Source organism: Argiope bruennichi, chromosome 10, assembly GCF_947563725.1.
Source record: "Argiope bruennichi chromosome 10, qqArgBrue1.1, whole genome shotgun sequence".
NCBI classification, from domain to species: domain Eukaryota; kingdom Metazoa; phylum Arthropoda; class Arachnida; order Araneae; family Araneidae; genus Argiope; species Argiope bruennichi.
Genome location: NC_079160.1, coordinates 42,178,435 through 42,322,613, shown reverse-complemented (window position 1 = coordinate 42,322,613; position 144,179 = coordinate 42,178,435).

Below are 144,179 nucleotides of genomic sequence, written 5' to 3'. Positions count from 1 at the left end.
ATTTTCTGTTAGCACCCGTAGAATTTATGCTTTAAATTAAAGTGGAAAGAATTTATCTTCAATTAATATAATAATATTTTTAACTGAAACAAAGCATTTTTTTATAATCTGATTACTGAAAATAGAGTCATTCAGCGTTTAAACTTTATGGGCACTAAAGAATATCTTTTTAAATTTATGTAATATCTCAAGAGTTGGTCAACAAAATTTTCTTAGATTCATTATGAGCAGATCGATTCATTAACAATGTTTAAATTTAAATGCATCAAACGCTAAGAAAATAAAACGAATCGTTTAAAATAAACGGTTGAAAACAGGTTTTAAAAAAACTACTTAAAAAACGATGTACTTAAAACTATAAGCACATACAAAAAATATATAACTAACATAAATACAATTTACTTACAAAAGCATGCAACTAACCCAAAAATAATTTAAATCATCCATTGATAACGTTGTCATGGCAACAATCAGAACAGAATGCGCATGCGTGAATTTTCTTCGCCGGTTACGTAACGCAAATACGTGATTTTTTCTACGGCAGTTGGGGTAACGCTATGCGGATTAGAAATTTTTAATTTCCTTTATTCTGTTTTATTTTAATTCAAAAGTACTTCAGAATGAATCTGAAAGATTGATTCATTAATAATGTTTAATTTTAAATGCATCAAACATTAAGAAAATAAACAGAAACGATTGAAATAATCCGCCGAAAAATTTTAACCCTAGCCTCATTACTGTTGGGAGAAACAAAACTGAAGCCTTTCTCGTTTGGCGCTGGGGATAATGGAAGATTTTTTGGCGGAAAAGTTGGCGGTGGGGAAAATGGAAGATTTTTTTGGCGGGAAAGTTAGTTTTTAATTAATAATTAAAATTCTAATTAAAAATTCGAAAAAAGAAACCCCAGGTGCACATTCCCAACCTGAAAGGTATACATGAACCAAATTTGGTAGCTGTATGTCAAACGGTCTGGCCTGTAGAGCGCCAACACACACACACACACACATTGAGCTTTATTATAAGTATAGATTTATATTTAAGATTTTTACTTTTTAAGTTTATCTATATGGGTGCATTTCCTGAAAAAACACGATTTTACACACACACACACACAAAGCCAACTTCTTTTATAACTAACTGTTGGGGCTTTTTCTCTATCTGCTCTCATGCTGGCAATGTCAGATAGCAGCCATCTCGAACTCGATTTCACCATGATAAACCTGAGTGTAACTTCAAAAATATAAGTAATGATATACAAAATGAATTCTGTGATATAGCAGATTGTTTCGAATAACATGGGAAACTAAGCGCATTCGTGATTTTTTTTATTTAAATGACCGGTTCATATAAAGAAAAGATTTAAAATATACATTTGTAATCAGTATGTGATTCGTATCTAAATATTTTCTCCGAAAAACACGATTTTACAAAAAGAATAAATAAATAAAATAAAACATTAAAAAAAATAATAAATAAATAAATGTTGAGCGAAACTTAGTCTCTCAGATACTACAAATTCCAAACCACATTTGATGATTTCTATTAAATTTTGAACGAAAATTATTCTAAAATAGTTCATGCACCTGACTGTCCGTGTACAAATGAATACGATAGCTACAAAATATTCAGAACTAGATAAAAAAAATTTGATATACAAGTAGTTTTTTTATCAAATTTTTGAACCATATTTGACAAAGGGTTGCCCGTCTTTTTGTCTGTATTTTAGCACGCATGAAAACGCAGTAATTTAATGCAATTTGTATGTGATTTTGTGACAACAATTGCAGTATTATATTAAATAAACTTGGCGCATGCTCTTTATTAAATTTGTCATACCAGAGAACGTATTACATGACATCGACATTCCAATGTTACGAAATATTTTTTAGCATCTTTACCGAATCTGTCGTATGATCATTGGGGAGCGATTTGGAGATTAATCCGTAGCAAGCATTTATAGTATTCATAAACCCATTTTGTGTTTTAGACACGACTTCCATACGAAACGACACTGTGGGTATAAATGAAGACTTTATACAAAGTATACACCATAAGCCTGAGCACAACGATCCCATTGATTAACGAGCCGAAGGATTCCTTATTCCCAGAATTCCTATAGCCGTGACGAAACCCAGTCCTTCACAGCGTCCTTGAGTTCACCGTCCGAATTGAAGCGCTTCTTTTTTAGATGTTTTTCAGAGGACCAAACACATGAAAATTACAGGGCGACATATCCGGGCTGTAGGGCGGATGGTCCAGCTGCTCCCACTTGAACTTGGCCAGTTCCACGTTTGTGACCCTGGAGACGTGTGGGCGCGCATTATCATGGAGCAGAACTCGGGAATTTCACGAATCTCCTCGTTTTAGACCTCCCTAAATTCGGAAAATGTCCGTCTGACTGACTGAAGAAAATGTGTCTTAAGCTCAAATTCCATTTTCGGATATTATTAATCATATGCTAGGGATTAAACGCCAAAACCCTCGCCAAGGATCACACGATAAATTCAGCAAAAATGCTATATTCAAGCCAAAAATTAACATTTCATAATCTTTTGTTTGTCAATATAAGGCAAGATGTTCTTTGTCTTGCATGATGTTAATTTGTGTATTAGGGAGTATGTTTATTAGGGATAAGGTTTAAGTTTATTAGGGAGTATGCGAGAAATTTTTGAAGAGACGGCTTCCGCTGGTTATAACTGAATATATAAATAAAAATATTGCAGTTCAGAAAAACGATTTCGAGCGATTAAAGAATCTCTATGTTTAAAACCCCTCTGAATTTGAAACTCACTTTTGCAACTCACACGCACATTTTGGAAATTGTGTCAGTTTACCTGTGAACTCAATCATTCAGCATCTTCGGGTACTTAGGCAGGATGAGGTCAACTATTTTACTGTATTTCCTCCCCTGCCCCCAAAAAGAACTGTGATAAAATTCGCTTTTTGCAACTCACACGCATATTTTGGAAATTGTGTCAGTTTACCTGTGAACTCAATCATTCAGTATCTCCGGATACTTAGGCAGGATGAGGTCAACTATTTTACTGTATTTCCTCCCCTGCCCCCAAAAAGAACTGTGATAAAATTCGCTTTTTGCAACTCACACGCATATTTTGGAAATTGTGTCAGTTTACCTGTGAACTCAATCATTCAGTATCTCCGGATACTTAGGCAGGATGAGGTCAACTATTTTACTGTATTTCCTCCCCTGCCCCCAAAAAGAACTGTGATAAAATTCGCTTTTTGCAACTCACACGCATATTTTGGAAATTGTGTCAGTTTACCTGTGAACTCAATCATTCAGTATCTCCGGATACTTAGGCAGGATGAGGTCAACTATTTTACTGTATTTCCTCCCCTGCCCCCAAAAAGAACTGTGATAAAATTCGCTTTTTGCAACTCACACGCACATTTTGGAAATTGTGTCAGTTTACCTGTGAACTCAATCATTCAGTATCTTCGGATATTTAGGCAGGATGAGGTCAACAATTTTACTGTATTTCCTCCCCTCCCCTCCCCTCAATAAGAACTGTGATAAAATTCACTGTTTGCAACTCACACGCAGATGAGAAAAATATTTTATTTTAGCATCACTGGCTTAGTTGATCACGCGTGAATAACTTGTGATCTGCGGAATTACATAGAATTCATAAGTGACCATTTTACAATAGCACTGAGACAGGAATTGTGGTTCAGTTTTAATGTTCATCACCGGCCACAGCATAATCTTTCCCGTAGGAGATGCATTCCGTCAGAGAAGTGGAGGCAATACGAACGCTTGCTTTTAATTTATACATCCACCAGAAGGGAGCCCCAAGCACTGTGCTAAAAGTTCATTATCTCCATAACAAAAGTGCACACAGGTGGAATCGTCATCATTTATTAAGAAACGAATGGATGCATTAATATAATTTAAATATAATAAAATAATGGATGCATTTTTTTATTATATTCAAATATATCTAAAACTGAATTGTATTTACTACCCATTTCACATCACTTTATACCGTCGTCCTTATGACTGTTCGATACAATCTGGTTATAGCAATATACATAGTTCTAAGAAGAAAAAAAAGTAAAATTTCTTTATCGTTTAAAATTAATTCAAACATTAGAAAGTCATCTCTTTTAGAGTGTTAATTACCATATGTTTCAAGTATCGAATATCGTTGTTGATTTATTAATATTCATGCCAATTAAGCAAACGCTTATTTATTTATTTTTTTGCAGTACTTCCAAATAAATCTTAAAAATTAAGCATTAATTACACAGCTTTGAAAACTTTTATTTATTTTAATTTAATATTTATATGAAAGATTCATTTCCATTTTTATTATAAAATTTTCATCTCCTATGTATCATAAGTTTTCAGGAAATATTTGCTTTTTTTTTCAATTCCTGAAATGGATGCTCGAGTTTGCATTATATTTCATATTTGATTAAATCTTCTTCGAGTTATTGTTATTATTTTATTAATGAAACTGAACACATTTGTAGAAAATTAATAAAAAAATTTTATTAACCAGAGAAGATCAAACAGATAAATTTTATAACTCGATCCTAGGTATTTCCAAAAGTTAAATTTGTTTCTTTCCCTTTGATTTTCAATTTTGATTGAAATCATAAACAAAGTAATAGCCTAGGGCTGTGCAAAAGAATCTGAATATAAAGTTCCGATTGATAACTTTTGATAGAGTTGCACTTCCGATGAAAAAGTTTTTGAGTTCTAATGAATATTTCAAAGTACAAAAAAATATATATATATATATATATATATACTAATGACAGCAAAGAAAATCTTCAAATGTGGAACTTGCCTCCGGCGATGTTTCTAACATCAGCTAAAAAATGTGGATTTTTTTTTTTAATCTGAACATTGCAATGCGCTATTTCAGAAGATATTCTCTTCAAACCAATTCATATGAAAATTCCAAGTTTATAAAAAATATATTCATAATTGAATTAATGAAAGTTTATTTCTTTATTGCAAATGCCCAGAAGATTGGCTTTGACGCCATTAGATCTCTAGACTTCCAATATTTCTGAACTTTACAGTTTAAAAACACAAGTGCAGAGCACGGGTCAATACGAGTAGCATCAAAAATTGGATGTTTTCCGCATAGAGAGAGCTTCATTTCTTATAAATAAGTCGCAAAGAGTCACAAAGCTCAAGCCAATACAAGTAAACGAGCAAACAGTCATGGCCTGTACTCAAGCAGAAAGGTGTCACAGCTGCACTTTTAGGAGAATCTGGTATCAACTGTGTATCCTCAAGCAGTGAAGCCCTTTGCTTACCGGCAGAGTCACACAGTGCTTGGGCCTGTACTAAAGCAGAAAGGTGTCACAGCTGCACTTTTAGGAGAATCTGGTATCAACTGTGTATCCTCAAGCAGTGAAGCCCTTTGTTTACCGGCAGAGTCACACAGTGCTTGGGCCTGTACTAAAGCAGAAAGGTGTCACAGCTGCACTTTTAGGAGAATCTGGTATCAACTGTGTATCCTCAAGCAGTGAAGCTCTTTGCTTACCGGCAGAGTCACACAGTGCTTGGGCCTGTACTAAAGCAGAAAGGTGTCACAGCTGCACTTTTAGGAGAATCTGGTATCAACTGTGTATCCTCAAGCAGTGAAGCCCTTTGCTTACCGGCAGAGTCACACAGTGCTTGGGCCTGTACTAAGGCAGAAAATGTCACAGCTGCACATTTAGGAGAATCTGGTATCAACTGTGTATCCTCAAGCAGTGAAGCCCTTTGCTTACCGGCACAGTCACACAGTGTTTGGGCCTGTACTAAAGCAGAAAGGTGTCACAGCTGCAATTTTAGGAGAATCTGGTATCAACTGTGTATCCTTAAGCAGAGAAGCCCTTTGCTTACCGGCAGAGTCACACAATGCTTGGGCCTGTACTAAAGCAGAAAGGTGTCACAGCTGCACTTTTAGGAGAATCTGGTATCAACTGCGTCTCCTCAAGCAGTAAAGCCCTTTGCTTACCGACAGAGTCACACAGTGCTTGGGCCTGTACTAAAGCAGAAAGGTGTCACAGCTGCACTTTTAGGAGAATCTGGTATCAACTGTGTCTCCTCAAGCAGTAAAGCCCTTTGCTTACCGACAGAGTCACACAGTGCTTGCTCTCTGCATTATCCTGGAGGCATATCTTTATTTTTATCCGGAGTTTGACTGAATGAAATGTGAAGACTCTTGCATCCCTTTTGGCCAAAAAGTCTGCAACCTCGTTCTCAGGAGTCCCGTATTGTGCTGGGATCCACTAGAAAGAAACAGAGATTGACACTGAGAGCTCTCCGCCTCCAATATACGTGTAATATCTGTGAATATTGAGTATTTGCAAGAGATTGAAGAACAAACAGGGGGTTTGACAAAATACCTGCTGTGCAGAATGACGCGGGGCAGATAGCCAGTTGCTTTAATGCTATATAAATAGCCTCGATTTCGCCAACGTAATGGGTGGAATGAGCACCTATTGGTGCATAGCACGAAAAAAGAATACAACACACACCTGCCCCCGCTCCGTCTTCATCTTTGAACATGGATCCATCTGTGTAGACATGTGTCTTTGGGATATTTGTTTTCAACGGTAGATAGATCGTCTTCCCACTGGTGTAGTGTCGAAGTTTGGATGAAGGGATGCCAGCTCAGGTGTCATCCTCGTCATCTGACCGCGGTTCAAAATTACGAGGTACGTCCCACAATAGCCCTAGAGTTGCTTTAAAACGGGACTTTAATAATAACTAAACTAAGCTAATCTAATCTAAGTGTAATGGTTTGGCCTGTAGGGAACGAGCATACACATTCTCCTTTAGATTAGTAAATATAATGCCTCGAATTTTGCTGTACTAGTTTTCTTTCGAATTATTCACCAGGTTTAACTGACTATAATGTTCATCACAAAATAGTACCTACATAGGTTCAAAATAATACATTGAACCGTTTAATAAGAATTGTCTACGATTCTTGAATTTTTATTATCCACCAATATTTTTCAACTAATAGGGAATAAAATCAAAAATATTTCATGCATTCCGATCTTCAAATTTGTTTCTACCTTTTACTGGTTATTCTGAATTTTCAATTCGATAAAGAAAAAAGTACGTTTAAAAGTTACTTAAACAATGAATTCTAAACTATTAAATCATTTTTATTAGTTACTTCTCGTATACGAAACTTTGTATACATAAAAAAATTCGCGATCGAGATTTTAACAATATTCCACTCTTCAGACATTTCTGAATTCAAAACAATTTTGGAATTATTTTGTTATGTCTATGAACGCAAAAAGCATGAAATTTTTTGTACGGTTTTCACAATACATTTATAATTTCCTATCAATTTTTGAATGAAATCTATTCTGATCTAGTCTGTCTGTTCAGTTCCTATTCCATTACAGATTTACAAAGTGACTTGAATAGAATATCGGATAAAGAAACATTGGCCTATGCGAGTCTTCAAGCCGGTTTTGAAGTAACCCATATCCATAAGAGTATTCTTGCTGTAACATCATCGGTCTTCAGATCTTTGTTTACAAAAGACATAAAGACAAATATAGACAATACTGTCTTTATTGAAGATTCAAATGTGGATACCGTGGGTATGCTACTTCTCTATATGCATACTAACACCATACATGTTTCCCAGTAGGAAGATATCGGAAATCTATATTACACTGCAAACTGATATGAAGCACTAAGTTTAAATTAGAAAAATGTTCTTTCTTAAAAGACAGCGTTTCTATTTCCAATGTATGCGAACTTTTCATCCTTGCCTACTTATACCATGTCGCATACCTCGAAAGTTCTGTGCTTAATTTTATTTTCAGATGAATTATCCAAGTCTTGTCGGTTGTAACGGCTACCAAAAAGTGCCAAAAAATTTCCCCTATTTGGCAATTTTGTTCGTTAAACAAAATCGCCAAGACTCGTCGCATATGATTCGCAAGTTAAAATTTTTCATAATAAATAATAATGCTCTTGAGTATATTTTTATATGCCGGGTTTACATTCGACCAGCTATAAGACGGCAAATAGGCAGCGCATGCACAGAAAGTGACTGCTTTATATTGGCACAACTGCTAGATTCAAGCCTTCCATGTTTGGCTATCATTTGCCGTTTTGGCGTCCCTGGATTTTTGTTTTTCATTGCGCATCGTATTAAAATGATGGACATTTATACAAAGAAATATGTTAAAGAAAAAGTCAACATATCTAAATTTTGAAATCTATAGAAAAGAAGTGGCAAATATAATGAAAAAAAAAAAAAAAGAACACAGACTCGTATCAGAAAGAGCAAAAAATGTCGGAATAAATCTATGATAAGTGATCAATTTTTTCACGCCAAAAAAACCGCCAAATTCTACAAACGCATGCGCAGTAAGAAAAAATACATACAGCGGCTAGTAGTTGACTCGTTGGAACAATTACTAGCCATCGACTGAACAGCATTTTTCAGCCTTTCTACGCATGCGCTGCCTAATTGCCATCTTATAACTGGCCGAATGTAAACCCGGTAATAGTTTGGCTAAATTTTTTCTTGGCACTTTTTGGTAGTCGTTACAACCGATAAGTGCCATCTTTACTTCAGGTAAATGAAAAGACTTAATTCTTCTTTAGCATTTCGAACTTTGCTTGCACTTTGTTAAAAAAAAAACCGATTTGATTGAATTGCGCATTTTGGTTCATGGAATCTTTCATAATTTCTTTGCATAATGGCTCTTTCGAAAATTGCCATGGTATGTTATTTTTTAATATCTAATAACATAATTTTTTATTTTTGTAATATGATTGAAATATGTTTTCGATAAATGATTTGAAATTTATTTGTTGATTTTAGTCTGTTTTTGCCAGACGATTTGAAGAATACTGCAATTACTGCATTATAGAATTTAAAAAACTTATTTTGATGATGATTATTTGCTTATAAATGTTTAGATTATACGTCTTCTGAAACAGTCTTGCATTTAGTGTCTCAACAATGCATTGGAACATGCAGTTTGAAATTTCATTTTTGATTTTCAAAAATGATATTTTGGGATAATGTTATTTTTCCTCTTAACTTTTTTGATATTAGTAATTGGTACTGCATCTTAATTTACTGTCATTCTATGTGATAAAGTGACTTGCAGTTGTTTTTTTAACAATTGATAATATTTAATATTTATTTTCACATTCCGAAATTTAAATGTAATTTGCTTGTTAATCCCTTGAAAAACGAATTCATTTAATTTCCTAATTAGCTGACACATCCATTTTAGATATTTATTGTTATTTTGATACTTATAATAATAGAAGTAGCATTTGAGATATTAAAGCTTTTCTAATAGATTTTTTGCCTCTTTAAACACTTAATTCTATTGCTTGCTTAATCGCAGATATCAAACTAAAAATTCAGTAATTCGATGCGCGAGCAGATACGGCACTGTAAGCGAAGGGGTTAAGTTCTTTCTAATCGAATCTTTCAGATATACCCGGTATCTAAATAATTACCAAACGCTCAAGATAAATTTTTAAAATGTTTATATTTTATTTTCTTAAGTTATTTTCTCTTTCTATAATAATGTAATTATTTAAAAAATAATCCTGAAAAAATGTTGTCTTCATTTATTTTATTTCTTTTTCAATTTACATCATCTTGCCATTTCGTTCTTTCTTTTTTTTCCCTCTGTTTTTGTGAATTTTTCACAAAGCATTTGTTTACATATTCAATGTTTAAAAGTCGGGAAACAAATAAGAGAATACTTGGAACTAAAGAATGGATTTGAAGAACTTTATACCCATACATATGCAATGTTATTATGTTTTTGTGCACGTTATCATTATCATGGTAAATTCTTAAAATTAATCTGAAAACAAACAAACGAGAGCAAAAAAATTATCATGCGGTTGTGGAACTAGAAATTTAAATCTCCTTTAATTTCTTTTTTAAATATCGTAATGGTTTTTGCTTTTTTAAATTGCATTCTTTCTGTAACTTTTGTGATCTGTAAATCATCACGCACCATTTGCCACTACTAGTGCAGTAAACCAGAGCAAAGATGGGCTTTGGATATTATCATGCAGTGGCGTTTCGAACTAAAGATTCGAATTTAATTTTATTTGTCGGACTCCGCGAATTCAACACAGTTACAAAAAGAAATTTTTAAAAAACATTAAAATCCTTTTTCTGTATTTCATATCCAAAAAAAGAAAAAAATTAATGAAAACAGCATTCCAAAAATATATTAACCCATTTTTAGGTAGATGATATTTTAATGAGCTGTAAAAATTCATGGCTGGTTTATTGATATGTTCACTGCCATGAGCATTACCCGTGGGCCACACTTATTATTTTTTTTAAATTTAACTAACCATCTATCTTATTAGACGATTCCTTTTCTACTATAATTAAGAGATAGCTAAGAAGGGGTCATCCAATTAGACAGGTGGTCGGAATACCAGGTCTGAACCTTGAAAGTGAACTTATCGTGTTAAGCCTATCCGATGCAGATGATTTGGAGGTGTTGCGTTTCTAATCTGCTTCGGAACAAGAAAGTCTTATGCTCGACACCCGATTCCACCGTAGAACCGTCGTGTAAGTGGATCTGGTGCGTTAAATCCGTCGGGACCAAACGTCCTCCCATTGTGTGGTGTGGAAATTTTGAGAGGGGGTGCCAGATCAGGTGTCGTCCTCGTCATCTGATTGCAGTTCAAAATTAGGAGGTCCGTCCCAAAGTAGCTCTAGGGTTGCTTTAAAACAGGACAATATAAATAAATTAAACTAAACCAGATTAAAATTTATTTTGAGCATATAATTTTTTTATGTACATCGTCATCCAGAAATGAATAATCCACCCTGTACGAAAACTGTATTGTAAATCAATAGTAACTGATAAGGCTCGAAGGAAAAATACAGTCATTAACCGGTAACTGACTTTGGCAACATGTTAATTTTATATTTTTAACAAAATTACAATCATATTTCGAACTGTCAGCTTCGGTACAGTTTCTCTTGCGAACGAATATTTCTCCATACTGATAGCACATCATCATTATCAAAGTAAAAACATTTTATACTGTCCCTACAAATTGATTTCACTACAAGGCATACCCTTGTAATGAAAGTAATTCTTCCTCTTTACTTTGCAGTGACGAGTCGATTTGATCCTTATCCGATAAGAGTTGACAATAAAATAAAAACTCGAGTGGAATGGAGCTATCTTATCGCGGACCACTTGATCTCCCGCATTTGCTCTTGTCAAAATTTCTTAAACATCCTCGGCTTATCGGGCATTGTGTTGTCGCCGTCTGATTTATCGCATTCTGACGGGAGATATTTATTTATACGTCCGCTTAATCTCTGCGAAAGAGTCGAACAGGACGTCGAGTGTTTGCACGTTTTGTCTGGAATGAAATCTATTCGGTGCAGAAATTGTGCTGTAAACACGAGCGATCGAAATCGAAACATATGATGATAAAGTAAATGGAGTAAAAAATGACGGGTAGCAAATTTAGATTTATCTTTATTTTGGAAGGTGTGATAAAGAAAAAATAATCTCAAAATGAAAATTTTGGTGTGTTGGGATTCAGTACTAAGTGAAAGGAAATGTATAAAATCCAGTTAGATTGGTCTCCCCAAAACATTCTCGCATATTCCCTAATAAATTTGCCATGTCAGAGACCGTCTTACACGGCATTGGTTTACAATAATTACAAAATATTAACTTTTGGCATGAATTTAGAATTTTTACTGAATCTATCGTGTCATCCTTGGCGAGTTATTTGGCGATTAATACCTAGCATACGATAATAGCATTCAAAATCGAATCTGTGCTTTAGACGCATTTTTCTCAAACGATTGAAATAAAAATTTGGCATAAAACTGCACTTGTAGTCACAAATTCTCAAAACAAATTTGACATATTTAAATCATTGCGTTTTTGAATGATTGCGTTTACATATTTCTGAAAGTACAGACAGATAGACAATCAACCCTTAATTGCATTTAACTCAAACTTTGACAGATATCTACACTACAGGTTCGTGTACTGAATTTCATCTGTCTAGCTTTCTTCCTTATGTGTTAAATTATATTCTAACAACCGGACAGGCGAACTTCCTCAGATCAGATTTTATTCAAAAATTCATAGAAATCTACAAATTGGGTCCCATATTTAACTATAATAACTCAAAACGATTGTGAGTCCTCTTTGTGACAGATAGACGGATATTCTCCAAAAAGTGTGTTTTTCGAATTCAAGACGGTCTAAAACGTGGAGATACGAGAGAATATCGAGTTCGAATTTTTTGACGATCACCATATTTTCTCTATACTACGAAAAAATAAACACTGAAGGTAGCTTGAACTTTCACCTCGAATTTCTCATTTATTTATATAAGCGGTTCACAATCTTTATTTCTTTCTTTTAATTCGGCTTTGTAGTAATTTGACTATATCTTGCTCTGCAACTAATTCTTTCAGCAAAAATGTTTTATTGAAAATAGAGATAAAGAGTCAAAGTTAGTTTTAGAGTTTCAAATTGAAGAAATTTATAAATTTGACTTCAGATTTTTTTTATTTTAATATATTTTTTTATTAAGCTAATGGCCACCTTTGACTACCAGTCTATCTGCCCAGAATACTGATTATTAGGTAATTAATATAAAGTACATTATCAGTGTTTAATTTCATCTTTGAAAAATTTGGATTGCATCAATATACTATAGATTACTTCGCATGTAAATTCAAAAGTATATATTCTATAAAATAGAAAGCCGCTTTTTTTATATTAACACGGTAAAACACACAATTGAATAACTTATAAATCAATGAGATTAGTTGGAATTTCATCATAATAAAAGCAGGGTTACGTTTTTTTGTGTCAAATTAAATTTAAGAAGTTATTAAAATCGGGGAGAAAAATCACAGAAACTAGTATGATGGAAAAGATAATTTCTTTTAGAGAAGAAAACCACATTTTAATATGATTTCTAAAATATAGCTGAAAAGCTCTAGAAACATATTTGTTTTTTAAATTCATATTTTAATTAACTTTTTGATTTAAAAAAATTGCTTCAGTGACTTGTATACCACATATCATGTAACATTTATTTCGCTTATTGTATTTTTCTGTTAAAATATTTAAATACGCGCACACACACAGATCTATCACAAACTGGTCATTTTTCTAATAGTTTGACGATAATTTTCTTTTAATGAACTGTATAATGTAATCAATCATTGATAAATGGTAATCAGAAATCAGTGAAATGGAAGTCTGAAAATACTTTGCTAATTAGCACTTTACAGAAGAAACTCGGAAGGTTTCAACAACCTTCGAGAAGCGAGTATCGCAAGATATTTTGTGGTAAGATATTTTTTTATGCAGCGATTTGCATGAGTAATTTACAACAAAGTATTATGAAAGTGCAAATAAATAAATAAAAATAATTATATTAACGATAAAAATTTCAAAAATGCATAGTTCTTTTGGTGTGATACGGTATGATTGCCAACGTAATTGCATGAAATGTTCTAAAAATCATCGAAGATGCAATAACATCATCCATTTTTATGTGCTGATTCAAGTCAAGCATGATACACGGGAAAAATACTGAAAAGAAAAGTAGCATTTTGACATACGTTTATTAAAACGAGACGTATATTATAAAAGGTCAATGTTTTGCTTTCCGTGAATATCAACACGTGCTTATGAATAAGTCATTCTCGGACAGCTGCGTAATTTTCAAAACATTACTCTGGAACTCCGAAGAATAGCTGATAACAAACGAAACTATTCGTGCGGTGATCTATTTACAATGAAAAATTATATATATATATAATATACAGAGAGAGAGAACGAACTTATTTAGTAAATTAGGAATTATCTTTGCAATATTTAAATACAATTTTTTAGTGAAGTAATTAATTTTTAATTTTTTTTCATTGTTGATGATCAAGATACGAAGATTCGGTTTATTTTTTCTTTTTGAGTAGATTTCGATATAAGGTATGCTTTTAATAAATTTTTTTCTAAATTCTATGTTTAAGTTCAAAAATAAATAATGATTAAATTTCTTTTAAAGCACTTCTATTTTTAAATATTGCTTCTATTTTTAAATATATTCTTTACAGCAATAAATGGATGTGTAAAGACAGAAAATTACAGAAATAAACAACAAAATACATAAAATGTCATAAGGCTCCTAATAGAGTATAAGGAATTTTCCTCTGAAAATTTCAGTATTTATTGACGTCAAATTTAATATAATAATCAGTCAGTATTTATTGACGTCAGTTTTAATATAATAATCTTTATTCCCAGCGAACCAACTGTTGGCCAAAGGTAGTTATTGTTTCAATAAAATGCAATTTTACAAGAGCACAACAGCGCGAATAGTATTGCAAGACTTATGCAATAAGACAAAACAGCAAACAGAACACAATATTAACAACAATAACAAAAAAAGAAAATTTCAATGTACTTAAAGAAAGTCTTCAAAAGATCTCTTTTCCTAGTAATTCTATTGTAATTCTGTGTTTATAAAACATTTTTGTCGACTTATCTCTCTAGTGATAAATTTGTTTGCACAGAATAGTTTTTGTTACATAAAAATAGTTTTCGATATACAGAAAACTTTTTTTCAATTGAAAGCCCTAAATTTTTGAAAAAATTATTATATATAGAGATTTTTTATGTAAGGAACCGTTCAATATCTAAAGTAAGATTAAATTTTCTTCGCTTCATAATATGGAGCAATGTCACAGGAAGATTAAAATTAAACTGACAGTACTCGGATACTCGTAGTTCCGTTTCTACTTAATAAATATGAATAAAACTTTATATATTTGTTGCTTAGACCATTACACCGAGGTCAAATTTTTCCAGTAGATGGTACTCTGCTGCTTAAACCATATAATAATGAATAGCTCAATTAATTTGGCTAAAAGGTAATAAGTATGGTTCGTAGAAATCGTTCATCCACAATGGATATGTTGCTGACCATGAAAAAAACATGCATTCTTCGTTTAACTCTTTTATCAGAATGCGGACAATTTTAACACTCCGTGTTTAACCGGTGGATGAAAAACTTAACGAAAGGACTTGTGTCCGTAAATGCAGTTTAAGACATGCTGCGTTAGTTTGTGGAAGCCATCGTTCCACATTAAGCAAACGAAAGACATCATACTGTTTGGTTTCTAACTTTAAAATAGCGTATTATTTGCTTGGCATTGTAAAAAGGCCAAAAATTAGTACACAAACTAAAAGACGCATTATAAAATATGATATAATTGAAGTGGTAGACAAAAAGAAATGGACAAAAATTAAAAAGAAATGAATTAACTTTTATTGTATGATGTAATAACTTTGTCCGAGTTTTTGTGCCGCAGTGTGTAACATGATTCTGAAGGAATATTATCTGTTGAATCATTTCATTTTCTACTCAAGAAATTCCATCTTATTAAACCTGTTTTTGTTTGTTTCCAAAGTATTGTACTGATTAGATTTCTTTCATTCAAATGCAATTTTCGAAAGAAAAAAAAAAAGAAGAAGAAATAGAAGAGGCAAACCACGAAATTTTAATAATGAAAAACACCCTCAAGGGTGTTTTGAATCTGTTTTATATCGTAAACAGAAAAGAATGATTGAAATTGCTTTCAGCTACAAGTCTTTCTATTCTTTGAAAAAACTTTCGTATGAGTAAAAGTTTTTTATAAATATTTCTTGCCCTGTGGCAACACAACCGGCAGTATTTCAATTGCTTATCTATATAAGCATTCTTCTAGTGTAATTAAGTGGAACTTATTCATTTTGAAAAAGTTCAAGTGGAGCAAATTAATTGACGCATTCTTCGATAACTAGATGAAGGTTTTCCAAAACTTTATTTTTTGTGTGGCAGTTTTATATTTTGATTACATTTTATTAATTTGATTTTTTGTTTAAAAAATATATAAATTTCTTTTGGAAATTTTATTAAATATGATTCGACGTGGTATTTTTTTTTTCACTTTTACTTGCAGATGAAAATCTTACATATTTTTTTTGTTAAAAAAATAATTGTAAAAAAGAAAAGTCTTAATCTCAAGTCCCATAATAGTCTCATCATATTTTAGACTTGATTGGCCTAAATCATCATGATATTTTTTCAGACCGTACATAACTATTTTTGCAACGCAAAATTTATTTTAAAAATGGCAATATAAAGATGCTATTTATATATTTAAAATAAATGGCAAGACCGAAAAATCATGTCCTTTATTCCGAAATGCACGATCGATTTTGAACATTTTTATTTTTTATGAAAGCTTATAATCCTCATATACGTCATTTATAGCCTTTTTCCCTGCACCGTCCATCATTTTCGAAATATATTTGCTAAGTAAAACTAAACAAAATTCTATAATCTCAACAAATAATCCGATTTCATTACTTTCTTTTGCTAGTTTGTAAGGGACAGCATTATGATTGAGCATAAATATTTTATTAAAATCTTTCCAATCCAAAACTGCCGCTGAGCCAGTTGATCTCCAAAGGCTTCACAATCTCATTAAAAAACATCCGGTGCTTTGAAACATATTAAAAAATAATTGATAATATGATTATTAATGTATTGAACTAGCAGAAGTGGTCTTCCTAAAGCTTTCTCTCATGCTCTCTAATAAATTGATCATGCCAGGGAACGCCTTATGTACTGCTGGCGTACAATAATTACGAAAAATTAACTTTTGGCGCGAGTTTAGCATTTCTACTGATTCTGTCATGTTATCCTTTGGCGAGTTAGTTAGCGATTAATCACTGACATGCGTTAATAGTATCTAAAAATCGAATTTGGATTCAATTGTTCTCAACTGATTGAAATAGGGTTTGACGGTTTTCAAACCCGGTTTTAAAAAACCGGTTTTTTAAAGTAAATTTGTCACATTCGAAAACCGGTTTTTAAATTAAGAAAACCGGTTTTAAGAATTCATATTATGTAAAAATTAATTTTGAACTTATTTGATTTGCTATTCATTCTATGCAACGGCCAGCAAACACATTTTTTCAACGTTGCAAGTTGCGTTGGCCAGTGCTTGCGCCTCGAATTCGTTAATTTATGTTTTTCATGAACATCCCTTTTCACTTTTTTTTTCTAGTTGAAACAAAAGTTAGGTAAAGTTCATCTCTTGCTTCCCGTCGGATGTTTTCTCTATCGGTATGAAGTCGGTGCTAATAGAAACGTTAGCAATTTGACTGGCTCGTTTCGAAGAACGTGTGAAAGGAATAAATAATTCCCCGTTTTCTGCTTCTTGATCACAGTAATGACATCATATAAAATTTTCTTCGTACCACTCTTGAAATCCTTTTTACACCACTTGAACTAGCCATATCAATACGAAATATTCAGTTAAAATAAAATGCTGTCAGAAATGACATAACTAAAAAAGTATCTAATGCGAGGATTCCAAGGTCAAATGTGCTCATCGTTCCGTGTCTCACTCCTTAATGAAATGGAATTGTCGAAATGTGGTCTCAGAATCCGATTCGTCTCGAGTCACGACAGGTTTGCTTAATATTGTGAAGGTGAAAACTGGAAACAAAAATATAAAGTTGTTATATTTGGTAAAAATAACGTAATTATAACGTATGTTTAATTGAATGTTTATATTTTCTCTTTCGCATTTTAAAATTTAAATTTTATTACATAAATTTCTTCTATCAAAAATTAGTGTAAAATAAGAAGTTCTGGCTTCTGTTTAATGCAATTTTAAATAAAGCACAGGGTGTTAAAATATTCCATGTTTTCTTTCGCAACGTTTTAACATAAATTGTCTTTAGCAAGCGTAGGAATTAGATTAAGAAGTGTTTTGTTTTTCTCCTTTTCAAAATTCCTAGAAAATGTGTAGATATAGATTATTTTAAATTGAATTAATATTAATAGTTAAAATAATAAAATTGTGAAATAAACGTCAAAAATATTTATTCAATAACTTTAATTTTATTTTTAGATAAAAATGAGTAAGTCGGAAGTTTGGGATACTTTCAAAAAGTTTTGGATAGACAAGGCAATCTGAAGTCATTGTATAAAAATATGGGGCTGCAAAGGATCATCTACGAGCAATCTACATAATCATTTGAAAGCAGTTCAGAAAATAACTGTCGGAAATAATATAATTGTTTAGTTTCTTGAAGACCCTAAAGAAAAACTTACAAATCCAAAGACACTGAAAGCTGAATTTTCATTATTTAAACAAACGAATAAAAGAACAAAAAACTTAAGATTTGTAATTTGATGCCAAACTCAGTAACTAGAGAACGAGTATTTTCAATTTCAGGCAATATTGTGTCCAAAATAAGAACGAGACTTGGCCAACGTTCAGTGGATAAAATTATATTTATATTATTTGAAATATTATTTGAAATTTTTATTTGAGTTTTCGTTATTTTGTGTAAATAATATATATATGTAATCTTTAATTTGGTTTTTTATATTTTGACTTTGATATTGATTTCGTTTTTTATTATTTTATATAAATTAAATTAAAATAAAATAAAATAAATAGAATAGGGAAAAATATTTTTTTTTCCTATTCAAATTTTTTTTGACATAAATTCGAAAACCGGCTAAAACCGGTTTTTCAAAAAGTCGGTTTTTGTATAAACCCTAGATTGAAACAAAAAAATGATACAAAACTGCACTTGTAAATCAAGAACGCCCCTTACCAAATTTGATATATTAAAGTCACTGCATTTCTGAATTATTGCTTTTACTTATTTCTATAAGTACAAACTGACAAACCGTCAACCCGTAGTTGGGTTTAGCTCACTTTAACAGGCGCCTGTAAATCTATGTACCGAATTTTATTTATCTTGCTTTCTTCGTTTTGTAACTATCGAGTTAACTTCTTTTCGAACAGCCTGACTTTTTCTGGACAGAATTTATTCAAAAGTTGATAGAAATTTGCAAATTTGGTGTAAAGATGGTATACCAAATTTCAACTGTCTAACTCAAAGCGCTTTTCTGTTGTCATTGTCACCGTATAATTAATTTTAACAGCGTTTTAGAGTTATCTTTGTTACAGATAGACGAACAGACATTTTCCAAAAAAATGTTTTTCGAACTCATTGAGGTCTAAAACTTGGAGATTTGTCAAAATCTCGTGTTTGAATGTTTTGACGATTGCTCTACTTTTTCTATACTATGTACATTTGAAAGTAATATACAATAACTCGAGAAAACTTCAATAGTTGCTTTTATCTATTAAAAAAAATCATTTTTTATTATATTAATCATAATAAATTCTTGCTATCCTGTTGCATTCCGTTATAAAATGAATTTTGAAAAATTTATTGAATCTAAGTAAAAATTGTGCGAAATAAAATTGACATAATTCAAACAAATTTTTTTGAATTTTTAAGTGGTATGAAAGTAGTTTTAGCTCAAAAATCTGCTTTAAAATTGTTTAAAGAAATTAACAATTTGCTTTTTTAGATAATTTCATTGGTTGTTGTTAGAGTATAAGTGAACTTGAAATTTGAAGCAGATAAAGTGGAGCTTCTTTTTCAAATTTTGAACCAAATCTCTCAAAAGGTTGACCTCTGTCTCTCTGTACTTTGTGAATCATGTAAATGTTATGACTTAAATAAGTGAAATTCGTTATGTGGTCTAGTAACTACAACTGCAGTTTTCTGTCAAATTATGGTTTTAATTAGAAGGGGACAAAAGGCTTCCAAATACATATTCGCACGAAAGATTCAGTAATAGTCCTAGATTCTCGCCAAAGATTCAGTAATAGTCCTAGATTCTCGCCAAAGATTCAGTAAAAGTCCTAGATTCTCGCCAAAGATTCAGTAAAAGTTCTAGATTCTCGCCAAAGATTCAGTAAAAGTCCTAGATTCTCGCCAAAGATTCAGTAAAAGTCCTAGATTCTCGCCAAAGATTCAGTAAAAGTCCTAGATTCTCGCCAAAGATTCAGTACAAATCCTAGATTCTCGCCAAAGATTCATATTTGTATACGAATAGAAATATGGCGATATATATTATTGCTCGCCAATGCTATGCAAAATATTCATAGGTTTACCCAAAATGTATTGTGTTATATAGTGGGCGATAGCTGAGACATTTATTGGAGAATACGTGAAACGTTTCGTTGGAGACCACTCTTGTTGCTTTCAGAAAATATCTTATGTATTCTTTAATATCCTTCAAGTATCCTTGTCAGAAAGTGTATTGCAGAAATTTTTTGTTACTATTTTAAAATGAAGTCGCAATTTAAAAAATGTTGTTTCTGTTCTTAAAAATATGACTGTCCATTTTTCTTGCACGTGAAATGCTACATAAAACGCACGAGTGGGAAATAAAATCATACTAAAAAACATTTTTTCATAAAAACTCCTTTAAAGCGGATATATAAATATATATGATATATATACATACAATTTCAATTTATATCTTCTTTCTTTCACTCTTATTTTAAAAAATGCTCTTCATATTTAACTTAATGTGAATTTTGTAGAAAACCCTAACAAGAAACTCTCCCCCCCCCCTCCCCGTTAGTCTGCTTTGTATCATATATATTTTTTTCTTTTGTCTCCAAGGATTTTCAAAAAATAAATAAAAAAATATATTTTAAAATTAGTGTAGGTTTCCCTTCTTATAAAAAAAAAAGTGGAATTTCAAAGAAAAATTACCACTTGACCTCTAGAAAGATAAAGGTCAAGACTTCAAATAAATATTTTTAAATGTAGTATTTTTTGTAACTTTCTTTAATTTCATTAATAATGAAATGCAACATATTCTTCGAGATTCATAAAAAATTCAAGTGTAACGAATTAATTTAAGCGTTACTCCAGAAGCGCAAAATTCTTTTCAAAGCTTTCTTTTTATGGTTTTATTTTTTCAATGCAATATATTTAATCAGTTTTTTTTTAAAACTACACTCTGTACACTTCAAAGGCGCTTTATATGTCTAGTCTCAATGCTATTATTATTTTGATTTTGTTTCTTTAATTTTCTAGCTTTTTTTTCTGCTGCTTCGCGTTATGAAATCGTTTCTTTCATAAATATAATTTCTTTTCTAATTAAAAACTTCAACATTGATTGAATGAAATTCAACCAAAAGATTAAATCACATTACCTGGTTCATAATACAAAATGTTGCAAAAGAAAAGTAAAATTGATGAAATACAAAAAAAGTCATACTAAAAATTTAGATGCATTAGTGTAAACAATTGCTGTTGTTTTTTTACATTTTCTTTATAATTAATAAAATCAGCGAACCCAAAAAAAAATCAGTCCCTAGCAGCAATCACTAACCCTATTTCGCCCTTTTTACTTTCTCGTATGTGTAGTGTAGAGAAAATATAGCAATCTTCAAAAATTCGAACTCCAGATTTTGGCGAATCTCCACGCTTTAGACTTGCCTGAGTTCGAGAAATACAATTTTGGAAAATGTCCGGACGACTGCCTCCGGTAAAGGTAATTGAAAAACGCTTCGAGCTTGACGGTTCAAATTCGGTATATGATCGGTTTAAGAACGGGAAATTGCTGCTGGGGGATCTTATTTTTAAAAGTGAAAATCTTGCGTTCTAGAATTCTGTGGTACATGAACTAAAATGATCTTAGAAATAAGACAGTTAATAACATTACAAATTTTCAATATTGCATCTCTGTGTAGTTGATTTTCTGGTAAAGAACAGTTTTACAAATAGCTCTGACAGATGCTGAATGGACGCTAGATTAATGTCACCCGACTTTGGCGATAAACTTGGTGACCACTTTGGCGCAAATATTAGAAACCCGGAATATTCGAGAATCCTGGCAATAGCTTTATTAAGATTCGATCTTCATCTTTTATTTTACAGCATTTGATGTCTTATTATTATCAATAAGAAAGAGCACAAATTTCTCTTTCCATTATCAAATAATTGTTAACACATTTTATCTCTTGTGTGTGTTAAATTGTTTCGAATTTTAGGTCGAATTACTCAAAGGAAAGATATTTTCTCCACTTTATTTCAGAGAACAATTCTTTAAAATGTAATTTTGTAAACACATACATGAAAATAGAGGTAAAAACACTTTCCATGATATGACTAACACTTTTATGGATAATCCCAGCTGTAATTGATACCATGTTTCTATTTTATTTCCTGTTTTAGGAGAATTTTACTTTTATTTCTCTATCCATTTTAACTCTCCAAACCTGGCATTTAAATTAAAATCTCGTCTGTAGAAAATTGGATCGTTAATTAATACAAGGTTTTAGCTCTTATTTGAAACTGAATTCATAACGTAGAGAAAATTAATTTTAAACTACCATTCTTGGAAATATAGAGTAAATATTAGAAGCTAGGTTTCGAACAGTACTAAGTTTTATTAAAATAGCGATAAATTTTTGAGAGGCATATAGTGGGACTTTAATGGGAAATATCTGCCTTTAAGAAAATTCGAGTAATAAAAAAAGATCTTTTTGAGACCGAATTTGCTTTACAGATCATTTTTCCCGTCTCATTGTTATTAAAACTGGAATATGAAAGGCTTTAGGGCTATTTTAATTATAAAAAAATAAAGGTGGTGCAAAATACATATATTAAATGCACTAATGTTGTAACAATTATATTTGTGGTGACGCATTATAAGCCAGATAACAGCTAAGAGGCATGAGAAATTTATTTCGTCTTGTGGTCATGTTACGCGGCTACGAACCATAAGGTTGCGAGTTCGATCCTTGCCCATCGCTAATAGCAACATTGGTGACCCGGACGTGATGTCTCTTAGCTGTTATCTGGCTTATAAAGCGTCACCTATATATCTATATTTTTAACCAAATTCTTTTTGTGAACACGTGCGCAAATGTATATGTCATCTTTGTATTTTGTTAATATATCTTAAGAAAGGATCATTATCTTCCTGGTCCCCTTACAATTCGATTCTGTTTCTAATTTTAGAAATTATGACAATTTTTGAAATTTTAAGAATTATTCTACATTTTTCAGAGAAAACTTTGGAAATCTGGATCGGTTATCCCGGTTAAGAATTATTACCGCACTGAATTCTTTCACACATATTAATTTTTATTGTATGCTTTTATTGAAAACAAATTATTTTTCTTGCATACAATCTTCTAGCGTATAACCTTCGCACTTATATACAAAGTAAATTTTTCTCTTTTCGCAATTGTTGCATCGTTAGTGTTATATTAAAATAGATTGTGTCAAATTTCCAAAAGCGCTTTGTTAATGAAAACACATCACTCGCATCAAGCCAGATAGGAGCTTATTGTGGTACAAAATTATGATGTGAAATAGTGTTAAGATCTTGAATTTACGATGTGAATTCAAAGAACCAATGAATACTGAAATTCATTCTTCTTTTTAATGATTTGTAGTCGATGAAGAAGCAGACCTTTAAAAGTCTAAAATATTTATTTCAGACAATTCAGGAGTTTACATGAACCAAATATTACAATTACGCACTTGAGTACAGCGTAATCCAGTAGTAACTAATAGCAAAATAACAAACTTCAAAAAAGTCTCATACAATCAGATCACAAGCGAAAAATGCTGTTAGTGAACTCTCCTTTGTTGAGAGGGATTACGGCTCATTGGGGCCCCAGGCCCCACCATCCGTAAATCTAAAAATGGTTAACTTTGGAGTGATATGAAACTGACCTTAGTAATTACAGTGCATCATACATGGTTTATTTTAGTTTGGAAGTATTGTTTTCTTGTGTGTGGGGAAAAAAAAAGGGTTATGTATTATTTGTCCTGTTAGTGAACTTGTCCCAATGACACGGCCTATTTATACCCTGTCTTGGCGAGATATGACATAATTATTATTCCACTGATTTCCAGAAAAATCCCGCAACTCCCAAAATATTAGTACTAGAGCTTCAATTCTCAAACTTTCGAAATCTCATGAAATGGCGCCAAGATCGCCAAAAATCTCGCCAAGTAAGCGATAAAGTCACTACAATCGCCAAGCGACAATCCTACAAACGGAGAAACCGTTACTTCGATAGGGGCACTAACACATAAAATCTGATTCGTCTGAAACATTTACACAAAAATATAATAAAAATACAAAATATTTACAAATTTGTAGAAATGTTAAGATCAATTTGGACTCTCTAATTGCATCTAAATTTTGAGGATTATTTTATATCAATTTAATTTTTCCAAAGGTATCGCACAAGCATTAACGTTAATAATCTGAACGTATTGATGCTATATGGAATTTTGGATATAGTCTAGTCATACAAAATAAAATTGAAAATTTAATTCGTTAAAAATTAATGAACATTTTCAAGTCTTTCTATAATGATTTAGGAGCAAGTATAGCACAAAATCTTTACACCACTTCAAAATTGATAAAATTGACGCTTTAGTGACACCAATTTTAATTCCTCGTAATTTTTCTTTCTTGTTTATATTTTTAAAAAGTAGTACTAAATACAATATATGTGAAACATTTAATTGTTGTCGTCAATTTCATAAATAGTTAATTGTTTTACTTAATTAAACTTATTCAACAAATCATCGCATGTTTTTACAAAAGTCAAAATTATGCGTAAAAAAATTGCTTTTATTATCTTTGAATTGCCATTTTCTTTTTCACTTTTGTTAATATAATAATAATTTTGGACTCGCATTCTTTTTGTATATTGCGTTATATAAAAATCGTCCATTTGAATATTCAACATCTGATACAATCAAGCCTAATAACATTAAAACAAACGAATCGTATCTAAAGCATTATCATTGTTTGGACTTTTAATTTTTTTTCATAAAGATTCTTCAATCAGTAAAAAAAAAAAAAAAAAAAAAAAAAGAAAAGAAAAGACACCTTGCCCTCTAAAAAAAGAAAGGTCGCAATTTCAATTGAATATTCATAAGCGGAATGTTTTTCTGAAATAATTACAGAGAAACGAATTCATCGAAAAAAAAAGTTCTTCAAGAGTAGAAAATTAATTTACGAATTCTTTCAGATGTCGAGAAAAAAAATGGGTTTTCAAAGATTCCTTTTTATGTAATGTATTTTCCTTTCTCTTTATTTTTCTTTTTATAACAATCTACATATTTTAAAGCCATTTTCTTAGAACTAGTTTCACACTGTATTTCTTTTTATATTTATTGATATTTATAATTATTGTGTCTATTGTTTTGATCTTCTTTTTTTATATTTGAATATTTGGCAATTACTTTTTGCCATTTAACAAGTCAGAAAAACGAAATTAATCTTAATATTTCGAATGCAGTAAATAAAATTCAATCGTCAAATTAAAATGCATTATCAATTAGATAGAAATTGGGAAATACTACTTCAGATATTGATAGAAAAAAACGTTTTTGAATTTCAAAATAAATCCTATTTCATATTTGAGACATCGTTTGATCTTTAAATTTGTTTTTTTTACTTAGTTTTTGAGAAAAATAAATTTGTGCTTTATTAAAGGGCAGAATATTTTTTAAAAATTCTGATTGTTGATTTCTTTTCAATATTTAAAGATAATGATGTAATAGCCTAACAGATTATCCCCTATTTTATTGATATGAATTTTAATAACATTTCCGTTTATACACTTTTAACTTGACTGATTTGATACTTGCAAAGCTAGAACCACACAAATGAATTTTTATTCTTTTCTGATACGCTGGATATCTGAAATTTTGTGAACTTGTTCATTATAGATGGAAATTCAATTAATCATTTAAATTGATTTGTTTCATATGAATAATAAAATTTGCTAATGTATCTAAGAAAATTTTTATTTCAAGAATCCATAAAATTTTTCATATGTTTTCTAGTGTACTAGATACATAAAATGCTATACACTTGCATTTTCTAGATGATAATACACCATTTTAATATTTTCAGAACTCGTTTAAATTTATTTGATTTGGTTTTCATGTAAGTGATATCTTTCGCTAATGAATTTGAGAAAAAGATCAATTTCTAGATTTCATAATATTTTTCATATATTTTCTAATGTACTAGATTTATAAAATGCAGTACACTTCATGTTCTAGATGGTAATACTGTTTTAATATTTTCAGGATTTAATTATTAAATAATCGATTAGATTTCCTTTCATATAAATATTTGAAATAAATGTTAGCATCTCGATTCCATTATATTGTTGTATAAGGAAATTTTATCATTAACCCTATTAATTTATTTCGAAGAATTGTTAATTTGCGAATTTAAGGAACATTTGTGAGATCCTGTGTGAGAATGCGTAAGTCCTTTTCGTAACTGTAGTTGCGTTAGCTGCAACGGAAGTGATTTAAATTTTATAGACTAAACTGAGAATTGCCATTTTAATTCAAGATGTTATTTATAGCTTATTTATCCTCTAAATAATTCTAGATCTATCTTTAAAACTCTGGGTGAGCGTTCTAATATATTTCTTAAATGTATAAATATGAATTTACAAGCATTGTATACTCTACGATTCCCTTTTCCGTGCAATATGTTTTAGTTATAAATTAAAGATTAAAAAAATAATTAAAATAAAAATAATGACAATTTTTTATTAAACTAATAAAAATACATTTATTTCCTTTTTCATAATAATATTTATAATGATTGTAAATTAAAGACTAAAAACTTGGAACTGATTAAAATAAAAATAATATTCACTTATTATATTAATAAAATGAGCTTATTCTATTTTAAATCGCAATGTTTACAAGTGATTATAAATTAAGGATTTAAAAATTAGAAAATAGTAATTAGAATAAAAATAAATGCTTCGTATTACATTAATAAAAATATCTTTTAAAAACTATTTTTATTAAATTTATTTCTTAGATAACACGAGTTTAAAACGCACCTATAATATTGTCACAAGTTCGATTTTTAAAAGTTTTCCTATGAGAAAGAAAGGTCTGTCTAGATTTATATCTTATTTTAATAAAGATGCTACAAGAAAACCGTAACGTCAGTTAAAGTTAGAGTGATTAAGAAATACTTCATATTTGCTTCTTTAATTGTATGGATCTTTGATATTTTCTCATAAAAGGATGGTGATAATAAATTCAAATAATCTGGTTAAATTGAAAATATGTAAGCATAGTTACAGTTTCTGACCAAATATCGTTTTCATATCCAAATAAATGAAGCATTCTAAAGTTTATATTGGTTGACAGCAATAAATTTGATTCTGACCAAATATCGTTTTCATATCCAAATAAATGAAGCATTCTAAAGTTTATATTGGTTGACAGCAATAAATTTGATTCTGACCAAATATCGTTTTCATATCCAAATAAATGAAGCATTCTAAAGTTTATATTGGTTGACAGCAATAAATTTGATTTGGAAAGATGTAGCGTCTCTTTTTAACCTTTTTTTGTGTAGAAAAGAAAAATCATTTTATTATAACAGAAATGTATTCCCTATATGAGAATTTTAAAAGAAATGTAAACAATTTTTTGCCTGTACTCTGACTTATTTTCTTCAGGAGCTTCATGAAAAAAAAACTAGGCAATTATAATTATATACTCTTTCGGTTGAAGAATTTTTGTCTTGAGTTCAGAAAATATCTACAGTTTTGGGATTTAGATTATACACAAAATTTCACTCATATAGCTTGTTACACTTTTATGTTATGTTCACTTATAAGTTGATATAGAGATAAATAGTTTATTCTTTTAATGCAAATCTGTAATTTTCAATCACATATTAAATTTTCCTTCGACAATTAGTTACATTTTTGAGTTATCGTGTACCTAACAGTAAAAACTGACAGACAAATAAAAAACAGAAATATTAGAATTTCATCATAAAGCTGAGATTGAATATTTCGGAGGTAACAGTTTCATCCTTGTAATATATGTTTAGTGAACAAGAAAATAAAATGTCAACAACTGGTTTGCTATTTCCTTAATATCAATAAAAAAGGGAAAGTAATTCCACAAAACAGCGCTTTATGATAAAAATCTCATTACCTAATTTTTTCAATGAATATTTTAAAGTTAGAAATTTCTAATTTTTAAGAAACATTTTGCTGCACCTTCTCAGATATCTGCTACAATTTTATTAAAACACGTATTATTCCGAACATTGCATTTAATTTATATTTAAGCGATTCTTTAAGAAATGCGTCTTAGTTAATTTCCGTTCGGATTATGAATACATTAACTTCAACCGAGTACGAGCTCCGTTTGTTAATTAGAACTCCTAAGTTCCAAACTAAATGAGATATTAATTTCAGAGACAGGTGTGAACAGCTAAGACGGGAGGAGGGAAAAAAAACAAATATTCCTCCTGACATGATTCAGAAAAGTCCAAATTAAAACACGCTCATTGTCGCAGCTGGGAATATCCAGAGAAATAGAGACTAAAATAGTTAAATATATCTTTAAATGGCTGCTATTCTCTAATTCAAGAGCATAAAGAAAACTAAATTAATGAGAAGGGAGTGTTTGTTTCGCCTCTGAAACTAAATGTGTTTGCAGGTCGTTTCGAATTCGGCCATTTTTCTTGCGAATTTCAAATTATCGTCTGCTGAATGTTTTTATAGTGTATCGGTTAGGAAGTACGATTTGAAAGAGGAGGGGAAAATTCAATGGAAAAATTTCATCATCGGCCATATTTAATAGCTAAACTTAAATTGAAATTTCTTTTGGGTTGGATTTGTGTTATCTTTATGGTATATAAAAGAAAAAAGAATACAGTAACATATTTAGATGTAATTTATCAAATTTATGTATTTTCTTTAATTAAAATTGATACAATACTGCCAATCTCTATTATTGATTGATCTTTTTTTTTCTATACTAATTCTTTATAATTAGCACCGTATTGTATTAATTAGTGTGGTAGCACCAAATTTATGATACAAATATTAGGATTTGAATTATAATCTACATTGTTTTAGATTATAAATATTATTTCATTATTAATACATTATGTTTTGGATTATAAAAGATTATTATTACATTATGGATTTGGATTATATCATTATTATTACATTATGTTTTGTATTATAAAAGATCATAAACATTATTTTTTATTATTATATTATGTTTTGGATTATAAACATTATTTCATCCTTATTACATTGCTTTGGATTATAAACATTATTTCATCCTTATTACATTGCTTTGGATTATAAACATTATTTCATCCTTATTACATTGCTTTGGATTATAAACATCATTATTTCATCCTTATTACATTGCTTTGGATTATAAACATCATTATTTCATCCTTATTACATTGCTTTGGATTATAAACATCATTATTTCATCCTTATTACATTGCTTTGGATTATAAACATCATTATTTCATCCTTATTACATTGCTTTGGATTATAAACATCATTATTTCATCCTTATTACATTGCTTTGGATTATAAACATCATTATTTCCTCATTATTACATTGTTTTGGATTATAAACATAATTATTTCATCATTATTACATTATGTTTTGGATTATAAACATTTCATCATTATTACATTATGTTTTAGGTTATAAATAATATTTCTATTGTTCTAAATTTCATTATATGCCCTTTTTATTTATATTACTCTACGACAGGATATAAATTGTTACTAATCGTTTGTTAATATGAAGTTTTCCTCTACAATCATGAATGAATTACCAGTTTTTAACCATTAGATATAGGCATGTTTCGAAAAATACGGTGATCTTAAAAACATAATGGTTTGTATTTTATGATGTTTGAATCTATAAATGTACTTCTGAAAAATTTATGGAACAATTTGTGTGATTTAAACATCTTATTTAATAAAATATTCTCCACATATTAACATCATAAACAAGACGATACATCTATGGCTAAGCACACTGTTATGCAACTTTGAATTGTAAAACAACGCAGTGTTTTAAGGTTAAAATCAAAATTAACCTGGTAATTAATTTCCTCATTTAAATTTAATTCAACTTTGAGGATTTTCAGGATATTTCGTTGAATAATATTAGAATTCATTGAATCGAACTCCGTACTCTCGATGGATAACTATGAATAATATTGAGATAATTCCATAATCTAAAATATAACATTTTAATTCATTTTGTTTTTCGCATACTGTAAGAAAAATCGAAGATACACGCTCAAATACATTCTGATGTTTTAATCAAATTTAATTATTTCGAATAATTTTCGAAAACAATAATACCGAATTATGAAATGATTCTGTCAGATAAGTTCAATTACACTTTAACTAATCGTAATGTGAAAATAATATATACACACACACAAGAGCAAAAGAGACCGAAATTTTTCCCTCGGTGATTTCATGCTATGAGATTCTGATAGGGTTTCTTTTGACACGTGTAGATTTAGTTACGGTATTTTTAAGTTATCCCTAAAAGAATGTGTTAATAAACATTAAAGATTGGATCCCTTCACTCTGAGGGTGAGAACTTGAAAAAGTAAGCATTTTACAAGAGCGCGTGTAGCATTAATTAAATAAAAAGTGGGAATTGGATCAGGAAATAAGAGAACATTTTAGAATTAAGTTAATATGGGCCTGATTAAGAAAAAAATTATAAAATGAATTAGGATTTAAATTAGATTATGATATATATATATATATATATATATATATTACACACAGACACACACACACACACACACACACATACAAAGGATCATGCAAAGTTCTTTTAAACCCTTTAAATTCAAAACATACAGCCATAGAAGTAAAGAGTACATATAGTAAAATGACAACTTTGGATGCATTGAAATAGATTACAGCTCTCCTAGCGGCGAGATAAGGAAGATACAAAAATAAATCTAAAAATAAAGGCGATCAGCCAGACAGTCAAGTCAAAAAATGTACAATATTCCATAATAAAAACATCATAAATTTTATGGAGTTAACTGTAAATTTGCGAAGTATTTGCGATTAAAATTATGAACTTTCAGTGACTTAAAAAAGGGTTCCTCCAAAATTTGAAAAATGTATTCCCTGGTATTACCCTCAAGTGCGTTTTTAGAATTTATTATTTTTATTAATATCTTTTACTTTGTTTATTGCTTAAGTTTCACTTTGACTGCTTAGTTCAGAAAAACTGCATGGCAGAATACATTTTTCAATTTAGGGATGAAACCTTTTTCAAATCAAGAAAAAAATCATAATTTAAATCCCAAATATGTCCACTAATTTTACAGATAACTCAGTAAAACTTTTTTTTTAGTATTTTCAAAGTAAATTGATCATTTCACATTTGTATGGCTGAAGTGAGTCATTTATCACACATTGATCTACAAACTAGTCCATCCCCTCTAGTACATCATCGTCTTGTAATGATTAAAAAAGACAATAATAAAATGTCATTTATAACTCGAATAGCAAATTTCATTATACACAACAAATAGTTTCTCTTTTTTTAAAAAAAAAATCTCTTTGGAATAACAATGTTCCTATTTATATCTCCCACATTATAATCTTCTAAAATTAAATTCTAATTTTAATAAAACGGATTCCTTTGTCTACTCTACATACAGTATTTGCATGCTACCTTCAAGAAAGTTAGTTTAAAATTAAATTCCGTTATGCTTAAGAATAAATTAACTCTGGCGGAGTACTCGACCGTTTATTAATTAGAAGTCTGAGAGTGGAGTGGGAAGACCTAGTTTCGCAGACGAGATTTTAATTTGAATGCCAGGTGTGGAGCATGAAGACGGCAGAGATTAAAAAAAAAAAGAACGTTTCCCACCCAACATAATATAGGAAACTGCAAATTGTTACAGGCTCACTATCACAGCTGGGATTAGGCGAATATCTGATAATAAAAGTTGGGAATGGTTAAACATGCCCTTTAAACTGTTTAAGTGCTATGCGGTTCCATTTCTGAATATCACAGCATGAGCAGCCTGAAATGAAGGTGGTATTTTTCATGCTTTCTCTAAAATTAAATTATAATTTAAATCTAGATTTGTTTTTGTTTTTTGTAGTTTTAATGATTTACTTAATATTTCCGTTTTTCTTTCTCGTATGTCTCGTATATAGAGAAAGTATAGTATCCGTCAAAAAATTCGAATTCGAAATTCTTTCAATTCTCTACGTTTTAAATCCCCATCCCCAGAGTTCTATAAAAACATTTTTGAAGTATGTTCGTCTTTCTGATTATCTCTCATAAAAAAATAACACAAAAACGCTTTTAGCTAGACGGTTTAAATTTATATACGGATTTTATTCTAAATTTATAGATTACTAGCTTTTACCCTCGACTTCGTACGCATGGAAATTTTGATGTGTATGTATGTATGAGAACTGACGGTCTGGTCACAAAGTAAAATGTTATCAAACCATATCATTATGGTGCTGTTGAAAACAAAGTCTGATATGATATAGTCAAGAAACTTGTTACTCATTGAAAGATCTAAGGGAAAATTTCAAAATTTTTTATTCCAATACCGTTTTGTATACAACGTTAAATGATTTATTATTTTCCGTCAGCACATGCAAGTTTTGGGCACATGAAACACGTGAACAACCAACATCTAATTGGCCGTGTGAGAAGCATGGAGTGCTCAAATGAATGCCTGCCACTTTTAAAGTTTGGCCTTGGGATTTGTTGATCGTCATTGCAAAAGCCAATTTTAAGGGAAATTGCAACTTCTTGAAACAAAATGGCAAGTTATTTGTGATAATAGGTACGCGGGGAATTAAAAAGCTGTCTCCTTTAGCAGCTCCTGTAATAATGCTAGCTTTTATAATATTACTGCCAAATTCTGTGATACGAAGCCTAGTGCCGTTGCACAGTCTGGGTGCATCAAGATTTCGCATCAGTAGAACTGGAACGCCAACTTTAAATTCCAGCTTATGGGAAGATACACCTGTTAACTCTAGGGAGTTCAGGAATTCAATGGGGTAGGCAGTACTATCGTCATTAGCCATCACAGTGTCTCTGGATGTGTATAATTTTGAATTTCCGACGATCATGTCTAAAATATTTTCGTTTATTTTATTTACCGACTCGTTCTTTGGTGACAGCACTGCCCTCTCACACAACCACTCTTCATTATTTATATTAATCTCAAAATCAGAAAAAACTTTCATGATAAGGTCATCTTATGTAGCCACTGGATGGTTTGAATATAAGTTCATATGATAAGCACAAAACGAAGAGATCTAAATAGATAAAATTTGGTACTCTGATAGATTTAACATCTATAGTGCTGTCAAATTTTGAACCAAATCCAAAAATAGGTTGATTGTCTGTCGTTCCAAAATCATATGATAATCCAAAAATGCAAAGACTTAAACATATCAAATTTGGTATGGTATTTTGTCACTATAAGTGAAGTTCTGTGCAAATTTTTCTTTCAATAGATTGTGAAAAACGTGTTTGAGGCATAAATTCGTTTTTCGGATACTATTAACTGCATGTCAGTTATTTATCGCCAAATGACTCGCCAATGATGATACGGTAGATTAAGTAGAAATGCTAAATTCTCGCCAAACGTTAATATTTCGTAACTATTGTACATCATTGCCATGTAAGAATTCGTCTGGCAAGGCAAGTTTATTAGGGATTATGCGAGAAAGTTTTGGGAAAACCACACCGCTGATTAACTGCAATCAAAATATTTTAATATTTTTATTTTTTAATTATTAATTTTTATTTTTTATTTAATTATCAATTATTATTTTTTATTAATATGATTTTTTTTTGTAAAATTATTTTGTTGTAGAAAAAAAATGGGTTTCATTGAAGAATCATTACTTTACTTTATAAAAATCAAATAACAAAATCTTTTCAAAATTTACATTTTTTTTCTGCAAAAGTGGGAAATTAAAAGTATTTTTTTAATTAAAACATTTTATTCCAAATAATCACATTGAAAAAGAATAACAATAGCTCGATATTAATATATATATATATATATAATATACTATTTTTTTATTTGTTTCTAAATCTGGAACACTATATTCAACAGCAATCGCATAAAACTGTTCTTAGAATAGTAGTTTGGATAATTATATACCAAAGAAGTTCTAATAACAGTTTATTTTCATCAAAATGTAGCAGACGATATGTTTTAACTTCCTGGTTCAGATTCATTTATAGTGATCACAAAATTGTTAATTTCAACTCATTTTTCACAATTTTTAAACGGAAAAAAAGAATGATAAGACCTTTAGTTGTTATAACAAAAAAGAAAATATAAAAAATTAACAAGAACAATCAAATTAATAACAGACTCTAAAACTAGCGGTTATAAAATATTTTATAAATATAAAAATAAATGAAAAACAATAAAAAGTGTGAAACGAAAAATAAAAAAAAAGAAATGAAAAAGAATATAAAAAAACAAAGTCGAAAAAGATTTTTCCTTCTGATAAAGTATGCGCAATTTAATTCCCTGCATTTTTTTTTTTTTTTTTTTTTGTACTTTCTAAAGAACAAATTGCATTTAATTGCTTTCGAAGAATGTTTGAGTGAAAAATATTCAGTTACAACCCCGAGTAACAACAGGGCAAGAAATATTTTTTTTTTCCATGAGAATTCTAATTTATATTAAAAAAAGATTACTTGCAAGAAAGCGATAGGATAATTAAAACAAATTTGAATTTTTTTTCTTTGATTTCTGATGCCGACGCCTATTTATTTATTATTAATTTCGTGTTTTTAAAGCGCTGCTCTCGATTTCATTAAACAGACTTTTTTAATAAAAGAAAGTTCTCTAAATTATTTTTTGATGATATTTCTTACATAGAAAAAGCAAAACTTCAGGAAAAGTGCTATTTTTAGATCGCATAGAACACTGTTTATGATAAACACAGCATTTGTAATTACTTTAACAAAAAAAGCAATAATATACGCTTGGGGGATTTATTATTAAAGATAACGGCAACGAGGGAATGTTAAGAAACTTTGAGGCTTGAAAAAATATCACACACACCTCAACTTCATAACTCTGAATAGCAGAATTTAATATTTTGGTTGTTAATTCAATTTTTTTTATTTGATTTAATTTTTTAAAAAACACATCACACTATAATAGGGTTGTTTTGATTATATGATTACTATTAAACTATTTTTTAAAGCATTAATTTTTCTCGTGAATATTCAAATTAGAAATATCTCCATAATCTAAGAAATAGAAAGGATGCTTAATCTAATATTGACCCAACAACTAATTTAAAAAAAACTTTAGAAATAGGCATATACATCCAACTGTAAAAACTCTTTAAATGTTATAAATAATTATATTTTATGTTGTTTTAATCGATAAATTTATTTCAAAAAGCATTTTATATAATTCATCAATCCTATTATTCATATTTAACAAAATATTATTGCTACATAAACATTTTAAAAAATGTTTTACTTCTCTGAGATTAAAAGTGACTACCAAGTTATATAAACAATTCTTTTACCACTTCAGTAGCCATCTCGAATATCTACCAATCAACCAAGCGCTTCCTCGAAGCTGTTGTTCATTGGTTTAAAATAATAAATGAAATTCGTTATTATTTTATTAAATACCATAACCTCCAATTAGTATTAAATGCTGATTTTTAATAGTTTAGAAAGAAGCTAAGTTAATATTTGTTGTTCCAACGTCTATACCAAATGGTTGTGTCTATTTTATTTTGTCTCTGATCTAATGTATGCTTTACTTCTTTGTTTTGTCGCTGTTTTATTTTGGCCCATTGATTTTTAATCGATTTTTTGTTATCTATTTTAGTTCCAATTTTACTTTTAAGCTCTTTCTATAACCAAGATTTATCCTTTGATCTTGCGCATTTTTTTCTTCTTTTCAAAATCCAAGTGTAGCTATGTCTTTTTGTTATTAATTATTATCAATTGTAGATATAGTACTTGCTATGTTCTGAAAAAAGCATGACAGTTGTAGATCCATCATTTGATATTTTTTTGAAAAGACATTATTCCCTGTCTTTTCACACATTTGCCCATTCTCATTAATTGGGAATCTTCTGGAACAGAGGCATGCAGTGGTGTTAAAAGAGGAATAATGGTTAAGCTGGATTTGTTGCTTAGCTTCTTTGATGCCAGAATTTGAATCCTTTGGACACCTTCTTCTTTATAATTTTCACCTAATCCTGTTATAATAACCTTCTAAAAAAATCCTTCGGTTATGAGACACCTTTGAAGACAATAGAGGATCTCACAGCTCGGATCTTTGTTGCCTCAGCAAGCATCACCAGTAAATCTGGGGGGCCGCGGTGGCCTGGTGGTAAGGTCTCGGCTTCGGAACCGGAGGGTTTCAGGTTCGAGACCCGATTCCACCGAAGAACCGTCGTGTAAGGGGGTCTGTTGCACGTTAAATCTGTCCTGACCAAACGTCCTCCCGCTGGTGTGGTGTGGTGTGGAGAGGGGGATACCAGCTCAGGTGTCATCCTCGTCATCTGACCACGGTTCAAAATTACGAGGTCCGTCCCAAAATAGCCCAAGTGTTGCTTCAAACGGGACGTTAATATAACTAAACTAAACTAAACCAGTAAATCTGGTACCTTTAAATGCATTCTACAATCGTTTCTGCAATGGCTACTTTGTCATAGCAGGTATCACTATCTGATGTCTTTAAACGTGCTCTACTTTCTCATATATGAGAAAGTATAGTCATCGTCAGAAACTTCTAACTCGAGATTTTGACGAATCTCCACTTTTTAGACCAGCATGAGTTCGGAAACTACATTTTTGGAAAGTGTCCGTCCATCTGGCTGGCTGGCTGTGACAAAGATAACTCAAAAACGCTTTGCGTTAGACAGTTTAAATTTGGTATCCGGTCTTTACACGAAATTTGCATATTTTTTTCGAATTTTGTGCGAAATATATTCAGATGTTCATCTGTTCGAATGTAAGTTAACACGATAACTACAAATCGAAGAGAGACCGGCAGACAGTCAAACCAACTTCGGTTTGACTGTCTGTCGGTCTGCATTATCAGAAAAATGTTAATACTATAGTTAAAAAACCCAGTGACAAATAAAATTAATTACGGTATTTTGTGACTACAAAGGCAGTTTTGTGCCAAACATTTTTGCAGTCGAATGAGAAAAATGTGTCTGAAACACACATTTGATTTTCGGATACTATTGACTGCATGCCAGGTATTAATCGCCAAAAAACTCGCCAAGGCTGACACGATAAATTCAATAAATAATGCTAAATCCATGCCAATATTTGGCAACTATTGTACGCCATTGTCATGCAAGGCGTTCTCTGGAATAAAAAATTTATTAGAGTATGCGAGAAAGTTTTTAGGAGACCATTCCCGCTGGTTTCCATTTGCTACAATCATCAGCACGATGACATCTTTGTCTTCATTTGACTATCCTTTCTCCAGTTTCTACTTTATTACTACAGGAATCATCAGTATATGTACGATATCTAAGAGCAAGCTTAAGAATCCTTTCCCAATCTTCCTCATTATCGCTTCATGCAACAAAAGCTCCTTTGATATCTTTGAAAGTGTTTGGCAATCATTATACCATCATCGTTACTTGCGCAATAATATTAATGGATATCTGCAGAATAATATCAAGCATGACTCTCCGTTCACTCTTTACCGAGACTAAGATATAATCATGCGCCAAATAATATTTTTTATTTTAATTGATTGATTTTAAAATGTTTTCCATTATGTATATTTCTGTATTTTATATATTATATCATAGACTTTGTTTAGTGCACTTTTTTAATTTTTGGAGTTCCCGTCGTCTCATCTTAGATAAATACACCCAGCAGAAAACCAGACACCATTTTAAACTGGTCACAATCGATTCATCCATAGACATTTGTTAATGGAGGAACCAATACCATTTTTCGTATTTTGTAACAGTCCCAAGTCTGTCTAACATATTCTTGTAGAATGTCCACGATTTTCTTTACAGCGTCCTAAATTTATTCAGAAATTTCATACCGATTTGGGCGAGTTACATTCCAAATCTCCGTATATTAATCTTTTTATTTTTTCTTTAAATATTGGTGGAAAATTTCTTGGACATTCAGTGGTTTCGTTTTTATTATAAATTGATACAGATATTTTAATACCATGAGTGTGTCGTAGCTTAGCCAAAAGTGGGTTTTGTGCCATAAAACACAAACTAGCTCTAAACTTACATAAATATTTCGTGATTTTCAATGATTAAATATGGTTTTCAATATCATATACCATCTATATCTTCATTAATTTTGATTCTATAATCACCCATTTGTGTGGTAATTATTTCAAAGCGGAATTTTTTCATAATAAAATATAGCTTGCCTACATGTTATCTTTATAGCAGACGATTTTCCCAGAACTTATTTTCATTTTATAATCATGAGAGTTTACTACCATAGCATAATAAAATATTATCCAAAAAAACACGCATTTTTTAAGTCAATTTATTAAATTATGCTTATCTTTTTAAACTTTTACTCTCTAATATTGTGAAAATTCTAAAAAATTTGGTTATTCTAGAAACAAAGCGCACCATTTTATATTTTTGCTGGGACTGAGCTATAACTCACATGTGTAAAAACGCGATAACTAAAAAAAATATGCTGATTTCCCTTGACATGAATGGCAGCATTATTATCTCATTTTTTGCGATTTTTTTAAAACAAAATGCTTGTTTCTTTTTTGCTTTCTCAGTCGATATTCAGAAATATCCCACTCTGTGAAACATCTTCTTCGTGGAAGTGCTAGGTTAAATATTAATAATAAAAGATTCGAGGAAAAAAATGAGTCTAAAGAAAGAACGCTTGTATTCAAGTAAATGGTTTGAAAGTGACTTTTCTTTTTAAATTGTACTATTTACTACATTTTTTTCCTCGAAAAGCAAAAAAAAATTGCACAAATATTTGTCAATTTTTTTAAAAAAAAATAAGCATAGAAAACAATACACAATATTATAAATCGTCTTACAAACTAATAAAAGAAGGGGAAGCAATTATTTTTTTAAAGAAAATGAAAAGCTTTTCAAGCCAATTACTTTTTTAAAAAGTGTATTGATGCGTCAAAATATTTTTGGTTTTTAACAAGAAAATTTAATACAACTCAACTGAAAGCACAAAAGCCTCTAAGAGATAGAAAAAAAAAATCAGGAAAGGTTTATCGTTCTAAACGCTTTTTAATTTTTTCATATTTGTGACAAGAAAAGAATTATTGTTGATTGATGCATAATTTGATAGATAATATTAATTTCCCTCGGGATTATATCTTCTGAAGTTGAATAGTATTCCTTTTTACTCCAGAAGTATTCTAATATTTATTATATCTGTAGAAGAATAAATATTATTATGTACAGTTTGTCACACTTTATGGCTAAACCGAAATTTCTACCTACAGTGACGATATCATTATAATCGCGCAAGTGTGATAAATTTTAAGTTCTTGTTGTGTACTGTTATGCATTTGTTAAACCATCTCAAAAAATTAAAGAAGTAAAGTTTCTTTATATCGAATTATTATGATGGAACAAAAAGCTGTAATTAATGCAAAATTCAATAAAAGTTACTCGAACAATTAACGAAATAAATTTACAGCGAAACTTCTGCAGCCCCAACTTTTTTGGTCGTAAAACATGCACTATAAATATGGTCTAACTAGGTGATGTGACATATATAGGACATATGTGACATATATAGGACAATCTATATAGGACATATGTTACATATATAGGACAATCTATATAGGACATATGTGACATATATAGGACAATCTATATATGACATATGTGACGTATATAGGACATATGTGACGTATATAGGACATATGTGACGTATATAGGACATATGTGACGTATATAGGACATATGTGACGTATATAGGACATATGTGACGTATATAGGACATATGTGACGTATATAGGACATATGTGACGTATATAGGACATATGTGACGTATATAGGACATATGTGACGTATATAGGACATATGTGACGTATATAGGACATATGTGACATATATAGGACAATCTATATGACATATGTGACATATATAGGACATATGTGACAATCGAACAAATGCGGTGTTTCCTCACAAATAATCGTTTTTCATTACTCAAAATGGTGGTGAAGTTTCTAAGCACCAACAAACAAAAGATTTAAACCATTCTGCATAGAGATATGTAAAATAAAATCAAAAGTCTGTAATAAATTTGTTTCTAAAATCTTGATCAATGGAGAACTTTAAACAATGACTCAAATTCGCCGATAGATAATATACACCCATCATGCAGCGCATAGTAAATTTCTTATATCTTAAGCGGGTCGAGGTAGCCTGGTGGTAAGGTCTCGACTTCGGAACCGAAAGGCTTTAGGTTCAAGACTCGATTCCATCAAAGAACCGTCGTAAAAGCGGGCCTGGTGCACGTTAAATCCATTGGGGTTTTCTGCTGGTGTGGTGTGGAAGTTTGGCGAGGAATCGCCAGCTTGGATGTCGTCCTCGTCACTCGTCACCTACGAGGCCCATCCCAAAATAGTTCTAGTATTGCTTTAAAAAATCGGGACGTTAATTTAACTAAACTAAAAAAAAAACTCATCTTATGCACCATTCATGATAGTCAGAAAATGCAGTTCATCAGTTATTTATGCTAAAACAAACCGGTTTTACTTTGTATGTAAAACAACCAAGCAATAACTTCGTGCTTCGAAATGAATAGAAATCGATATATTGAGTGGATGATAGTTTATTTCAACTAACGTAAATAGACAGGTAGACTGCATTTACAACTCTGAAATTTTAAGCCGATCAACAAAAAGAAAAATTGCACAAATTTTATTTGAAAAGCATACAGCTTTTATTAGAATGCGAAGATTTCGTTTTAATATAATGAACTGAAAGATCCATAAATCTATTTCCATAAATATAGAAAAAAAGATTTAAAAAAAAAGACTTCAACTAAATGAGATCTTGTTTTCAAAATCGAAATTTGATTCTAAAATTCTCTTTTTGGAACTTTGCAAATCTTTTCCTTCAGAGATTTCACAATCAAGGGATTTAAAAAACCTCATGTTCTCTGCAATTCTGGTGCCAAAATAGTCGTTTAATAGCTTTTTGTAAAGTGAAGTAGTCCATGTTGAATCAGAAATTTCAATAGAAAAGGGTCTCATTAAAGTGTATTTTATATTTAGATGTCAGAACAAATTGAAGTTTTAATCGAAAGGTTTAAAGACATATGTAATTGGCTTCGTATACTGTATTAAGAATCTAATCGTTCTTCAGATCTTACCAGTAGGGAATAAAAGGGCATTAAGAGCTGGAATGAGTAATGTGAAATCGTATACGTGAAAAACTTAAAAGCTGCATGTAAACTTTTTTTATAATACTAATTAAAACTTCAAAACACTACTTTGTTTATACTCTAATGACTTGCTCATCAGAATTTACTATGATAGTACAAGCGAGTTTAAAAGTTGGAAATCGAAGACGTATTACACAATTTTCCTGGACGTATTAAAAGTCTTGAAAGAAACTTGGACATTTTAAAGCGTTCCATCCAATTTTGCGCCAACTTTTCATTGTTAAAAGATTAATCCAATATCTTTTAAGCGCTCATTCATTTTAAATTTATTAGTTCGCTTCAAAAGGCAAATTTATTCATCATGACAGTCATGTCAAATTGCAAGTTTCCGGTCCTAGAAATCAATTTGATTCAATCGTAGTATTTTTTCTAAGCGGTGAGTCATACTCGACGTCATGGATAGAGAAGTTCAATTGCGGATTGTCTCGCAGTTGTCGATTAATGTATTAATGCGGACTTGATTTCTAAAATTGAAATGTTTGATTTAATGTGTTTGGTTCTTTGTCAAACTTTCAAGTGATTTTTTTAACTTCCTTTTAATAGAATGCAAAGTTAAAGTATTGAAATTGTGAAAAAAAATTCAAATTGCCGATTTTGATGATTTTCCACGTTTTAGTAGGCTTCAGATTTCCCTCAGATAAAAAAATCATTTAGGAAATAATATTTGTCTGTCTGTCTCTGAGTCTATGGACCCGATCACTCAATACTGCTTTGATTCAGAGAAAAGAAATTCGGTAACTGATATTTAAACGAAATTTGTCGATTTTTATCTAATTCAGAACGAAATAATTTCAAAGAAAATCTGCCTATGTGACGTTCCGAATCAAACTAACGCGATAGGTATAAAATTTAGTGCTAATCCGTATTAAATTCCGAACTAAAGGGGTTATATCTTTTCAAGCATTTTAGCTCGATAAATCAAAAATATGATTTGTATAAAGAACGATACGCGATTGTATTATTAAAATTATAGTTTTGGATCAAATTTTCCTCAATCAGCCAAAAAAGGGGGGTTTTTAAAAATGTATTAGGTTTTTGTTACAATATTGAAGAGCATAAAACTATCGTGTGCGAGACTCTGAAAACTAAAAATCTGATCATTTTTTATGTTCATAGCATTTCTTAAAAGCAGCAATTTTGCATGAGAGGGAGAACCTATAATAATTTTAATAAAGAGCGTTCGAAAAAGTTTTTGGAGAACTACTTGTACTAGTTCGAAAAAGTAGTCGGAATCAATTAATATAGTTACAATATATTTGATTCAGGTATCGAAGACTTCTGGAAGGCCATATGAATGATAATAAGGTACCTATCCTTCTTTGGAAACAAAGTTTTCACGCAGTTTATGAGGCTGCTGAACACACTGGCTATGTCAATACTTCAGTTCTTTTGTTACTGTTTTGCATCTGGTATTATTTAGGATACTTAGTAGGATCATACTTTATACCTAAAAGCCTACGCAGACGGAATGTTCAAATATTTCTCGAAGAATTCTTGCCAGGTCTTTTGAATGAATTACATGTCTGTTAGATATCTTATGCTTCATTTTGGGATTCTATAAAATAAAAATATTTTTAAACATCATGCCGTGTCACAAATTAAAGCAGTGTTATTTTATCTTGTACTTGTCCTGTTTATAGTGCATATGGTGTATCCTAATGGAGTCGGTTTCAAAGCCATCACAAAGTCTTTTGATACTTAAGTGTCTAGATAATCATATGTTGTCTTTCGCTGCTAATTCAATACCTTTTGTGATTCGCTATGAAAATTCCATGGATAATAATGTATCCTCCCTTTCCCTTTCTTAGCTTTCAACGATGTAAAAAATACCATAAAATTAAATATATAAAAAAATAATGAAAACGGTTTCAATTTCATCGCACCTGATGGAAATTATTCTTAAAAATTAGACTTCTAAATTTTTGCAAATTTTAAAAATAATTTGCAAAAATATAGAAAAAAAATTTGTTTGATAATTAAATTAGTATCATTCAAAAATATTTTTTTAATCTTAAAACGGTATGCATTTTGAAAAGTGTAAGGTTCACTTTGTGTATCGATGAAAGAATTGTAATCGTTTAGCCTATGTTAACTTGTGAAAACGAATGTTGGCAGCAGATGTTTGGTTGTCGCTGTCCGCCACGGTTGTAACCTACGCAGATGCTTTACCACAACAATAGATTTTTATTTTTCTAATTAAGAACTCTTTCTTAACATTTAAATTTCAAGAGGCTGATTATAAATCAGCTTTATAAAAGTAATATTATAGAGAGTTTTGGAAAATCTTGCTTAAAATTAGTTAAATTCTTATTCAGATTTCAAAAAACTGCTACAAGATGCTTATTTTCTCCCTCTAAATTTTATTTGCGTCAAATTTGGTTGCTCCAAATCAATTTTATCTATCTTGTTGAGTATCAATACACATAGACATTCGTTTTTATTATTATTATTAAAGATTACTCCTGATTTTACATAGAATCAACATTTTTTTTAAACAATACAATTATTGATCCTTTCATTTTTTTTTTCATACAATGTTATCAATTATTTTACTATAAGAATCTCACAAAATGTCTTTAAAAACAGTTTATTTTCTAGTAGAAACAATCTTTAAAAATCAGATAATTAATGTGAAACACGTTTTCTAAGTAACATGTTTTGATGTTAACCTATCACTTTTGCAATTTACCAGTTATTTATGAAACTAAGGCACGTCTTCATACATCAAATGTTTCCCAGACCCGAAAGAAATTGAATTTCAGTTCTTTCAGGGCGATTGCAGCATTACAGACAGCAGGGAGACACAAGGTTGTTATTTTTTAGTTCTTTTTGCAAACGTGATCAGAAATAATACTTCAGTTTTTGATATCAACTGATGGGATCAATTATATCAATTTTATTTAAAGAAATGAATCATAGATTGGTTTTAGAAAGTTAAATATAATTTGTTAAATGCGGAAGAAGCTTTGAATAAATATTGGTGAATTGATTCGAAGTGTCTTGAATAGAGTCATTTGTTGAAGGAAAAAAATTAATCTTTGTTTTAAAACATCTCAGTTGCCATCTTCATGTGTGTGTGTGTCATCCATAAATATAAAGACACGAGCATCGGCAAAAAGACGAATGATCTTTTTTATCGCTTTAAATTGATACCATGGAAAAAAATGACTATCAGACTCCCATCCGAACTTCCTATTTGAAATAGATCTTTCCTACCGAAACTTGTTTCTGTAACGACCGCCATAAATAAAGACTCTTGGCCAGAAGTGTTCTCCTGGCGGACACACAGTAAAACAGCTAAGCATGTCGGACGCTGATAAATGGTTTACTCGGCATAAGTAGTTCAAACAGGTTTCGTGTGGAAGAATGTAATGTAATCGAATGATGGCGCAAAGACGATAAATGGATATGTTTGCAAAAAGAATTATTTTTGAAATGCTAGAATCTGGGCGATCACAAACTGACGTGTCTCGAATTCTGAACGCGTTTCAGAAAATGATCTTAAGACTGGTAAAGGTTTCAAAATTCGGGAAATGTTAGCTGACGCACATTATCAGGTTGCCCAAGAGTCGTAACAGTTCGCCAAAAAGAATGCTTGACAATAACTACGTGACATCAGAAGCCCAGTTGCGCCAAAGATCTAGGTTCAGAGCTCACAGCCGCCACAAAATTACGAATTCTTGACAGTAGACTCAATAAATTTAAGTTATATTCCAAATGACCAATAATTTGCATAACTTTCAAATGTACGCATAAACGTGCTCTTTTGAGCTGCAATTTGAAACATTAGTTCCGGAGTTTCGGACAGCGGGCCAATGTGTTCATTGATGAAATTTTCATCGGCTGATAATGTGGAGAGGACATGGAACCCGTTTTCATCACTGATACATCATGGGAAAGGTTGGTTACCATCAAGAGGAATCATTGTGTGGGTAGGCTCGTACCAGATGGCCAAACAAATCTCCAGATCTTTGAAATGGGGGTTTGTGTTTGTTATAAGTTGGAGCAATGAAATTCTTGAACCTTAAGTTCGTCTGTGTCGAAGTGCTGCCTGTCCTTAATTCATATTCATGGATAATGACCATCTTATCACTATGCCAGTCTAATCGACGGCTTTCTTAATATTCCAGGCAGACCTTGTCCTCCTCCCTCGTCTGATTTGACTCCTATCAAGAATATGTGGGATATGCTAGGGAGATAAACTGGGGTTCTTCCACATCCACCGAGCTCCGTTCCAAAACTGTAGAAAATTCTTCTGACGTTTGGAATTCTTTTAGCCACCCACTCATACAATATTTCATAAAATATATAGAAATTTTGTCAAAGGATGCCTTGTTGTCAGAGATAATCACACACCTCATAAAAGTACATTTAATATTTTATTCAATTTTCCTTAAAGTATGAACTTAATTTATCCCAATTTTCTTATTTTCTTCAAACTGCTTCTTTGGATAATACAAATGATTATTACATTTTCTCGGATTGCTTTCTTATTTTATAATCTCTTATTTTTTATCGCATTTATCGCTATTCTGGCTAAGATTTCCGCCAGAATTCAAAAAGGTACCAGTTGTGATTAACTTTTGGACACTAGTTTACTGGTTTTATATTATACTCTTCTAAATGTCAATACCTATTTCTTTGAATTATCCTACAAAATAATTTCTGTAATGCATCGAAAAATTGTTGAATTATGTAAGGAAAATTATATTTCATCATGAAATAAAAAGCGACGTTTCATAATTTTATTCTTACTTAAACAAGAATATTTTTTTTCTCATAAATTGAACTGGTAAACGAAACAATTTCAAAAACTAATGTTCAAAATAATGCTACTTTCTAACAGCACTGACTAAAACCTGAAATTAGATTTTTTAAAAAGGTAGACGAAAAGCCCTGTGATAGTATTTCTATAGAAATTATTTTTATCTATTTTTTTCGCTGTAAATGCTACGTAAAATTATTTAAAAATTCCTTAATACTAAAATACTGAAGAAACCTAGCATTTGATTATTTAAAACTCTATGTTGATTTATAATAACGGAAAAGGCATTTACATCAAAATATTGCCAATAATCCATATACACAATTTAAATATAGTTGAGAAGTTTGTATAATTGTGCGTTAAATTTACAGTGGTATAAGCCATATTTTATCTTGTTTCAGAAATTAATATATTGTTACGGATCACCAGGTTCACCTGTAGTGGGTGCATGGTTTGAAAGCAATCAGCAGGCCTCAGTAAAAAACAACAATGACGTTTATTTAACACGAAGACGCTAACAAAAAGACGACAAATATTTACAGCCGAGACGAACACAGGACAGCACACAGCAGCACGCTACAGCAAACAGTAGCCCAAAAGGAGTAATCGACCACAGCACACAAAGCGGCCAGACAGAATGCAGCAAGAGAGTTGATACTGGGAGCTTCGCTCTACGATATCTCCAAACGGCTGAGATTCCCCTCTGTCTTCTCACTTTGGCTGTATCCAACTGCCGACTCGCTACCATACGACTCCACACACAATTTGATACTGCTTTCCACAATAAACGCCACAGGACTCGGCACACAGCTCAGTTCAGAAATAGCTTGGGCTTCACACGATGCTGGCACTCCGCCGTTGTTTCACTATCCTCTCGAAGACTCGTTACTTATCTACGACACAGACTACGATTTAATTCAAACACCTTGCAGCTTGAGACTGCCGGCCTTTTATAGTTCCCGGGAGACGAAGCGAGAAGGTTCTAGACGTATCTCAGTTCCTATTAGGTAGATCGTTAAAATTCTCGAAGTTTCCAACATTTTCTATTTTGTCGCCAAAGTCGCCAAGTTTGTGACAAGCTCTGGGATCACTGGTTCGGTAACCAAGCAGCATCCAATGCAGATGATTGTAAATCAGTCTTTCCGGTGATAGAACTAACCATGCTGGGAAGCAACTTTACAGGTTTGTAATAATACTTTAGAGCATGCTATGTTGTAAACAAATTACTTAATGTTGTTACTGAGAGTCGATATAATCCAAATTCTACATAGAAGTTGAAGAATTTAAGCAATTATTGCAATTTTAAACCAAACTTCACATTCATTTTATCTTTATTTATTTTCTTTTATTAGTTTCTCGTATACTACTTATATAGACGTAGAATTGTAATCATCAAAAAAAAAAAAATTAGTACTCAAAATTTTGACAAAATTCCCATATTTCAAACTTCTCTGAATATGAAAAATACATTTTAGCATTATTTCTAGTGGTGGATAAAATCTGATATATGGTCTTTGCACTGTGCTTTTTCCCCCTTCAAATTTTGAAAGAAATCTTTTCAGAGAAATCATGTCTGAATACAAGTTAACTTTATAACTACAAAGTGAAAAATGGTTAAGTACAATAACTGAAGAACGCTTTGAGCTAGACAGTTGAACACCAAATTTTAAACGAAATCTATTCAAAGAAAATGTGTCTCCATGCCCGAATGTATAAGACTATAAAACGTAAAGAGCTAAATTGATAAATTTTTGTATACAGTTTTAGATCTAAAGTGTAGATACATATCGAATTTGTCAATAAGTTGTCTATCTGTCAATCTGTACATTCACCTACATGTAACGTGTAAACTCAAAAATGTAATGATTAGATAAATACTCTTCAATGTATGATTCTGTTTCTACAAATTTTTTTCCGTGCCGAATTTGGATTTCAAATGTTTGAGAAAAGGTTCTAAAATACAGGCTTGGTTTTATTCACCATGTTACAATGCGCAAAACGGAACTCCGAAAATAAAAATCTGAGCTCTTACCAGAAATTAAAAACTTAACAGAAACTTTATATTAATGATTGAGGAAATAACATATTCATTAGAATATTTCGAGAATACGTCTTTAGCTGGTTTAATTCTGAAATGTTCAAATTCTCCCTCTGAAGTAGAAATTCTTTTAAAACTTTCATTATGACTTGCTGAAAGAAAATACGGTATTTTCATTTTATTTCTGCATAGCTTTTAAAGCAATGTTGGGTTCCAGATTATTTTATGTTCCATTATTACAATCTCATCATAAACTCCAAACCTTAAAATCCTATAAAAACTGGATTTTTAAAAAATTTCAGAAATTACGAACTTGCATTTTATGTGAACATTTGGATTAAACTTTCGACAAGACTTCTTTACCATAAGAAAATTTCTTTTCCTTAATCATCGTGATAGCAAATGTCTGTTGAAGAGCTTTAATCTTTCTTCTCATTTTCCCACGCCCACTACGGCGCAAACTTCTCTTTTAAAATGTCATTTATCGTACGATGATTTTGAATAGCAGTATGCCCTTTAGAGAAATGAAGAAGAAAATGAATATAATGTGGTTCAACATTACAGTCTATATTTGGCAAAAATTTCCATTAAAATAATTTTTTTTTCGTATTTTTTTCGTGGATACTGAGATTGCAAACGAATCATCCATTTTCACCATGTCAAAAAGGATTAACTGATTTCAGATTTTTTTTTTATTCAAGAAGTTTTTAGAAAATTGAAGTTGTAAATTTTTGGTATTTTAACTATAGAAGTAGTTGATAAAACTTCCAGGATCGTTGAAAATTATCCAATAATTTTTTGCATTACATGTCAGAAATTATATTTTATGTTATTGAACTATGGCTCTCTAATCTAGTGGTAAGGTCTTGACTCTGGGCTCTAGGTTCGAAACATAGTTTCACTAAATATCCATCGTTTTTGTATGCCTTGGGCAGGTTAATTCTGACGTCATAGGTCAGATGCCCTCTCGCAAGTATGGCATGGAATCTAGAAGATAGGAGTGCCAGCTTAGGCGTTGTCATTATACCGAAGCTCAAAATAATAAGGTCCATCCAAAATTAATCCTAATATTGTTGTTATATTAACATGCAAATAAACTAAAATGGAACAAGTAAATGTATTGTCTAAAAACCTAAAGATATTTAAATTTTATACAGTTCCCAATTGTTAGTAAAGTATTTTTAAAGCGTTAAGATTTAAATACAGAAATTTCCACTGTTTTGAGACCAAAAATGGCAGATTTATGAAATTTTGTATTACATTTTTTATAGCAGAGTTTCAATGGCCTCCTCGACAAAAATAGATTCAACAACGTAGCAGGATTTCCTAGATTAGCCATTGCTTATTTAAACCCTTTTGTCGTCCTCTCGGTCCGAGAAAATGCCTGTTTTTCCTCTGTTTTTCGCCGCATTAAAACAAACAAAAATAAAAACTCAGACAATTAATATTTACAAAGCGTTTTAAATTTTTGAAAGTTTTACAATGTAGAACCGCCCTGCAGAAGTTTCACTTGAACGCACTAAAAGCGTTACGGACGACGAAGAGGTTAATAAAATTCATACCTTAATAACTCATTCATTGAACATGTATAAAATACATGTATGTGAAGAATATTTTATTAAATATGACAGGAATCAACGACAATACAAAAATTAGAGTTCTTAATTTTTTCACCTGGATTTTTCCTAGCCCAAATAATTTTAAAATAGTCATTTGTATCATTAAGTTCAGTTTTTCGAATGGAAAATATATGCTATCTCTAATCGTTCAGAAATTTAATACTGTGACATAATTACTTTCAATGCCCTATATTATGTACGCACGCTTGTAGGTATGTATAACAAGAAATTCTTTTTCACCGCGGCTTTCAAGGAAAAAATCAATTTACAATCTTTTGATGACCAGTTGGTTCCCCACCCCATTTAATATTATTAATTTGGTTATGCTGGTCAGCTCCAATGAGCTACATCTTATCACAACAAATGAAAGCTTAAAATAAAAGTACAATTGCGTGATAATTTTTAAACGATTTTAATTTATTAACTGTTTTTGCATACTGATGAAATTAATTGAAAAAAAAATGTCCGTAATCTTTGAATTGTAGAACTCTTCTAAAGTTTTATTTTGCGATATCTCTCAAAATGAAAGACGAGTGGGATTGGGTGCAGAAAAATGTTAATGACATATCAAAATCGATACAATGCTTTTGATTGGGGAGATATTGCCATTGTTTTTCTTCTTAGAGAAGAGAAAATAAAGTAATACTTTTTGAGATTTCTCTTGGAAGTGGGAAGATCAGTTGAGAAAGGCAATTATTAATGACATATCTAGCTCTCATGAATTTGCAGCTTAATATAAATAGAAATAATTATAGCTATGTATGACTATTGTATGAATGTATATTACATGTATGCCTATTGTATGAATGTATATTACATGTATGCCTATTGTATGAATGTATATTACATGTATGCCTATTGTATGAATGTATATTACATGTATGACTATTGTATGAATGTATATTACATGTATGACTATTGTATGAATGTATATTACATGTATGACTATTGTATGAATGTATATTACATGTATGACTATTGTATGAATGTATATTACATGTATGACTATTGTATGTATGTATATTCCACACGTTCTACTAAACAACTCGACTAAAATTCGAATACCAGTACTCGCGGAATTCGACTAATACCTATTATTTAAGACAAGAAAAAAAAATTTCGAAGTACTAAAATTTACTCAATTAATTAGAAATTTACAAGACTTTTGTCTTCTTTTTTTTTACACTTTGAAATATTCTATCACTATTTTTTTTTATTTCTTTTTCATTTTATTACGTCTTATGACAATGCTTTTATTGGTCTTAAAGTAATAAGTCATATCACTGACTCTCCACCCCCGCTCCCCGAAAGACATGGATAAAGAGTACTGAATGACCGGACCACCACAACAGCAACATTGGCAGGAACTGTGGTTGAGTCCTAAGGGCTGTTACCGGCTACGGTACAACCCTTCCAGAAGGAAGTACGTCCCGTTATCGATGGGAGGAGCCAGATCCCTTATCTGTTTAGATACCCACCAGGATGACAAGATCCAACTACCATACCGGAAGCATCTCGTCCTCATTTCGAGTTGTCCTCCCGGGGATAAAGTAGTAACTTTTTTTAAAAAAAAAAAATTACGTTCAAATCAATTGCTCAAACAAAGACAGCCATTCTTATACTTTAGCATTTATGAACAAAACTCGCTGTGATGCTATAAAAAAATATTACTAAACTATGCAGAAAATCAGCTTTCTTTTAGTTTTTGAAAAGTATTTGGTTCAATACATATTCTCATTTTAATTAAAAAGCAGACATAGATGAGAATAAATATTTTAGATGATAAAAGTGCATTGCATATTATAATATTTTATGCAAATTAGTTTTTACATTAAAAATATTATATATGACGGGATTTCAATCCCGAGCAACAACGCTTTTAACTACTAGAATGAAACGAAACTTGACGAAATCAATAGCTATCTGCCTCTCGCTCAATTTTTTTTTCTTATACAGAAATGGATAGAGAAATAATGTTTTCGAGATTCCCCTCGAAAATGGCAGAAATGTGTGTGGGGGGGATGGGAGGTAATTGAGGAAAGGCTATTAATCATTACATTTCTAGAAGCCTTGAAAGGTCTTGGTGCCAATGGGAATAAAAATTGTGGATTGAAAAATCACTTCTTGGGACTAAGGGGTTGGTTCTTTGGTTCGTTTTTATAAGTAGTTTTCAACATAAATTTAAATGTTCCAAAATGATCCCCCTCCGCATTTCTTAATTTGAATATATAATTACAATTAATGAAATTTTAATATATTCTTTTAGGAACAAAACAAGATGAAATTGAAATAAAATAAAAAAATGCATACAAATATGGGTTGAGACAACGTGCTTTTCTCTCTAGATTCTATATACTCTATACGCAAATCAATGCACCATTTTTAAGTGGCAATTTGATAAGTTCCATCAAATAAATATTGGTTTGTATGCATATACCCTGCGGGTGTGGTCTCGCCAATACTCTCTCGCATACTTTCTAATACAGATGTTATCTCAGAGAACGCCTTGCATGGTGTTGGCGTACAATAGTTGCGAAATATTAACATTTGGCGTTAATATCGCATTTTTACTGAATCTATCGTGTCATCCTTGGCGAGTTATTTGGCGATTAATCTTTTGAATGCGGTTTTAATGGTAATCGAAAAACGAATTTGTGCTTCAGACACGCTTTTCCCAACCGATTAAAACAAATAAATTCGACAGGAAACTGTATTTTTAGTCGCAAAATCCCATATCAAATTTGATATATTTGACTGTGGTTTTTGAATTGTCGCGTTCACATGATCTTGAAAGTAAAAACTCACAGAATGTCAACTTCTCGTTTCATTTAATTCAAAATTTTATAAGTGCCTATACTGTAGACGATTATCTATCTTTCTTTGTTTAGTAGTTACCATGACAGCGTACATTAAGAAAACCATACGTCCACTGAATGGATTCTACTCAAAATTTAACAGAAATATGAAAATTTGGTGTAAAGGCCGTATACCAAATTTCAACCATCTAGCTCTTAGCATTTTTGAGTTATTTTTGTCACAAACAGATGGATATCTTTCAAAAATGTCTTTTTGTTCTCAGGGTGGTCTGAAACGTGAGATTGGTCAAAATCTGGAATTCGAATTTTTTTTAATGATTACAATACTTCCTTTTACTTCATATACTATTAAGAAAAAACTTGAGTATGATGGACTTTTACAGAGATTATTAATGGAATTCCATTTATCTGTCTGATGCTCCAGTTTTCCATTTATTTGTCTCAGTCCATTATCTAGACTGAGATTTCTCGATTTCATCTATGGGAATGCTTTTATTATTATGCAATCAAATAATCTGTAGCTGACGTAAGCTAACCCTAATGGAATAAGTAAAACTATCGTTCTTTCTGTGAGTTATCGTTGACGCACTTGTTGCTGTGATCTGGATTGATGCATCATCTTTCAGAGATTGTAACAAGCGAAAATACGTTGAAACAAATTGCTACATTTATAAATAAAGGCTTTGTTTACTTCGCTTTAGTAGTATCGTTTTATATATGTTTTGCTGTATTCATGTACACAACCCTCATGGTCCATTACATTAGTTTTTTTTTTTAGACCAAAGACATCAAAACAACTAAGAATATTGCAAGAAACCTCTTTCTTTATCATTCTAATAATAAACGTAATTTCTCCTTGGCATTAAAATAGTTTATGGTAAATATCTACGGTCTTCGTTCAAAAGAATGAATTTTTTTGGACGAATTAAATTCTTTTCTTTCCTCCTTTTATTCTTTATTTTTTTAATGCAAATAGAATACTTGTTTTACTGTCATTTAAACTCAGATGAATAATTAGCCACCATTTATGTCATCTGTTTACACACTTTTTTTATGTATAATCTGAATATGACCGACCCTCCCGCCTTTCCCGAGACGAGGGTCAGTGAAAATGTTAATTGCACTGCTTAAGAAAACAAAATAAGAACGGCATTTTACAATAACTTTATTTGTATCTGAAAGTTCTATGCAAAATTTACTTTTCGATGTAATTACTTTCGGTATTTAAACAATTATCGAGTTGTGACCAAAGTTTTTCAATGCCTCTTCAAAAAACAAATTTCGTTCAACGTCATTCGTGCTGGTAACGATCCGAAATTTGTTGCATTTGTTGCAGTCTAAACAAATTTTAGTAATTTAGTAAATTTTAGTGCAAATTTAGAAGTATCAAATTAAGCATGTAAGAACGAAGTAAGAATGCAATGGACAACCAAGAATGTAAGTGTATGCTAAATTTTGAACCCAAAAATTTTGAACGAGAGTGATAGAAAATTTCAAACTAGAACGTGCCACGTTATGGATATATAGAACACAAAATACAACATAGTGTGATAGTATTTAAGATGGGAATACAGTCACCGGTTTGTCAACAGAACTTAGCCAATATCTCAAAGTATATTTTGATGTGTTACCTTCTATTTGAAAACAGCATTCTGTCTAGGCTAGATAGAATAAGAGCTATTAAAATGCTTACATACAGTTAGAACTATTAGAGAATGCCTAGATACAATTAGAGTTGTTAGAATGCCTAAACATAAGTAGAATTATTTAAGTGTCTAAATGCAATTAAATGCAGTATTAGAAGGCTTAAATGCAATTTGAGCTATTAGAATGTATAGGCTAGCTACAATATATTAGCTTTTATAGAATGCCAAGAACTGCTAGACAATGAATAAAGCGATTAAGCATTTCAAACATTTTCTAAATTATTTATAGAATGTCAATGCCCATATTATGAAATATATGACAGATTTAAGAAAAACAACTTTTCAAAAAATACGGACAAGATTATATGCGTTGGTGGATAGAACACAAAATACAACATAGTGTGATAGTATTTAAGATGGGAATACAGTCACCGGTTTGTCAACAGAACTTAGCCAATATCTCAAAGTATATTTTGATGTGTTACCTTCTATTTGAAAACAGCATTCTGTCTAGGCTAGACACAATAAGAGCTATTAGAATGCTTTGATATAGTTAGAACTGTTAGAATGCCTTGATATAGTTAGAACTGTTAGAATGCCTTGATATAGTTAGAACTGTTAGAATGCCCAGGTACAGTTGGGACTGTTAGAATGCCCAGTTACATTTGGGACTGTTAGAATGCCCAGGTACAGTTGGGACTGTTAGAATGCCCAGGTACAGTTGGGACTGTTAGAATGCCCAGGTACAGTTGGGACTGTTAGAATGCCCAGGTACACTTGGGACTGTTAGAATGCCCAGGTACAGTTGGGACTGTTAGAATGCCCAGGTACAGTTGGGACTGTTAGAATGCCCAGGTACAGTTGGGACTGTTAGAATGCCCAGGTACAGTTGGGACTGTTAGAATGCCCAGGTACAGTTGGGACTGTTAGAATGCCCAGGTACAGTTGGGACTGTTAGAATGCCCAGGTACAGTTGGGACTGTTAGAATGCCCAGGTACACTTGGGACTGTTAGAATGCCCAGGTACAGTTGGGACTGTTAGAATGCCCAGGTACAGTTGGGACTGTTAGAATGCCCAGGTACACTTGGGACTGTTAGAATGCCCAGGTACACTTGGGACTGTTAGAATGCCCAGGTACACTTGGGACTGTTAGAATGCCCAGGTACACTTGGGACTGTTAGAATGCCCAGGTACAGTTCGGACTGTTAGAATGCCCAGGTACACTTGGGACTGTTAGAATGCCCAGGTACAGTTGGGACTGTTAGAATGCCCAGGTACACTTGGGACTGTTAGAATGCCCAGGTACACTTGGGACTGTTAGAATGCCCAGGTACACTTGGGACTGTTAGAATGCCCAGGTACACTTGGGACTGTTAGAATGCCCAGGTACACTTGGGACTGTTAGAATGCCCAGGTACAGTTCGGACTGTTAGAATGCCCAGGTACACTTGGGACTGTTAGAATGCCCAGGTACACTTGGGACTGTTAGAATGCCCAGGTACAGTTCGGACTGTTAGAATGCCCAGGTACAGTTCGGACTGTTAGAATGCCCAGGTACAGTTCGGACTGTTAGAATGCCCAGGTACAGTTCGGACTGTTAGAAGCTCTGGATACAATAAGAACTAATAAAATGCCTAAATACAGTTATTGCATTAGAATATCTAGGTTAGATACAGTAAACTAGGTTTTATAGAATGCCAAGAACTGTTCGACAATGAATGAAGCGTTTAAGCATTTCACTCAGTTTCTAAATTATTTATAGAATGTCAACAGTCAAACTGACAAATTATGGAATATATGACTGGTTTAAGAAAAGCAACTTTTTAGAAAAACTCGATTGAGATTATATTTGGTACTGGATTAAACCTGCATAATAGTGAAATACTTACTTCAGAGACTTTTATTTTTATTTCTTGTTGCATGTGTTTAAATGAAACCAGCGATGCGCAGGCATGCAGAAAGTATCGTCAAAGTTTTATACCCTCGATAGCCATGTTAATAAAGATGAGGAACATTATATTTTGTGAACAATTTTCAAAACTAATAAACTTTTTAAATAATAATATTAGCATGACTTTTTTTTCGTGCTTTGTCTAAATAATGTCTTTATATAAAACATCTAGATATTGTATAGAACGCAGGCTTATCATACAGTGTAGGTACCAGATAAATATTGAAACTCAGTTTTTATTTCACTAAGGCTAACAAAAGAACTTTTTGTGTTTAAAGAGTTTTAATATAATAAGATAAATTTCTTTTCTTACATAAAAGATAAATTTCTTTAAAACCTTATACGTAATAAATAATATTACATTTTGTATAGTTAGTTTTTTAAATAAAAGAAAGTAGATAAAAACATTTTTTTTTATCACGGTTGACCGCAAATTTCAACAATAGGAAGAAGACAAGAACGCTTCAAAGATTCTTTTTCTTAAGAAAGACAAACAAACAATCTTTTTTGAAACATTTTTAGCTAAAAAAGGAAGACGCTGTTATTAAGGTTTATCCTAATTTGCTTTGTATGTGCTGAAAAAAAATGATGCATTCAAGAATATGTTCACTCATCATTTTCCTTTTCAATAGCAAAGTGAATTGCTAAAAGAACATATTGAAGTATTTTTTTTAAGTTTATTAGCTTTTTGTCATATATGTCATATTCACTTTAGTGTTACGATGCTATTTTTTTCATTTTATTAAGAGTTCTTACCTTTTTATGAATAAGTTCTGAAGATACTTTCCACAATCCGAAGAAGGCGCTTTTTTATGTTGCCAGCTTTTATTTGTTTAGCAAAAAGTGGTTATTTAATTCCCACTAAGTGCTAACTAAGCAATAATCAGCAGCAAGTACGAAATAGTTTCATCAATGCTGTTATTATAATTGTACTTAACTTTTTGTTTACTTTTCTTCTTTTTTTTTTTTTTTTTTTTTTTGCTCGTTATTTAATTCGATTCTTATGAATTTTTAAAGTGAAAAAATATTAGAAATTCATTGAATGAAAATGGAATCCATGGATCTCGGTGAAGTACCATTGAAAGCTTGTAAGATTCTCAAGATAAAAATTAGTATGATATTCTTAAGATATGCAGAAGTAAAAAACAATTGCATACAAAAAGTAAAGAAAAAAAATGCTTTGAAAAGTTATGATTCCGAAAGTGAAACAATTTGATTTTATATCCCATGATATCGCACCAATATACATTTTCTCTAGAGGGTTCTTTATTGTTTGCATGGGTCTAATGTCATCAAGTGTAGTTTGTTCCTTCGTGCTAGGTGGGATTGCTCTTCGGCGGCTCCATCAAATTCCCACATGGCCTCTGGCGAGGTAGGGGTGTCGCACAGTATCCCACAATGTCATCTGGGTTTTACAAGTATTGGTAAGTAAAGCAAATTTATTCCAATTATTTATCATAGGAGATTTCATAAATATTTGCAATCGACATTTTTAATTTAGATTCACAAAATAACCATAAAATAAGTATCCGTTTATGGGCATTGGTTTCGACTCGACTTTCTTCCACTCATCTGATGTCCAATGCCGCCGTTCTTTATCCCACAAACGATGTTTGTTGTTTTTCTTTTTTAAGTTTTGTTACGAATTCAATGAAATTATTGTTGAATTGGCTATTAAAATCAATTCTTTGTAGGCACTTTTTAGAGCATATAAATTTGGTCTGCGATGGTCCAGGGTAGTCGCGAGCTTCCTCCCTTCCTATTGTTGCGAAAATTCCGGGGTTCGTTTGGATAGTGGGAGTTATATGGTGTGGAGAACATTCAATCAGCAGGCGGCAGTAGAAAATGAAACAACGACGTTTATTTACACGAAGGCACACAGGACAACACAAAGACGACAACTATATACAGCACACAATTATCTTCAGCCCAGACGTGCAGACAACAACACACAACTCTAATGCAGACCGTAGCGCACAACTTAATTCAGCACTCACTTGACTCCGTCGCTGTTCCGCTAATCTCGGGAAGGACAGTTCTTTCTGTCGAATCCGACTACTCTGCCCTAGCAGCTGCGGCCGCTTCCTTTTATAGGTCTCAGGAGGCGGGGCTAGACGCCTCTCAACCAATCAGGAACGTTCGAGACGTATCTCCGTTCCTACTGGACGGATCGGGAAAATTCTCGATGTTTCGGGTATAAACTATTTTGGCGCCAAAGTCGCCAAGTTTGTCGCCAAGCTCCGGGACCCTTCGACGCGACACCGGACTCCGTCTAATACCGATGACTGTAAAACATTCTTTCCGATGGTGGAACCAACTATGCTGGGAAGCAGCATTACAGATTCGTAACACTATCTTTCTTTCTTACGCCATAGAACATCCCCAAACTCTCCGACAGGGATTCCCTGTCGATTGAAAGGATATACGTGGATCAATAACTTGTTGATCTGCTAAGGGTTTAAAAATTTCAAAAATCATGAATTTTTCAATGTTAATGCATTATTTTATTCTTCACATAACTTAATTATCAATAAATGGATTAATTTAATTAAATTTTGCATGGATAAAATTTATTTTATATGGTTGTGAATTTGAGCCAAGTAGATTCAAGAATACAATATTTATATTATTGACTGCTAAAATCAAAACTAAAAGGTTGCAAATACTTTTAAAAAATTTAATATACTTTTTAAATAGTACACTAATAAAAATGTGTTTTGAAATTTTTCTCATTCAATTTATTTCAATATTTTTAATTTGTTTTCTTGTGATTGCTTCGTTGATTTTAATTAATTGAAAAAAATGATGATATATTAATAGGGAAAAATATTATTACTAGATTGCTAATATTATAGTTAAGCCTTTTATTTTTCATTCATTTATTTATATTATTAGTTTCCATTATAAACAATAAGAAGGTAAATACTTGAAATAATCAAAAATGCATTTTCTGTATATCTGTACAGTAACCCGCATGACACAATAATCTGTCAAATGCAGCATACCTTGTTTAGTTTATTTTCAAAAATGAACAAAATGGAATGGTTCAAAAGTATATCTAGTCGAATTATTATTTTATTTAGTTGCAGCTTTTGGTTAACAAATGTTTCGCCGGGTTTATTGGTTATATTCAAAATTTGATATATACCCATACTTGTAATGTAAAGCCCAGATGAGACTTCATCCGTTATTTAATCCAGTACTTGTAAAATTGTTGTTGCACAGTATTCTAATGCATGCATTTCTAAGCAGCATAATGCATTATATTATTTTGTATCTACTTTAAAGTCCCAGCTCTTTTTAATGTTTTTCTTTCAAAAATATTTTATTTAATTTATTTTTTCTGTTTAAGGATTTTTTTTTATTTAAAGCATGTTTTTCGATATTTCTTAAATCTTTTAACAAAAAAGCAGTTACTACTATATAATTTTAATGAATACAAGAATTTCTAGAGATGAAATCCAGTTTAATTATTTTCATATCCTGGTATTCCTTCATTCATATATTAAAATATTTTTAGTTTAAAAAAAGATTTTAAAAGTTCGCTTTTTTTAAATTTTAAACCGAAAAAAGTTTTATTTTAATTATTTTTCTTTCTTTATTTTTTAACCTAGAGTTTATTATTTCTCAAACTGATGACCAAGTGACGCTGTAATTCTAATTCTAATTTAATTTAAATTATTATTAAATTCTTAAAATATTGAAACAGTTAAAGTGTACATACACACTAGAAGATTTGTTTTTAAATTTTAACTTCAAAAATCCAGTTTTTTCACAGTAGCTCATTAATATATGTTTAAACTCATTTCAGTGAGAAAAACCATATTGCACTGATTATTAACTAATTAAATAATTTTTAATGAGATAATTAGCCTATTTTTTGAAACATGATATCTTAAATTCTAATTTGTACAGACACACAATTCTAGTTGGAATTTATGCCTAATATGAGTCTTCTTGTTGTCTGCCTCAAACAAGTTATAAATAGTTATAAATAGTTTTTTTAAACAATTTTTTCATCAACTATGATTAGAAAAAGTGAGATTTTTTGTCATTTTAACTTTTAAATAGTTATTAAAAACTTATTTCTAAAAATATAACTTTGATTGAGGCACAAAATATCCGCTGTTTCATACAGATTATTTTGATATATAAATAACTGTATTTGGTTCTTTTCTTGTTGCGTTATGATTGTTTGAATGAAACAACATAGTAGAAAAATATCATTCTTCATAAAATGAGTTTTAAAAAAACCGTAACTTGACTTTTTAATGAAAGCACCTCAAGAAAAATATGTATAACTCGAGAAATATTTGGAATATTGGCAACATCTTGGTATCGTTTGAAAGCTAAAGGATCAGAGAACATTATTAAGCAATAAAAAAAAAACATTCGATATTTTGAACGATTTTCGTAGTTTCAAGTGTGTACGTACACCTTAAATACTATCGTTTCTTCAAATTTGTAGAAAGTTTCAATCATGCAGTTCATCATTGATACAAAAATTATTTACAAATTTGAAACAAATCAAATTAAATAAAAATAATTTTAAATCGTTCATTTAAGATACTAAAATTATACCAAAGATAATTGCCAAGGTATTTTAAAGTTCTTATTGTCATATGTATTTACGCAGTCTGGAACAGAATATTTTGTTGATTTTTATGGTGAGAACAAAATACCTTATTGTAAAGATTGATAAGCCATGTAAAACTCAGCCAACTACTTAACATTGCATAAAAATATTTATAATGCAATAATTACTTTCAGAATACTGTAACGGTTACATAACTCTACTACCTTCTCTTTTGATACAACAGATGGCGTCACCTTATTAATATCGAAGTATATTTCCAATAATCCTTTTTGGAGATCATTATTAGATTGTATTCTAAGAAAGTATTATGTATTTTCGAGTGCGTGTTTGTTTTGTCTTGTGAAATGTGGAACTTAAAAAATAATTAAATAATTGTTCCTGAAACTCATCTATATTTTCATCTACCTCAAAATGAAATTATAAAGAATCCCGTTCTTCTACAATACGGTATTGGAATATTTCCTGCAAAACCTCACAAAAACAGCTATATCTCAAAAGTGCTATAGAAGTTGGTTCTCTGTTGCATAACTGTGTCCAATTATTGACCCTGTAGACCTTAAGCTGAAGATTACTTCCAACAGCTTTATATGAATAAGTAACATCCTGACGAACATAAGATTAGTTTTTTTAAAAGACAAACATGAACTAATTAGCTTTTCAAAACAAACTACTTTATTTTTAACTCTGTGTTTTCAACAATTCTGAATGATTTGTCTACTCTTTAAAAGTTCACTTTGTACTCGTTTAAGCAACAATATGCAAAACATGTCAAAGCCATTTTCAGCTCAACTTGCTTTTTGGAATTTCCCCTGGGATGCACCAGTAAAACGGATTAAATTTAAAAGATCTTAGTCAATGGGAAATTTTAAATACCACGGGGGATAGTTTGGACCTGGATTGCCGCTAAACGCTGACTTTTCGACAATCACTAGAAAAATAAAAGTCAATGCTTCGAATCGGATGGGAAGTTTCATTTCTACTTGAAATCTCGTGAAAGAAAATAAATTAGATTTTGCATTTGTTTCTTAAAATTATACAATCGGAAAGAATTGGAAATTTACGACTTCAAGTAGCGTTATCGCATTGTCCCATTAGTAGTTTAATTAATAGAAAGATTAGGATGCATTCTGTTTGATATCAGAGGAAATGTTCTCCCTAACGCTTTGTTGCATACCTTCTAATAAAGATGTTACATCACAGAACTCTTTCCATAGCTTTGACTTTCAATAGTTACGAAATATTAACCTTTGGCTTGAATTTAACATTTTTTATGAATCTATTGTGTTATTCTTTATGAATCTATTGTGTTATTCTTTATGAATCTATTGAATTTTGGCGAATCATCTCTGGTATGCGGTCAATAGGATTCAAAAATTGAATTTGTGTTTTGTATTTTTTCCCATCCGATTGAAACAAAAATCTGATACAGAACTGCAATTGCAGTCTCAAAGTTAAATTACTGATTTTCCCAAGTCCGAAAAACCCAATTTTAGAATTGCACTAATCTATCTGTTACTTTATCTATGTATTCGCGATAACTCAGCCAGCAGGGGTAGTCTCCCGGAAACTTTCTTGCATACTCTCTAATAAAGTGTCATGCCAGAGGGCGCCTAATTAATGTACAACAGTTACGAAATATTAATCTTTGGCGTGAATGTAACCTTTTTATTGAATCTATCATGTTATGATTGGCAAGTCTTCTTGGCGATTAATCCCTGGAATGTTATCAATATATACAAAAATCAAATTTATGTTTTACATGCGTTATTCCCCTCCGATTGATACCAAAATTCGACACAAAACTAGTACACTAGTAGTCTCAAAATCAAATACCAAATTTAATACATTTCAGTCACTGCGTCTTTGAGGTATCGCATTTATATGCTTTTGAAAGTACAGACCGACAGGATGGATTTGTTGGATTTAACTCACAATTCTATTGGAGCCTACAGCATAGACAAATCTGTGTACCAAATTTAATTCATTTAGCTCTCTTATTTTTGTAATTATCGCCTTAACTTATATTGAAACAGCCGGACAGACTGACTTACTCTGAGTGGATTTTGTTCAAAATTTATTAGAAATCTACTAATTTAGTATAAATACAGTAGATCAAATTTTTCTAGCTCAAATAGTTTAGTTATCTTTGTCACAAGACAACAGACAGACTTTTTTCATGAATGTTTCTTTCGAACTCAGCGAGGTCTGAAACCTGCAAATTCGTCAAAATCTCAAATTCGAATGTTTGGACGATTGCTGTACTTTCTCTATACTAGTATACTAGAAAGTAAAAATGTATTGAATTCGTCAAAATAAAATTGTAAATGAAATGAATGATTGCCAGGAGTTACTTTAAAAGGAATACGGCATAAATTAATAATATTGTTTTATGGAATATGTTTGGTTATTTAAAGAGTAATGTTTTATTTGCGTATCTATAAATATCTTGTATTGTTTTCATCAGTAGGATAAATTTATAACAAATAAAAGGAAATCTACTATCGCAAATTTCAAGTTATCCTGGGAGAACATTATTATTTTTAAGTCATAATTTGTCTTAATTAATTGAAGTCTTTAACCTGTTTAAACCGGTTTGAAACAATCACGATACTTCTCTATTGGTCTCTATCCCTCCCTCTCTCTTTGTATATATATATATATATATATATATATATATATATATATACTTATAATAAAGCTCAATGTGTGTGTGTGTGTGTGTGTGTTGGCGCTGTACAGGCCAGACCATTCAACTTACAGCTACCAAATTTGGCACGTGTATACATTGGAGGCCGGGAATGTGCACCTGGGGGTTATTTTTTCGAATTTTTAATTAGAATTTTATTTATTTAAAAATTAAGCGAAATTTTGGCGTGTTTCTGCTATAACTTCCGAAAATATTATCGCACAAAAAAGATTTTTACATGAAGTTAAAGATCAAAAATTTATCTTTTAAATGATACCAATGTTTTAACCTTAAAATTAAATTTCTATTTTTAATGAATTTTTAAATAAATATTTTAACTATATTTTTCAACAATTGTTTTCGTACAAAATTAAAATAAAATTTAAGCTGCACGAGCACGTTTCGCATTCATGGGGAAAAATTAGCTTTTTTCAAAGTGTTGCCATCACATTGATTAAAGCACCAATTAAAAATAAATTAAATCTTTTTGGAAATGAAATCTGCAAAAATATAATTTTCAGCACGTGTCTGTAGGAAATAAAACAAATATGAAACATTATTTTTCCTAAAAAATAAATTCAAGAAAAATTATTTTATGATTTTTTACACTCTCTATATTATTAATCCAATAAATCAGTTTTATTTTAAGGCAAGTTTTGTTTAATATGAACAGGATATCCATTCAAATCAGGGCCACACAGCTAATTTGTAAACCTTGAGTAAGACACAGATCTGCTAAAATGGTAACTTGATTCAATAAATGCTCTAATAAATAATGAATTTTTGATTTTACATAAAGCTTCTGCTGTGGAAATCACGATTAACAAAATATTCTTGAAACACTATTTTTTTAAATAAAAAGAGTTAATTTCCAATCAACTAAATCAATCACTTAAACTGACTGATTAATGAAAATTTGAATATCACTATTCAATAAAAAAAAGGATAATTTTAGATTTTCCATCTGTCGTTTCAAAGAAAATACGCCAATCAGCGCGCAGGTTTCTCAAGATTAATTGGCCTAAGATTATGAAAATGTTGAGTTTTTCTAAATTTTTAACATTCAAAACTTCATAAATAAGTCTTAGTTGGAAAATAGAAACATTCATTCATTTATTTAAAATTTGGTGCGTCCAGAATATTTCTCAGAATATGATACCTTACTGCATTATATTTAGACTTCATAATTTTTGAAATATATTTATAGGCCGGAACAAAATATTATTATTGATTTCATTTCAATCCTTTTGAAAGCAAAACTAAAAACTGAATTTTATGCTGAATCTGAGAAGTTTTTGTTGAATTATTCTTTGAGATATTACATAAATTATGAAAAATATTTTGTAGTTCACATAAGACTTAAATACCGAGCGATTCTGTTTGCAATACTCATATTCAATAATAATAATAATAATAAATAAATATCAATAAAGATAATAAATAAAATAAAACGCTTGGTTTTATTAAAAAATATCTTTATATTAATTGCAATTTCATCATTTCCACTTTAAATTAAAGTTGAAGTTTTACCGGAAATGACAACAAATTAACAATATATATATAGTAAATTGAACGAAACGATCTAAACAACAGTATAAGTTTGGTATGACTATCAAAATTTGAAGATTAAAAATGTTTTGTTTGAGAATCTATTAAGAGACCAGTTACTTAAAATATTTAATTGAAAATTGTAGCGAGCGGTAATACTGGTGAACCGGCTGGTCGCCAAAGGCGGCTAGTATATATATATATATATGTAATGGATTTCGAATCTTGTCGACTAAATAATATGTAACATTATTTTGGTTGAAGCAGAGTGCAGGTTTGAGGACATAGACGAGTCGCTGTATTTTTAATTTCGTTTTATTCTCTCTTTAATATCCATCTCGGGAAAGCAGTTTATTTACAAGCAGAAACAGTGCGGCACAAAAGCAGAAGTAAGAAAGGAGGCAGAAAGGGAAGGAGGGACGAACCAAACGATCACGAGTCTTATATAACATAGGATTTCCGGCCACGCGCCAATGGAATACATATGCTGACCTCTGACAAGGGCAATTAAAGTATCACTTTCATTTGATACGTAGCATCAATGGCGCATTATTTTTACAAAGGGATTAATTAAACCGAAAGTGGAATTGGGTCATGAAATAAGAGAATATTTTAGAATAAAGTTACGATGGGCTAAATTAAGATAAAATCTTGGAAATTAATTGAATTTAAATTAGAATTAAAATATCATTATATATAATATAAAATAATTTTTTAAACTTTCATTTTCAATTTTTCTAGCTGGCAAACAAAGTTTTGGAGTTCGACCGATTTTGAGATGAAAACACCCATCGTTTTTCTAAATATCAACACATGCGTAATCTGATAGTGTAGCGATTTTTTTCAAACCGGTTTAAACTGGTTAATGACTTCAATTAAGACAATTCGTAAGAATTCAGATAATGAATCATTTGGAAATCAAGTTGTAATTTCAGTTGGCAATAAATCGCTAAATGTGACAATATTCTGTTTTATTTTCTAATAACCCTAAAAGCTAAAAATTGATGCCTCAAAAACCGTAAATCGCCAATTTGTTGCCTACTCATTTTTGAGACTTCAACGGTTTGTTGTCTACGCATTTTGAGGCTTCAAAAAGCTCAAACCAAAACAACATCATGTTCTCACATGATAAAAAAAATATTTTTTTAATCTTCAAAAAAATTATGGAATTCTTTAGAATCTTCTCATTTGAGATCTCTGAGACTGAAAATACAAATACAAGGTTTTATTTTCATGAGAAATATTTTATTTCTCTTATTGTAACTTGCATCCACTGTTACTTCCCCGTATAAGAAAAATTTATATAAAGAAAAATTTTAAACATCAATCTTCATGGTTGAGATTTCTTTGAGACCGAAAAACACATTTTCGGAACTATGCCTGATTATCTGTCTGTGAGTTTCAACTTTCTAACTCAAAAACGCATTGAGTTAGAAAATTGAAACTTGGTATGCCTCCTAAAATCATATTCATAGTTTTCCAACAAATTTTGCTCGAAATGCATTGAATTCTGTCTAAGTACAAACACACGATAAATCAATGATGCAAAAATCTAGATGGATTAATTTTGGTACAAATTTTTATTATCAGAAAGATAAATGTGTCTTGAATATTGAATTGTATTATATACTCCAGATAGAAGAACGCAAATGAATTTTGTGACTATCAATGCTTTATATAAATAAAATTTAGTATGCCCTTTTGTGTCTTAAATTGCAGATCATAATTAAAATTTGGACCAAATCTGTTGAAATAGTCCAAATTCGTATTTTTGTGAAACACGTTTCTTTATGTGTCTCCGTCTGTCACTTTGTCGATCTGCTTAACCGTCTGTCTGAGAACAACACCATAACTAAAAACCGTATTGACCAAAAAAAGATAAAATTTTATATGCAAAATGAACAGAAATTTGAGAATTTCTCTAATACTTTAGACAAAATATATTGAGAAAAGTCCGTCAGTCTATGTAAACAAGATTACTCAATAATACAAAGATATAAATGGCTGAAGGCGTTTAATTTTATCTTCAGAAATATATATACGTTCAATGAATTTTGCATGAAATCTATTTATGAGGAGATTTATCTAATGCATATAAATAAACAAGCGAATGCTTATTTATTAAATACATGAATGCCATAACACTAAAATGCAGCAGTTCAGATTAATGTAATTTGGTATGCTATTTCGTGATCAAAATTGTCGTTGTGTATTAAAATTTGAACCCAGTTGCTAAAAGGCTGCCCGAACCTAGTTGCCCAAAATTTGCATCCAATATTCTTCATTTTATTAAGAAATACAGAATGTTAAATATTAAATTGTAAATCATAGATGTCTAATCGGGGTAGGGGGAACTCCTACGGACTTGACTTCCCATGATCTTGGAGTTTTGCTGCCTTTTCCTTTTTCCATAAGCCCATGATATATTTAGGGAAAGTAATCTTTTATAAGGAGAATCGAAATAAAGCTTCTATATAGTCTAATTATGCGATAAAATCAAGGGAAAAGCATCCTTGCAGGTTTTTGTCATCTTGGTATAATATATTTTTATATCTTGGCGAAACAACTACTGGGACTAAAGGCATCTCGTTTATTGAAGCTTGCAGTACAGTCATCAATTATTTCAAAAAAGGAATGCCTTTCAGATTTTTATTAACATTTTGAGACTTTTTTTAATTGCTGAAAGTTTGATAATATTGTAGCGAATTAGTATGAGCGAGGATAGAACCTGGGGCCTTGTGATTCGCTGGCGAAGTAACAAGACCACAATACAAAAGCAATTGCCCAAGTTTCGTAGATGTCATCTGGCTTATAAGCTTTTCACTATGGACTCTCCCTCCAGTGAGTCGGAGGTGAAACGAACGATATGGCTGTTGAGTGGTGATGTATTTATTAGGTCTTGAGTCTAATGCGCCTGTACCCATTTGAGTAGCGCCAAGCGTTTTGGCGAGGGTGAGTGGTTGCTGTTGCGTCAAGTGAGTCTGACGACTTTGTGTTGCTGTGGGTAGATGGCGCCACAATAGCTGTACGAAGGTTGAAGGTTAATTGTCCGAGGTCACCAATTTGGCGGGTTGTTATGAGTCAGGATAGAACCAGGGACCTTGTGGTTCGCAGCCGAATAACAAGACCACAATATAAAAGCAATTGCCCATCCGTTTTTTAATATCATCCTATAATTGTTATTCAAACGCGGAAAACTTATAGTAAAATCTCAGGTCTTATCTAAACCAGCGGGAATGTTCCCCCCTAAACTTCATCGTATATTTACCAATAAATGGCTTATTCCTTTTCCTCCGTATAAAATGATGGACCTTATTGTTAGATAAGGCCAAGAATAACTTGCTTGGCAACGGTGAAAAAGAGTTAGGAAATATAGATCTTTGGCACGAATCCATCATTTTTATTGAATCCGTCACTAGAATGTATATTTTGCGTGCCTTCTTGGCAATCTATAGATACAAAATTACAATAACGCATCAAATTTCATCGATTTATCCTCTGACATTTTTCCGTTCATCAAGCGCGCGTGCATTCAAAATATATCAATGTAATTAATAAATACGAAAGTAAATAAAAAAAAAAGTACTGTAAACGTTAAAAAAAATTCGAACTCAAGATTTGTATGGATCACCTATCCGACCTGCCCTAGTCCAAAAGACACATTTTTGGAATTATGTCTGTCTGTCAACACGAATACTCAAAAATGTTTTGAAGTAGGAATGTTTTGAATCGATGTGACCTTTGCATTAAATTTATAGATTTCTATCAAATTCCGAACGACTTTTGAATCACATTTTATAGATTTCTATCAAATTCCGAACGACTTTTGAATCACATTTTATAGATTTCTATCAAATTCCGAACGACTTTTGAATCACATTTTATAGATTTCTATTAAATTCCGAACGACTTTTGAATCACATTTTATAGATTTCTATCAAATTCCGATCGACATTTGAATCACAGACACAGGAAGTCTGTCTATACGGATCTTCGAGTACTCTTCGAATATAAAATAACATGATAATCACTAAGCAAAAAGAGCTAAAGATATGAAGTTTTGCACACATATTTCATCTCTAAAATGAAGATCTGTACGAAATTTAGAAATAAATTCGTCAAGAGATTAACCATTTGTTGGCCTATTCTTTCATAAGCATATAAAAACGATAGCTGTGACTAAATTGTATAAAATCTGGTATGAAATTTTGTGCCTACAACTATAGTTCTATACCAAGTTTTGATTTAAGTCGATTGGGAAAACAAGTCCAAAATACATATTCAGTGTTCTAGTGCTTGAGCATTAACTTCAACCCAGTGGTAAATTTCCGAAGATCGTACTTTAACAGGCCATTTCGTAATTTTTTCTCACCGATGGTATTTTCCTAATAAGAAAGAAATACATTTATTAGAGAGAATATGAGAAAATTTCAGGGCGTTGCTTATTGTGTTTTTCTTATATCACGCGCAGATTCTTTGTGATATATTTGTCGAATTTCACACAGAATGTCACATTCACAAAATTAGTAACGAATACGTACTCACAAAAACTCGAGCTGCGCAATACAATGTCTCTTAGCACACTGATTTACGCTCGACACTGCTCATTGAATGGCTTTAGACTATGTGAACTTACCATTTCACATTGACAACGGCTTTGTTTTGCATGGTTTCTAGAAAACTATCCGTTTTCTTAAGCTTCAAACTATAGCGTGCAGAGCATCTTAAATTTTTAAAACTAAAATAATACTCCAAGCATTTTGAATTCCATCGGCTTGTTTTTTTTTCTTTCAACTTAACAGCATATTTTCCAAACCATTGCCAGATTCCAAAAGGTTTACAATGGATCATCAACTATTATACAAAAAATAAACGAAATAATATTAATAAAATATGTTTATCAAAGAAAATTCGTTTGCTTTTACCTTTTTAATAATATTTTAACTAAATAAAAATAATTGCAGTTATAAAATGTCTGAAAAGAAATCGTCTGCTAAATGTCTATTAACAGATTTAGATTATGAAATTTACCGAACAGTTTTGTGTCACTATCAGTTATAGTGTACCAGAATTACTTTCGATACCTTTTTTAACACCTACTCACAAATGTTCAATTAGTTTGGAACAATCAAAATTCTCAAACAATTGTTTCAGATGATCGAAGAAAAATTTCAAACTCTAAATGAAAAAAAAAAATTAGTTAAGACATTGGTTACGAAAAATAGAATAAATCAGTTAGATAAAAACTATTTAAATCAAATTATTTTAACATCCTGTTAATCTTTTGTTTCATTAAATGTCATTTCTATTAAACAAGCTATCATTACTTAATTAAATAAAAAAGTAATTGTTTTTAAGGTCTGTAAGGTAATAGGCCTGTATTTCTAGACGTTGTATGGAAACCAAGATGTAGGTCATTTCCTGCAACTTTACATGGATAATGAGATTCTCAAAATCAAATATTAGCTACGTCTGTCTTTCAAAATACTTCTATTTGAATTTTAACCTCGTTTCGGAAATCCTAGACAATTGTTTAATGCCATTCTTGTCACTATTGAGACAGTCAATTGTTTAAAAATTTATTCCAAGCTCATTCAGAGCAAAATATGCAAAATAAGTCAAAGCTATTTTAAACCCAACTTATTGTTCTGAATTCTCCTTGGGAGAAAGAAGCAAAACAAATTAAGCACAAAAGAATATAAGCTCAAATGTCTAAAGATCATTGCTTTGTTCTACGAAAATACTGGCAAGCGAAATTCTACTGGGACTTTTAGGAAATGGATGATTGTTAGACATGTTCGATTTAGTTCATTCACAAGTATGTTGAGTGGAATAGCGAATGAATTGAATTGAATGATATTTTTCTTGTACTACAAAAAAGTCTCAAAAAACAGAAGGATAGATAGCTGAGTTTTTGTTAAAAATTCATCCGAAAACAATCGGATAAATCCGACATCCAAGAAGACTGAGGTAATTGTTTTCGTATGAATGACCGTAAATTTCATTAGAAGATTCGAAGTATTCGAAAAAAATATCCAAAATACATTTCACATCGAATGAGTTCGAAACTAAAAGTATTAAGAAGTTAATAAAGAATGAATTTAAAATAGTAACCTAAAAAATAATTGAAGAATTTCTTACGAATGAAGAATTCCGAAGAATAGATGAAGAATTTTCTACGAATGAAGAATTTCAAAGAATTGATGAAGAATTTCCTACGAATAAAGAATTTCAAAGAGTAGTTGAAGAATATCCTACGAATAAAGAATTTCAAAGAGTAGATGAAGAATTTTCTACGAATGGAGAATTTCAAAGAGTAGATGAAGAGTTTTCTACGAATGGAGAATTTCAAAGAGTAGATGAAGAGTTTTCTACGAATGGAGAATTTCAAAGAGTGGATGAAGAATTTTCTACGAATGGAGAATTTCAAAGAGTGGATGAAGAATTTTCTACGAATGGAGAATTTCAAAGAGTGGATGAAGAATTTTTTACGAATGGAGAATTTCAAAGAGTGGATGAAGAATTTTCTACGAATGGAGAATTTCAAAGAGTGGATGAAGAATTTTCTACGAATGGAGAATTTCAAAGAGTGGATGAAGAATTTTCTACGAATGGAGAATTTCAAAGAGTGGATGAAGAATTTTCTACGAATGGAGAATTTCAAAGAGTGGATGAAGAATGCTCTACGAATGGAGAATTTCAAAGAGTGGATGAAGAATGCTCTACGAATGGAGAATAGAGAGAACTAGAAATATTACTGTTTGGTAAGGAAAATTAATTTATAATCGGACTAAATGGTGCCAGGGATATGATAATGGTGCCAGGGATATGATTTTTTTGGTGCTCTAATGTGGTTCTCTAATATGTGATCACTTCATCTGCATCTTATCATTCTGTTTTAAAATGCCATAAGCATACCAAAGTTTAGTTCAAATGGAGAGTTCTAAGACTGACAGAAGGTCATTTATTCCTAAATTGGCTCTATCATTATGTTACTATGAAGATTCTCTCACCAATAGGACTTAGAATATCAAAATACTCTCTGGGATCATTTTATGCAAAGAAAAACATCGTCAAACAGAGTAGGACAATGAAAATTTACATCGAGGTCATTCTTGCAAGTAGTCGAAATTCAAGATAATCGACGAAAGCTGAGACAAATTTTTTTTAAAAAAAGGGGGGGGGGAGAAAATCTACAGAGACCAAAAACGATGATTACTGGAGACAATGAAAATCAAGGTATCATGGTACAATATTTCATTTCTAGTTTATTTTTGTTAGTTTAGCTGCATTAATGGTCCATTGGAAATTTTTATATTTGTAATGGATTTTGCAATTCTTCCAATGAAAATTAATAATCGACGCCACACTGAATACGACAATGAAAATTAACAGCGAGGTCACTCTCGCACTTACACTGAAACATAAGGCAACCGACGAAAGCTAAGTAGAAATTTTTGCACCGAAGCCACTTGCAGAAGAATTGGATCTCACAGACCATAGCGTTGAAGATTTAGAAACAGAAAAACTTCAGGCTACATGAATCGCATGCACCAAAGAACTGTGCACTTATTAACATCTCTTGGCTTATTAACATCTCATCTCTAAACATAATCACCCATTGATTAGAGAGGAAAAAAACTGAAGGGATATTCTCTTTTCTAGTTTCTAAAATACTTAGACATTATAGCGCCTTCTTTTCACCTCTCCTTCTGAAATTTTTCACCCATTAAAAGTATCATGGGGTTAGCATTTGAGAGGGAAGCAGCAAACCCTTCAAGGCCAAGGCAAGTCCACAAGGGCAAATCTCCTCTTTTAAACTCAATTCCACGAGTTTAGACTCAATATTTAGCGATTTGGATCCATTATATGATGAAGAAAATTGAGTGCGTATTCTGGAAAATTTCCTTTCAACAAATGCTTTCAAATTTTAATAAATAGTTGCAATTTTGGGCAATAAGCGACATTCAAGACTTCAATCATTTACTCCATTGCATTTTTGAAGTATGGTGTGCTCATACATATGAATAAAAAAAGTAGATAGTTAGTTGTCACCTCATGGACGAATTTCATCTTAAATTTAATGCATATCTAAAGTTATAATGATAAAATATGTGCCAAATTTCAATTATCTGTATCTTTACGTTTTTGATTTTATCGTATTCACATACAAATGGATAAGCACACTTTCGTCAATGGATTTTGGCTAGCGTTTCTCTAAAATGTTCAAATATTTGTTGTTGTTGTTTCTTACGGCACTTGCCATGGACAAGCGTGCTGTTACGAAGGCAGCAATTTAAGCCGGTAGGGGAGCGTCTCTTGTTTTTATAGTAGCGCCAACTAGGGCCAAGAGTACGACTTTGCTACTCACGCATCACTCATTCGCTTGCACAACCCCTTTTTACAGGAGGACACATTCACTCATCTCACAGATAGAACGACGGAAGAACAACCATGCCCAAACTGGGACTAGAACCCAGGACGCTCAGATCACGGGGAAGACGCGCTACCCCTATGCCATGATGCCGGCATCTAAATTACTATCTGGCAAGATAAATTGTTGATGTCAGAAACAACCGAAGTTAGGACTTGAAAATCACCTTTCAGTCCCAAACTTCAAAGATATTCCGTTTGTCGAAACATTTTAAATACAATAGTTGTTTGTCTTAATGAGGCGCTATTTTGACTAACTGGATTTATTTTTCTATCTGCAATATTAGAAAAGTTATAGTGAAATAAAAATTGAATCTTAATTAAAATTAAAAATTAATCATATTAAATTTCATATCTTATGGCCACTGCGTTTTAGAATTATCATATTCTAAAACAACAGTGAGACGTTTAGAATTCTAAACGACGTTTTAGAATTATCATATTAGATAGACAATGCGACTGAGAAACTGACAGACAGAGAGAAGTTCCAAAAATGTGTGTTTCAGTCTCAGTGACATCTTAAACGTACGAATTCATCATAATATTAAATTCGAATTTTTTAAAGATTCTACTAGTTTATTTTTGTATATGAGAGGAAAATATAGATTTAATCTTAGCAAAAAAAAAAGTTGTTTACAACTCCTCTCTTTTTCTAAAGTAAACAATACAGAATTGATAGCGTTCTTTAATAAAATATTTATTATGCACAGGCAAATCGATTTACACACTGAAAAGCATTTCTTTTTCACTTTATTACATGAAATCGCTCAGACGATAAAATCAGACATGAGACGCATGTCCTGATATAAAGACATTGACTAAAGACGCCATAAATATTTTAACAATGCTTCTTGTAGACAACGATTTATTCCGCAAGTTTCTGCATCATTTTCGAATTTAATGACACTCTTCCATAAAACATCCTACTGAACACTCTAAACGATGATTTATTTCCACATAACAGATTTACTTCGGAAACAATCGCTTACCTATAAGATTTCCTGCAATATTTATCGGTAAGTTCATTGTCAAAGCAAGTTAGTGCAATGCGTGCATCCATGCAGAGAGTACTGTTATTTGCTATCTTTTTAAATATTTAGTTGTTCACATTACCATGGGAGAAAATCCTCTACGTCGAGCTCAAAATCTGCCATAAATACGAATTCCACGTAAATATACAGGTATGGTAAGGGGATAGCGAATAATTACTTGGGTCGCAAGAATGAGATGGGGAAAATCTTTTTTTGCTTTTTCTTGCAAATACAGGTAAGAGGTTTATCGATGATATAGGTGCCGCTTATGGAGGCGCAAAAGACAGTATTCAATTTCAGGATCAAGAAAAAATAGTGGAAAAGAAGAGAATACTTTTTCGTGTAATATACCAGGGAATTAGGTTCTGTAATGTTGGCAGCTTAGTAGAAAAAAAAATTGGGGAGTCGATTCCTTTCTCTATTTTCGTGCGCTTTTTTCCTTTTTAGAACACAAGAAATAGTCTGTAAAAGAAAAAGAAAAAAAAGTTCAATTTTGGAAGCGATATTTTTGTAAGAAAGTGGTGTTTTTGAATTTCTATTTTAAACTTATTATTTAAGCATATTACTTTTTCCTCTTTGGCATTTTATTTTGTGAAAAGTATCTAAAATATTCAAGTTTGAATTTGAGTCGTTGATAGGTTTTTGTTTCATTTTAAAAAGATATCTCTTTTCTTTCATTTGATTCCTTAGATACAATGCACCCTACAGCAAATATCATTATTTATATACTGGAGTTTTATATCTTTGAAATTTCAAAAGTTACATATAAGAATTTTGCTATTTAGATAACAACTATATCTTCATTGGATTGGGATTTATCTTTTTAAAACAATGTTTATCATTTTATCATAAAAATAGTTATTTAAAAAAATCCGTTATATATATATATATATATATATATATATATATATATATATATATATAAGAATTTTCTTATTTTAGTTCATAAATATGCCTGTTTGATAGGGCTATTTTGCAATTTTATGTATCGGTTGTATTAGAACTCAAAGTTAATATCAACAATATAAAAAGATTATGTATTAATCATTTCCAACACTTAGCATAATTAGAGACAAAATATCTATAAGCAAAAGCTCAAACAAATTACACCTAAAAAAAGTACTTCAAATAGAGATTCTTTTTCTGCAAAAAGCATTTATTTTTAAGAAAATGTAAGATGTTTACTTTTACAGATTTAGAACATAGGTAAAGTCATTATTTTCTTATATATATGTTGATATGTTACTTATAGGTGCGTACGTTATTCTCAGTATATATTAGTTATACAAGATGTCTCAACGCCAAAGTTTCAAACTTCTTGAAAGCGCACTTTACTTTTAGATGATTCGCATTCACACGGAAACACCTGGTCGGAAATGCTTAACAGACATGGTAGATGGCGCTGCAAGTGTGCAGGATTCTCGAATGCTACCAAAGAGAATCTTCGTTTCAGCAATCCGAAGAAAGATTCAATGTTCTTGAACAATGATGTCACATCTGTTCAAATTGAACAGAGCATCCTGAACATTAACAATGATGCAGTAATAATGTCAGAGCTGAAGACAGCAGACCTAATATTAGATCCAAAATGCATACTCCATGTTAAAGTTATAAAAGGATTCTTTATAGTCGATTCAAAATACACTGCACATTTTAAATGGGATGATAATAACAATCTTCCATAGAGAAATTCACTCCACACATATCTTTCTCCTAATATAAAATGAATGAGAACGGCTAGAAACAGTATGCATCTTTTTCAGGTTTTCATTTGGAGTCTTCTTTTCATGTAGAAATAATGATTGATGGATTGCTCTTTCCAGTGAATAATGTTGCCAAGTGTGCATTTAACTACATTTTTGAATTATTTAAATAGGAATATTTCTATTTGGAAAATGCAAAAACATATTCTTGTCTGCAGACGATATTTAGCATAAACAACAACATGTGATGAAACATTTTAAAAGAAGAAAACAGCAGACGATATTTCTGTTTTCTGAATTTTTTACTCCAAAACGTCTGCTTTTTCAAAATTCTTTATAGAAAACTTTTTAAAACTATGTAAATAACCTCTGAATTTTCATAATTTTTTTCATTTTAAAAAATATCAATATTTCGCTTACTTTTAATTTAATAATATTTACAGAAACGTATCGCTTCCAAATGCGCATTCCCATTTTTTGAAATATATCTGTAAAATATTTGGAAGAACTAGTTTTTTTATTATCTGGCCTGTATGGCGTCAAAGTATATACAAAAAAACTCAAATTTTCTTTTATAATAAAGACTGAAAAAAGTCAGATTAATAAAATTATATTCTGTTAATACACCATAAAGTTTATAAAATACTTTGGAATACATACCTTAAAGCCGTTCTTTATAGAATTATCTGATAAAAATATATTGAAATAATTTAACGACAAATACTAGAATTTGAATTTGTTTAGAATATAATGAAACTTCCATTTTGCCTTCTAATGTATTTTCTTACAATAAAAAAAAAATCAGAAATTACGTGTTGTTTTTTTTTTCGGAATTTTTGAAGCAGGAAAGGGAATTTGAATCTAATTCAAGGCAATGCTTTTTTAAAGGCAATGCGATTTGTTCAAGAGTATGCTGATTCAACGTCTAACAACCATCTACTTCTTAGCAGTCCCTGTAGAACTCAACATCCCACAGTTTCTAAGGAAAGGATAAAGATCTTTTCAACTTAAACTACTCGCAATTTAAATTTAATCCCTTTTATGGACTCCCATGGAGACGCAATCTGAAAAGCAAGCTGATTTGAAAACAGCTTTCGCATGTTTTGCATATTAGCTATTAAATGAGTCAGAAGTAGAATGTTAAACGGTTGGCTCGCTCTGAACAATATGCTTGGCGTCAATATACTTGGAGAAAAACAATATACTTGGCGTCAAATAATTAGTATTGCTAAAAAAATGAAGTTAGAAATGAAATAGAATGTTTTTGAAAGGGAGAAATGATTTAAGACAGACTCTTCAATTTCCCGCTCTGCAATTTATTTTCTGGGAGTATTTAAAAACAATTAAGGTCTTTTCTCTACATTATTATTGAACAGAGGAAACATTCTGGTAACTTGTTTTGAAAAATTATGTCGTATGTTTTATAATTATAATTTAAACATTTTCGAATTGTACAGGCAAAAAATAAAGGAATACGAAATTTAAATTATTCTATTTATTCAAACAAAAGAAATCTGCTATTTTTTAATTAAATAAATTAGAATTTGTAAAAGATGTCCCAACATTTGAATTTGCCACCATTCGTATAGTAAAATATTGGCAACAATATTTTTAAAAAAAACTGAGTGGTGATAGTTTAGAGTTAATGAAAACGGAGCGTTACACAATAGAACAAAATGTTAACGCAAGAAATGAATTAAATAAAAAGCATTGTTATTTTTCTTTTAAATTTTATATTTTTATTGAATCGTAAAGTGCACAAGATAGTTATATATGGAATAACACAGAAGTCAAATGACCGCCAAGGCTTTGCTGGCACATATGCACTCTTTTGTAGAAATTTTCTAGGACCGTTTTGCCTAAAAGTGGCTGAATTTCGTTGATGCAGCGTTGAATTTCCTCCTTCAATGCATTCGTGATTTGGACTTTTTGGCATAAACTTTTGACTTCATATAATTCCATAAAAAGAAATTCCGTGGTGTTAAATCATACGATCCAGAGAGCCAATTCTCAAATTTTCAAAATATGTGGCCACCAGACTTTCATTATTTTTTAATTATTGTTCAACAATACAAACACAATGTTCTATCGGGTAAAACTCCATTTTTACTAATTCTAAATTTTCAGCTGTCAAATGTTTTTTTTTAATATAATTGCCAATACTTTACTGCATGAATGGTGGCAAATTCGAATCTTAGATTAATTTTAGGACACTCTTTATTTATCCTTAAGAAAAAAAAATGTTCAAACTAGTAAAAGAAATCAAATTACTTTTTGATTGTCTTATTTCATCTGCAGACATATTAGTAATCTAATTTAATTAAATGCAGTATTTTCTGGAAATTACCAGATACTAAACATAACCTTCCTTTTATTTTTTTTCATTAATAATTTATTAAGACATTTTTAAATTTTGAAACGGTGGAAAATTTATCTTTGTAGAATATTATTTTCATTTGTTATAGTAGAAAAATTCCAAGAGTCAGCATAATTTTTTTATAAGTTAAAAACCTAATTGTAATGAAATTCTTATCTTAATTATAAAAAAAACTCTTATGATGTGCCTAAGGTATAATGTTCCAAATTTCAAGTAGATGTAGGTGTCAAACTGTCTGGCTTGTAGGTCGCTACACATGCACATTCATCTTTATTATTAGTAAAGATGAAAATACCCTGAAAAAATGTAATAAAATCACTCATAAAAACAATGTAACTTCATTTTTCGAAAAGCGTCAAGTGTTGAAATATTTGAATTATTAAATTAGCTGCCGGCGTCCTGGTATAGGGGTAGCGCGTCTTCCTCGTGATCTGGGCGTCCTGGGTTCGAATTCCGGTTCGGGCATGGTTGTTCTTCATCTGTGTTCTATCTGTGAGGTGTGTGAATGTGCCCCGGTGTAAAAAGGGGTTGTGCAATCGAATGTGTGTGAGTTTCATGAGCTAGAAGTCAGACTTCTGCCCTCGGGTTCTCAGGGGTCTTTACCCTCAGGGGCTACTGCACCCCCTTTCCGTGGTAACGCGGACACGACATCATCATCATCATTAAATTAGCTGCTTGTTTAGAATAATTTGTTAAATTCATAAATTTTTTACAACTTAGTTTTTTTATAATTATTTTACTAACCTTTATTCGGTAAGATTATTTATTAATTTTTTTCAACTTGATTCCTCTGTCATTATTTTACTAACCTTTATTCTATAAGATTCCGTCAAAATGATATTTTGTATTGTCTAAGTTACTAATACTATTTCATGACACTTCCCGAATAATTATATAGTGTATTACAAGGCAAATCCAAAATCCTATTTTTTTTTTTAAGATTTTTTTCAGCACAAGAGAAGAGTTTAATCTAATCGAAGACATGAATTCATCTAATAGTTTCATTCAAAAGTGTGAGATAACATGAAATGAAATCTTCTACTCCCTCATATTCCGAACAGAACACAGCCTTTTTCACATTTTGAACTGAATAAAACCATGATCTTACGAGTTTTAAAGAAATCGCATTCTTTAAAATCTAATTTATTTTATTTATTCCTCCCAAGAGAGATTTCCGGCCGCAAACTGAGTCGTAAATAGCTTTAACATGTTTTGCATAATGGTTCCTTAAAAAAGGGCGAATCAATTTCTAAACAGTTGATATTCACAAAGAACAATAATCGTAGCATTGACATAGCTTTTAAGAAATGGTGGAAAACAACATTAAAAATAAAAGAATATTTTTGAACTGAGAATTGATTTAAGATGCTGTTTAAATAATAGATTATAAAACAATCAAGCAATGGCTTATTCCTGCAATTTCATTCTATGGAATTTAAAGGTATTTTTAATTATGATGCGCTAAAATTAGAATATTAGTAAATTATTAAATGTTTTTATCTCATATGAATTGTTCCCTGTTTTGTTCGTTTTAAAACTTTTCATTGATACCTATTTATTGATAACAATGCTGATATTAAAATTTAAAAATTTCTAATTCAAAAATTTTGAATTATACGAATTTGATAATAAACAAGACTTGTATTATACAAATCTATTAATAAACCAGGGTCAAGGTGGCCTGGTGGTGAGGTCTCGGTTTCGGAATCGGAGAATTTCAGGTTCGTGACCCGATTCCACCGAAGAACCATCGTGTAAGCGGGTCTGGCGCACATTAAATCCGTCAGGGCCAAACGTCTTCCCGCTGGTGTGGTGTGATGTGATGTGATGTGGAGAGGGGGGGGGATGCCAGCTCAGGTGTCGTCCTCGTCATCTGACCATGGTTAAAAATTTCGAGATCCATCTCAAAATAGCTATAGTGCTGCGTTAAAACGGGAACTTAATATAACTGAACTGAACTAAACTAAACCAAACTGATAATAAACCAAAAATTTTTGTGACATTAAAGTGAGCTAAAAGACCATAAGAAAAGAAGTAAATTCCACTATAGTATATTATAAAGGTACAACTTAAAAAAAGAATTACATTTAAAAAAAATAATGTAATATAGAACATTTCGACCTAGTCTGACAATATACTCGAATAATACTTTGCATCGAATAATACTTTTTTATTTTTATTATTTTGTGGCAATAGTGGGTTTCAGACTAAGTAACAGCCTAGGATCGCAATTAGATCTCTTGATGAGCATCAGTGTTCTAGTAACAAATAAATAACTCTGTAAAATATTCTATGAAAAAAATATTAGAATGATATGAACTCTTTAAAAGTATAAATAATAAAAAATGAATAGTAAGAAAATATGAATTTAATAAAACAAGTAATATAAAAAAAATTAAGTCAATTTCTACTTTCGCAAGAATTCAACTCGCATTCTTTACCTTCACGTGAAGAATTCAGAAATCCTTGCATTTTGCCGATTGAGCTACTGCCTGTTGATTTCAATTTTCATAACAAACTGCTAAAACTCTATTTAAAGTATTAAAAATTAATTAAATTTAATAATAAATGGATTAATATTTGAAAAACTGTATTAACATCAAGTGTCATCCAATATAAGTTTTAAAATATATTTGAACTTGAGGGGATGAATAAAAAGTATTTTATTAACGATTGAAAATTTGAAAAAGATATATAAGTATATATAGGGAGAGTGTGAACTAATAATAGGAATTGAAAAAAACGTTGTAATACAAATTTCCGTGCATGCAGTTAAAATCAGTATATTCTACTAAATAAAAACGGACGAAAATACTAATCAATTTAATAATATTTAAGGTGTACGTACACACTTGAAGATTTTTTTTTAAATTTTAACTTTAAAAATCCAATTTTTTCACAGTAGATTATTAATATATGTTTAAACTCATTTCAGTGAGAAAAACCATATTACACTAATTATTAATTCATTAAATAATATTTAATGAGCTAATTAGCCTATTTTTGAAGCATGATATCTTAAATTCTAATTTGTACAGACACACAATTCTAGTTGGAAATGATGCCTAATATTAGTCTTCATGTTGTCTGCCTCAATCAAGTTATAAAAATATATAGTTATTTTTTTACACTTTTTTCATCAACGATGAATAGAAAAAGCGAGATTTTTTCTGTCATTTTAACTTTTAAACAGCTATTAAAAAATTTATTTTTATAAATATAGCTTTGATTGAGGTACAAAACATCCGCTATTTCATACAGATTATTTTGATATATAAATAACTGCATTTAGTTAATTTCTTGTTGAGTTATGATTGTTTGAATGAAGCAACATAGTGGAAAAATATCATTCTTCATAAAATGAGTTTTGAAACCACCGTAACTAGAGTTTTCAATGAAAGCACCTCAAGAAAAATATGTATAACTCGAGAAATATTTGGAATATTGGCACACATCTTGGTATCGTTTGAAAGCTAAAGGATCAGAGAACATTATTAAGCAATAAAAAAAACATTCGATATTTTGAACGATTTTCGAAGTTTCAAGTGTGTACATACTCCTTAAAATAATTTTTAAATAATAATCAATTTTTACTTCAATATGTACGACAAAAATATTGTAATCGTCAAAAAATTTGAATTCGAAAAACATGTTTTTGGAATTTGACATGGCTGTCTGACACACAATAACTCAAAACTGCTTTGAGTTAGACAATGAAATTTGATACATTGTCAGCGTACCAAATGTGTGGATTCTTATCGCATTTTGAACAAGATCCATTCTGAGGAAGTCTGTCTAGTCAGCTGTCTGAATACAACTGAAAATCATAACTACAAAATGTAAAGATCTAGATAAATGTAATTTGGTATACATGTTTATCCTCTAAAATATAGATTCTAATCAAATTTTGAGCCCAAAAAATGAAGATGAGAGAAGAAAAAGTGAAATAAAAGGAATTAAAAAAATATGCAAAAGTTATTAAAAAAATTCTTTTTTTAAGTTTTAAAATGGTGTAAAAATTATTTTGAGAAATATTTTTGGAAGATGTATTTGGAGAACACCCAAAACCTAATTGATTTTTTAAAGAACCTATTTAAATTAAATTTAAATTTTGAAAAGCAAAAAAAGGGTTTTCTTGTCTTGAAGAATGCATGCAACAATTTTCATGAAGATTGGATAAAATTTGTATATAAAGCCTACAGGCAAACTTTTATTTTCTTATATGTAAATAGAAATCGAAGTAATCAATTTTTTGTTTTGTAACACATTACCATAATATTTGTAACCTGCTATTTTGAAATCAAAATTGGTTACTAAAAGCTGCCATTCAAACAATATATATATAACCGGAAAGTTTCAGGTTCGAGACCCGATTCCACCGAAGAACCGTCGTGTAAGCGGGTCTAGTGCACGTTAAACCGTTCGGGCCAAACGTCCTTCCGCTGATGTGGTGTGGAGAGGGGATGCCAGTTCAGGTGTCGTCCTCGTCATCTGACCGAGGTTCAAAATTACGAGGCCCATCCCAAAATAGCCCTAGTGGTGCTTTAAAACGGGAGGTGAATATAACTAAACTAAATTAAACTAAACTCAAACGATATATATTTATTATTCATTTATATGAAATAATAACTTATTCTGTCAACGAAAAAACAGATATAAAAAGAATAAACGCTAGCAAAATAAATGCATCTAACAGCCTCTCAAAATCAAATATACCTTTTCCTAAGCTCCCAGCATTATACGTAATTCCATGGTTCATTCCAAGGAAACTGCATTCGATTTCTTTTCCGCCATTTTTTTTCTTCCTGCTCCTGAAATTGAATAATATCTCATATGCCTCTATAAGCGTCACCTTTCTCATAGATAAACCTCTTACCTATATTTGCTGGAAATTGCAAAAAAGGGTTTTACCATCTCATACGAACCGGTCCAGGTAATTACATACTATCCTCTTTCAATACAGTATATTTACGTGGCATTCGTATTTTAGGCGGACTTTGAGCTCGACGTAGAGGATTTGCTCCCATGGTAATGTAAACTATTAAATATTTAAAAAAGATAGCGAATAACCGTATTCGCTGTTTTTGTTATATGCATTGCACGACCTTTTTTCAACTTCTGGTAAATATTGCAGGAGAAATCTTATAGACAATCGATTATTTCCGAAATATACCTGTAACCTGAGAATAAATCGTCGTTTGAATTGAACAGCAGGATGTTTTACGGATGAGTATCATTAAACTTGAAAATAATGCGGAAACCGTCAGGATAAATCATTGTCATCAGATGCATTGTTAAAATATTTATGGCCTCTTTAGTCACTGTCTTTGTATCAGGATATCCGTCCGATATTATCGCCTTAGCGATTTCTGGTAAGAAAGTGACAAAAGTGTTTATAGTGGGTAACGCGATTTTGTTTGCTTAATAAATTTTATTACTTTGCACGATTCAAGAATAATAGTAAATAAATAATAACCATAAAGTAAAAAACCTTGTTTTTCCTGATTTCAGTTTACTTTTTTTTAATTATCGATTTATGAAGTCGTTAGAGTTGAAGTGATAGTATATTTTAGCTCATTGTTTGTGTACATAAGGTATTTAAGATTAGCGACCAAAATTAACAGTAGAATTTACTTTTTCCATAATTTCGTATAAGTTAAAAAAGCACCATTATATTTTAAGTATCGTATTTTTTCCATTCGCAGTTTTTGAAACCCATGAAATTTGAAAATACAATAGAGAGGCGATGGTAATTATTTAACTCTTTGCTTGTGAATATATTTTAGATTAGTACCCAAAATTAACACCAAAATTGTTCTTTTCCATATTTTTGTAAAAGTTAAAATACACCGGTATATTTTAACTACCCCATTTTTTTCCGTTCTTAACTTATGAATCCCATGAAATTTGAAAATACAATGAAGTGGCAGTAGTAGTTATTTATCTCTTTGCTCGTGAACATAAGATATTTTAGATTAGTTCCCAATATTAACCTTAGAATTCGTATTTCCCATTATTTTTATATATTCTAATCAAAATTCAATAGTATTGTTTATCTTTTTTTTTGTATTCGCAACTTTTGAAACCCATGAAATTTGAAAATACAATAGAGAGGCGATAGCAATTATTTAACTATTTACTTGTGAATATAAGATATTTTAGATTAGTGCCCAAAATTAACACCGGAATTTTTCTTTTCCATAATTTTGTACAAATTGAAAAGTATCATTATATTTTAACCATCTCACTTTTTCTATTCGTAAGTTCTGAAACTCATGAAATTTGAAATTGCAACAGTGGCGATAGTATTTTTAACTCAATACTTGGAGATATTATATATTTTACAATTTTCAAGGTTAGATAAAGATATTTTAGATTAATTTCCAATATTAACTCTACCTTTTTCATTAAATCTGATACATTGAAAAATGCCATTTTAACTATCTAATAAATGTTTAGATATTTTTCTTTATCGTATATCTAGTTTTTAATCTTATTTCTATATACTTTTATGAATGGGGAAATAAAGTAAAATATTCATTGAGGTTCAATAAAACTTCAATTATCCATTATTTTTTATACCAGGCGTGACTAATAACTGACATGTTTTGTTACATTTCGTTTGTAATGTGATGTTACTGCTGGCTAAGGACAAAAATGGAAATTAAAACGTTAAAAAGTGAATAATAGGCACAGGGATTCATAGTTTCACATCTCGTCAGATGCTTTGCATATTTTTTTTTTTGTCATGTTGCTCATTTTTTTAACATTGTGCTTAATTTTTAATATTCTTATTACTGTTGGTGTTGTAAATCAGAATAAAAACACGGAAGCATTCATTTTTCTTCAAAATTTTGATTTTATTTTTTAAATCTTGCACAACGTGTTTCCGCCCTTTTACAGATTTACACTTATATTTGTGTGTGCGTGCGGTTGTGTGTGTATATATATATATATATATATATATATATGTATGTGTGAGTGCTGTGTGTGGGAGAGAGACAAAGAGAGAGAGAGAGTGTGTGTGTGTGATAGCACTTTATACAATAAACCACTTCTTCCAAGATTACTATATTTGGTTGATTTATACTTTGTAGGATCGGGATATGCCTCGCTACTCATAATTTTTTCATTTTTTTAAAAATGAAGTGAAGAGGAAATATGTTCATGTAATAGTTTCTACACACAAAAAAAAATTACACACATTAAAAAGAGCAAAGAAAAATTCTATACAAGCTGTATATATATATATAATATTAAAGGTATGAATAAATCAATCATTTTTTAATTAAATACAAAATTAGCTCGCTGTTTGTGTTTAATGCAAATACTTGTCGCATATTAGTAATTCTTGTTGCAAAATACTTGTAAAACAAAAGCAAAATAACCTTTTCATGCAATATTTATTTCAATGGAATTATTGAGAGTTTGATTTTTAAATCATCCTGTATATACACATAAAATCTTTCTTATAAACAAATTCCAGTGAAATAAGATTTCTCACAGCTAGAAATTTTTCAGAAACATTAAAAAACACAAAGCTCAGAGATACATAAATTTCATCACAGCGCATTTCTCAACTGGTTCCAAACATTCGAGCTCTAATCGATTTCACGCATGCATCATCCAGAAACAATCCCAGCATCATCCGTTATGCTTCTCCTCGGCGTCTCCTCATCCGGAACACTTGTGGAGCAGGCTTCTTTTTCTTTGGCATAAACGTACCAGAAAACTCCGTTCGAGGACGTCTAGAGGACAAAAACAAAACAAGAACAAGTTATCGGTTTCGGCGGATGAAAGTTCAAGGTGTTTATTAGATTGTTACGCCCAATAAATGTGTTAATGTCAAGATAATGAAATATCATCTGTTAGGAAAATAATCGTCTGGTGGTTCTATGGAATCATAGAAGTTTTTTTTATTGGCATCAGTAGGATCTAGTTTAATTGGGTCCCTAAAACATGTTAAAATTTTGATAAGCTTATCGTATGTTTATTTTTTTAAAAAAATGTGGGAACATGCTATTGATAAGAGAATGATACGAACGGTGCGAAGGAATTCAAACATCATTCTTGGGAATCATCAATATATATTGTACATTTTTCTCTTTGTCATTGATTGAATTTATTTAATTTATATTTTTAAATTACATTCACAATATAATAATAACATAAAAAAACAGCAACACTTTCACCTCCAAACTTTCCCGCATGTTCAAAAATCATTCTTAGGTAATATTCTCCCAATTATTGATTAAATTCATTTAACCCTTTAAAGGGCCATTTCTTTCTAGTCATATTATGTTAAAATATTTTAAGGCTTGAAATTAGAATAAGAAAAGGGATTCATTTAGCTTATTAGATAAATTTAATTTTATTCATTAATTAATTTGGTTAATTAATAATTAAGTATCAAATCAAGACACATCATTTTGTGTAAAATAAAGAATTAAAGCATCTAAGTTTCTGTCTTTCTAAATACATTTGTCAGAAATGCACACCTACATAATTTCATACAAAGATTGGTAAATTTGGTGGAAAGCATACTTCCCACGGCCCTAGAAAAAGTTAATTTATCTTTCCGATTTATATTCACAATATAATGAAAACATACACAACCAGCGGGGGTTGTCACCCCAAAAAGTTCTCGCTTACTCTCTAATAAACTTGTCACGCCTGACAGCGTCTTGCAAGACATAGATGTACAATAGTTACGAAATATTTTTTGGCGTGAATTTAGCATTTTTAACTGAATCTATCGAGTGATCCTTGGCTAGTTTTTTGGCGATTAATATCTGTAATGTAGTTAATAGCATCCGAAAATTGAAATTGGGCTTTAGATACGTTTTTCTCAATCTATTGAAACAAAGATTTCGTGCTAAGCTGTACCTGTAGTCATAAAATCCCTTCCATACGATTGGCGCAGTTTTGCGCCAGGGTTGACTCTTGCACCAATAAAACTCACAAACAACAACAACATAAAATTCCTTACCGAATTTGGAATATTTAAGTCATTGCACTTCTGAATTAATCCTTGTATATGTTCCGATAGACGGTCAACCCATTATTGGTTTTGGCTCAACAGGTATCTACACTAAAGATGCTAACCCTCCAGCTACGTATCCCGCGATTTCCACGGATGGCAATCAGTTCATTTTCTATTGCATCTCATGTTTTTCGCAGTTTGGATTGTTTATTTTTACAATTATTGATTATTATATTATTATCGTGTAACATATAGTATCAGTTCACTTTCTTTGAAAAAATATTTAAACTTATTTGCAAACATCGCATCTAAATATTGATTTTAAAGAAATACATAACCAGAGGGTTAAATCTGTGTGTTGAAACTTATATATTGTAATGTCCTGATCTATACTGATCAAATAACGAAGCAGAATTTCCAGACAATTCTTTATTTCATAGCCCTATATATACAAAGAACAACTTGTTCTAATCTTGGTTAAATAAATAGTTATTTACACCTGTAGTAGGAGATACAACAATCAAAATCGAAGGTTTTTCTTGAAATTCAGTTCTGCATCTCGTCAACACGACCATTCCAGGGGTAGTTTCTCAGACTCCGAACTCGTGGGCGTAGTCCAACAGTTCCTGCAATTCGTTTCTTCTCTCTTTAAAAAAAAGTTCTCCGCGCTTTATTTCGGCGACAATCCCCGCCTGTTAATTTACGTTGGTCATTTGAGCTCTCCTTCGGTCAATCGGGGTTCAGCCATATGCTCTCTCAGCGGCCCCAGTGGGTCGTGGGAAGGCCCTTTCACAAAGAGAAACATCTAGCATCCAGATGTTTGGACACCCCTTTCTCTTTGAAGGTACTATCAATACCTCTGGGACGAGGAATTCCATATGTGGTCTTTCATTGTAGTCGCTGATGAACAGATACGAGACCACCTAGGTGAAAAGATCAATCATCTGGCTATCTCGAGGAGTTTAATAAGTAACAGCGAAGACACTATGAATCAGTACAACACAATGTCTTATCAGTACTGGGAAACGGGGAATGTTACAATATCTAGCTCTCATCATTTTGTATTTAACGTGTTAACTTATATTCGAAACGCTGAACAGACGGAGTTCCTCCGAACAGACTTTATTCAAAATTTCATAGAAATTTACAAATTTAGTGTAAAGATCGTATACCAAATTTCAACTGTCTAACTTAAAGCGTTTTTGAATTATCTTTGTCACAGACAGACTGACGGACATTTTAGATCTCAGGGAGGTTCAAAACTCCCTGAGTTTGTTGAAAAACTCGAGTTCGAATTGTTTGAGGATTACTATACTTTCTCTTTACTACGTATACGAGAAAGTAAAAAGAAAAAAAAAACCCGAATGTGTATTGTTTATGATTTGTAGCAATATACAGTATTATCGCCTACAAAGTTTGTGGATTATTTTCGAAAAATAAAGGACTTATTAGATCTTCTGCTTTCTTGAAATTTGTTTTCATTTATCATACTTTATAGTCAATTTATTCTGGTTGAAAAAAACTCACAAAATTCGAATCTGACAAACATTAAATATCGGATTTATCAAAAAATTCGAATTAAAAAAATTTTTAAAAAAAATGAATAGAGAAATAAATTTACTTTAATCACCTTTTTTTAAAACACTAGAATTAAATTATTTTTTAATTATTTCCAGTATATCTGAGTTTAACTAATTCAAAGCTGATAGCACCGTAATAAAAATTTGATATATCAAAAGATTTATAATACGTTAAACTGAGAAAATAAACATAGCAAGAAATTTGCTTTAATCCACTGTGTTCCTAATTTATTTAATCTGATATGTTTTTGTTTGGCTTGTACAAAACTAATGGAATAAAAGTAAAAATTCAATATATCAAAAAATTTGTATTACAAATTTAGCTTATTAAGTAAAACTGGAAAATTGAAAACAGAAAAAAAAATTTTAATCCATCTAATTTCTAGCTAATTTAGTCTGGTACATCGGAGCTTACCAAATTTGATACTTACGGAATCCTGATAAAAATTTGATATATCAAAGAAAATCACAATGAGAAAAACAAGAGAAATTAATACCGTAAAAAATCTAATTTAACTTGACGTTTTTTCATGTTGATTTATTCGGGAACAATACAGTTTAAATAATTCGAAACCGATGAAAATAATATAAAATTTGATTTATCAAAATTCTAAATAAGAAACTCTAGTATACAATTGAAAATCTGCTTTCATCACTAGTGTTTCTAATTAATGCTAGTTGATGTATTACATCTCAGCCAAATTAGAATTTAGGACCCCAATAAAAATTAAATTAACTCAAAAACGTTTATTAAAGATTTGAGTTTAGCAAGAAATACATAAAAAAAATTTCAATAAAATATGGTAAACTGGAATATGACTGATTCAAAAAAAATTATTCACTTTAAAATAATAAAATAATATGTAAATTTATTAGTGTTATAATTATAATTCTATGATTATAATTTTATTTTTTAAATTGTAATAAATATTTATTTACCTTAAAAAATTGGATGAAAAATAATTATATCTAGAAATAAATATGAAATGCAAAAATTATTTTAAAATCAAAACTCATCTTTCAGGTATAATTTTTAATATTTAACGGTTCAATAAGTAATAAACTATAAGTAAATCAACAGTGAGGGATTTAAAAATTGGTAATTATAATTTGATTTTTAAAAATTGAAAATTTTAATATAATATTTATAATAAATAAACCATATTCGCTTTCTAAATACATCTAATGTATAAAAATACTTTATAAGTGAATTGCACTGTTTATTTTAATATTTTTACAACATTTAAATAGAATAAGAAATTTCTTAATGCTTTTTTTGATCGAATACATTATTGCTTGAAATAAGACATATGCAATGAACATAAGAACGGGAATATTTAAATATGAAAACAATTTGAAATGAAAACGATTTTTTTAGTTGAAATAATGAAGTATTGGAAAGAATTCTAATAAAAAAATCATTATTTTAATATTTTTAGTGGAAAATCATGTGATCAAAGAAAAAAAATGAATTGCTGACGAATTTTATTTGGGAAGTATAATTTAAAGTAGTACTTTCAAGATGTATTTCATTTTTTTAAAAAATGGATGGACTAAAATAATGCTATTATTTTTGTTGTTGGCAAATTGCTGATCTCCGACGTCGGCTAGTTGTGTTTTAGAGAAACGATTCTGATGAAAGATTTTTTGCTTAACTTAAAAACTAAGGAAATAAGATGGTGAAGAACAAAGTTGGTTTGGTTTTTAGATATGAGATTTTAGATATGATTTTTATTTCTATTTCGGTCAAAAAAATCTACGCAATACTTTCCCTTCTGATTCTCTTTAATTTAGTGATTGAAGTTAAGTGAAATGATTGAAGATTGTCTGAAGATTAAAGTCTAATAACAGTTTTATTTCGGGAAAAATCTGAAATAGAGGAAAGAAAATACTTATTCTACGAAGTCTAATTAACAAAAGAATCTTTCTAAAAATAAGTTGAAATCATAAGATACGCATACGATTACTTATAAACGTTACTAAATTACTGCTTAGTCCAAAAACATCTTGCCTTAATTGTTTCTTATTTTAAAAGTAATCTTTCTTATTAGGAATTTTCATAAAGCAAATCCTAAGAACGTATATATATAGATTAGATATTTTTAGAATCATCTATATATAATTTGAAATCAATTTCAACATTATTGAAGAGATATATTTAGGATTTATAAATATATAATATATCTTCTATAATGCGTCTGTAATATTTTTTTCATGATATGTTCTCAATTTCTGTATTGAACTGAAAGTAAGACCTCTTTCTTTGGAACTAGCAAATTGCAGATTCAGTGCTCGATTTTATTGGAAATCCATTGTGTACATGAACCAGGTACATATTGCAGCATTGAAAAGAGGTTGTCGACTCTCCATGGCCGAATTGTCATAGTACTGATCTCATTATCAAGAGATCGGAAGTTCGAATCCCGCTAGAGACAATGCGATTCGCAGTTTGTGTAAATATTTAATTCCTTGATTTTATGTTTTCCTTTATTTCATGTTCCAGAAGATTCTGGATCTTTCTTTAGTGTACCAGTTAAGTGTTCTGGGCTTTTCTTACTGTCTCCAGAAAAGTATTCTGGAACTTTTCCTGCTAATATAAAAGCAGAAGATCTGTCAGTCACTGTGTTCTCAGTTCGGAGTTGAGTTAATAAATTGGTTTAGATCTACTTCTTGTGTGTGAAATTGAGTTCCACACTAAAGTACCTACGTGACAATATTATTAAAGATGTAAAAGGTGAAATGCCTTCTTACTTGGTATATCCTTTCGAAATTGAAAAGTCATTTATTAAAAGAAAAATTACGGTATATAAAATATACTACATTTATTAAACGCATTATAAAATAATAAAAATTGAAAACTTTAAGAACTTTAATAAAAATTTTATAACTAATATTAAGTATTTTGTATGCATATGCTATCAGTTCAAAAATATTTTTCAAAAAACACAATAAAAATTAAGAAATTATAAAGTTTGAATTCTAAAAATATTAAAAATCTGTCATTTAATCTTAAAAATGAGAAAAGGCGATATGAATATAAACGATTAATACAATCAATCCTAAGAACAGTAAAAATTGAATAGCCGAACATAATCTATAATGAAAATATATAAAAAAAAATCTCTCACTGGTAATTAAAAAGTTGAATGCATTCAACGTTAATTCTTTTTAAAAAATACAAAAGTAATTAAAAAGCTGAAGATATTTGGTTTTTAAAAACACTAAAAGACAAAGTTTCGTCTCAAGATACGATATAGAATTTTTATTAGAAGTACATAATATAAAAAATCTTAGTTGTATTGAAAGTTAATGCATAAAGTATTATTTTCATTATTTTAAAAATGAATTCTGTGCAATTGCTACCGCATGATATAGCAATCAACCTGTAATTCAATAAAAATTTATTTTATTATTCTCACACAAAAATAAATTTTTCAAATACTAAAACAAACGTTTTAAAATAAAATCGGAGGTTCTTCCGAGTTTCGAAATTTTCAATAACAACATAGAATTAGCTATGCAGTTGCAACCCATGCAATTAACTACGAATATCAAGAAACAAGGGTTTCTAAAAAGAAAAAACAAGGAACTGAGAATAAATTGCATTTATTTTGCAATCGCAAATATAAATTTTATTTTACCCAAACATAAGAAATATAATGAATAGAAGCAAACGATCTTTTGCAAAAACATGAAAATATTACTTTCCATCTTATAAACATAAATTTAAAAAAATCGTGCAGTCGAAACAAATATTTAAATTATTATTTTCGAAACAACATATTTGTTTTGCTTTCTTTTTTCAAAAAAGCTAAATATTGAATGCAGCTTATTTTTCGTATTTAATGAATATCAAGTCCAAAAAATGAAATCGTTTTTATTTTTTGAAGGATATGAAACAGCGGGAATGTTTTTTCTCATATATAAAATTTATTTATAAAGTAATGAGATATTTGTAAATAAAATGATGAAATATGTAAACAAAGCAATAAAATTGATTTTTTAATAATTTTTATTCAATTACAATCTTGCATAGTTTACTTCAAAGGTATTATTAAATATAAAGTAATATATAAAATGAATTTGGCATAATAAATTAATATATAAGTATAAATAAGATAATGAGATATGTAATATAAAGTAATGATAAATATTATATAAAGCAATGAAATCGAATTTCATATAATATTTATTCAAGTATAATCATAAAATCACGTTGTATCTTTCAAAATTATTGGCCCACGGAGCCACACAGCGTAAAAGATTATTTTTTCCCTCTCTTCAGGTCAATGTTGGATCTCTGATACTGAAGTTGGCATCGATATTTAAGCCTATTACGTTCGTTTTAATGTTTTCCAGATTCCCAAAATGACATCCTATGAATTTTCGATCTCGGTAATAGAAAAATATCACATGGATTAAAGTCGGGGAGACAAAGAAGTTGGGGTGACACTGAAATGTCTTTACTTTTCTCCTGGCAAGTAAAGTTTTTTGGTCCTGAGGAACGTTTTCATTTTCTTTTATACAAAATATAAATGGAGAATGTATTATAATCATCAAAACAATTCGATTTATACATTTTGCTGCAAAGTAGATCTTTACCTTATATTTGAATCAAACCGTCAACAGATTGAATGCCTCTTGAATTGTATATTATAGCATTTGTAACCACAAAAACTCAAAATTACGACGAATTAAATTTATCATGTGATTTTTTTTTTATTTAAATTGTAGCTTTGTGTTAAATTTTTATTTCAACCTGTTGAAAAGGTAGCGCCCAAAATAATAAGTAACTTTCTTTTTATTATAAAGCACAAAATGGTCAAGTGTGATTGTGTCATTCCACGGGATGCGCGGAAAAGGTAGGAGGACAACCAACCCCTTTGTGTCATCATCATTTCGAATAGCCCTGGTTTTCGATTTCAAAAGTAATAAAATTCTGAGTGCTCATGTCATTCACAAGAAATAAGATTAAGCAATGAATAATAATAATATAATTTTCATGAAAAGGATTACTTTCCCTTTTCTAGGAACCCTTTTACCTTTATTAGGAAGTCGCCTCAGACGACTAGCTGGCTCGTCAGAAATATTGGTTATGTTTATTTTCAGATCATTTGTTTAGATATAACTTCATGTCCATGATTCTGCAAATTGCTTGACGCTAAAGACATTTTGTCTTTCTTACTCTCTGTATTATTTAACCCTTTAAAGGGCCATTTTTTTCTAGTCATATTATGTTAAAATATTTTTAGGCTTGAAATCAGAATAAAAAAAGGGATTCATTTAGCTTATTAGATAAATTTAATTTGATTCATTAATTAATTTGGTTAATTAATAATTAAGTAACAAATCAAGACACATCATTTTGTGTGAGTTAAAGAACTGAAGCATCTAAGTTTCTGTCTTTCTAAAAAAATGTGTCAGAACTTATGCCAAGCTACATAAATTCATACAAAGATTGATAAATTTGGTGGGAAGCATACTTCCCACGGCCCTAGAAAGGGTTAAAGGATCCTTTTAAATGGAGTCCCATAATATCATAGCATTGTTAAAAACTCAAATATCCGGTTCATGCAGCTTCTAAATTTAGAAGTATTGTAACTTCACTTTATTTTTATATATGTCTTAAACTACACAAATATTAAACAAAATTCGTCTTTAACTTTAAACGAAAAAAAAAATCGCACAATCAGATAGCTGATGAGACAGTGGAAAATGATTTGAATTCCAAGGCAATAATGTAATCTATTATTGGAAATTAGGCACACAAAAAATATTCTTTAAAAATTACCAAACTTCAACAAAAATTTGCATAACTGTTTAAACTTGTGTCATTAAAAAGAATTTTTTTTTTAATTTGAAATAGCGTAAAATTTATTTTTGCGCAATCGTATTTTGAATTTATTCCGGGGAAACGCCAAAATTTTGTTTGATTTTTAATTAATTAAACTTATAATCAAAATATCAAAAAACCGCTTTGAGGTGCACTTTTCCGCCGTAGAAGGCACATATGTGCCAAAATTGATATCCCTAGCTCAAACGATCTGGCCTATAGACAGCGGACACATTAATCTTTATTATTAGTATAGATTATAAGAGAACGTTTTGAGGTAACCGAGCACTCTGGTTGGAAACAGTTTTCTCAAAGATTTCCTTTATCTCCAATTTGTTATTCAAACTATAATGAACGGTGGTGTGATTCAAATTCAGCTACTGAACGATCATTTTTATTATCAAGAAACAAGCAAAACATAAAATAATTTGGGTTTTGACTCCAATTTTGCCAATTTTTGAAGTCTCAGGTGTTTTTGATGTGGGGTTCTTTTTCTATTAATTTCTTTTTTTTTTTCCTCCCTTTTTTCTGAACATACCTTAAAGTACCTAACAACCTGAGCCCTCGACAAAGCTTTGCCTTTATATTTCTGCTGAAACATTGCAAAAAGTTTTGCCATACTGACGTTAAGAGTGAAGCCAAATCTGATAACTTAATGTTGTTCCAAACTAATGTCATTATTTTCAGTTCTACAAGCGAAAAAAAAATACTGAAAAATACTTAAAACGGGCAAACCACGTGATTCAATACAATATCATATATTCATCCACCTTTCCTTCAAACGGTAAATCCGAGGTGCAATGGCCAATTGGTAAGGTCTTGGCTTCGAAATCGGAGGGTTTAAGACTCGACACCCGATTCCACCGAAAATCCGTCGTGTAAGCGGGTCTGGTTCATTTGCAATCCGTGGAGGCTAAACGTCCTCTCCTTAGTGTGGTGTAGGAATTTGGAGGGAGAGGGCAGCTGAGGTTTCGTCTTCGTCAACTGATTGCGGTTCAGAATTACGAGGTCCGTTCCAAAATAGCCATAGTGTTGCTTTAAAAACAGGACGTTTTTAAACTGTGGAAGTCCACACTTTTTCTAGATCGAACGCTATGCTTCCAATTTTATTAATTCAATTTCAGAACTCGTGTGGAAAGCGCTTGGATGATATGTTCGAAAATTTAAATACCTAGTATTATTTGTTGAATAATTTGATTCTAAATTTGATGCACATATTGCAATTCTGGTACAAATATGGCCTACCACGTTTCATTATCTAATAGATTACATTTTAGAATTTTCATATTCATATATTCTGGTATATATAAAAGTATGTACTACAGGCACATAGATATTTATTCCAATAAATGATATTTTAATTTTTGCTGGAGGTCTGAACTAAATCTCAAATACCAAATATTTTATAGCTACTATACATTCTCTACGGTATTTTAGAAAGCAAAGAAGCCAAAAAATAATATAATGAAATCATTTATAATGAATTATAATAACTATTAATTCATTAATAATGAAATAATAAATAAGTATAATGGAAATAATATAATATCGTTAAAGTTACATGACAATGATTATGTCATATTATAGCTGACTTCGCTTTAAGCATGGCATGTAATAATATCGCAAGAACAGGACGTGCAATGGATTCAAAAATTACAAAACCATTATCTACTGAGCGTCAACATGTGTAATTATTTTTAGATGGAAATTTCCTTTCTTAAAATATTAAATCTTTCAAATATTCTTTTATTGCCATTTTCTACATTAAGTAAATATATTATAATTAAGATAATTCTGTTTATAGGGAATAATTAACTATATTTATGTTTATTTTAGGAAATCGTTTACTGGTTAGTAAATTCTTTATCATTTGGATTTGATAAAACAAATTTATTTTGCGATTTAATTGAGAAATATTAGTCTAAATTTAATTGCATCTAATTACAGCTTTCATATATATTAAACTTAATTACAACTCTTCTAGTTAATTTTTTCAATAAGAATAGTCTGGTTTAAAATAATTGCCATCAAACAATTTTCTTTTCGAATTCTTGTTTAAACGCTTTCAATCATTTTATTTAAAGCTCTAATTACCATTATAGTTACTCAATATTAAATAAGACCGAAGAACATTTGAATAATTATAATTTACAAAAAATATTTTAAGAACTCCTAGTTGCTGTTTTCAAGAATCAAAGAAAAAATTTAATTCTCAAATGATCTATGAAAATAATTTGAAAGTTTGTTCTTTCTCTATTTCTTTTGATTCTTGTTGCCAAATATAGAAATGCAATATAAATTTCTCCGAAGAGAGCAATGCAAAAGAAAAAGAACTGTTTATTTGCTCGCTATTTTGTTTTTCTTTATCTGTCGCTGAAAGATTGCAAAAAAAAAGAGAGAGTAAATTTTTCACATTTTATGTGCCAAGGATTTTATGATAAAGCGACGACAAAAATATTTTTACTCCGTAGTCATTTTGTTCGCGAAGAACTAGAAATCTCTCTAGAGATAAGAAACGAAACATTCTAAAGAAACAGTATCATAGTTAATAAAATGGATCAGCTGAACTTAATTTGAAAAAAAGAAGAAGAAGAAAAGCTCTTAGTAATATGCTGTCAGCGTTTTCAGATATACCTTTTATTTTGCATAAATTTTCATCATTACGAATAAACACAACATATCTTTAAATAGCAATTTATTCGTAACAGCAGATGAGAAAATAAATTTGAAAATTCAAATATTAAGCCTCAGTGTTGGTAGTTTTAAATCGAGAATTAAATGGGAAAATGTTGGGAAGAAACGATGTATTGGTAAAAATAAAATTTCTAGACTTATAGGCATGCAATGAAATATTTTAAAGCCAAGTAATTAGGTAAAATTAAGATTTTTTTTTTTTCGATAACGTCAAACATTTTTCTGTGCTAAATAATTTTCGGGTGGTATTTGTTTTGAATGTTCGATTCATTGAATTATTAACTAAAGTTTTTTATTAAAGAAACCATAGATTATTTATTTATATTTTAGTCATATACTGTTTCTTCATTTTATTTTAAGAAGGTACTGTATTTAATAATGACGCTTAGGACTATGTTTAATAATGATTGTTACAGGAAAAATCTATCTAATGATTGTACAATGAAAAGTTCCAATAGACTCAATAAGGGATAACGTCTCCTTAACACAGTACTAACACACAGTAGAAAAACACAAGACCAGCAGTTGCAGAGAACATCAGCACGTAAGCGACAAATCGCTATTAAATAACCGCAATAACACCAAACATTCAGGAAGGAGATTTATACTCCTAAGTGAGTTTTCGTTCAACTACTCATTATTCCCGAATCGACTACTCTCGTCTGTGCGCTTCCGCTTTTTATAGTTCCCATGATAGGATCCCTAGTATTTTAGAAGAAACACTGGAACTCGGGTCTGGAACACTGGAATTGTCAATATTTTCAAATATTCAGCATTCTTCATTTCTATCGCCAAAATCATCAAATTAGTCGCCAAGGCCGGGAGTCATTGACTCAGTATCTACGCAACAATCATTACAAAATATGTAACAATCTCTTGTTTATCAAGAGATAAACAAGAGCACGGGGAAAAATATTACAAACTTGCAACATTATTATTATTTTTTGTTTTTGTATATATTCTCTTGAAATTATCTTTCAAAATCTATCTTAAAGGCATTATCTGAAAAAAATAATTACTAATAGACTGTTCGATTCTTGATGTTTCTCTTTTAACGCAGAAAAAAATAATTAAGTTGTTTATTTTCCATTAAATTTCTTTCACTGAAATTTCAAAGATTTCTGTTCAATCACATCAGGTAATTGGAAGTGTTTTCGTTTAATACGATGTTTTCCTATTTTATTTTGAATAAAAATTGGGATTATATTTAATATTAAATTATTATATTTTCGATATGTAGATATTCACAGTATGAGATCTTGTATAGTTATTTTTCCACATTTATTTTAAACGTATCATCTCAAAGTAGAATTAGTGATATATGTTTAAAATACATTGGATAGGAATGATAATAACTGCATTTGTTTTAAATTTTATACTTAAAGATTTTTTGAATTCCCGTAATTAGTTCATTACGTTAATAAATGATTATAAACACATTCCCAGAAATCGATTAAATTATTCTGGATTTTGAGGATTCTCGACCCCTTTCAAAATTCCAAAATAGTCGTTCTTGAATTATATCTGCCATTCGATTTGTCTATGAAGCCGGCGACCTGGCATAGGGGTAGCGCATCTTCCCCGTGACCTGGTGGTCCTGGGTTCGAGTCCCGGTTCGGGCATGGTTGTTCGCTTCCTTGTGTTCTCTCTGTAAATTGCGGGAATGAGCCCCCCCCCCCCCCCTGTAAAAAGGGGTTGTGCAAGCGAGTGTGTGTGTGTACTATCTTCATTTGAGCTAGAAGACTTCTGCCCTAGGGTGCTCAGGGGGTCTTTACCCTCAGAAGCTACTGCGCAAGAAATTTGGCTTAAATAGTTACACGACAAAAAAAAAGTCTATGAAAACGATAATTCAGAAGCGGAATTAGTTAGAAGAATGTAATTTGATGCCCAAAAGAAAAAAAAATCCAATCCACAGCAGTTCATAGTGAATCCGTCAATCTGTCTGTCTTTTTACAATGCACATTTTACTACGCATATTCAAAATTGCGACTCTCTAGATTATTAAAATTGGCAATATGATTTTCTCCTACAAAATATAAGTCTATCAAAATTTTGTACAAAATATTTAAACATTTCTTTCCAGATGTATCCTACTAGGGGACACCGCAGAGATGAGGATAAAAAACTTCCGGAATGGTAGTTCTCAATACCCGAATGGTTACAGAAGTGGCGTGGAGTTGATAACCCCCAACCAATAATGGAATGAGCTTCCCACGGGAAGGGGTGTACCATGGGCGTTGATAGCCCTTAGGACTCAACCTCAGTTCTCGCTAATACTGTCGCGGTGGTTCAGTCAATTAGATTTTTATCCGTGTGTCGCCAAGCGGATCGAAGTAGTCAATGTGGGGTTTCATTTTACATGTAACGAATATCACTCAATTTACAGGCAAAACGCATGAGAGTTGAATCTTTAAAATAACACATTATGTTATGTTATAATTTTTAAAAAAACATCCATAGTTTTTAAATATTTTATGTGTGTGTGTGCGTGCGCGTGAAAGGATTCCATTCAAAATCTGATAAAATCTACGTATGTGTTGCGAAGTCCATATACCTATTTCATCCAATTTCATATTAAAATGTTTTAGTTCAAAACATTTTTTGAGATATCGTTGTCAGACAGACATGATTCCCAAAATGTGTTTTTCTGCTTCAAGGAGGTATAAAAACTGAAGATCCATCAAATTCTCCAGTTTGATTTTTTTTTTTTTTTTTTTTTTTTGACGATTACAATGCTTTATCTTTGTGCACTTCATATAAAAGAAAATAAAAATACGAAAATCAATTGCGATGAAATCTGGAACATCATCTCGACACGGACAATTGAGAATTTTGAATCAAATCTGTAGACGTGAAAATATACAAAACGTACGCTGTGTTCTCATTTCTATACAAAAAAGTAAACAAAAGATCCTCAATATTATATAAATATACGAGAAAATCGAGGGAACAAGGGATTCTTTTGGTTGTGATGCAATTTCAAATTGAAAAAAATTTCTCTCCTGTTTCCAATCCAGGTTTCAAATTCAATAACTACACTCCTGAACAACAAGTTTTACAACTTTTTTCTTTAAAATTGTTCTATGAAATATATGGCTTCGCAAGATTCGACAAAAAAAATTTTTAGATATTTGATCATACATCTATCTACCAGTGATGTGAGGAAAAACAATTTTCCCAACTTCGTCTATTATATGCGATAATATAAGTTCAAAAATATTTTTCAGAACAAAGACAGCAAACAGGATTTGCAAAAACTGGTATACGAGATTATATTCTGATAATATTCAATACATTTGCAGACATCAATTCAATGGGGTTATTTTTATTATATATGTCACGCATGAAACAATTTAAAAATGTCAAATATATTGTCAATTTTTATAATATATTTTAGTATCAAAATGTCAAAACATTCATTGGTGCAAAGTACTATCATCTATGTGATGTGATGCGTTATATATAGTCAAAATCTGTCATATCTCACTATTGGTTTCAGTTGATATATCAAATGCACGCAATGTATGGGTTTTGACGTAAATGATTTTCACACAATATTGATGTTGTTGTAAATAATTTCATGACTAAAACCAATATTGTCAAAAGAATCTAATTATTTCTATAATATTCTTTCCATTCTGTAGAAGATTAAAGTGATTTGTTTCTCTCCCATTATATGGCGCAATTTTGTTTAATATAATTGTTTTATTTTTTATTTGTATATATATAAATAAATAACTTCTCTTCTGCTTTATAAGGGTGGGGCAGTGTGGATTTCTTTTTCGTCTTACATTGCTCCTTATTTTCCCTTTAATCAAGGCTCAGATCATTTTGAAAAGTTCGGTCTATGTATACCCCATTGCTCTCCCGTTTTGCTACGTACACATTCACTTTATATAATTTCACTTCCTTTCACTTTCTCTTATACATAGCATATGCAGAGTGTTTCAAAATTCGTAGAAATTACATTATGAGGCTATAGAACGCAATTAGGTAAGCAGAAATTAACATAAAATTAATGTAAACAGCTCATCGTGGAACTACTAGAGAGCACTTACCAGTAATATATCCTAATTTTTTTTTGTGAAAATGATACTTAGAGCAACTGTGATACGATTGAACTGCCAAGTAAGTTGTAAAGAGAATGAAAATATTACCCGAATTTGTGGATAGATCATCCTATTCAAAGGAAGATATAAATAATGAAGGATGGAATTTTTATTTCCTCTTCACTCACTTACTATTAAAAATAGAAAAAATTTTCAAAGAGGATGATTCATTTCTTCATAATAATAAGCAATTTCTGCAGTGAAAGATTTTCTGCAACAGCAGTTTTTAGAAATTATAAATTAAAATAAATTTTCAGCCATAAAAAGAAAAAAAAAAGAAAAGTTCATTTTTATAAGTTTTAAGCAATAATACTAACTATATGTAATAATACTAATAAGTAATACTACTATAAGTAATAATCTATAATAGTTATAATTTAAGTAATAATAATTAAGTACATATGTCAATTTTTAAGTAATTACATAAATCGAAATTCTTTCCATGCAGAAGCTATTCGTTGCGATGAAACAAGAACCTTTCCATTATCAATCACAAGAGAGTTATGAGGAAAACTTCTTGTCGTCAATCGTCTGCTATTTGCCAATTCAAATTTATAAAAATTACTCTAATTATAATGTGCAAATAATAACATGGAACAGATAGTCGAAAAAAGCTGTAGTCTGCTTTACAGGTTGACTTCTGTTCTAACAAAGTATTATCTAATTATAAGATTTTCATAAATTTTCACATTTTGAATATCTTTGAGAGCGAAAAACACATTATTGGAATTTTGCCTTCCTTTGTGAACATAATTCAACTAGTCAAACAAACGAAATTTTTTTTATAAAGCTTTGATGCCAAACGTTTTGCCCTATTTTTCGTTAGCATGCGCCATTGTGTTTTTTAAAAAAGCTCATTAGTTGTATTATCAGTTGAAGTTACAAGCAAACTTCAGCTTTAAGTCATACTAAATTGGTTTGGTTTGGTTATATTAACGTCCCGTTTGAAGCAACACTAGGGCTATTTTGGGACGGACCTCGTAATTTTGAACCACGGTCAGATGACGAGGGCGACACCTGAGCTGACACCCTACTCTTCCCACCACACCAGCGGGAGGACGTTTAGTCATGACGGATTTAAAGTGCAACAGACCCCCTTACACGACGGTTCTTCGGTGGAATCGGGTCACGAACCTGAAACCCTCCGGTTCAAGCCATACGAGATGGAAACAGCGGGAGGGTTAGTTGTTTTTCTTCTTACATCGCCGAAATAAAACAATGTATCTTAATTTTCTAATTTGCTATCAAAAATTTTAGAGCTTTAAAAATAGGTGTAAACTATCATTATTTATTCACTTATTTCAATTGACTATCAAAAATATTTTGTGAATTTTTTTGAACGAAATTGGAATATATACAAGATTTAATACAACACCGATCCAATTCATTTTATTGTTATTTTCGTGAAATGAATGCATATGAATGGGTTCCATTACTTAATATAAGAAATTATATATTAAAATGAAAAAACAGATTTTGATACGTTTACGAATAAAATTTAAATTAGAGTAAAATGGAATCTTCACTTCAAATTTTATCGAAGCAGAAATCGATAACCCAAAGAGAAAACAGCAATTTGAAAACATATTTCAACTACCAAATGACTGTGAATTCGAATCACGTGATATTTTTTTTAAAGATCATAATATAAATTGATTTGCCCAAAAGGTTTTGCAACATAATTTCATGACAAAAAAAAAAAGAAAGAAAAGAAAAACTCGCGAAGATATTTTTTAAATAGTTTCTAATAAAAATTCAGCATCAAATTAATTTTTCTTCGCATTCATCATTTATTTTTTCCATTTAAAGTTATCTAAGCACAATCTTGTTTGCTTCGAATCTTTTGAAGCTTTACCTTATTCCCCATGATAAAAGTTGCTGTAAAGGATCTCTGCCATCAGATAAATCGATATATTAGAAATGATCGAGACATAATTTCATGATAAAAAAAAAACTCAAGAAGATATTTTTAAAATAGTTTCTAATAAAAATTCAGCATCAAATTACTCTTTCTTCACTTTCTTAATTTCTTTTTTCCATTTGAAGTTATCTAAGCACAATCGCGTTTGTTTCGAATCTTTTGACGGCTTATCTTATTCCCCATGTTACGTGTTGCTGTAAAGGATCTCTGTCATCAAACAGATCGATATATGAGAACTGATTGAGTCTGTCATCAACTTTTAAGAATTCCGATTCTAACAGCATTTTTTATCTAGATGATCCTGACTTCAAATCAAAGAATCTAAAGAAAAATTCCACCATTTCAGTTGCAAAAGAAAAATACGAACTGTTTATGATTTGAATTCAGAAAGGAATGGAGAAAATGCGATACGATTCTGTGTTTTGAATATCAGTAACTATGCTACTTTATCTGATAAAAAATGTATCATCCTGACTAATTAAAAACAGACCAGATTATCCGTTCTAATTAGAGATGGGCGCAATGGAATTTAGGCTGAGTAATTAAGAGTTAAATATTATTCGAATGGTCGATTTGCATATATTTCTAAACTTTTAATGGTGTTTTCAAGATGATGAATTAGAGATTTTCAAACTGTGGTACGCGTATTTCTAGTGAGGCGGTGTAATGTCTTGATCTAGACTGATCAAATAACGAAGCAGAATTTCCAGACAATTTTTTATTTTACAGCCCTATATATACAAAAGAACAACTTGTTCTAAATTTGGTTAAATAAATAGTTATTTACATCTGTAGTAGGAGACACAACAGTCGAAGTCGAAGGTTTATCTTGAAACTCAGTTCTACATCAATAGGGAGAAACAGCACCACAGGGAACTAACAGGTTGTTGGTCAACACGACCTCCCCAGGGGTAATTCTCGGACTCCGAACTCGTGGGCGTAGTCCAACAGTCTGCCTGCAATTCGTTTCTTCTCCTCTCCCTAAAAAAAAATCTCCGCACTTTATTTTGGCGACAATCTCCGCCTCTTAATTTACATTGGTCATTTGAGCTCTCTTTCGGTCAATCGGGGTTCAGCAATATGTTCCCTCAGCGGCGCCAGTTGTCGTGGGAAAGTCCTTTTAGTGGTGCACCTTTCATAACAGACTATTCTGGAACACGGAGTTATCATAGTCCTTTCACAACGAGAAAAATTTAGCATCCAGATGTTTGGACACCCTTTTCTCTTTGAAGGTACTATCAATATCTCTTGGGCGAGGAATTCGCACATGTGGTCTTTCACTGAGTCCCTAATGAACAGATGCGAGACCACCCAGGTGAAAAGATCCACCATCTGGCTATCTGGAGGAGTTTAGTAAGTAACACAGCTAGCTGTAAATGTCTTATCAGTACTGAGAAACGGGGAATGTTACAAGGGTAAGTAGAGAAACATGAATTAGGTCCCTGCAGAGTGCGTCTGACATATGTGAAATTCATTTGGAAGTACGTGAATGTGATCTCAGTAAATGTAAAATTATAAATAATGAAAAAATAGTTAAAATTATTTAAATTTTGTTTCCACAATATTAAATTAAAATATATTATGTAAGTCTGAAAACGTAGTCATGAAATGAGTAGAAAGAAAAAATCAATAAGAACCAGTAGTTGATTGATAATCAGCTGTCATTAGACATTTCTATAAACAAACATATTGGGCGATTGTATATTTTCCATACAAAATTTACAAACAATTCGTAGATTTACTATATGTTACTATTTTTAATAATTTTTCACTTTCTCGTACACGTAGTGCAGAGAAAGTATAATAATCGTCAAAAAATTCAGACTCTAGATTTTGACGAATCTCCACATTTTAGGCTTCCCTGAGTTCCAATAACACATTTTTGGAAAATGTCCGTCTATCTATCTGTGACAAAGATACTGTCGCGAAATTTCACGGGGATCATTTGGATAGTGGGGGTTATATGGTGTGAAGAACGCTCAATCACCAGGCGGCAGTAGAAAATAAAACAAGGACGTTTATTTACACGAAGACATACAGGACAGCACAAAGACGACAACTATATACAGCACAGAAGACGATTATCTTCAGCCGAGACGTGCAGCATACAAAACTCTACTGCAGACAGTAGCGCACAGCTTAGTTCAGCACTAGCTTCACTCCGTCGCTACTCCGCTTACTCTGGAAGGCCAGTTCTTTAACGTCGGTTCCGACTACTCTCCGACTCCACTGGTTCGCCACTCAATTCACCACTGGTTCACCACCGCTCGGCAGCGTCAGGACTACTTCCTTTTATAGGCATCAGGAGGCGGAGCTAGAAGCCTCTCAACCAATCACTGACGTTCGAGGCGTAACTCGGTTCCTACTGGACGGATCGGGAAAATTCTCGATGTTTCGGGTATAATCTATTTTGGCGCCAAAGTCGCCAAATTCGTCGCCAAGCTCTGGGACCTCCTATGGAACCAACTATGCTGGAAAGCTGCATCACAGGTTCGTAACAATACCTTTAAAGCGATTTAACTTAAGCGATTGAAATTTATTATACGGTCTTTACACTAATTTTGCAGATTTTCTTTAATCAAATTTTAGGTTAAATACATGCAGAGGAAATCATTCTGTCCGACTATTCGGATATAACACGATAACTACAAAAACAGAGAGCTAGCTAGATAAGATTCGGTACACAGAGTTAACATCTATAGCGTAGATATCTGTCAGATTTGGAAACAAATCCATCTAGGTTTTGACTGTCTGCCAGTGTGTAATTTCAGAAATAAGTGAATGCTATAATTCAAAAACGTAATGACTTAAATATATCAAATTTGGTATGAAAATGTGTGATTAAAAGTGTAGTTTTGGATCAAAATTTTGTTTCACTTGGTTCGGAAAAACAATTACAAAACACAAATTTGTTTTTTGGATATTATTATCGCATGTAAGAATTAATCGCCAAATAACTCGCCAAGTAGCATACAATAATTTTAAAAAATGCTAAATTCACGCCAAATATTAATATTTCGTAACTATTGTGCGGCAGTATCAAGTAAGATGTTATCTTACATAACAATTGGTTAGAGGGTATGCGAGAAAATTTCGGGTAGAACGCTCCTACTGTTTACATTTTGTTTTTTTAACAGTTTCGATTTTTTTTTTATGATTATTAAGTTTAAACATAGTTGAAAGCTCATGTGGGATATAGCGATGAGCAAATATTTTCAACCTACTATTATAAATAATGTTTTAAAAATGAAGTTGAGTAATATAAAAATGAAAAATATGAAAATGAACTAAATTTAAAATCAAATATAAACATTTTAGATATTATAAAATTTGGGATGTTTATATTGTAATGACTTGATCCTGTCCGATCAAATAAAGGGTATCGTTTATATAAAATTTTCTTTATTTAGGGCCTTATTTACATCAAAAATACTCTTTGTCATCTAGGTTAAATGAATGATGTTATTTGCAACACGAAAATTAAACAAGAATAGTTCCTCGAACAATTTCGGAGAAAACAACTTCACAATCACAGCTAACAGGCTATTGGCGCGTCAGGCTACGTAGCTTTGGGAATTTTCTTCGGGTGGAATTTTACTCAGAAGTCCGATTCACACGAAGCTTCTCTGACCTTTCCTCATCTCTTCTCTCCTTTCTTCCAAAAAATCTCGCATTTTATTTTTCTCTCAAACTCCACCTCTCATGTCCACATTGGTACACTTGGGCTCCCTAATGCCCAATCACCGTTCAGAACAAACCTGAATAGTCTCCGGTCGACCGTGGGAATGTCCGTTGATGATCCACCCTCCACAATGGGAAAAATGAAGATTGACATCTGGAGGGTTTGCACTCTCCCCTTTCAAAGACACGATTTATTTCCCTGGGAAACGCACCTGTGGTTCCTTATCTGGACTCACACTAATTGGCCAGATGACCATACTTAAAAGGAGGTTCCCCCTCTGGCAACATGTAGGCTCTTAATACTGTGGGAGTTTTACACCTTGATGATACAGCTGGTCAGAAATGCTAATTGTCGAGTGTGGGAAAAAGGGACGTCACAGTGGTCACCAGGGTTTCAGGGCGATTTAGCTGAGTCTTTACAATATTAGACTTCCCCGTGATTAATAAAAACTTTCTTGTGTAAAGCACTGGTAAAGAATATTTACACTAGAGAATACTTCAAATAAAAAAAAATGCCAAATATGCGTAAAAAATAATTTGGAAACATTATGAAATCAATTTTTACTTTCTCTTATATGAAATATCCTAATCGCCAAAAACTTCGAACTCGACAGTTTGACAAATCTGCAGAATTCAATCCTTCAGAGTACGAAAAACACATTTTTGACATGTTGTGACATGTTTGTCTGTGAACACGATACCTCAAAAATGCTTTGAGCTGAACGGCTGAAATTTCTTTTATGGAATTGAAATCAAATCTGCAGATTACTGTCAGATTTTAAATGAATTCCATTCAAAGGAAGCCTGTCTACAAAGATGTTCAAGTGAAATAGATAAATACAAAATGAAAGGATGTAAGTAAATAAAATTTGTTGTACAGGGTTTAGCATCTAAAATCTAGATGCTTTTTCACATTTTGTACCGAATCAATCAAACGATTGATAGTCCGTCTATCGGTCTGTTGTTGTTTCTTTTGGCACTTACCATGTTACGAAGACAGCGATTTAAGCCGATAGGGGAGCGTCTCTTGTTTTTTTTAGTAGCGCCAACTAGGACCAAGAGTACGACTTAGCCACTCACGCATCACTCGTTCGCTTGCACAACCCCTTTTTACAGGAGGGCACATTCACACATCTCACAGATAGAACAACGGAAGAACAACCATGCCCTAACCGGGACTCGAACCCAGGACGCGCAGATCACGGGGAAGATGCGCTACCCCTATGCCAGGACGGTACACTATGCCGACTATCGGTCTGTTCTTTAGCATGCATGTAAACCCAATAACTCCTAAATGCAGTGATTTAAATTACTGAATCTTGTCATTACAAATTTAGTTTTTGTGTCAAATTCCGGTACCTATCGATTGGTAAAGAGATTTTCAAAGCACATATTCTGGCGATCGATACTAGATTCAAGCCAAAGATTTATATTTTATGGCTATTGTTTCCTAATACCATGCAAGATATTCGCGGTCCACAATTTCATGCAGAAGAGAATGGGTTAGGCTTCTTTATTGGAGAATATGCGAGAAAGATTCGGAGAAACCACTCCCACGTTTTTTAAAATGTCAAGAAAATTATATTAATACTTCTTTATCTCATTTTGTTAAGAAGTCGTGTGGACATGCGCGTACGTAGGTGTGCAAATAGAAGGTTACCCTTTTGGTAGATTATTCTGAAAATTAGGGGAAAAAAATGTCTACTCTTAAGTTAAGTGCTCACAGCAAATGTGAATTTCTTATCCAAAACCATTTTTAATGTTTATAATATTCACAAGCGTAATTCCAAAAATAATTATTTTCTTTTTTTTTCCGGAATCCAAGCAAGGTTGAAAATGATACGTTGAAATTTTCATTATACATTTTATATTCGAGAGAGTCAAATAGATGCTACGGCGTAGCTGTAGTAAATTGTACCCATGGAAGAAAAAGGAATCGACCCTCAAACACATCGAAAATTCCTAAGATAAGCCTCCACAACCGAGCAAAAGGAGCTCCAGACGAAATCACCAAGTCAGGGTACTACGGCACCCATAATCAACCACTGTCCAGATCCCAGCTAGTTTATTGAGCTTGTGCTATAAGTATTGCCCTCAGCTGGAGCAGTACTTCAGTTACAATCCAATAAAAGATCTTCGGAAGTAAGAGCAGATGACAGCACCTAGACTTATCTAGTGTGGATAATTATTTCTAGGATAAGACTGCCCAAGCGAACGGAAGAAGCTCCAGCCGAAATCACCTAGTCAGGACTCTATGGCTGCCATAATCAGCCACTGTTCCAGATACCTACAAGTTTATTGAGCTTGTAATATCAATTCACACCCTTTGCCCTCAACAGGAGAAATACCAAAATATAAAGAAGACCTTCGTTCCACTTTAACATTGAGGAGGAAAAGCAGCAGATGACAGCAGTTGGACCTATCTAGTGTGGATAGCAATTTTTTTTGGATAAGACTGTCCAAGCGAATGGAAGGAGCTGCAGGTCGCTGAAGATCAGATCCCTGCGAATTTATTGAGCTTGTACTATTAGAATACAGCCATTTCCTTTGCTACAGGTATCAGCATACAGCCTTGCAATACTTAAATTACAATACAATCAAAGATTTTCACTCCACCGCAATGCTGGGAAGTAAGAACAGATGACAACAGCTATCCTACTATCCACATCTAGTGTGGATAGTACAATGTTTCCTTAAATTACTAAAAAAATAAATACATATAATGATCAACCAGTCGCGTGAAACCACGAGCAGATTGATTAAAACATTAAAACATGATGAACTGGTTAAAACATGAAAGCCTTAATCGGATGGTTAAGAAACGAGTTTATCAATGCAAAGTATATAAAAATCAGTTTTCTCTGTTGAAGGTCAAGATTTAATCAAAATATTTCCTATAAAAACATTTCCAAATTTAGATTATGAAAATTAAAAGAAATTTAAGGACGATTAAAGTAAAAACTTTATTTAAATATTAATCAACAGGGATTGTTCCCTTTAATGCTATTCCTAAAATATCAAAACTTCTTCCTCCCATTCTCGCCACTGAAAGCACCAAGTACCAGTACCACGAACATCGCCTGCCATTTTATTCTGCAATAAGAGAACGCACTCGGAGACAATTACTTCCGAAAACTGCACTTACGGTACTTCAACTCTTATTTGCTTCAATTACATCTACGAACCGACCCCCTTATGTTTGATACACTCGAGAACTAAACCTATTTGAATTTCGGCACAAAAAGCGTACTTGGAGTGAAATAAAAGCAGCGGAAGAGGTCGAGATGTTCTGAAATCGCATTTTCTTCCTACTCTAACAACAACCTGTTGGAATTAGACCTGTTGCCGGATCTTCTAGGAGGAGGAGCGACGTTATTGATCCATCCGTCCTTCCTCTTAACGTCGAATTCTTTCTCTGCTGGAAATTCTTTCTCTTACTTCGAGAAGAAAATGTTCATAACTGTAACGGGTAATTCGGTGGAATTTCTTCTCTAGGGTTTTTTAATTATGAGGTATAAAATCTCGCAGTGGTAGAAATATATCTTTTATTCCAGTTTAGTTTAATCTACATGAGAGACGTCATTGCCTCTGCATTTGCAGATAATGCTAATATAAATTTGTTTGGAGAGGGGCATCGTTTCTTTTATAGTCTTGGCTGGAAAATAATAAACGACATGCAAAAATGAATTTATTCTTATTCCGTATTTTGTATTTGTATTGAATTATTTTTAACCTTATAACTAGAAAATGTTTTGAGTATCTGTTTACTTAGTATGCTCTTTAAATAACACATAATTTCGATCAGTGGTTTAATAAACACCCATTAGGGTGAAGGAGGCCTTTGTTTTATTATTTTTGATTGTTGTTGTCGTGTGACTATTTTTAAGCCAAGTTTTTTCGCAGTAGCTTCTGAGGGTAAAGACCCCTGAGCACCCGATGGCAGATGTCTGACTTCTAGCTCATATGAAGATAGTACACACACACTCGCTTGCACAACCCGTTTTTACAGGTAGGCACATTCACGCAGCTCACAGATAGAACACAGAGTAAAGAACAACCACGCCCGAACCAGGACTCGAACCCGGGATGCCTGGATTACGGGGAAGAAGCGCTACCCCTGGGCCAGAGCGCAGGCATTTTTTTTTTTTTTTTTTTTTTTTTTTTAGTATAAGGAATGAATTAATTGGATATGGATTATGAAAGTTGGCATAGAAACTTTAAAGAGAGGTACTAGAATTTTCTTTAATAATGAAAAGTAGAGAACCCTATTAAATTCTAACATTATCAAAATATCTCATTCTATTTTATGTTTGATTGGAATACTGGGATTAGAGAGAGAAGTCAAAAATAACAATAATAAGTAGTTTAATTAATTATATTTACATCCTATTTAAAACCAAGGCGAGAACTATTTTAGGACAGAATAGGTAATTTTGTTTTGTGGAGAATTAACTAGGACAATATCTAATCCTCTCCTCCCTTTCCATATTTCCACGCCACACCAACAATAGAATGTTTAAGCGCATTTAGCTTGTACTAAGATCGCTTAAATAGCAGTTCTTAGTAGCAGTTGGTGCATCGGCCGGGAACGGAACCCGGGCCGCCTGGTTCACATCCAAGGTATCCCATCCAGGTCACCGCTACAGAGTTAAGTTAATCATGATCTCGGTATTAAATGTAGAAGTTAGCTGCTTAAAATTTACTTCATAATAAGAAATAAACTTTTTTAAGAAAATTGTGTTACCATCGTTTTAAATATAATAAAATATTTATTTTAATCAATTGCTGGAAAACATTGAGCATTTAAAAATACCACAGAGAAAGAGGAAAAATACAGCGGAGCTGGAGAAAGTAAAAACGTTTTGTATTACAGTCACAGTTAAGCTAATGTTTAAGCAGAAATAATAATAGAGTTAACAATGTATACTGTTGTGGTGACGCTTTATAAGCCAGATAACAGCTACGAGACATGAGAAATTTCTTTTGTCTAGGGGTCTTGTTACTCGGCTACGAACCCAAAGGTTGCGAGTTCGATCCTCGCCTATCGCCAGTAGCAACATTGGTGACCCGATGACGCAAAACACGTAAACCTTCATACAACTGTTGTGGCGCCCTCTACCAGAAATAAATTAAATAAGAAAAAAAAATGAAACTGATAAATAATCAGCAGAAAAAAGAAAAAAAAAAGCTGATAAATAATCAGCCAATATATCACCACTAATAACAGCAAAAACAGGACAAAAAATCGTTCGTCCCACCTCCGACGCACTGAAGGGGGAATAATGTGGTGACGCTTTATAAGCCAGATAACAGCTACGAGACATGAGAAATTTCTTTTGTCTAGTGGTCTTGTTATTCGGCTACGAACCCAAAAGTTGCGAGTTCAATCCTCGCCTATCGCCAGTAGCAACACTGTCAAAGAAACAGTTAATGAATTAAAAAGAGCTTTTTAAATTTTGTTGTTGCTAGTCCGCTACAGTATCATCAGTTTAATTTAAGAGAACCTAAATAATAATGGAAACCAAAAAAAGAATCATTCCTCGTTCCACTCTAGATCAACTACAGATCCTTAGATCACCTCATCATCCTAGATCACTTGAAAAGTAATCAATGCAGTTGCATTTTATCTGAAATGAATAATATGGTCGGAATCACTACTTGTGTTCAATGAGCCGCGGATAAAGCGAGTTTACAAATTGTACAGACTAAGTCTATGGCAAAGGATACCGACGTGCTCTGATTGGTTTAAGCCTTGGCATCGTTTTGGCAATGTTTTGCACTCATAATAGTCTAGTTTTCGCTTATTTGGCTCAAACCTTGTACCTTTCATTAGTTTTATGGAAGATACGAGTGAATATCAACACGATCTAATTTTTATTAATGTAATTGTTTTCTCTAAATATTACTAGTAATACTACTAATACTAATTATTAATAATAATAATAAATATTACTAATAATACTAGTAATACAAGTAACTAATGTTGTTTATGCACAGAAGTATAAAAGCTACATGAAAGTAATGACTCAACATATGATGAAGAAATTAAATAATTCTTATTTTTCTGTGGTTTTCGTGCCTTTATTAGATAATTTATGCAGCCATTGAAACTTGTTGCTGAACGTTTGTTACTTTCCCATCAACTACATATAGGGAGATGATAACTTAATGCCCAAAACGGATAAATATGTAAGATTTAATGGAATATGTGATTTCGTAGCTAATTTTTTTAGTTATATCAAAATAATATTAAGAAGAAACGCACACGAAAAATATTTTTAATAAATTGTAATTTTTATATTTCTTGAATTTACGTTTCAGGATTTGATCTTTTCTGCTGCATATGTGTTCCAGATTAATATTACATGTAAACCGTAAAAAATAGAGGGGGGATAAATTCACACATTTTATTTATTTTTATAAAAATATATTTCGGTATGGCATCTTTTTGGCAAAACATTGCCAAAAAGATGTCAAGGCTTAAACCAATCAGAGCACGTCGGTATCCTTTACCATAGACTTAGTCTGTACAATTTGCGAACTCGCATGGATAAAGCTTCGTTTCTGTGCTTTCATGCGGTTACAATCTTTCTTTCACTTTTTCGCCGGCGTCCTGGCATAGGGGTAGCGCGTCTACCCCGTGATCTGGGCGTCCCGGGTTCGAGTCCCGGTTTGGGCATGGTTGTTCTTCCTGTTCTATCTGTGAGATGAGTGAATGTGCCCTCCTGTAAAAAGGGGTTGTGCAAGCGAATGAGTGATGCATGAGTGGCAAAGTCGTACTCTTGGCCCTAGTTGGCGCTACTCTAAAAATAAGAGACGCTCCCCCTCTGGCTTAAATCGCTGTCTTCGTAACAGTGGCAAGTGCTTGTCAGTGGCAAGTGCCATAAGAAACAGACAACAAACAAACTTTCACTTTTTCAACTGCTGGATATTTCGCCGTTTTGGATGATCTCTTAACATCCAGCACAGAATGGCTCATTAGGATCATGTACTGACTTAACATAATAATTTTTTTGACTTAATAACATTGTTATGAAGTAAATATAGCAATTAACTGAAAACGCAAATATTGATTTTTGTCCTTATATAAAATGAAATTACAATAAATGTTCCTGATAGAATTTGTAATTTGATCTAAAGATTAAATAAATATGGAAATATTTGCGAGCTAATAGCATGTATATACGATGGGTTAATATCCGAAACAGTTTTTTTTAATCCATATAAACAGATAAAACACGAAAAAAACAACTAATTTGTCTTTTATTTTTTAATCACTTTCTTTAATTTATTTCATTTTTTACTCATGCATTTTTTTTCATTAATAGTTTGTAGTAAACAATTTCCTAATTTTGAAATTCCACACTATTTCACTCCAATTGGCATGTCTGGTTTTTTTAGAATATTTAAATAAAATTCAAGTTCTAAAATCTTGCTTAAATGAAGAATATCGTATATTAAAATAAAAACTGTAAAATAACAGAGGAAAAACTTTTAAAAAGTTCGAAAAAAAGTTGCAAACATTCGACGATTTTTTTTTTCTTTTTATACTTCATATGAGCGAAAGTAAAAAAACTTATTTATAATTTTTTTTTTATCTTCAAATACAAACAGTTTAATTCTAATGCAAAAATATTCATTCTAATAAATTATAATTTAATACTTTCCTCTCAGACTAATATTACTATACACTTACACGTGGCTAATACTTATCGAATCAAAATCTTACAAGAATTTTTAATTTTCAAAGAATGGCAATTATTTTATTTTATGGTTCAACTAGAGAGCAATATAACTGTCTTTTGGTAAATATCCAGTAATTAAATACTTCGTGGCCTTTCCCAAACTTTTCAGTAAAATAAATAAACCATTATGAAAAAGAAATCGTCTGAAAACACAAGATAAAATAAATTACTGCAACTTCCACTTTTATTTTTTACTGGTATTTAAAGAAAAGTGAATTTGCATGAAAACGATTGTATTAACTTAGCCAGTCTTTAGCCATCTATTTTTTTATAACTTTGTTGAAACTAACGATTTTTTTTTTCTTTTTGTTACCACTGAAAAGATGAAAAATAACATTGTCGGACATCAAATTTTGAAGTGCGGTTTGTTTATTGATATTTTATGTTCCTATTTTTATCTAACAATAAATCGTTCCATTTATTAGAATTCTATTGTTTTAGTAATGCATAAATCTCATAGGAAATTATGCTAAAAATGTAACAAAAAAAATTGCAGATTTCTTAATTGTATTTCTTTTAACTCAGATTTCAAATATGTATTTTTTTTTTTCACTTTTTCAAGCCACAAACGATTTTTTATGCTCCAGAATCGTGGAAGTAATGGGCTGAAAGAAACTAAGTATTTTTTATCTATTCTTTTAAAAGTCGAAATAATGAGACATTTTATAAATTTTTAAAACGTCTTTTATGCATTCAAACACATATCCAATATTTGCTTTACAAAATAAAAAAGCTCAATTTTTTTTTAATTTTATAATTTGTGGGCATAAATGACCTTTTGCATATTTGCAATAAAACCGTTGTTCCTTTTATAAATGTTTAAATATTGTATGACATTTACAAGACAGTTTTTTTTTATTATTATTTCTCTAGAAAACTGAACTAACGACATTTTACAAGCAAATTTAAAAGGCACATTCAAATTTCTTTACATTATTACATTCAAGATGCTCCGATGCCAAATGCAAATGAATTATGCTATAGCTCACAGAAAGAGAAGAGGAGGTATTATATGGCTAACTAGTAAAAATAAATTTCAACAAATCAAATATGTACAAAGCATGCACATAGTTTGTATTGCGACAAGCAAGCAAATAATGTAGTATAATTACTTTGAGCTTGAGTGGCATCACCTTTTTATTGTTGTTATTTTATAAAACTACTTATATACTTGTAACGTGCTTATTGTGAAGTAATAAATGTATGTTATGTTATCGTCTCCCAACAATTTATAATTATAGACATTTCAAACTTCATTCGAATGCGTTCCTTTACGACGAAGAATGGCTAGCATGACGTGCTAGCCATTCGTGCTAGCCACTAGCTTGACGTGTTGTCAAATCTAGTGTCCTTGGGACAGAAATTGTCTCTATTAATTTATGTGGAGAGTATATATTATTCTATCTATTACTAGCCGCCTTTGGCGACCAGCCGGTTCGCCAATCTTAATGCTCGTTAAAATTTTAATAATTAACTACTTTATGTAATTTCTACTTTAATAGCTTCTTCATTAAAATATTTTAAAACTTCAAATTTCAATTCACTCAGAATATTTTAAAGGCCTTCAGTCATAACGTAATCTTCTTAATTTATGTAATATCTCAAGAATTTGTCAACAAAATTTTTTCAGATTCATTTTGAGCAGGTATATTAATTAACAATGTTTAATTTTAAATGCATCAAACATTAAGAAAATAAACAGAATCGTTTAAAATAATCGATCGAAAACAGGTTAAAAAATTACTTAAAAAACGATGAACTTAAACTAACATAAATACAATTTAATTACAAAAGCATACAACTAACCTAAAAATAATTTAAATCGAGTTCGCTTCCGTTTAAATGTAAACAACCAGAATACAATGCGTATGCGAGAATTTTCAACGCCAGTTACGGTAACGCAAATGCGTGAATTTTTCTACGCCAGTTGGGGTAACGCCATGTAGATTAGACATTTTTAATTTCCTTTAATCTGTTTTATTTTAATTCAAAAGTACTTCAGAATGAATCTGAAAGATCGATTCATTAACAACGTTTAATTTTAAATGCATAAAACATTAATAAAATAAACAGAATCGTTTCAAATAATCGGCCAAAAAATGTTAGCCCTAGCCTCATTGCTGTTGGGAGAAAAAACAATTGAAGCCTTACTCATTTGGCGGTGGGGAAAATGAAAGGATTTTTTTGGCGGGAAGGTTAGTTTTTAATTAATAATTAAAATTCTAATTAAAATTTCAAAAAAGGGACCCCAGGTACTTATTCCCGACCTCCAAGGTATACGCGTAGCAAATTTGGTAGCTGTAGGTCAAATGGTCTTTTCTGTAGAGCGCCAACACACACACACACACACACATTGAGCTTTATATATAAGTATAGATATAGATTATTATATGTATTATTTTGAGATGAAGTAAAAATCATTTATATAATGCAATATATTTTGGGGAAACTGTTGTGAAAAATTTTATATCTTTGTTTAATTTTTAATTAATTGAAGTTGTAACTAAGCTTCAAAAATTGCTCCGACTTCCACATTCCTATATTCCAAAATATGTGTGTGCTGAATTTGGCAGCTCCAGGTTCAACAATCTACTCGCTTGTGGAAGGCCAACAAATGCACACATGCATGTCCATCCTATATCAGTAAAATGTCTCATATTTAAATCATTCGCTGCTTAGTATTCGAAATAGCGTGTATAGTTGATTTAAATTTACAATAAAGACAATCTTTTAAAAAATTAAAAATATTGAATTGAATTTTGAATAATTAAATTAATATTTAAAATACCGGTAAATCTATTCTTTAAAATTCGAATCAGTTCTTCTTAATTATATTTGAACACAATAAATAATCTAATTTAAATTAAGGGATGACTTATATTCTTAAGAAAATAGGAATTTTAATAAACTTTCTATAATATATTATTCTCCTTAGGGTTAGTAAAACTATTCAAATACAATCAACCGATGTCTGAAAATAAGTTTAAATATATTTAGAAGGAATCAGAAATACAAGAATGGTAGCTTTTATTAGTTATTATATTAATTAAACATCTGAAATTAAGGACATTATTAGTATTCAGAACTCGTCATTGTCAAATATTTAAATTAATCACTGATTAGGTAGTAGTTAAAGGATAATAAAATAAATATTCCATTCTGAGAGTTTTCAGAACAAAATATATATTTTATATACTATATTATTTTGCGATACTTTATTGAATCTCCCAATCTCTGTAAATGAATTATAAATTTAAATGCGAATTGAAAGAATATCAAAAAATACATTTTGATTCAAATTGCCAAAATACGATCTCAATTAATTCATAACATCATATTAATTCTTTATATCTTAATTAACTCATGAACATTTTGGTTTTTATTGAATATTAACTACCTCTGGTGACTTCTCTTTGGGACATTGGCTATGTTTACTTTCAAATAAATCTCTCTTGTATAACTTGAGCTTCATGATTCCCACTAATACAACATTTTAAGTTATCCGACAAGGTTCGGAGGGGATTTTTCAATATATATTATGTATGTATGTGTGTGTGTAAACATTATTTTATGTGAAATAGAAGGCCGGTTTGAAGACATTGAAAATACATTTTATCTTTTTAAATTTCATTTTAATCCATCGGGAAAGCATAATTATTTACAAGCAGAGACGCGGACAAGGCACGTCCGCCACAGCGCGACACAAAAGCAGAAGTGAGGAAGAAGCGAGAAATAAATTATCCCTCGTCTTATATAACCTGATATTCTGATAAGGAAATTATTTCTTTACAGTGCCAATATATTATTACGATTCTGATAGGGATTTCTGACGCATGTCAATCACATGTAAAGGAAACACAGGGATCCTTTAAAAAGAATGTGCTTACTGAACAGTTTTCTATCCTTCACGCGGACCGTGTGAATGTGTCGGCGTTAAGCCGATTCAGCAATTTTATAAAGCTTCTCTTGAATTAAGTAAGTTGAGAAAGTGGAATTGGATCAAGAAATAAGATAATGAACTTACTATGGACTAAATTAAGATAAAATCTTGGAAATTAATTAAATTGAAATTAAGAGTTTAAAATATCGTTACATATATAATATTATTGTCTGTATGATGTTTTTTTTATTGATATAAGGTTAAAATGATGAATAAAAGTGATATTATTTTAATATCTATGTAACTTTTGAAGGAAAAATATATTTTGACGTAAATTTTTCCATTTATTTACAAAAACCAGGATTGTTCGAAAGAAACAATTCGCTACAGTTTTTCATTTTTCTTTGTAACATTACAATTGTACCATATCTTAAAGTGTAACCAATTGTTATCTCAGGATATTAAAAATAAATTTTTTGTGTGTAACATATAAAATTATGAAATTTTGGAATTTTTTTCAACAATATTCACATTAAACAATCATAAATACACTTCTAACGTATTCAACATTAAATCCATAGTTCAATGCATTCTGTATAACATAACGAGCACTAAAAAATTTCATTAAAATACCTTGATTGTCTTTTGAGATATGACAATATTCATACAGTAGAAGTATGAAAAACTCATTCTTCAGAAAATGCACTTAAAGTTTTTAAATGCTTATAAATAAGCATAACTTACATATCAACAGTTTGCTATAACATGGCTTCTAATTGACATAGAGACAAAAAAAAAGGTACCACTAGAAACAGAAAAGTACCTATTTTTTAAAACGGTAAAAAAATAAAAATGCGAATTTTCATCCAAAATTCATGTTTTTAATCTTGATGATGATCACATACAAGCTTGGAAATTAGGGTTTTCATTTTATTCATCCAATATTTCCTCTTTGTACACATTTTGTATGAGTTTCAGTTTAGTTATATTAACGTCCCGTTTTAAGCAACACTAGGGCTATTTTGGGATGGACCTCTACATTTTGAAACGCGGTCAGATGACGAGGACGACACCTGAGCTGGCACCTCCCTCTCCACACCACGCCACACCAGCGGGAGTACGTTTGGCTCTGACGGATTTAACGTGCAACAGACCCCCTTATACGACGGTTCTTCGGTGGAATCGGGTCTCAAACCTGAAACCCTATGGCTCACGAGCCGCGACCTTATCACCAGGCCACCGCGGCCCTCATTTTATACGAGAAAGCAAATATAATGCTTTAACAAATTCATATATTATTTCGAAGCATTTCTGAAATATCATGACGTTTCAAACCAGTGGGAATTGTCTCCTATAAACTTTCTCGCGTACTCTATTAAACTTATCATGCCAGAGAATGCCTTACCATAGCACTGGCTTAATAATTAACAAATATTAACTTTTGGCGTGAATTTAACATTTTTAGTGAATCTGTCTATGACTCTTGGCGAATTATTTGGCGATTAATAGTATTCAGAAATCGGATTTGTGTTTTAGACACATTTTTCTCAAACGATTTTAAAAAAAACAATTTGACACAAAATCCCATACAAAATGTGATATATTTAAGTCATTGGGTCTTTGAATTATCGTTTTTACATGCTTCTGTGGGTACAGACCGACAGACAGTCAATACCTTCTTAGATTTGGCTCGAAATTTGAGAGGTGTCTGCAATATAGATGTTAAATCTATGTGCCGAATTTTATCTATCTAGCTCTCTTCGTTTTGTAATTATCGTGTTAAATTATATTCGAAAAACCGGACAGATGGACTTCCTCTGAACAGATTGTATACAAATTTTATCTATCTAGCTCTCTTCGTCTTGTAATTATCGTGTTAAATTATATTCGAAAAACCGGACAGATGGACTTCCTCTGAACAGATTGTATACAAAATTTAACAGAAATTTGTAAACTTGGTGTACAGACCCTATACCAAATTTCATCCTTTTAGCTCAAAGCATTTTTGAGTTTTCTTTATCACAGTGAGACAGAACAGACGGCCATTTTCCAAAGATGTATTTTCCGATATTTTTCGAAAACGTGAAAATTCGTCAAAATCTATCTCGATTTCGAATTTTTTTTAATGAATATTATAATTTTTCTGTACTAAGTACACAAAAAGTTAAAATAATGTGTAGTCAGACAAGAATAATGCATCTGTTTTTGATGCTAAAATGTAGTAAAAAAAAAAATTCTTTCTTTTCTGTAGAAAAAAAAAATGTATGTTTTACAAATTATCAATTTTCTTTTATATACAGGTAGGTTTTCATCATTATTTCAATGACAGGTAAATCCTTAAGGCCTGGATTTTTTTTTAAAGTTTTCACAATTGAATAGAATTAAAGTATCAAGATAAACAAACATAATTAAAACAAGTTTTTCTCATTTTTTTCCAAATATTAAGGTTTTATCCCGGGGGTCTAATAATTAAGTACTAAGTATCATGATCTCTTAGATAAACAAAGTAATTAAGTAAAAAAAAAAAAACTTTGAAAATAAGTAGCCCTTTTCAAAACTATTTCAGTACTCAAGATCTTAAGCAATTTTTTTAAGAAAATGACAGTTGATTTTATTAACATATTCCAACAAAACTCGAAAAAAAAATTAAAGGTTAGCGAAGAAATACTTGACGTAAGCATTTAGTTTTTAAGAGGATAAAACACGCCTCAAATTTTTTTATGCATTTTTTGCCACATTCTTTTATAAACCATCAACCTTTTTAAGAGCTTTCAAAAATATTCTCAAACTTTTCTGAAGCGAAAGACGTATAAAAAAAATTTATTTGTATTCATCTTGCTTCTGATGCTCTTAACAGACTTCCATTCTCTTTTCAAAATATTGGATGCATCATATATTTTTTTAAAATCTTTTTTAGTTTCTTATGATTGTTTTCACGTTGGTTTTTTTTTCTTTTAATATTATAAATTATAACAAAAACTCGGTTAAACTAATATGAACGAAGAATTTTAAGGGTTTTTTCCCTTTCTTTTACTTTTTTTATTTAATGTCTTTATGATATGTAAGAAAATTAAGTTTATTATAAATAATGGCCATATTTTAGATTCCTAGTTTTATTAAACTTCGTTTGATTTAAAGCATTAACTGCAACTGTAATGAGGAAAATGGAAACTCTTTTCAAGAAATTAAAAGAATGTATGATTCTAGAAAATAAGTACTGGCGTCCTGGCATAGGAGTAACGCGTCTTCCCCGTGATCAGGGCGTCCCGGGTCTGAGTCCCGGTTCGAGCATGATTGTTCTTCTGTGTTTTATTTGTGAGGTGTGTGTATGTGCCCCCCTGTAAAAAGGGGTTGTGCAAACGAATGTGATGCATGAAGTAGCTAAGTCATACTCTTGGCCCTAGTTGGCGCTACTGAAAAAACAAGAGACGCTCATTCGGCTTAAATCGCTGACAGATAACTGTCAGCGGGCACGTAAAGTGCCAAAAGTCACAACAACAGAAAGTAAGTATATCGTAATGTTGGTTTTACACTTGACGGCCAGTAGGCCGCGCATGTGTAGAAAGGGACTGATTTATGTTTGCCGCAATTTCATAAGATAGATTCAGGCATTCCATGCTTGGCTGTCAATTAGCGTTTCGGCGTCCCCGAATTTTTCTTTTTCAGTTCGTATCGTATTTAAAAAGATGGATATTTACACAAAGAAACATGGTAAAATAAAAAAAATGTCAACATACCTATATTTGGAAAACTATGGAAAAGAAATGGCTAATAAAAGGAGGGGGAAAAAAACAGCCTCACATCAGAAAGAACAAAGAGCAAAAAATGTCGGAATAAATCTATGATAAGTGATCAATTTTTTCACGCCAAAAAAAACCGCCAAATTCTACAAACGCGTGCGCAATAAGAAAAAAATACAATACAGCGGCATGTTGTTGTCCCGTCTGGACAATTACTTACCAACGACTGAATAACATTTTACAGCCTTTCTACGCATGCGCTGCCTACTGAACGTCTTATAATTGGCCTAGTATAAAGCCGGCATAAAAATGAATAGTATTATGATTTGATAAAATACCATATGATTATCTTGATAACTGTAACCGGAATCGGGCAAAAGACATTATAGAATTCACCAAGTCCAACCACTGGTCCTTTTTTACTTCCTCGTATACGACGAAAACAAAAAGAAATTATTGTAAAAATTTCGCGAATTCTGACGAATTTCCAGGGATTAAGCGCCAAATAACTCGCCAAAGATAACACGATAGATTAAGTAAAAATGCTAAAATCATAACAAAAGTTAGTATTTTCATAACTGTTGTACGCCGCTCCTATATAAAAAGTTCTCTGGGATAACATGTTTATTAGAGAGTACACAAGAAAGGAGCGTGAAAACCACTCCCTCCGGTTAATGATACGAATTTTATGTCCGTATATTTTTAAATTGAATTTAATTCACAGTTTACAAGTTTGTTTTATAATTATGTTGAAATCCCAACTAATTTTATTGCACCGTTAAGTCATTCTGTCGTGTGCTTTTGCCAGTATTATAATTAAACAAAAAAGATTGTTTTCTCTGGAATTCGAAGTAGAGTTTTCATTCCTGTTTTTACTTTGTAATACGAATCTGTGATGCGGCTTCCCAGCGTAGTTGGTTCCATAGGAGGTCCCAGAGCGTGGGGACAATTTGGCGACTTGGCGACGAATTTGGAGACTTTGGCACCAAAATAGATTATACCCGAAACATCGAGAATTTTCCAGATCCGTCCAGTAGGAACCGAGATACGCCTCGAACGTTCCTGATTGGTTGAGAGGCTTCTAGCCCCGCCTCCTGAGACCTATAAAAAGGAGCTGCAGCTGCCGGGGAGCCGTCGTGAATTGAGGAGTTGTAGTCGGAAGCGACAGGGAGTAGTCGGGATCGACGGTAAAGAACTGGCCTTCCAGAGATAAGCGGAGCAACGACGGAGTCAAGCTAGTGCTGAATTAAGCTGTGCATGCTGCACGTCGGCTGAAGATAATTGTCTTCTGTGCTGTATATAGTTGTCGTCTTTGTGCTGTCCTGTGTGTCTTCGTCGTTGTTTTATTTTCTACTGCCGCCTGCTGATTGAGCGTTCTCCACACCATATAGCTCCCACTATCCAAACGAACCCTCGGAAATTTCGTAACAATATGTTACAGTGAAACCCCAAAATCAGTCAAAACGCGAATTAACTAAGGAAAACGCGTTTTAACTGACAGCGTCAGAAAAAGCCCGAATAAATTAGGGGAAACGCGTTCTAACTGTCAGCACCAGGGAAAACCCGAATTAACTAGGGAAAACGCGTTCTAACTGTTTTATTCTTAATGCTTTTTACGCTAAAAAGTGGAAAAATAGATTGTTTGAACAATTACAATTGTTACAGAAAAAAACAGAATAATTTGAATTTTATTACACTTGGCGAATACAACACTCTTTTATCTGCGGTTGAAGAAGCAAAATCTGCCGTTAGCAAGATTTCTGTTCAGTACCGCAGATTAAAAGGTTTTGACATTCTTGAAATCAGTGGAGTAAAAAAGTTGATTTCTTCAAATGAGTCCATAAAATATTATTTATCAGTTGAAGAAATCTTTGATGTTATCGAAAGTGTACATGTAGCCATAGGACATGATGGTAGAGACAGACTTAAAATTGAAACTTCAAGAAAATATGCTAACCACAGAGATGATACTTTTTTTTTCAACGTGTGAAACATGTGAACAAAAAAACAAAAAATGAAAAAGGAAGGTTTGGTTTCTAAAATTATAACTCACTCAGAAATGAAAAGACGCTGCCAAGTGGATTTGATTGTAACATGAAATATCAGGCAGGTAATGAATTTATATTTATTATGGTTTTCCAGGACCATTTGATTGACATGAAATATCAGGCAGATAATGAATTTAGATTTATTATGGTTTGCCAGGACCATTTGATTGACATGAAATATCAGGCAGATAATGAATTTAGATTTATTATGGTTTGCCAGGACCATTTGATTGACATGAAATATCAGGCAGATAATGAATTTAGATTTATTATGGTTTGCCAGGACCATTAATGGTTTCAGGCAGGTAATGAATTTAGATTTATTATGGTTTGCCAGGACCATTTGATTGACATGAAATATCAGGCAGATAATGAATTTAGATTTATTATGGTTTGCCAGGACCCTTAAACAAAATTTGTGTTACTACGATCACTTCAAAGCAAAAGAGCGGAAGAGGTTGAGTTGATACTTGATACCTTTTTGATATTTGGGGCTCCTTGTATACTGCAATTTGATGAAGGAAGAAAGTTTGAAATGTCCGTTATAGAGCAGTTACGTACGTATTGGTCAGAATTGAAGATTGTTCACAGCCAGTCGCAGTGTTCGGTTGAGAGGGCCAACAAAGACGTTGAAAATATGTTTGCTTCATGGATGAAGGATAATAAAACTACAAAGTGGTTCTATGATCTTCGTTTTGTCCAATTCATGAAAAACAGAGCTCTACATTCAGGAATTAAACAATCACCATAAAAAGCTATGCTGGGATTGAACCAAGATTAGGAATGACAACCTCAACCTTGTCATCAGATATAAAAACTATCGAAGACGAGGATGTGAATGCAGAAGAAAAAGAAACTGAACAAGCACAATCAGGGGAGCATATACTTGCTAATAAATCGACCAACATTTTTTATAATTAGAGAGAAAGCCAAAGAAAATTTAATAAAGCAAGCCGAACGAATGAAAAAGACCTCCGATGCAACGCATCCTGAAGTTGATATTGGAGGTAATGTTGTTGTTCCCATACCAGATGTTGATAGAGCAAAAGCTGATTTGCGAAATCTCATCGGTGTAGTGCTTGAAAAAAATAAGGATGGCCTTCTGAAATATGGGATACTGAACAAAATGTATTCGAGGTAAAAAATTATATTTTAACTTAATTAGTTCAGTATTTATTCAATAAATATAATTTATTCAATTTATATTAACTTTAAATTTTATAAGTATTTATACAGCAGATTACATCTACTGTATAAATACAGGACAAGGATACAGGATTACAAATACAGTAGTTTACATCTACTGTATTTATACAGGATGCAAGTTTGATACAAAAGTTTAACATATTCACGGATTTTTAGATCTGAATTTGATGTATCACCGCAAATTTTCTATTTAATAAGTACCGAATCAGGAAATTTCTTTGAGAACAGGAGAAAAGGAGCTATAAGAACAGGACAAGGGTTGTCCACTGTTCTTGTAAAAAACACTGTTCTTCAAAGAGATGTTTCTGTATGAAAAATTGTTCTCTTTGCAATTCTAAGTGTCACAGTAGTTTGCTTTGTCGAAATAAATAATTTGTAATAATGGTACTACTTTAAACAATATCCAAATAAAGTATTTTATTTCAATGATAGGTTTTTCCCTCATATACTGTTTTACTGTTTTGTTTGTTTCTTATGGCACTTGCCACTGACAAGCCCGCTGTTACGAAGACAGCGATTTAAGCCTGAGGGGGACGTCTCTTATTTTTTATAGCAGCGCCAACTAGGGCCAAGAGTACGACTTTGCCACTCACGCATCATTCATTCGCTTGCACAACCCCTTTTAACAGGAGGGCACATTCACACATCTCACAGATAGAACAACAACCATGCCCAAACCGGGACTCGAACCCGGGACGCCCAGATCACGGGGAAGACGCGATACCCCTATGCCAGGACGCCGGCTTACTAGGTGTAATTTAATATAATAATTTTTTATAGATGTAAATAATTTTGTCTAAAAAAACAGTCAAAACACGAATAAAACGGTTATCCCTAGAGCTGTTAGTGATAACGCGTTTTCCCTAGTTATATAATTCGGGTTTTCCCTGGTGCTGCCAGTTAGAACGCGTTTTCCCTAGTTAATTCGGGTTTTCCCTAGTTAATTCGGGTTTTCCCTAGTTAATTCGCGTTTTGACTGATTTCGGGTTTTCACTGCAACATATATATTATGATAATCGTGATTAATCCGGTGATTTTGTATAATTACCAATGATTATTCATAATCACTCATAAATTTATTTATTATTCATAATCACTACTAAATTTACTGATGATTATGAATAATCACTACTAAATTTACTGATGATTATGAATAATCACTACTAAATTTACTGATGATCATGAATAATCACTACTAAATTTACTGATGATTATGAATAATCACTACTAAATTTACTGATGATTATGAATAATCACTACTAAATTTACTGATGATTATGAATAATCACTACTAAATTTATTGATGATTATGAATAATCACTACTAAATTTACTGATGATTATGAATAATCACGGCTAAATTTATTAGTGATTATGAATATAATCACTGTTAATTATACATAATCACCAATTTAATACATTTACAATGATATACACACTTTTCAATTTACTCACGTAGTAATGTGTTGTAAACTGATTCAATAATTTTATATTTTCAGTTACCTATTCATATAACAAGATGAATTTTGAAGTAAATGTCTTCCTTATTAATAGTTTAGCAACCAGGAAAGCGAATATCGCAGAGAAACTAGCCAAATGTGGCTAACTGAATTATATTTTAACAAATTTCACATTTATACTTGGCTACTGCACATTTTGTTTCGGAAGGAAGGGGTGGTGATACACCAAGTTTCTTTCTACCACTTGTTGTATCCTCCTTCAACTAATAACAAAGATAGCTCATTCCTAATCAGCCGCAAATTTCGAAGATTTCAAAAGATCAAATAAATCATCAAGATATCACAGATGTGAGTTAAGTAAGATATTTTTCATTGCGAGCAAATATACGAACCCTGGCTGACGTTTTTGGTGAATCCTATCTTATCTCAATCACCATAATTCTTTGAGATCATCAGCTTTTTCGAAATTTCAATGTTACTGACGTCACTAGAAAAAAAATCATCCGCTGTATTTCTTATTTTCATTCAATAGAAGAATTTCTAAGATATTATAGCACTAAAAGGGAAAATAAAGAGGGGCTGCTAGTAGAAATTCCAACCTTCAGTCCCGAACACTGTAGCATGATATTATTCTAGGCTTAATTCGTCTACTTTTATTTTATTGTAATTTGAAAAATTGCGTGTAATTGCATAGTAGTAATTGTAAAAGCAGCTCACAAAAATGTTTAAATATCATTGCACGTGAATATAAATAAAATAGATGAACACATACAAAAGTATTGATGCAAAATATACTTTAAAATATTTTGGAAAAAATTATTAAAATTAGAGAAAAATTGTACAAACTTAAAATTAGCATCACGGAAGTAAGGCAGATATTTTTTTTAAATAAATTAAGTAATATTATACTATTTTTTATGCAAAAAGAACTATGTTTAATATTATTAAGGGAAATTATAAAAATTAAGATTAATATTAAATTAAAAATCTAACTAAACTTTTAAATCACTTTTATTAGTCAACAGCTGCTATCTAAGAAGTAACTGCATGATAAATTTTGTAACCTTGGGTTTAGCCATGAAGTATATAGTTATATAGTATTATCCTCAAGTATATAGTTATTTATGCCAAAATGTAAGCATTATAATTTTTAAATACATTGCGCTCGATAGAAAAAAATACCTTACCAGAACTTTAAAAAAAATGTGGTATTTTGTTGAACATGGCATTTTAAGAATTCTTAAAATCTTTGTAACTTTTATCATAAGTTTTATATATCTTTGTAACTTTTATCATATTGTTTTATATATAGATAGATTTTGAGAATCTATATATATAAAATGATAATGTACATGGCACAGAAATCAGTCTTTTATTTATTATACAATTGCAACAGCCAAATGTAAACAATATACGAACGTTTCAGACAGCTTTATTCATTGTTTTTAAAGTTGCAGTTAATTCAATACTTCTTTAATTAAGTAAATTTATCATATTACTAGCCGCCTTTGGCGACCAGCCGGTTCGAAAATCTTAATGTTCGTTTAAATTTTAGTAATTAAATAGGTTGAACCGGAGTTTAACCCCCTTCTTCGCCAAGTTGCGATAACGCGCCAAAGCTGGCAATCTTTATTATGCACTATAATTGGACATCTGCTCCTTTGCTTTTGAACATTTCACCAGACCGTTGTTGGCGATTTTTAAAAATTGTGCCAAGCAGGGAGTTAAACTCCGGTCGTACCATTAAATATTTTACGCAATTCCAACTTTAATAGATTCTTCATCAAAATATTTTAAAACATCAAATTTTGAGAGTCATATAATTCACTCATCATATTATAAAGGCCTTCAGTCATAACGTGATATGTATTTCTCTCATTTTCTGTTACCCCTCGTAGAATTTATGCTTTAAATTAAAGTGTTAAATGATTAATCTGCAATTAATATAATAATATTTTTTACAGAAACAAAGCATTTTTTTAATGATATGATTACTGAAAACAGAGTCACTAAGCGTTTGAACTTTATGGGCACTAAAGAATATCTTTCTTAATTTATGTAATATCTCAAGAATTTGTTAACAACATTTTCTCAGATTCATCATGAGCAGATCAATTAATTAACAATGTTTAATTTTAAATGCATCAAACACTAAGAAAATAAAATGAATCGTTTTAAATAATCGGTCGAAAACAGGTTTAAAAAACTTCTTAAAAAATGATGTACATAAAACTATACGCATGTACAAAAAATATATAACTAACATAAATAAAATTTAATTACAAAAGCATGCAACTAACCTAAAAATAATTTAAATCATCCGTTGATAATGGTTGTCATGTCAGCAATCAGAACACAATGCGCATGCGTGAATTTTCTCCGCCAGTTACGGTAACGCAAATGCGTGAATTTTTCTACGCCAGTTAGGGTAACGCTATGCAGATTAGACATTTTTAATTTCCTTTTTTCTGTGTTATTTTAATTCAAAAGTACTTCAGAATGAATCTGAAACATGGAGTAATTAACAATGTTTCATTTTAAATGCATAAAACATTAAGAAAATAAACAGAATCGTTTGAAATAATCGGCCGAAAAATGTTAATCCTAGCCTCATTACTGTTGGGAGAAAAAAAAATGAAGCCTTATTCATTTGGCGGTGGAGAAAAATGGAAGATTTTTTTTGGCGGGAAAGTTAGTTTTTAGTTAATAATTAAAATTCTAATTAAAAATTTTAAAAAAGGGACCCCAGGTGCACATTCCCGACCTCTAAGGTATACATGTACCAAATTTGGTAGTTGTATGTCAAATGACCTGGCCTGTAGAGCGCCTACACACACACACACACACATTGATCTTTATTTATATGTATAGATATAGATATAGATATAGATAAATGCTGCTCGCCGTGTTAAGCTCATCATTCAGCCAAAAGATTTAAAAGAAATCAAGGAATAGGCTTAAACAGAAAATTTAATCGAGGACGAAAATTGGTTTAACTATCAGTAGATGAATAGTCAGTAGCCTATGAAAAGAGATAAATGACTTATCTTCCAAAACTATAAATTTCATAAAAAAAACTCTAATCTTAAAGCTTAAAAAAATTAACTCTTTTAGGATATCGTTTTCATTTCTTTAGTTTTTTTTTAAATTTTAATAGAATTTTCAAATTTCATCAACAATTTTATGATTCTTTTAATGTTATAAAATTCAAACTCATCCAACAAAATATTTAGCCACATGCTTTTGATAATGTAAAAGTTAAGATTTAAAAAAGGCATTTTTTTTACATTAATTTTGATATAGGATTTCCACTTATATTTCATAGTACATACACTTTTAATCTATGACCACAATAATTTGTTCCATATTGATTAAATTAAATTAACATTTTTAAATCTAACAAATAAATCTTTCTTAATCTTCAAATAAATATTAAATCTATCAAATTTCTAATATCTTAAAATTTAAAAAAAAATCATTCCATATTAAAAACTTAATAGCCTAAAATTTCATCAAACTTGTCGTTAAAGGCGGCTAGTTTTAAAAAATTACTAACATGTAATTAAAAAACAAATAGAATTTTTTTCCTTCTTTTTTATTTTTTCTCTTATTGTTTTTATTATTCCCATTATTATTTTTTTATTTCTTTCAAAACTTTTCGTCCTCTGTGCTGTTAATTTGCTTAAGGATAATTTAGTCATATTCAATAATCCATGAGCTTTTAAGCTGACATTCATCCATCGATTTCTATCTTTTTTTTTTCTCGAATGACAGATAAATTATTGAAAGAATTTTCAATACCATGACCTTCATTCACTTTCTCGGAAAGGAATCGAATCCAAACTGCCAACGCTGTCAAATCTCTAGAAAGAACTTTTCATTGCATTTGACGTTCTAATAGACGGTTTTCTATAAGCGGAATCCACTTTGTATTCATTAAACAGCTATTTCTGCATTGTTCGCGAAAGAAGTTTGACTTCAATGATTCTCTAAATATTCTACTTCTGTAATCAGTTTACGTTTCATATTTGAGATAAATGAAAGAAAGACGGGAAATTGTTTACTACATTTGGACCACATGAATATTTTTATAATTAACAGAATAAAGAAAAAAAAATTAAAGAAATAAATTAAAGAATAATTAAAGAAATAATTTCGTTCAATGTTAGAAAATGGTCAATGAATTGAAACACGAAAATTTCAAAATATAAAATTGAAATCTGTTATCATAAATTTCAAGTTATCATGCAAGAACGTTATTATTTTTAAGTCATTGTTTGTATTAATTCATTTCAGTCACAAACCAGTTTAAACCTGTTTGAAACAATCTCCTGACTATCAGATTATGTATGCATTGATATTTAGAAAAAAGATGGGGGTTCAAACTCTCAAAATCTGTCAACCTCTAAAATTTTTCTCAAGGTCAGAAAATAATTTTTTTGCGAAAATCCGCTTTAAACTGTTTTGGAATGATCACGTGACTATTGTATTGCTCAATCGTTACTTTTTAGAAAAGTGAGAGCTTTTTTTTTTTAATCACAAAATCTGTCAAACTCCAAAACTTTTTTGCTGCTAAAAAAAACGTGAAAATGAAAGTTAAAAAAAAATTATATTATCGTTATATATCTCCCCTAGCTGATTCACGTTTATTTCCGTTTTCTTCTTTTGGCGATAACTTCTTACGACATATGTCTTTTATTTTCTGCCCCGTATTTTGAGGCTTGAAAAACCCTAAACCAAAACAACATCATATTCTCACATGATAATAATTTTGAAGAAAAGAGGATCTGCATTTTTTAAATAAGGAATGTTTTTCATTGGTGTTAAAAAAGTAGGGATCAAATGTGTTAATCAAAAATGCGTAAGTTATAAAAAAAAAATTATAAGAGCGTGAGACGCTAATATAAATTATGAAAATACATTCAAATTTTAATCACATCTGTAATACATTTTAATTTAGAACCTAAGAATATTTTCTCTTGTAATATGCATTATTGTTTATTTCCGTATGGTTTTGCCTTTTACGCTTTTCAAATTTGCTTTAACCTCCAGATTTTTTATGGAATTGATTTACTGCGTTTCACAGATGTAATAAAAGAGTGCGTTTTACTTTCTCGTATATTTAGTATAGAGAAAATATTGCACTCATCCAAATTTTCCATTTCAATATTCTGACGAATCTCCATGTTTTAGACATCCTTCAGTTAGAAAAAAAAATTGGAAAATATCTGTCTGCTGTGCGAACATTAAAAACGCTTTGAGCTAGACAGATAAAATTTGGTATATAGTCATTACACCAAATCTGTATATTTCTATCAAATTTTCAGTAAAATCCATTCTGAGTAAGTCTGTCTGTTCGAATAAATCTAACTTGATAACTTTGTAGCGAATTGATATGATCGAGGATAGAACCTGGGACCTTGTGGTTCGCAGCCGAGTAACAAGACCACACTACAAAAGCAATTGCCAGTGTTTCGTAGCTGTTAACTGGCTTATAAGCTATTCACCACAACTTCAAAATAAAGAGAGCTGGATAAATACGGTACACAGATGTAATATATACAATGTAAACGCCTATCAAATTTTTTGCAAACTTTGACAACCAATTAATCGTATGGCAGTCTGTATTCATTAAAACATGCAAATGCGATAGCTCAAGAATGCAATGATTTAAATATATCAAATTTGGAATGGGATTTTTTGATTTCAAGTGTCGTTTTATGTCAAATTTTGGTTTTAATCGAGTGCGAAAAATGCGTTTAAAACATAAATTCGATTTTCGAATACTATTAATCACATGTCAGGGACTAATAGACAAAAAAATCGCCAAGGATAACACAATATATTCAATAAAAATGCAAAATTCACGCCAAAGGTTGATATTTTGTAGCTATTGAACGTCAATGCAAAGCGTTTTCTGGGATAAAACTCTTCATTAAAGAGTGCGCGAGAATGTTTTGGCGATATATTTTCCTTACTTCCAAAATTTTGTTTTCAAACATATTATATAAAGCATTATTATACTTATAACAAAACATTAATGTTTCTTTTTACTAAATGGCATCTTTTATATTGAACCAAACCTAAACAAGAATAAACAATAGATTCTGGGATGACAGCCTTTGTAGCTAAAAATCCCTAAATCCCCCTCATTCAAACAAACAATAGATTGTTAATAATGAAGATTTTAAAATATTGAAATAAGGTATTATCATCGAAAACATACAATTGTAAAGAATTTTATAACTCTGAAATAGTGAATAAGTATAAAATTCCATTTTTACAAATATGATATTAATCGAACATAGAAAAAAGGGACTACTATTTTGTTTTAACGTGATCAAAAAACACCAAGAAAAAATTTCGCCAACTTATAAAAATGTAATCAAGTGCATTATTATTTATTATGAAAAATTTGAACGTGCGAATCACGTGCTATAGATTGAAAACGCCAAACTGGCGAAATTTTTTCTTGGCGCTTTTTGTTGCCGTTACAACCAACAAGTGTCAAAAAAGAGGTTTGAAAATTTTCAGCTTGGTAAAAATTTTTTGATTATGCTTACTTTACCAAGTTATTACCTTAAAAAAAAAAAAAAAAAAAAAAAAAAAAAACCTTTGATCATCATTAGCGAACTTAAAAGCACCTCAATCATAAAATTTTCAAATTTTTATTCAAACTCTTTGAATATGAACAAAAAAAAAGCGTTGCCATTGCTAAAATTCAAAACTTTCAAGATGGTAAAAGCCGCTTACTGTATTCACATCGTGATTTCTTTTTCGGAATATATTTTAATAAATACATAAATTTAAATAACCGCATCCTCAAGAAAGCGATGCGATAAATTTCTTTCGAACCGTATACTTACTTAAATAGCAGAAAAGTAATAAAAAAAATTTCTTATTTGGATGGAAATTGCGATAAAATCTGCATTATATGTTGAATAATTTTCAGAAATGGTTTATGGTCTAGGGTACCAAAGATGTCCATATGGTACCATTATAAAAGATTTGTATAAGAGACTATAAAGGAAAATGTGTACCACGATATTGGGAAACACCAAGTAATAATAAATGTATTATGTGTGTATATTATATATTATGTGTATATTTTATGTATTATATGTCTATTATATGTTTGGGGAAAAACTCCGATAAAAGAATATGTTGCTACTGGCAATAGGCGAGGATCGAACTCGCAACCTTTGGGTTCGTAGCCGAGTAACAAGACCACTAGACAAAAGAAATTTCTCATGTTTGGTAGCTGTTATCTGGCTTATAAAGCGTCGCCACATTACTCCCCCTTCAGTTCGTCGGAGGTAAGACGAACGATTTTTTGTCCTGTTTTTGCTGTTATTAGTGGTGATATATTGGCTGTAGCGCCTTATCCATTTTTTTTTTTTTTTGCTGATTATTTATCAGCTTCATATTTTTATTTATTGGCCGATTGTTTATCAGTTTCTTTTTTTTTTTCATTTTTTATTGGCTGATTATTTATCAGCTTTGATTTTATTTATTTCTGGTAGAGGGCGCTACAACAGTTTTATGAAGGTTTTTTGCGTATCACGTCATCGGGTCACCAATGTTGCTACTGGCAATAGGCGAGGATCGAACTCGCAACCTTTGGATTCGTAGCCGAGTAACAAGACCACTAGACAAAAGAAATTTCTCATGTCTCGTAGCTGTTATCTGGCTTATAAAGCGTCACCACAAATACATTACAAGATGAAAATCCGACACATATTGAAAAATATTTATAAGTGGTGAATTATAAAAAACATTATACGTTATATTAGATATTTTATGTGCGTATAAAATTAATCTATAAAAATAAAAAAAATATTAAGAATCAAAAAGTACTTGAAAATATTAAAACAAATCCATACTAGGGATGTAAAAATTTAATGAAATAAAATTTTAAAAGATTAAAACATCTGGAAATCAAAAACTGAATAAATTCAAACTTAAGCATATTAAAAAACATATACGAAATTTAAAAACAATGTGTTCATAGAAAAACAATAAGAATTTAAAGGTTGTAAACAGTTGATTTTCAAACCGCCAAACGACATCTTAAAATAAGCGATGTTTCTTTAGTAAATTTATTAAATATTTTATAAAGCCAACTCGGATGTCATCCACGTCATTGGACCGCGGTTCAGAATTATGAGATCCTCCAAAAATAAACCCAGTGTTACTCCATAACTCAGACGCGATAACTCAAAAAGGCAATTATTTAAACAAATGCAATTTTATATACAATTTTATCGAGATTTTGATGTAAATGATAAAAAGAAAAGACTTCTTAATGTGTACTTGTTTTTTTGTCTGTATGCTGTGTATCAGAAAGCAGAAACGTTCCATCATTACGCTCAGAAATCGTGGAACATTTCCTCTTGGGAACTCTATAATGACCTTCATAGATCTACGGCTCTTCTCTCGCCTTTTGCAATATATTCAGAAAATTTGTACACATAAGGAAAATCTAACTGATAATGTTGTATTGTTTAAGTGTGAGTTAAGTTCAAGGGGAAAAGTACTCTCCGTAGTTTCTAACTGTTTGTGAAAGCAATTACCTTTTAAAATGTGACTTCCGAAATTGGTTTTCAAATAAAGGTCAAATCATTGTCACGGGATATTCACCAAGCGCATGGAACCAATTTTATCTAGAAATCCGTAGCCATTCTTGTAGGCGGTGAAAATATTGTTGCGGGAATTGTCTGGTGCTGTATGATGAAAGAAATACAACATGGTTAATAATAAGAGAAGGCATATTATTACACAAGAAAATCCAAATCCTAGGTGAGAAGACACAACAAAGGCATATACAAAGAACAGAACTTATGGAAACTCACAACACAAGCAGACAGCAAATCTAAAATTCAAAACCAGTAACAACGTTCAAAGTGTTACAACTTCAGAGAGCAAATCAATTAACGTGAGAGCATTTTGTCTTTTGTAGGGCCTCTACAAAATATGGAATTTTCCAAAAATATCTCCAGATATCGGGTCCTAATAGAGATAGAGCAAAATCTCTTGCATTTTTTTAGAATTTTTATTTTTGTACCAAAATGACCAAATTTATCATAAAATGTTTGCTGTCAAAATGGGGGATTTGTTGCCCTTACATTCATTTAGAATCTCTGTAAATTCAGTACCTCTTTCCCGTCATGCAACAGTTACCGCCATCAAAATCGGCAATCATTTGTCGGAGTATTTATCCCCTGAATATATTGCTATCGGTAATCAGCTTCGTAGAGCACAGAATAGGTTCTGAACTTAAATTCAGACTTTAAATATTTCAAATTTTAGATATTTTCCAAAAACGGTTAAATTCACCGTTGAAAGCGTTGAAATTCAGGCGAGATATTTAAAATTTTAGTTATTTTTCATTCACTATTTCATGTAGATATTTTTCATTCTAGACAATCATTCACCGTAGAAAAGCGTTCAAATTTAGACTTTAGATATTTCAAGTTTTGGATATTTTTCATTCAAGATCATCATTCACGATAGAAGTCTTTCACTTTCAGACTTTAAATATTTCAAATTTTAGATAAATTTCATTCACCATTAGTTATTTTTCATTCAAGATCATCATTTACCATGGAAAGCTTTCTAATTCAGACTTTAAATATTTCAAATATTATATATATTTCATTCACCATTAGGTATTTTTTATTCAAGATCATCATTCAACTCGGAAAGCTTTCAAATTCAGCCGTTAAATATTTCAAATTTTAGATAAATTTCATTCATCATTAGTTATTTTTCATTCAAGATCATCATTTACCATGGAAAGCTTTCTAATTCAGACTTTAAATATTTCAAATATTATATATATTTCATTCACCATTAGGTATTTTTTATTCAAGATCATCATTCAACTCGGAAAGCTTTCAAATTCAGCCGTTAAATATTTCAAATTTTAGATAAATTTCATTCATCATTAGTTATTTTTCATTCAAGATCATCATTTACCATGGAAAGCTTTCTAATTCAGACTTTAAATATTTCAAATATTATATATATTTCATTCACCATTAGGTATTTTTTATTCAAGATCATCATTCAACTCGGAAAGCTTTCAAATTCAGCCGTTAAATATTTCAAATTTTAGATAAATTTCATTCACCATTAGTTATTTTTCATTCAAGATCATCATTTACCATGGAAAGCTTTCTAATTCAGACTTTAAATATTTCAAATATTATATATATTTCATTCACCATTAGGTATTTTTTATTCAAGATCATCATTCAACTCGGAAAGCTTTCAAATTCAGCCGTTAAATATTTCAAATTTTAGATAAATTTCATTCATCATTAGTTATTTTTCATTCAAGATCATCATTTACCATGGAAAGCTTTCTAATTCAGACTTTAAATATTTCAAATATTATATATATTTCATTCCCCATTAGGTATTTTTTATTCAAGATCATCATTCAACTCGGAAAGCTTTCAAATTCAGCCGTTAAATATTTCAAATTTTAGATAAATTTCATTCACCATTAGTTATTTTTCATTCAAGATCATCATTTACCATGGAAAGCTTTCTAATTCAGACTTTAAATATTTCAAATATTATATATATTTCATTCACCATTAGGTATTTTTTATTCAAGATCATCATTCAACTCGGAAAGCTTTCAAATTCAGCCGTTAAATATTTCAAATTTTAGATAAATTTCATTCATCATTAGTTATTTTTCATTCAAGATCATCATTTACCATGGAAAGCTTTCTAATTCAGACTTTAAATATTTCAAATATTATATATATTTCATTCACCATTAGGTATTTTTTATTCAAGATCATCATTCAACTCGGAAAGCTTTCAAATTCAGCCGTTAAATATTTCAAATTTTAGATAAATTTCATTCACCATTAGTTATTTTTCATTCAAGATCATCATTTACCATGGAAAGCTTTCTAATTCAGACTTTAAATATTTCAAATATTATATATATTTCATTCACCATTAGGTATTTTTTATTCAAGATCATCATTCAACTCGGAAAGCTTTCAAATTCAGCCGTTAAATATTTCAAATTTTAGATAAATTTCATTCACCATTAGTTATTTTTCATTCAAGATCATCATTTACCATGGAAAGCTTTCTAATTCAGACTTTAAATATTTCAAATATTATATATATTTCCTTCACCATTAGGTATTTTTCATTCAAGATCATCATTCACCATGGAAAGCTTTCAAATTCAGACGTTAAATATTTCAAATTTTAGATAAATTTCATTCATCATTAGTTATTTTTCATTCAAGATCATCATTCACCATGGAAGGCTTTCAAATTCAGACGTTAAATATTTCAAATTTTAGATAAATTTCATTCATCATTAGTTATTTTTCATTCAAGATCATCATTTACCATGGAAAGCTTTCTAATTCAGACTTTAAATATTTCAAATATTATATATATTTCATTCACCATTAGGTATTTTTTATTCAAGATCATCATTCAACTCGGAAAGCTTTCAAATTCAGCCGTTAAATATTTCAAATTTTAGATAAATTTCATTCACCATTAGTTATTTTTCATTCAAGATCATCATTTACCATGGAAAGCTTTCTAATTCAGACTTTAAATATTTCAAATATTATATATATTTCCTTCACCATTAGGTATTTTTCATTCAAGATCATCATTCACCATGGAAAGCTTTCAAATTCAGACGTTAAATATTTCAAATTTTAGATAAATTTCATTCATCATTAGTTATTTTTCATTCAAGATCATCATTCACCATGGAAGGCTTTCAAATTCAGACGTTAAATTTTTCAACTTTTAGGTATTTTACATATTTTCAGAGACCAAGAAGCTAAAGATAATTTTTCAAAAAAACGTTACAGACATTTTAAAGAGAAGAAACTGTTCCCTTGTGAAAAAAAAAACACATCTTTCAATCATTTCTTTATTCCCTTGTAAAGAAAAAATAGAGACGTCAAAAGAGAGAGTCCCTATTTCTCCAAATCGCCAGAAGCAGTAAGAAAAAAAAATCCATCACGAATTTTTCCCCCTCTCTATATAAACAACACCTTGTTTTCCATTCAAGGTATCCCTCCTTCGGAAATGAATACATTGTCTCCTGTGACATTTTTCACTTTCGTTTTTCCTTTTCCGGTGACAAAGTGCACAAAGGGCAAGTCTACCAACACAAAGAAACCAGTAGTCGCAGAAAAAAAAATAACATTGCTAAGAAATAAACTTCTTGTCGACAAAAATATATATATATATGAGAAAGAAAGAAAAAAAAGAAGATAGTTCTAAAGTAGAATTCCGCTCTTTTATCTCATTGCTACAACGTAGTAGTATTTACAGAAGGAAATGTGGACTGATGTTGCCACTCGTTGTAATGTAATTCGTTTCGTTTGGGGGGGGAAAAAAAAGAAAAAAAAACGGGGTTTTTTTTCCTTTCGAAATTTGTCTTTTGATTGCATAGGTCCATATGAAAAGAAGGAACAAAATTCGTTGAATAAAATTAAATGCGATTTCGCTTTACGCTTTGAAAGGTACAGAAATAAAGAACGAAATTAAATCCAAAGAAAGTGATACAAATACTCAAAGCTTCATGTACAAAGTCCGGTCTGTTTTTCTTTTTTTTCCAACTTTCCACCGACTAGGAAAAAAAGATAAGAGCAGAGAACGAAATCAATTTCTTACAAAACCGGAGGGAATTATCTCCCAAAGCTTTCTCGCATACTCTCTAGTAAAGGAAATATTCCAAAACACATAGTGCTTGTTCTATAGTAATGAAATATCAATCTTTGGCGTGAATTTAATACTTTTATTGAATATTATTATTATCGTGGCACCTTGGTGAATTTTTTGGCGATTAATCCCTGGCGTGCGGTTAATAGTAACCAAAAATAGGTGTTTTAAAAGCTTTTTTTCCGAATCGATTGAAACAAAAATTTGACACAAAACTATACTTGTAGTCAGAACATTTCATACCAAATTTCATAAATTTAAATAATTCCATCTTTGAGTTATCGCCTTTACAGGTTTCTAACAGTACAGACAGACAGATAATTAAAAAATTTTGTTGAATTTGGCTAAAAAATTCTATTGATGTCTAGAATATATATTTAATTCTGCATTCCGAATTTTATCTATCTATATCTCTTCGCTTTGCAGTTATAGAGCAAATTTATAATCAAACAGCAGGAAAAAAGAGACTTTCTCTGAACAGATTTTTCTCAAAATTTGATAAAAATCTGAGATTTAGTGTAAAAACCCTGTGGCAAATTTCATCCATTAGCTCAAAGTGTTTTGAATTTTTGTCATAAACAGACGGATGGACATTTTTTTAAAATGTGTTTTTCGATTCAAGGAAGGTTTAAAAGGTGTATATTCGTCGAAATCTTGATTTAGAATTTTTTAATGATTACTCTACTTAATTATATATGGGTATTAAAGAATGTCCCATCGTAGAGAGATGGCGTATCTTTCCGATAATTTATCTTTCTTTTTTTTTCCGATTTTACACGTAAGAGAAATGTAGACGTGAGCTAAGAGAATAAGTCCATTTTCTCTGTGACCCAAGAAGTAATAAAATAAAAGAGACACCAAGGGAAAGAAAATTCCTCCCCATCAACAAGATCATCTTGTCTTCCATTCATGATATCCTACCTTCGCAAATACAGAAATTGTCTCTAGAGGTACTTCTCACTTTCACTTTTTGTTGTTTTCCGGTGATAAAGTGTGAAAAGAGCGAGACTATCAGCAGAAAGAAGCTGGTAGGCGGAAGAGAAAAAAAATATGTTTTTTAAAAACAAATTTTTTTCTTTACTTTTCGACAGGGGAGAAAAGAGAAAGATATTTCATTTTAAAGTCAAATTCCACTCTTTTTTTCCAAAGGCAAATGTCAATCGTTCTGCTGCATTTGTTGATGTTATTTGTAGAGTTAAAAATGCATTTCTTTTTCTTATACACGTTTTAGCGAACTTCACTTATTTTATGTTTATAAAAATGGAATCTTTTTATTTTATTGATTATGTTTATAAAGATTTTTTTTTTTTTTTTTGATTAGATTAGAGTTTCAAAGTTTTGTACATTTGTGTATGTTTGAAACAAGTACTCAATTTTGCTATCTTAAATTAATGAATCAGTCCTCAATTAATATTTTGACTGTGAATTAATCAATCATTTGATAATACAATGACTTCACAAACATTTTATACATTTCGAATTTCTAAAAAAAATTCAACATTCCCTAATGTTTATCACAGTACATGTTAAAGACTAAAACGATTAGACATCAAGATATTAAACACTAAAGTGTAGAAAGCAATTCAATTAAAGAAATCTATTTTTAGTAAGCTAATAAAAGTACAAAACTGTGTAAAGACCAAAAGTTTAAAGTTGCCAAAGATGGATTTCCATCTTTGGCAACAAAATTGGATTGCCCTTCCCCCCCCCCCTCCAATTTTTGATTCCAATTTGAACTATTAAAGTTGTCATATTTTGTACATATGTGCACTTCCGATGACAATACACTATTTAATAACTTCAGACTTTTATTATTTGTTTAATATGGAATCTAAATTTAATAAATTTTGATTCAATACGGTATCACGACTGTAAAAAATTGAACAAAAACCTTTTGGGATTTCATAGAATTTACAATAATGCGTCTCAGATTAAAGAGGGAAAAAAATTTATGTTTTTGAAAAATAATTTTTTTTTCGTTCCTTTTTGACAGGGGAGGAATAAAGAAAGACATTTAATTTGAAAGTCAAATTCCACTCTTTATGTGAAAATATATATATATATATTTTTTGAAGGGAAACGTGAATTGTTTTGCCGAGTGTTTTGATGTTATTTGTAGAGTTAAAAATGCATTTCTTTATACACTTTTAGCGAACTTCACTTATTTTATATTTATAATGATGAAATTTTTTTATCGATATTTTACATACTTTTTGATACATTAAATTAGAGTTTTGAAATTTCGCACACTTGTGAATTCTCGGAGGCAGTGCCCAGTTTAATATTTTAAGTCAATTCATCAATTTTCAGTTAATATTTTGACCCTAAGTGAATCAATTTATTTGATGGAACTTTGATTTCACATTATACATTCAGAATACTGAATACAATATTCAATATTCTGTAATGTTTATTTTAGTACATGCTAAAAACTGAAAACGATTAGACCTCAAGAAATTAGACACCAAAGAGTAAAAAGCAATTAAATTAGAGAAATCTATTTTTAGTAAGCTATTAAAAGTATTATTACAAACTTGTAATTTGCTTCCCATCACGGCTAGTATCACCTTAAGAAAGACCGTTGTAAGATCTGTGCTGAGCGGCTGCCACGTCAATGACCTGAGAGCTTGGCGACCATTTGGCGACTTGGCGACGAATTTGGCGAGTTTGGCGACTAAATGGATAATACCAGAAAGTTCGAGAAGTTTCATGATCCATCCAGTAATAACAGAGATACACCCAGGTACGCCCTGATTGGTCTGCAGTTTCTAGTCCCGCCTCCTGGAACTATAAAAGACGAGCAATCTGAAGCTGCGAGGAAGTTACCCTAATATCAGACAATCACAATGAGTCCTGATACTCGTCATCTCCAAATTTCGTCGAAGACGGCCACGGCAAAGTATAGACAGCAAAGCACTGTGAAGTCTCTCCTTACCGGGGATAAGCCCCTGCCGGGGCTAGGCGCCCCGTCAACCCAACCATCAAGTTGCGAGGAAGTCGTGTGTATCGGAAGAAGTTGTGTGGATCGTCAAAAGTTGTGTGTGTGTGAGAGGAGTCGGAGTCGCCGACAAATAAGAGAAATTAGAGGATTAGGCAGCAAGAAAGCTGCTGAACTAATGAACTATTAGAGATTAAATGCGCTGCGTCATTAAGATTGATCGACGGTATTTTGCTGTATAGAAAAATTTTGTAACAGTATAAACCAGCGAGAGGTTGTTTCCCCAGAACTTTCTCACATTCTTTCTAATATAGGTGTTATCTCAGAAAACGCCTTCATGGTATTGGCATACAATAGTTACGACATATTAACCTTTGGCATAAATTTAGTATTTTTACCGAATCTTGGCGAGCGTTTTGGTGATTAATATCTGGCATGATGTTAATAGCATCCGAAAATTGAATTTGTGTTTTAGACACATTTTTGTTCAACCGATTGTAACAAAATTTCGACACAGAACTACAATTGTAGCCAAAAATCCCATAACGAATTTGATATATGTAAATCATTGCGTTTTGGGGTTATCACGTTTACATGTTTTTGAAACTACAGACAGACGGACGGTCAATCCATGCTGGATTTGACTCAAAATTTGAAAAGTATCTTCATTATAGATTTTAAATCTGTGTAAGAAATCTCACCAGTCTAGCTCCCTTCGTTTTGTAGTTATCGTGTTATTGAACAGCCGGACAGCCTGATTTCCTCTAAACGGAGTAAAAGAAATTTACAAATTTGGAGTAAAGACCTTATACCAAATTTTACCATTTTAAATTTTACCATCTAAATCAAAGCGTTCACAGGCAGACAGGGCCTTTTCCAAAACGTGTTTTTCGAACTCAGGTAGCTCTGAAACGCGGAGATTCGTCAAAATATCGAGTTCGAATTTTTATGATGATTACTATACTTTCTCTAAGCTAAGTCTACGAGAAAGTAAAAAGTGTCCCATCGTGGAAAAATGACTTAACTTTCAGGCGATTCATTTTTTTTTCCGCTTTCGCACATAAGAGAAATGTAGATGTCAGCTAAGAGAAACAGTCCATTTTCTCTATGATCCAAAAAGTAATAAAATAAAAGAGGCACCAAGAGAGAGAAAATTCCTCCCCATCCACAAGATCAACTTGTCTTCCATTCATGGTATCCTTCCTTCGGAAATAGAGAAA